The following is a 141,778-nucleotide window of genomic DNA, read 5'->3' on the forward strand; positions in this document are numbered from 1 at the left end:
TGTTTTCATGTGGGAAATTTCTACGCACGCGGTTCTGATGCTCGAGTTTCGGTTCCATTTCATATGTTCAAACGGTGTCGTTCTCAGTTTGAAAAAAGAAATTTTTTTTATTAATTAACAAGAATTGACAATTATATATATATATAAACAATAATAATATGTTATTGTAGGGGTGTTGGTGATGAATATTGTGAATGAAGACAAGAATAGCAATGAAGAATGAATTAGCAACTACAAAGAAACCCCAAAAAGGAGAAAAAGAAGGATTGATGAAAAGGAAAAGAATGCATAGGATTAGGAGGAGAGAATATTTTCTATTTGGAACAAAATTTGGTATCATTTGTATTTGTGAGAACGGAGAGATGACCTAAAAGTGAAAGTGATCCCTCTTCTGCCACGTTTTGATTGTCTTTTCTTCACGTGGCATAGCCTGGCCCCACATGACTTCTTGTGGACCATTCTCCTTCAAATTCTATTCATCTTTCCTTCACTTCCTTTTATTTCAATTAAAAAATAATAATCATAACAGTGTGAATAGCCCTGGGGTTTCCTCCATTTTCACTTGTAATTCTTTAATTTAATTTCAAGGACCCAAATGTGCATCATATACATTACTATAGGTAGCTTTGAACATGTATGAAGCATAGTTGCATACATTAATAAAGCTATATATATATATAAAGATCATTTAATGGAGAAAAATAAATTGAAGGAGGGATTGTGGAGCCTATAAGTAAACTAGCGCCGGAATTCCTTACCTTTCCTAGTGTTTGTGTTGACGTCAGTATATACTTTTATTTTTGGGTTTGTATATAGCGAATCACAGGTTGCCATGTGAAGTTGTGATTCCAAGGAAAGGACATCAACCAAGCATGGGATCCATCGCTAATTGGAGAGAGAATATCAGAAGAGAGGAGGGGGTTTGTGTTTTATGTGTGTGTTAATTGAGCTTGAAAGCAACGAAATTGAAGAATCATTCTTTGATGTGAAGAAAAAACAAAAAGAAAAACATAATGGGAAAGATAAAGTAGGGAAGCAAGTGAAGGGGGGTGGCAGCCTCCATTTGCTTTTTTCCACTTTTTCTTTCTTTATTGTTTTCTCTCTCCCTTTGTCTTCTTATCAAAACCCCCCTCCAACTCTCGCCTTCAACCCTCTCTCCCTCCATTAATCTTCATCTTCATTGGTCAAGTCAAGTCTCAATCTCTCTCTCTTGGATCTTCTCTTCTTCCTATACCTAAGGTCCCACCCTCTCTTCCTCTCCTTTTGTATTAACATGCATGCAAGTCTCTTATTGTGATCATCACCTCTAAAGTCTAAATACACCAACACACGCAAGAAAATGATTACTTTCTCCTCTTCTATTGTTTGTTCATACATATATACATATACATATATTCTGTACATAATTTCTAGCTTTAAAGTTTATGTATTCAAAGAGTTATTCCTAACTACAGCTATTTTGGTTTGTGCAGGCTTTTGTTGTGTAGTTTGCTGATTGGTTATTAGAAGGGGCTTGTCTATCCTTGTTTTTCTTTGGATACAAGACTAGTCATCTTTTTGTGAAGCCAAGGTCAAGAAGAAGAAGAAGAAGAAATGGCTCCTGTTTCATTGCCTCCTGGTTTTCGATTCCATCCGACCGACGAGGAACTCGTAGCTTATTATCTGAAAAGAAAGATCAATGGACATAGGATTGAATTGGAGGTCATTGCTGAAGTTGATCTCTACAAGTGTGAGCCTTGGGACTTACCAGGTATCTCGATTACTGGATTCTAGCTTCATCTTCTTAATTAATTTGTGCTTGATTTTACGTTTCTTTATTTTGTAATTCCTTGGATTACTTAGCTTCTATGGAGTTACTGTTACATAATGAAACTTGATGGATGAAGCTTGAGTGAAGTAAAGAACAAAGAATATTGAGAAACTGCAGCAACCTCCCCCCTCCTACACTCAATCATATACATACATACATGCATATATATATATATATGTATATATATACACCCTATTATAAGATGACCAGCTATTTCCATGAAATTACTATATATGAAACTCATTATCTAACTGATGAAATTATGTCACATAAAAAAACTTTATTCATTGAATAGGTATAAAATTGAAGATTTTATGTATGGTCAATGTAATTGGCTTGAATTACATAAGAATGCACTTTTTAAAAAGGTGTCTCTTGAAACAATTAATACTCCTTTTTCTAACTTATTGGTCTTCCTTTTATTTGATTACATGGTGTTTGAGAAAACTACTCATCCTTTTTTCATTACTTGGCCTTCCTTTTGCTAAACTACTTGATTGCGATCTTTGATGTTGCTTTATTGGTCAAACATCTTCAAGGCTTTAGAACAAAAATTATGTAATCATACATATCAGCCGTGATGTTATAATATTCCAATAAAAAATTTAAAGTACTTGCACTAAGAACTCTTTATCTTTACTCTTCCTATTGTGAACACACACAAAATATATATAAAAGTGGAATAGAACAAGCCAAAAAGCTCAAAAACAAAAAAGAGGAAAAAGAAGAATAATTGTATCATATACAAGAGATAAAACCAGGGTTATTTCTTTATTTATTACAGGGAAGGCATTGTTACCAAGCAAAGATCTGGAGTGGTATTTCTTCAGTCCAAGAGATCGAAAGTACCCGAACGGATCAAGAACTAACAGAGCAACTCAAGCTGGTTATTGGAAGGCCACAGGAAAGGACAGGAAAGTGAACTCCCAAATGCGTGCTGTTGGGATGAAGAAAACCCTAGTTTACTATAGAGGAAGAGCTCCTCATGGTACTCGTACCGGTTGGGTCATGCACGAATATCGCCTCGATGAGCGCGAATGTGAAACTCCCTCCGGCTTGCAGGTACGTATACAGATAAACACTTACTTAATTTCATGCAATATATGATGTAATCATATGATTAATTGGTGTACATTGCATATGTATAGGATGCGTACGCGCTTTGTCGTGTGTTCAAGAAGAGTGCAATTCCCCCCAAGATTAATATGGAGAGTAATAGCTATGGCGGTGGTAGTGGTGTGACTAGGAATGATCAAATGGGGAGTGATCAACGTTCATCCAGTGTTGAATTATATTCAGAAGGAAGATCATGTCATGAAGAATTTGATCATCAAAGCAGCTCGGATTATCATCATCGACAAATCCCAGTAATGGATACATATACTGCTCTCAGTAATGTCGTCAATGACCCAAGAGATCAAGGAATGTGGACACAGTACTTATCAGATGATCTTGGATTCAACCATGCAACTCCTTCATCTTCAAACTATTATGGAGGAAACAATACTGCATACCCTCCTTCCAAGGTAAAATTTGTTTTTACGGACTCAATTATACTAGTAACTATGTTTGGTGGGCAGCTGAGTGGGTCCACATTAAAAAAAAAAGAGTAACTTTTTCGATTTATTGTTTTGGTGTGCATTTTTTAATTGATGTTTCACGGATAATTTTTTAGGTTGATATAGCATTGGAGTGTGCAAGGCTTCAACATAGGTTCACACTACCACCATTAGAGGTTGAAAGCTTCACTCAAACTTCAGGTGGATTCACTGACCTAAGGATGAATCAATGGAGTTCCATGGGAAATCAAACCTCGAATCATGAGACCGACTTTTTGCAGGAGATTCTCTCGGTTGGTCAGGCAACGCAGGAACTTATAAACCCACCAAGTAATCACCATCTTCATCAAGATACATGGGGTGGGAATTATACTGCTACTAACCAAGATGACTTCAGTTTCATGGCTGCCATGGATGACATAAACTCAATGAGCTATGACGACAAGTCAGGGATCGGTCCAAGAACGACGAGGTCACTTGAGATTATGGGAGATATTGATGGAGACTTCAAGCCAGAGAGAGTTGCAGAGAACTTGAGATGGATTGGAATGTCAAATGAAGAGTTGGAGAAGGTAAATTAAACCTATGTAACTTGATTAATTTTCACTTGATAGATGCATAAAAATGATGTTCAACTTAATTATTTTATTGTGTTGGACAGAGCTTTGGGGATGATCAACACAAGATTGTTCCGATAGAAGATCTATCAAGTTTACATAGAAATGATGATCATCATCAACTTCAAGGTATCAAAAATTAATCATTCAAATTTGCATGAGTTTGAACCAGATATAGTGTATATATATATATATTTCTTGTTTGTGTATCATTGTTATTTCATCATCGTTAAATTTATTATTTTTTTTATGAAAATCAAATATTCAGTTGCATGGGATAATGAGAATAATCAAAGCAACTGCACCGGATTCAACCACAAGGATGACTACTCGATAGGGTTCACCGAAGATAACCCGAATTTCATAGACAATGAGGATGATGATTTAGCAAGTTCGCCAAGCTTTGAGGTGGTAGAGGAGATTAAAGTGAGTCATGGAATGTTCATTTCGACTAGCCAAGCAGCCAATACCTTCTTTCACAAAGTAGTGCCTTCTCAAACAGTGAGAGTTCACTTGAATCCAGAAACAATGACAACAAACAACTTCGTCTTCTTCAACAGCAAAGAAGACGATATTGGAGGCTCTTTCTTTACAAAATTCGAGGCATTTGCGAGGAAGAAGCTTGTGGGTTTGGTGGATTTCATAGTCGTGCTTCTCTTGATGCATTTCTTTCATGTCGGACAAAGTATGGAAGAGAAAGATTGGTCTAACAATGGCAAGACGAAGTCGAACCATGAGGAGATCAAAACAGTTAAGGAGGATGCAGTGGTTAAGATACGAGGAGGTACTAACTTAAGCATGGTTTTGAAGAAGTTAGGGCTTTTATTAGCCATTTCTTTGGCACTATGTAGCATGTGGGTGGACCATAACTATTGACTCCTATATACCTAATTTTAACCTAATTTCTTCCTTTTCTTCTAACTATACTATTTGTATCAATGGGGAGGCATAATTGTGCATTCTAGTTATAGTTACATTACTTTGTCCAATTTAATTATATACTTGTGGTTTCATATGATTGGTATACGGTCAATTAAATGACTAATTGTATTCAATTTCATTAAAGGAATTTTTTTCTTTTCATATTTCTCGAGTTTTAATATTTTGTCCTGCCCTTCTTGTGGGTTTCAACTTACAACACAATGGAACAATTGGGTTTTGTATTAGACAGAAAAATCTCTTAGTCTTGTAAATGGAGTTTGGATGTGGTAATAACATATTAGTGTAGGAGAGGACCAGCTTGGAAACATAGATTATTAATCATAAAGAATTAATTCTTCCACTATAATAAATGCAAATACAGTTGTATTAACAGTGAAAGTGTTGGTGAAAGTTCTAGGGCATGCCCTCTTACAAAGGGAAGAAAACTTTGTACTCAAAAAGGAAAAAAAATCAATCGCACAGGTTTCGGTCTGGTCTTATCTGTTGTCAACATAAAACGGGTTGAGTTGAAGGCCCGAGTTTAGAGCTGACCTACTTGTCCGATGGAGATGTTAGGCTAAAGAATTCTCAGTTTCAAAAACTTCACTTAAAAACCCAAATGGTTTGTTTGCAGAAATGTATTTATATATATAGTGCAAAAAAATTGATAGTTTAGTGAGTGGAGAATATGATAAGTTCTATGGCTGGGTGGATTAATAGGTTAGCTAGTGTCTAGTGATGGTGCACTTCACAATTCACATGGGTAGGCATGGGATCACAGGTTAAGTACAGAAGGGATAAAGAAACTAAAGATCAAAAAGAAGATGACAAATATAGCCAAAAATGGCTTCACGGGTTCACCAACTATTCCAAACCCATTAACAAGTTGAGCCCCAATATGACAAAACACAAAAAAGACTGCATATAGTCATATACATGTACTATATAAATATAATATATACCCATTTATATAGGGTAAATTCAGTATTATTGGCCACAAAAGAGTTTTTGGCTTCTTCTTCTTCAACCACCATCATGTCCTCTTCTTTTTCTTCTTTGAGATGTTGTTTCTTTGTGGGTTTAATGGTGTTTTTCTTTCTGAGTTATGTGTGTGAAGGAGCAAGTGATGATGGCCAAGTCAATGTTGGCAACATTTCAAAGGTTGAAGATGCAGGGAATTTCCATTTGTATTATGGCCAGACCTTCAAAGTCATCAAGAACGCCATTGATGGCAAGACCTACCTTCTCATCCAGGTTCAATTTTTGTTCCAAATCTCACTGTTAAATACTGCAGCATGGTTTAATCTGTCCCCAAACAAAACCCAAATGCTCTGGTTTCTAGTGTTCTTGCTGTTTTTGTTCTAATTTTCTTTTTGATTAGTTTCTGGTATGAAATGAATAAAACATTTGTCAGAACAATTCAAGAATGGCAGCAAAGACTAAATATTGCACTTCAAGGATGAAATCATTTGTCATTCCCTTGTCAAATTATTCAGCTGATACAGACTTCTTTCCTGGTAACATTTCATCACACACACAGTACAATTTATTTATTTATAGTTTGATCTCATATTTTCTAACCTCTCTCTGTTTTTCCTCCTAATAATCTCTCAATGTTGTGCACTTTCAGTTTCCTTTTTTGAGGTAAGACTCAAAAACTTCACCATCCTCTGTTTTTCTTTTATGGAGGATATGAACTATAACTCAACTTGCAGTCTCTAGAGCACCATAATATTTTTCTCTTACATTTTTTGCAGCTGCTAGGCTTACTGGATAGCATGAAGGGAATGACTTCAGACACAGTGGCTTCACAATGTGTTCTAAAACTATATGAAGCTGGAGAGTTGGAGATAATGAACAAAACTGATCCACAACACTTCACACAATTTGCAGCACATTTTGTATCCCTAACAGGTCAAGCAGAGGCTTGCAATTTCGTCAACTTCGTCGCTTTCAGTGAGATTCTCCCTTTGCAGGTATGAACATTCAATGTTCATATAATCAGAATTTGTTTTCTGTTTTTTCAACAGAATACATTCTGATCAAGCAAGATGTTTTGTATGGTAGAGAGCAGAATGGATCAAGTTCTTGGGAGTTTATGCAAACCTAGAAACTAGGGCTAACCAGGTGTACAATACTGTGAGTATCATACATCACATTTTGGTGTCCTGCATATTTTTGAAAGCATACATTGTTCTAATCTTGTTCTTTCTTTTCCAAAACTTATATTTGAACAGGTTAAAGAAAATTATTTGTGTTTGAGTAATGTAGCAGCAACCAAGACAAAATCATTCAAACCAACAGTAGCTTGGATGGAGCATAAGAATGTCAGTATGGCTCCTCATATATATATATGTATATGTATATGTACTTTCAAAATGTCTAAATATAGAAGAATGAGACTAAGTATTGAAGTTTCCTTGTTCTTTACAGGGTATATGGTCCTTTACTAAGGAAACATACAAGATGAAGGTACAAACATAAACACCTGAATCCCGCGAATACTCGCTCCAAAGATTAGCTTAAACTTTCATATTTTTCTATTAATATGCCTAAAACATTAAACTGTGGAGTGTGGAACAGTTTTTGGAAGATGCAGGTGGAGAAAATGTGGATGGATCTATCAACAAGATGACTTACAATGTCTCTAACTCTGATGACTTGGAGGCACTTCATGCCATCCTATGTGTTAGTCTTATTTTATCCCCTTAATTTTTTGTTCATGCATAATTAGACAATTTAGATATGATTTCTTTCTTATTTTTCTTATTTCATCTCTTCTGTCCCTTAAATATATTAATTTTCTTTTCTTAATTAGAGTGTGGATGTGGTGATTGATGAAACGTATACTTCTGATCCTGTTGGCTACAATCAATCAACTTTTCTCCAAAACATAGGTGTTGACGACAACTCTTGTTTTGCTTTCCTCACAAATCAAAGCATATGGAGATATGATAAAAGAATTCAATTAAACTCAACTACACTAGGTCAGTATTATTATTTGAAATTTTTTTTCTTAATTTCTTTAAGTTTCTTCATCCTGCCATATAATATGGTTCCCTGAAAGCTAACTTGCTCTCTGTAACTACTCTTTTAACATGTTAAGATTGGTTCGACGGAGCGGTCTCTCAACCTCAATTGGTTTTAGCAGATCTAATTGAGATATTGTTTCCAACTGGAAATTACACAACATCATACTTCAGGAACATTGCGAAGGTAAATTATTTTAATTTTTCATACGAGATTCTCACAGTTATCCTGCTAATTACTGATTAATACTAGTTTATGCATTTGAATTGCAGGAAGAAGAAATTGTCAGCATTAGTTCTAGCATGTGCAATAGGGACAGCAACCTAGCAATGGAACCTACAGTGATTCCATGTCAATAATTTTTTAAAAGAAAAAAAAATAACTATTCTTGGTTGACTATTATATACACCTTCTCCAGTTCTAATAGTTAAAAAATTTACTAAAAGCTAACCTCTTCTAACCTAACCTTTCATCAACCACAAACTATTGTGAACTCTAGTTTCCAAATGACTCAAGTCAGCTCTATATAACATAATTAGCCACGAAGGATGTTTGATGAGGGGGAAGATGAGACTCGTAACATAATCAGGGCATTTCCGACAGTTTAATCAAAAAGCATTTAAAGTTTAGTGAAACTAAGATGAAGAGAATTCTGTCATAGAATGTATAACATTGAACTAAAACCATAGAAAAGATCATGCCCGTCCCTCTTACGAATATATAATCTAATGCATTATGTTTGAAGCAGGAGATATGGATGATGGTAGAAACTATATGCCAACTAGGATTCATTCAAAAAGAAAGATACAGAAATTATCCAAGAGATGTAGCAGAAGTTGGAACATATCTGAACACAGCCATAATTTACATGTCCTGATGGATGTTTGTTCCATGACAAATATGATGTATCCCCATTAGGCCTGCAATCATAGCACAAATACAAACTGTTTTTCATGGCCTAAGAGTCATTGTAATAATCCACACTAAAGAATATGAGGTTATATTTAAAAGAACTATGGTATAAGAAACATGCCATTGACAAGAAACAAGCATTCTAATTAGACCACGAATTACAAATGTTTGAAAAAGCTCTATTGCTATTTCACGGGGCAACCCACATCGATGTAATGACAGTGAGGGGCCTACAACAACATCTTGCTTCGAACATAGGAGTTGCTAAGAGTAAAATTAGGGAAAAAGAACCGATTGTATGGGAAATACTTCAGGAAGTTATGCAGGGGCATCCTGTATTGCTGAATAGAGCCCCTACTCTGCATAGATTAGGCGTCCAGGCATTCCAACCAATTTTAGTGGAAGGACGTGCTCTTTGTTTACACCCATTAGTTTGTAAGGGATTCAATGCAGACTTTGATGGGGATCAAATGGCGGTTCATGTGCCTTTGTCATTAGAGGCTCAAGCGGAGGCTCGTTTACTTATGTTTTCTCATACGAATCTCCTGTAAAGATCTATACAAAAAGAAAGGTATATAAAGAAAAGTATAGATAAAGAAAGGTTATATCAGGAGTCCCTGATTTGTTCTGCGGAGATATAATGACTCTAATTTTGAATTTTTATTCAATTCATAATTGGCAATTTGTTGGTTTTTAGAGGGGGAAAGTATGGAGAGAACACAAGAAAATTCACACACAAGTCTCTCTTGTCAATATCCTTTCCAGCATAGTACATACATATATATAAACAATACAACACATGCTCTTGACTTTTTTTAATCTAAGAACTTTCTAGACTAAGCTAGATAAAGGCAAACACATAGCACATCTCTCACAAATGATATACGTAAAACACATGGACACACATTTGACACATGCACACACATACGAAGCACACGTGTACTCTAACACAATTCCTACTACATATAAATGAAGTAGAAATTTGTAAGAGAAACACCCAATTATTTTAGCAAGATGCACGGAGTCTACGTTTAAGCCAACTATCCCCACCCAATGTTGGATATATGTGGGTATTAATGCTTCACAGAAAGCACTTCTTAACCGGTTTCACTTTGGAACTGCATAATGCTGCATAATTTGCATGCCATACCTATAGAATATGAGCTTCAACACGATTATGAATGCCACATTGGTCAAGGGAGAGGTGTAAAAAAAATAACTCCTAAAATTTTTGCATTGCATCATCCACCACCCAATCAATGAGAAGCCTATCTTCCATGGAACTCTTCAGATGGGTGTACTTTCATGATTTAGCATGCAAGAGACAACTTAAGTACATCCAAAAGGTAGATTATTGTAACAAATGATAAAACATGTATAAAAAAATTGATCATTTCTTGACAGGGATGTGAAAACAATGCTATTCTTGCAAGTTCAGTTATTAAATTATTCTGAACTAGCCATAGAAACAAATGGAATATTAACTATCAATTGAAAAAAAAAAGGTACCTTCAATTATCTAAGCATTGAGATGATTTAAGATCTTGAACTGTTAACTCACCTTGGCTTGACAATGTACAGGATAAATCTTATTGCCAAGAACAAGCTCAGTCCACCAATGGTAAGATATGCTATGCCCAGGAAATCGTTTTTTTCCTCCTATCCAACTGGTAGTGGAAAGAACCAGATTCTTTTTTCCTCCAAAGCTGTAAGTGTTATAGTTGTTCTCTATTCTATTATAATAGAGATTCCATCATTAGCTTGAAGGTCCTCTTCTATCCTCCCACAAAGTTTTCTAAAAGTTGACAAAGCCGCAGTATGCATCCAAACAATAAGATCCTCTTGTTCACTCAACTATTGAAAGCAAAACCATTAAATTTATCTCTATAATAAAATGGGGGAAAGGAGAAAAGGAAAGAAAACTCATTTATAAAAACTCCCAAGCACAAAAACTGTTAGCAAACTTAATGGAAGAAAGAAAGAGAATAAGGTGCTTACAGGTAAGCTTGAGTTGAGCTTTGCATCTCCAATCAAACCTCCGCTCAGAAAATTTTTAGGATGGGCATCTGACTCAAATTTCCTCTCTGTCACTTTCCATACTATGTTCTTTTTCTTGATTTCTAGAACCTTGTTTTTTTACTGACAACCTGTATGTGTCATTGAACAAGCTCCAAGCAGTAAGGCCACAGGGTACAATTGGTCGATCTTTTGTGCCACGTTCAGGCTCACACTCCTTTAATCCATACTCTGCATTCTTAGACTGCAGCTGATGGTCATCTCGACTTTTGACATATCTGGAGGCAATTTTCCATGTGTCCAACATAGGAAACGATTAAAAGACTTCAGAAGAACGATAACATGCATGATTACTGGTGTAAATAACTGAGAACTCATGTTAGATAGGAGGAATCACATCCAAAATTTCCTGTCACAGAGAAAGGAAGAGCATATATATATTCAGGAGATGGTTCATGCACTTTTAAGAACAGAATACAAGTAAAAGCTTCAGTAAACTCACATCTCTAAAGTTAACAGGGAAACAGAAAAATGTATCAGTCTAGGGTGATAAAGGTTCCATTGGTGTCCATGTCTGAGGTGCCCCTAACAAGTTTCTCCTACATGCAGACATGAACATAGCCTATAAAAAAAAAAAGCAAGGAGAACTGGCAATTTAGCAAGCATTATTCTATTAACTAGTATTAACTACAATATGTAATGAAAATCCATAACGTCAAACTTCAGGTTTGAAGCTCAATTTTCCCTCTATATTCCCATTTTTCACATCCCTAATTTTTGAATAGTCTTATGTTAAAACAATACGTTTGGGTTAAACTCTAAAATCAGACATATCAACTATAGAAAGCCTATATCTTGCATCAAAGTTCCCCAAAAAATGAAGTGAAACATTAGATACTATAAAACAAAGAATTCCATAAAGCAAACAATGGGTTAATGCCACTTTTACACACCGAAAGATAATCAGTGTTTCAATTTGGCCACTGTTGTTTAAAATGTTTCAATTTGGTCACCCAATGATAAAATTGTTTCAACTTGGTCTCTCGGGCAAATTTCTCACTTTGGGGCAGTCAAACTGCACATGTGGCATGTTGACTGTCCAAATATTGATTGTCACATGTGCAGTTTGATTGCCCCAAAGTGGGAAAATCTGCCCGAGAAACAATTTTATTATTGGGTGACCAAATTGAAACATTTTAAACAACGGTGTGTAAATTGAAACACTGACTATTTTTCGGTGTGCAAAAGTGGTATTAACCCAGCAAACAATAATCCAGGAAAAGCAGAAGCAGAATTCTTAAGTGATTGACAGAAAAGCACAAATCTAAAGATGGAAGACATTGTCAGTTCATCAGCCAACGTTTTGTGGTCATCTCATGGTATCACAAATCCACATCATGAATCCAATAGAACTCTACGAATAAAATATGCATGACAAATCAGTATCTTAAACAATTTACAAACATCTGCAGTTCCTAACTAAATTCCAGATATTGTCACCTTTTAAATCACAAACGAGTAAAGACACTGCACAAGAAAATCAGATGCAGCAATTCAGAAATAAAGAAATAGCCACTCTTTCAATTTGATGGAAAAGAAAGTGTAAAGAATATAACACTTCTACATATGCATTCTACATACCGTCGATGGTTCCGATAGATGTTATCTAGCTGATAATACACAAAAACAGGACCTTTCATATGCTTTGGGACCTGCAAGAAATAACCAGTCATGCAAATTTTTCTGAACAATAATTCAAGTATAATTTGGAACCAAGCAGAGGATTGGATATGACATCAAAAAAAGAAGAGGACTTAGACTAACAAATAACAATCACACTCCTGGTACCGGTCTTGTTGGTTTCACCACTTTGGATATTAGGCAAGATGATCACGATTATATTTACCATGAATGCACATTTCATCATACCCGTTCACAATTGCCACCACCTACAAGTCAGAGAAAGCAAAATTCCATGTTGAAGTCAGTTGAGAATGATATGAACTTAGTAATAGAAAGCATACAATTATGAGGATCTTATAATTACCCTCTCTGACGCAAATGAGTAGACAAGACCGATAGGGATGAAAAGACATTCAATAATGATAAATATTGTACTGACCTGAAACCACCAAACCAAAATAACAAAGAAAAAAAGAAATAGATAAGAAAAATTGAGCTTTGAAATAGAAGTACAATAACAAAGTTCTTTCTAAAACTTACATCAAATAAAATGAAATATGTAGTAAATAGTAAGTCATACCCATCCTGGAGTTAGAATTGGTTTGCAACCATGAAGCTCTTGCTGCGTGAACTTTGAATCTGCAGAAGAAGTAGGCACATATCACCCGATTAAAAATTCATAAAATTTCTTTTGTATATGAACATACAATATTCAGCAACATCAAGAAAAGGTAAATAGATTCTAAAAAGTAAAGCACCGAATTTATAAAAAAAATTCGTCATCTCAGTTACCATCTAATTCATCTAATAAAATTGAGTAAAGTAGGGCATGAGAGACTGGGAAAACAGCTAAGGGGATGTGCATATATGATATATCTAAAAGCATATTGTAGCAATAGCATCAAAATTTGCATTGGCCAAAAATCTTAGCCATATAAGAACAGAAAATGCACCACCACAATAATTGAATAGTGCCATAAAGAAGAAATCAGCTCTCTTGATAATCAAAGCTTTACAGCCCATTAATTCAAAACAATGAACATATGCCTGCAATATCATCAATAGCAATGACAATGATAACCAGGGAGAAAATTGGAGCCAGAAATTTCATGCCATTCTGTTCATTCATCTGCATTATCCTGTTAGGCGAAATCCAATTAGCTCCTCACAAGTTAAACTAACCCCGCATCAAGAAACCATACAAAATGAATTTTGTTATGCACTATATACCTACTCATACATAATTTATGAATGCAGACACAAGCTTTACAATGATTGAAGGAACAGTTATTGAATAGGGGAAAAAAAGAAGAAGAAATGATCAAAGGCCGATCACATATTTGATATTTCAATGCTACTCACAAGTTTACATCTATGAATCAAGACAGAATCAAATTTTTATACGCTATAAGTACACATACATAGGCACACACAACATCATACTCGTATATTGGAGCCCATAAGTTTTTACAGAGATTGATGTGGGTATTTTGTGGAAACATGAAAGGATAAAAAGGTGATCACATTTAGCCCTTTTGGAATACCTTTTGGCAGTGGAAGGCGGATCGGAATTGGCACCATTACCGCCACCGCCCGTCCGCCCTAGCTCACCGCTGCTTTGTTGGATTTCATGTCAATGATCACTGCAGGCTCCAGCGAGAAATTGAGATAAAAATGGAACTACATTGGGAAAAAAGGGAAATTTCTCCCAATTACCTGGTTTGTTAAAAACAACAAAAATGATCTCCTTCTAATTTTCAAAGTCAAATATACCTTGTCCTTATAAAACAAATACAGATCATCTTTCTCTTCCGAAACACAAAATAACAATCTTTCTACCTTACGATGCAACTGCTCAACCTCAATCTGCACTTGAAAACACTAAAACCTTGATCGGAAAGCACAGATCGAAAATTCTCATTGTATCGGCAATATTCGTTGTTAATTCACAGCTCTCATTGCAAGTAAGTACATATATATACAATGGTCGTCTTCAGTTTCATTTACTTGTCCTGCTATAGTCAAGCAAATTGCTCGAGCATTTTATATAGTCGATCAATCTATTTTTAGTCGAGTATTTGGTCGAGCAACAATGAATTATCTGGTTGAGCATTATTTTGTTTGGTGAGCAAAAGCAAATTATCTGGTCGAGCATTATTTTGTTTGGTCGAGTATGGTGAACTTATTTGGTCGAGCAACGGTGAATTATCTAGTCGAGCATTATTTTGTATAGTCGAGTATAGTGAACTTATTTGGTCGAGCAATATCTTTGGTCGAGCAACAGTGAATTATCTGGTTGAGCATTATATTTGGTCGATCAACACTGAATTATCTGGTCGAGCATTATTTTTTTTGGTCGAATATAACGAAATTATTTGGCTGAGCAATATCTTTTATAACGAAATTTATACTTGTTTGTGTATTTTTGTTGGTCGAACGTTTATTAATATTTGGTAGAGAAATGTTTTTAGTGGTTGATCAACCTTTTTTGTCTGGTCATTAATCATTTATCATGTACCTCCTTTTTTTTGTAGGGATGACATCAATTGATTTCGTGGTCTTGTATGGTGGTCAATGAGAAATTTTTTGCGGTATGTACAAGTTCAAAGGTGGAAGAAGTCAAGGTGTCATTGTTAATGATACCATTACGTATTCGGAGTTGGTGGATATGATCTATGAGTTGTTCGGAGTTGATAGTAATACACATGTTTTGGCGTTAAAGTTTGCATATAATACACACTTTGACATAGAACCAATGGTCTTAAGTAAGGACCGTGATCTCAAATTCTTCTTAAGGCAAAATGATGATCCTCGAAGACCTGCTACTCCACTTTGTGCATCAATTCTTCCTATACATGAAGATAATGTTCCCTCACAAAATGTGAGTTTCATTCCCCAAACGCAGGAGGAGTTTATTTGACAATCGGCAAATGTGGGTTTTTGTTGATTGTGGATTCAACGATATAGATGATGCATCAAATCCGGATAATGATGGTGATGATGACAATGAACATCATTATAAGCCTAATGAGGGTTATCTATTTGAGGATCATTGGTTTCATGATGATACCGTTCAAGAAGATGTTGAGAAAGAAATATCTCCAGCAGATACTGATATGCCCAGCCATCCTGACATTGTCTTTGTGGAGGTGCCTAAAAACATCGGATCAAATTCTATAGTTCCATGTGTTGGGAGCAATACCATTAGTAATTGCTCCACCGATTACAAGATTACAATTGGGTAGATTTTCTCAGACAAAATGGAGTTACAAAAACATATTGCTTTGTATGCTATGAAAGGGAACTTCCAATTTCATGTGATAAAATCGACGAAGACTCTATATGTTGTTCAATGTCTAGGAACAGTCTGCGACTGGCGTATGAGCGCCTTAAGAGTCAAGGAATCACCATTATTCGAAGTACGGAGGTCATAGGCAAGCATCAGGGAAGGTGATTGGGGATTACATTAAAGGAAAATATGATGGTGTGGGGAGGTCTTACAGGCCAAAAGACATAATACAAGATGTGCGGACAAAATTTGGTGTCAATATTTCCAACGATAAAGCATGGAGGTTTAGGGAGCATGCTTTAGAATCAATACGAGGATCTCCAGAGTTATCTTTTGCCTATCTACCACATTATTGTGCGGAGCTAGAGAAGAACAACCACGGAACTATCACTCATATAGAGTCGGACAAGGAGAACATGTTTAAATATTTTTTCCTAGCTCTTGGTCCGTCCTTGTGTGGTTTTAGATCTTCGATGAGACGTGCCATCGTTGTTGACGGTACCCATCTAAAGGGAAAGTATCTAGGCACACTTTTTATTGCATCTGCTTTGGATGGTAACAATCACATTTATCCTATTGTTTTTGATGTTGGAGATTCGGAGAATAACGAATCTTGGATATGGTTCTTCGAGAAATTACAACAGGCAATCTCACTTGATGACTTCTCTGAATTGGCTATAATTTCAGATGGGCATCAGAGTATTGAAAGGGCATCGACCTTAGTTTTTCCAAAATCATACCATGGTCACTGCATATTCCACATCAAACAGAACATGAAGGCAAAGAAATTCGATCCTATAATGTTTCCAATTTATTTCAAGGCAGCGAAGGCATATCGTGTTTTCGAATTTGAGGTCCTAATGACACAGTTGAGCTTAATTGATCCCCGTGCACAGAGTTATCTACTTGAGGCTGGTTTTGCTAAATGGTCTCGTGCATATTTTCCTGGTCGGAGGTACAATATACTAACTACAAACATTGCAAAGAGTATGAATGTTGTTCTTAGAGAAGCCCGCCACCTTCCTATAACAATGTTGGTTGAGCACTCGAGGGATTTGCTTCAGAGATGGTTTTATGAGCGACGTACCGAAGCAGCATCTCTAAATTCTATACTCTGCAAGGAGGTACACAAACATATACGGAAGCGGATTGATAGGTCTCGTAGGATGGATGTTACACCAATATCACATATTGAATATTACGTTCGTGATGGATGTGGTAATGGTGAGGTTAACTTGCATAATAGATCGTGTTCTTGCAAGAAGTTTGATTTGCAGCAACTACGGTGTGTACATGCATTGGCTGCTTGTGCCGATAGAGAAATCGCGTACATTCTTTGTGCTCAAGATATTATACCAATGAAGCTATTTTGGTAGCTTATGCTGAACCTATACATACAGTTGGTATTAGCACCAACGCGTTGAAAACGATATAAGAGTATCATTACCACCTAAAGCAAAAAGACCAGGTGATAGGCCTAAACAACAAAGAATACCTTCCCAAGGTGAACTGTGATTATCAGACACTGTGGTCAATGTAAGAAAAGTGGTCATAATCATCAAACTTGTAAGGAATCAATAGCGTTGCATCCAAGAACTGAATGAACTTTTGATATTAACATTTGATATTGCTGTATTATTTGCTATAATATTTGTGTTGTGTAAATTGGCTTAATGGTCGAGCAAAACTTAATGAATGGTCGAGCAATAAAACTGTGGTTGAGTGATGTATAAATATGGTCGAGTGATGCTAAATTAATGGTCGAGCAAAACTTAATTAATGGTCGAGTGAAAAGGAATTTTGGTCAAGCAAAATAAAAAAATTTGACATAGTGAAAAAATATGTGCAAACACAAATAAGTAAGCGTGTACAACAACAATTGATTCCTAAATGTACAGTACAACAGAGTTAGTTTTCACAATGAGAACTCTCCCCCCCAGCTCTCTACTGTGAACTTTTTCCTGTAAAACGTCATGTCATTCTGATTTATCTTAGTAATAGGAATTTCTGCTATCAATGCTTCAATGAATTTGAATGTAAGAACACCACAATCGCCCCTGTAATTGTTAATAAAAAATAAAGTGATTAAAATTGCGTACAACAACTAATGCACAATAAAAATGATTTAGCACACAAATTTGTAAAAAAAAAATACTCCCTGACTTCTGTTAAGGGCAGGGATTGACCTTCTTAACTTTCCATGGTGTCGTGGGAATGTCATATCCACAAGGACGTAATATGTATGGGGTCATTATAGATAATGGACTCATGATCTCTGCAAACCTTTCAGAACTTGTAAGGTCATAGTAAGAATCATAGACATTTATTTTCCGTGATGACAATATCATCTCTACTGCCACCCAATGCATCTCATCAAAGTTTGCAGGAAAGTACACATAGTCCACTTCTCCCCAGGGAACACCTTCAGGAGGATTGGTACCGACAACGTAGTTTGTGAATAAAGTGTCCGAATCAACTCAATTTCCTGAATCTTCTTTGAAAACATTGTAGGTAATACCAATCTTGATCTGTTATTACATGGTTAAAAAATGATTGTTAGTTAACTATGAATATGAATATCTACAGTTTATTAGCAAATTATTGGACACATACAAAGAAAATTGTGTCAAGCACTGCCGCCTTCCTTTTAAATATGGTAGGGTATTTGGCAAGTATCCGGCGTATGTGGTATGTAGCAATGTCAAGATGCTGCAAATAATTAGTATACGTGATCCGCCAGATAATATTAAAGCTCGACTAGAGAAAGATAAAGCTCGACCAGTCAATATGAATGTTCGACCAGAGGTTTGATATGCTCGACCAGATTATAAATATGCTCGAATACATAAAATTTAGTTATATTGTACTAAATTAAAACTACTTACCAGGTCTCTCAACCATTTGTCAGGTTGAATTGCCTCAGCAAACCAGACCTTGTCAACAGTACATGGAATCCATTCAATTTTATCATGTTGTGTTTTGGGATCCTTCATCCATTTGTGACATTCTGCTAACCACTCCCTTCGATATGGCCTTTTGAGTTCAAAAGCCATTGGCAATGTGCCTTTGGGAATTTCAACCTCTTCTATTACCGTGAAGGATGAATCAGATTTTTGTTTTTTAGTGGGATTGGTGTAGGGTGTTTTCAATAATGGTCCAAGCTTTCTTTTGCGCTTTTCCTTATTTGAGACATAAGGAATTACCCCACCTTTTCTGACAACTGGGAATTTGGATAGGGTGACAATCTCCACCCCCTCAGTGCCCATATCCATCTTGTTTGGTGTTCCCAAAGTAGTGGCAGCTATATCCATTGAAATAATATCGTCCTCTTCACCTAGGCTAACAACATCCTCACTAACAGCATCCTCACCCTCCATGACAGCCTCCTCTATATTTTCCACAGGAAACTTCGTGTGACTCAACAAATATTACGACCTCCCTATTTTGCTGTTGACTATCAATGGCATCCCCATCCCCATATTTTCCTGCATTATCAACCTCATGCTCAATTTGACCTAAAGGATGTTGCTCTTCCTATACAAATATCTCTTTATGTCCAACAGTCCTTGGACACTCCAAAACAACCTCTGCAATATCTTTTCCAGCAGTCCTTGGACCATCAGTGGCATTCTCATCCCCATCCTTTATTACATGATTCACATCCCCATTCCCATCATCATTTTGTTTTTTAACAACTTCTAGAAGAGTCCCCATGGATTATTCGATGAATTGCAACATCAAACACAATTCCACCTTCTGATCTTTATGCTTCTTGGAGTGATCCTTAAACAAACTATCAAATACATCAATCTTGCTTGCAATATTATCCGTCAAAACATATTTCTACAAATGGAAAATATACAAATTGGATTATTGAGTTTGTGATTGACCAGAGATGAATAATGCTAAACTAGAATAGATATAAATGCTCGACCTTAATCTGAAAATATGCTCGACCATAAAAATACTCAATGCTTGACCATATAAATCCTTATTGCCTGGCCAAAAGATATAATGCTCGACCAAAAAAATTAATGCTCGACCATAAGATACAATACTCGACCAAAAAAAATTAATGCTCGACCAAACACAACTAAGTGCTCAATCAAAAAAAAATTCATATTACTACCTCTGTAACAGGTGGAATATCCCTATGTGTTTGAACTTCCTCTTCCTCTTCCTCTTCAATCTCATCTATAACAACCTTTGGCTTTTTTTTATCTTTGCCAACCTTGTTCCCACAACATTTTTGAGTACATTGGAAGCCTTTATGCAGTATTCTTGTGCCATCTCCAACTGGGTTGGGATAAGTCGACCATGTACTTGAAGCTGTGAAAGGTACACATAGTAACCATTAGTTTCTATAAAATAGGCAATCTCACAAAATTTAAATTAATACACACAGATGGGTGTGATACCTGCTTTCTTCTAAAAACACTTGGGATGAGTTTTGTTGAGTCAGGAGTGATTGATGTACTCCAGTTCAATATCCTTGGATACTGAATTTCTGGATCTTTCGGTATGTCCTCCCGATAAGGGGAATAGCTTCATAACTCTATATCTGTAAATCAAACAATGATATACAATTACATACATTGCATATTGAGTATAAGCTATAAATCAAAACAACATTGAGATAAATGATTTGCAAATTAAATACCTATAGAGTTAACAGGAATCCATAAAGACTGTATTGCTCCTTCTGAGTCTTGGTTGGCTTTATAGTCTTTTTTAAAATTTTTGAACACGTCCTTTCATTGCTCCTACAAGTGACTGGGAGGTACGTGCATAACTGACAGATCCCCATGGATACTTGTTAAATTCATCCAAGTTTTCAACCAATTGGAGATATGCCACATCAGAAATGTTCCTACTACGCTCCCTACCAGGCAACATAAACACCACAAAATAAACAAGAGGTAACTTGACAACGTTATCTTCATTGTCAGGCTGAGGTTTTAGACCCAAAAGTGTACTCTCTAATTCAGATCTCTTAATGCTATTATTCCCCTTGAAATAAGCATCCCTTAGCCTATGTGTGCTAGTATCAACAAGTGAAGAAATGGGTGGAATTACAGTACATAATAATCCAGTAACAAGCGCAAAATCTTCATAATACGAAGATACATGCCAAAGCATGATCTACTAAAGGTCTCCAATTGATTATCATTTAACTTATCCCTGATATTACAAATAACTGCATCTGGTTGGGAAAAGTTTGACACTTTTGCAAGAAAATGCTGACCCTCTGGAATAATGTAAGCCATTATAAACCTAAGATAAAAAAATAACTGAAATAAATAAAAGTTAACAATGCTCGACCGGTAAATATGAATACTCGACTAGTCAATATGAATGCTCGACCAATAAATATGAATACTCCACCAGTCAATATGAATGCTCGACCATTAAATATTAATGCTCGACCAGTAAATATGAAATGCTTGACCAGTCAATGTGAATGCTCGATCAATAAATATGAATGTTCGACCAGATAATAGATATGCTCGACCCCCATAACAATAAATCTAGACCAGAAACACCCTAAACTCGACCACATAGCCTCAAAAAACCCAACGAACGGCTCAAACACTCGACTACGTCGAAAACTTCGTTTTTAGCTATGCGAAATTGTTTTGAGCAAACTCATGCAGTAATATGGAACCCAGCAAAATGGGTGAAACCTCACGAAACCCGTAATGACACACAAACTGTTGAAGGAATCATTTTTGAATAAATGGTAAACTTACCTTGGAGTATTCGAAACAGTTGATGGAATGCAAACCGTTGTAGTTGATGCAAATCGTAGTAGTTGAGAAGGAGAAAGAAACTGTGTTTGAAGGAGAAAGAAACTGTGTTTGAAGGATAAACTGAAAAGGAGGATTTCGGGAAACAGAAATGAAGGAGGGAGAAAGAAAAGTTAGGGTTAGTTTGGTTTTTACCAGTATAAATTAGGTCATTTTACTTGTTTTTTATAAACCGGGTCATTTTTTAGGTTTTGTTAGTAAACCAGGTCATTTTTGCCAATTCCCCAGGAAAAAAATGAAAACTTTGGGAGATGGGACTAAACAAGGAAAAAAGGGTAAAGGAACGGAAATCACAAGTCACAAACTGATAAATCTTGATTTTAGATTTTGAGCCAATTTTAAGGAGTTAGCGATGGTTACCCAATTAAAAGTTTTGATTTTTGTTCTCTGTCATAAAAAATTCATAAAATTTAAAATAATATTCTATAAAAGACAAATCACAAAAGATTAAAATAACTTATTTTATTGTTTAAAATACCATCTTCTCCAAAAAAAACACTAATAGGTCTAACCATAGTTTGTAATCACGTGAGACCATGCCTATTACCAAGATTTCCTCAATTTCCTTCAATTTTTCAACAATGTATTGGATCTTTCTACTGAACATAGAATAGAAGATACGAAATTTAATAAGATAAGACTTGTTGAATAGTCACGAAGAAGTCTTTCTAAGCTTTTTCGTTCGTATAAGTGTCATAAAGAAAAAGAAAAAGATAAAGAACTAGCGAATCGATGATGATGACGATGTTGGGTATAAGAACATCAAACTAAACAGATTTGATAACCATCAATTGGAAAACACTGCATACAAAGAACACTTCTTTGATTTAGGGTTTCATTCAAAAGTACTTTGACAACTGCTTTTAGGGCTGTGCACGGTCCGGTTAACCGGACCGTGGAGGTCAAACCGTCACCAATCCAGAAATTACGGATTTGTATTTTCTGAAACCAAAACCAATCCAAAACCATCAAAACCCGTTACTACGGTTAACCGACTAACCGGTTCGGTTTCGGTCCGGTTATGGTTTTTCGTAAATATCTATTTTGTAAGCAAATCTTAAAGGATTGATAAAAATGTTTCAAAAAAAATCTCAAGGAATGATATATATTATATTAATATTTCATAGTTAATCACTTAATCTAATGGTACATAACATTAGTAACTATATATTATATCTCAATGGTCCATATTTAAAGACATTATAGTATTAAATATTATATATTATATATACCGGTCCGGTCCGGTTAACCGGTGGTTACAAAAATTCCAAACCATATCCGGACCGACTTAACTTGGTTGGTTTCGGTTTTTGAAACTATTTGACCAATCTCGGTCAACTAACCGATCCAAACCGGACCGGTTACCGGTTTTGATCCGGTTTTCGGTTTCATTTGCACAGCCATAACTGCTTCTACACAAAGCTAAAGACAGACTCTTCTACAAAATAAAGGATAAGACTGAAATACCCTTTTACATAAGGGTATAATAGGCACAAACTAAAAGGCATAAATAAAACATTAGTACACCACAAATGAGGGTCAACCAACAGGCGATTCCAAGTCTCGTAGAGAATCAAAACTTTTTCCTTTTCACATTTGATGGTTGATATCCATCTGGTATCTTCTTCCTTTCTCATCCCTGCCTACCACTCGTGCCTTTCATCATAAGAGAGATATTTTGTCATACCACAACAAATTTTTTGATTCGTGCATTTCAAAGAATTTTCATGGTCTAGCAGAATAACCTTTTATATGATTTAATCATTTCTAAGTTTTCACTATCTTCAGTCATATGGTTTAGTAATAGTAATAAAAATACTAATAAATAGAAAAAAAAAGTAATGGCTTAGCTCGTGTAGCAACAAAAAATCTACGGTAAAAAGATAACTAACTCCATTTTTCGACCTGTTGACATGTTACATGTTTCATTATATATGTTTTGAAGACTGAAACACGAGAATTTGATTTAGTAATGTTGCAACAATTAAGGTTGAAATATATGAATTTCGTTTAGTAAGTGCACAACAATGAAGATTGATAAATTGAGCAAATAGATAATATTTTAAACTGATATAATATCAACAAATCCAAAACATATATAATATCAACATATCCAAAACCAGTTTCACGCATGTTATTAGATTAAATTCCAAAGGTGATGCGCCTGGGTCGGGGGGTTGATTGATGGAATTGCTGGTCGTTGGCTGAATCGAACTATTTTCTAAATAGTGGTATGTGATTTTGTCAAGTTTTTTCGACGATTCAAGTGATTATCGATCATTAGCGATGATTGTGCTTTGGTCGGGCTAACTTGGAGTTTCATTCCTTGAAAGCGATGGTCGGACAACAAACTTCCCCTACAGCAACATAAGGTGTGTCACGGTGAAGAAGATGTAAGGGTGTAATATCTTTGACATTACACAAATATTTTGGTAAGTTTATAACTTTTATCCTTATTTCTAAAGTTTTTTTGAGATGTCCTTATTAGAACAAAATTCTCATATTTTGTCATTCTGTGTAAATCCCCATATTGTTTATTATAGCAACTCCAACTTAAGACCTTGAATAGTGCGATAGTATAATGTTATAATTTGTTGATTACAACCCAATGTGCTAAAATGGGGTGCTATAAGCTCATTTAATTAACTCATCAATTTTAGTCCCACTAAATTAAACCCGTTTATATTTTGTCCATTTTAATTAAAAAATGAACTTTCCTTTAATATTAACTTTCCCAGCAAAAATGTCAAAAAATGAACTTTCCTTTAATATTAACTTTCCCAGCAAAATGTTTCACACAAAAAATTTCTCCCCCAAAATGTTTTCCGCCCAAAATTGTACTATATATATATATACATACAGAAATTCTCCTATGTGGATCAAAAGTGTGGACCAAGTTTGTGGACTTGTTTTTCAACCATAGATGTGGTTGGTCCCATAATAAATGTGTGGGCCCCACTTATGTTGTGATTGATTATAACCATTGGATTTTGGTCCACAAACATGGTCCACACTTTTTGGTCCACATAGGAGAATTCCTATATATATATATATATATGTTATCAACCTCCACCCTCAACTCTATATTTTGTTCTCTTTTATAATTGCAATTGTCCTCTAAATTACATTTCATGGATGATATTCTACAAGATATTCTCGATAGCAATGATTCCGGTGATGAAGATAAGATTTATTTTCCTGATTTTCTTCCTTGATGCTATGAAAGGAGAAAATTTATCATCGACAACAATTGACACGTTATCGTGATTCTATTATGAGACCTGATGACTCACCTTGGGACTCACCCTTGCATGTTTAATCCCAAGAACAATAGAGGTGTCAAACCCTGACTCGTTGACCAAGGTCAACGTATCATGTTAGGTCTTGCCCAACATCTCTCTATTGGTTGGGGTTTTTAGCCTGCAAGACCAGGTCCGGCCTGATTTTAAAATTTTTTAAGTTTTTTAATAGGTAAATAGGGGAATAACCATGACAAATGAAGTTGTGGCGGACTAGTTAGAACTTTGATTTTATCCATTGAAGTAACAGGTTCGAACGATTGCAATAACACATTTCTTTCAAATTTTTACTAGAAAAAGGTCGGCATGTTTGGCCCACCAAGCATCATCCTTGGGCCCTAAGCGTGTCAGGCCATTGGATTTGAGGTTCACGGGCAGCCAACCCGCAAACTATGGCGGGATGGGCCAGCCAAGCCCACGAAGGATTCGGGCCACTCTTGGGCCGTGCCGGGCTGGACTGACTCACTTTACACATCTAGAGTACAAAATCTTACCCCATATCACCTATTTCAAGAAAGTCGGGATAACCTAGTAAGGTCTAAATTTTAAAGCTAAGTATATTTATATATTTGTTTTAAGAAATTTGTAAAAAAAAAATACAGCCTAAAAATCTCTATATATTTGTCAGCAAGATCCTCTTTCTTAAGGATCAAAACCAAATAGTGTTGCAGCTAACTTTAGCAGAGGCTTGAGTGTTCTGGGATGAAATTTTCTTGCAAAAAGGAAGCAAACATTGCTCAACTCACCATTGTATGTGCAATTAAAACCATACCTAATTCTGTTCAGAAATTCTTCTGACACGTCTTTTCTCACGAACTTGGTTGGATGTGCGCCTCCTCTTGACCAATCCACCCAAGTAATACTTGTATTAGAGTTTATGGCAAGGTAAAGTTTGGTCACAAGAGTTGGCAAGTAATGCTCATCCATGTAACATGGAGCCTTGCAATGGTCATTGAACACAGGGTAGAATTTCACATCTGATACTACTTCGATGGCAATCTTCTGATGGATTTCAAACCACTGGCTGCCCTTACGCCAGTCGGATAATGATACGGTTGGAAACATTCGCTTGTTATATCTGCCACGACCAATGTGTCTTGGATCATCAAATGAGCCGACGAAGCTGAGGTTGGATTTGATTAGGTAGTTGTAGATTGTGGTGAAGTTGAACAGAGGAATGCATGTTTCAGAGAGTACTACAAATCTTTCATTGGAGAAGTCAAGCAAGGCGTTGGCTAATAACCTCCTTTCAGCGTCGATCATCGTTGCCTTCCCCCATTGAACTGCCTGCAAATGCAATAACCAATTCAATCAAACATTATCACACTATGTGAAACTTAGACTTCGTTTGATAGAGTTTATTTGCTGTCAAAATAAGTTAACTTATAAGCTGTGAAATAAGTTGTTAAGTATTTGAGGAAGTTTATAAGGTGTGAAAAATTAAGTTTAGTTTAAAAGATATAATAAAAACTACACAAAAAATGATAATTGTATAAGTCATTCTAGTTTGTTATTTTTGGTAAATTCTTTTTTTAATATTTAAGTCTTAAACTTATAAATTACAAGATATTTTTATATAAATTTAAATTTAAAAAGTTTATAATATTATATGATATTATCTTAATAACAAAAAAAGAAATGGAAAAATAAAGAAAAGAAAAAAAAATCTAAAATCTAAAATAAATTTATTTTTTTTGAAGTTTATTATAACTTATAAAGTAATTTATCTCGAATGTTTGGTAGAACGCCTACTCCCAACTTATAAACCAGCTTATAAATTGTACCAAAGAGGCACCTAGGCTATGTTTATTTGAGAGAAGTATATAGATGTATCCATCTAACCTTGCTTGGAATTCGACGCCTGTGAAATACAGAGGATTCTGGGGGCTCCTGAGGGAATTCTGGCGATGTATGAAGGTAGATTGAGTAGAGACCTTTATGCCCTTTGAAGAACCTCTCCCATAGTGGAGCCAATGGCAACCTTCCCCTGGTTAAGAACATGAAAGCCACCTTCGGTTTGTGATTGTAAGGGTACTCAGAGATACGTGGCACCATTGAAGCTTGCCAAAAGAGTTCCTTATCGTTCGTCCAATATTACAGCATATCCTTGGGAGCTATCAAATCTTCCAGATTATTGATACTTGTGTTTGACCAGACGACAGATGATGCAGGCAGTTGAGGGAAATAAAGTTCTTCAGACACCAAGAATTTCTTAACTTGATTGTTGATGAAGAGTCCAAGAACGATCACTAGGTATGCCAGTGCCAAGAAGAACGCTATTGTCATTATGATTTGAAGATTCCTTTCTGTAACTTCTCTTTTCATACGTATAGAGAGATCTTTCACAAACACAGTCACCTTAGACCGCTTCATCTTCTTCTTCTTCTTCTTCCTCTCTAACTTAAGTTTGTTGCAGAAATTCTTTAAACACTCTATTTAAACTGGTTCACCTGCTGCTCACTTGAAACGTGTATATATATATATATATATATATAGTAGCTCAAAGGGAACATGAGCATCATGGATGGGCGATAGAGACGTAAGGAAAAAGGTTGGCTATATATCCAATACCCATGCACCATTGTAACAATCGTCGGTTAAAAAGGTCAAACAATTCCACACAGCTAGCTGATACCGAAATTTGATTTAATGTACGTCATCAATGACGAACTACGTTCAAAATATTCTGCCTCAGAAGAAGTAACATTAGTTTGATTTTCCTTAGAAATTGTCAACTGGCCGGGACAAATATGATCTAAATTCCAGTCAAGGTTTTATACTGATTTATAGCATTGTTCTAGGTATTCAATTTACTTGAGGGTTGATTCCACCGAGGATGTACCCTACTACTAGGGAGCCCAAAATACAGTTTACTGCTAGTTCTTGCAACTCTTCAGGTGCAGTGCAATATCATAACTCATAAGCTCCACCGTATATTGGGTCGGAATGGTTATGGTGGACTCAATACTACCCGGCCACTCCTGCTCCATGGGGCACCTCTTTCTAGCAGGTCTTTTCATCATCATCATGGGTCCGAGAATGAATACAAGCTAGCTGATATTTGAAAATGGTGGTTGCATGATATATATTTGATAATGATAATGAAGAAAAGGAGCTCATGTTTATACAAATGAAGGATCATAGAAACTTCCTTGTGGATATTATGGGGATTTACTGGCTCTCAAAGCTGATGTTGAGAAGAGTCGGATTACCAAATTATGGCATATATTATATATAAGAGGTTTTGCCACTTAAATGCAAGTGATCTTAATTAGGTGGTAAATCACAAATTGAAAAAATCCTTGATTTTAAATTTTGGGCCTCAATTGCTGGAGGAACTTCTTTGAAAGTTTAAGGGGTTAAAGTTCAAACTTCAAAGATACAACGTTACATTCATAATGTATTGTTTATTAATGTTTCAGTGGAAACTCCATTCATTATTCATTTTGAAGTAATTGATTCTGCTGCACTGAAACACTAGGAGAATTCAACCACAAATAAATGCAAACCCAGAATTGTATATTTTATTTATATGAGAAATTACAATTCTTTATTTTGGCAAATAATCACACAAGAACTTTCCTTTGTATGTGGAAAGAAAAATAAATAAATAGAAAATAGCTTCAGTGGAGACATGATCAGCAGCACAAGGCAGTATGTAAGTTTATGCTCCACTTCTGAACAACCTGCATATAATTTGGATGAAATAATTCAGTCATTTATTATATGCACTGATGTAGAATTGTAGAAGATCAGCTTCTATTTGGAAGTAGCCTCACCTTTGGATTCCAGATTGTGACCTCTTGCTGCAAAAAAAAAAAATGTAAGTTGGCTTGTATTGAAGCTTCAAAAAGATTTGACATGGTTGGCATGGTTTATATATATAATTATCTGATATGAAAAGTAAGTAAGAAACTTGTATTCGGTGACATACCGTTGTGTGGTCTGTGTTTTGGCTAATGGCTTTGGAACTGGTTGTGGAGCTTCAACACTTTGTATAGGCACATTTTTCACCTGAAAGTTTGATATGAAAAGTATGTAAAAACTTCTGCAATTTATTTTCTTAGCTTTGGTCTTTAGTTTTGCAGCAATTGAGTCTTAATGTATAGCAGATACCAGTTTCCTAAGATGGAGGTTGTAGAACAACTCAATGTATCTCTGCTTAGCTTGTTTCTGCTCTTTGTTCAGTTGCTTCCAAAAGCTATAAATACAACCCATGTTCAACACTTTGTTTGCATAGATCTTCCAAGTGAAGCTGCAAAAGAGAAAAGTTAATTCAGGCTAAAGGGTAGGAGCATTATGCTAAATTTAAATGTAATGGTTGCGTAAATACCATTCGTTTATCCGTTTCAAGCCTTGTTCTGAAATCTTGTTCCAATATGCAGGATCTGTCTTGCACATCTGAAAGAAATCAGCTAGTTTGTTGCTTGATTCATCGCCATTGTTGGGGTCAATAAGGAAACCTGAGACCCCATCGACAATGATCTCCGCAGGGCCTCCTTGATTTGTAGCAAAAGTAGGCAATCCACAGTTCATTGCCTCAATGACTGTAAGACCAAATGCTTCATATAAAGCTGGCTGCACAAATGCGCCTTTTGTATCAGCGATGCAACGATAAAGCTCCCCATTTCGCTTCCTGTCAGTCTGTGCTGCAATCCATCTGAACTGACCCTTAAGTTGGTATTTCTCTATCAAAGAATGCATCTTTCTTATTTCAGACATTTCCTCTCTATCTTTGGACTTTTCGGGATCAAAGAAAGCACCAACTATGACGAGATTAACCAAATTTCTTAGCCTCTTGTTCTTCCCATACCACTCGGTTAATCCAGCAATGTTCTTCACTACGTCAAGCCTAGCCATAGAGAAGATAATAGGTTTCTTCCTGTCTGCCAGATATCCGCTGTACACGAAAGATATTTCAGATTAAGATGTTACAAGACTTGAAATGGTACTATAAGTGACATTAGAACTACTTACATGTGTTCTTGATTGTCCTCTTTATTATAGAGTAGCTCTTCAATGGCAGGATGAAATGACGTGAACCGTTTGTTTGTCTCTGTGGGAGGAAAATACATGGACTGATCAGCACCAGGAGAAGAGATGTTGAATTTGGGATCGAAGACATTGATGCCGGAAACAACTCTGCAAAGCCCTGGCATGGTAAATGAAACATGACTCTCATATTGTCCAGGCCTCTCTTTGCTGCAAAGAAGGAACATTTTAGCTCAATATGATAGCATAATCCAAATAGTTTCAGATTATTTTATTTATTATTCAACAGAATCTCTAACCTTCCTGCAATCTCCTGGTATGTACTTGTTATAACGAAATCAGTTGCATTCATCGCCATTGTGTCCGCCATGAATTGGCATGAGAAGTGGTACTTTGGTTCCAATTCCTTCCACTTGATGTCTGAATCTTCGTACTTTGTCTTCTCCAAAGCATGCGCGATTGTTGCCTATGTTCAGGCCTCTCAAATCAGTATTTTTGTTCTTAAAAGTTGAATATGCTGCATATAACTAATGGAATATTGCATGTATATGCACCTGAGTTACTCCAAGTTTACTAGACATTAGAGTAGCTGCTAAATTTCCATCAGTGTAGTTTCCGATGATGAGATGTGGTTTTCCTTCCATGATGTCTAGGACCTTAACTGTGACATCCTGATTGTTTCAACAAAAAGAGAAAACTATGAACAGAATTTTGATGAAAGATTTAAAGGTGGTTATGCAGAATTGAATCTATACTTGCCTGTGTAAACCTCTCAAGATAAGGATAAACATCAAAGCGAGAAATCCATTGGTGAAGAACCCCATTTTCCGTCTTGAAGGGAACCCGGAGAATGTGGGAGTGCTTTGTGTCATAGATTGCTTCTAACTCCTGGTTGCAGGTAGTTCCACGAGCATCCGGTATGAGTCTTGTCACCTGTTAGTCAATGAACATATATAATGAATAAGGAATCCGATACAGATTGCGGAAACTACTTGTTTATTAAGCAGTTTTTAGCTGCTGCTTATGGAAAACTCACCACTAGAATTTGAGGCTTCACAGTTAGCCCTTGTTGCTTAATCCTGAGGAGCAGTTCCTCTTCCAAAGCTTTCACTTGGTCTAGAATATAAACTATCTGTTTAAAATTGCAGAAATGGAGTTCAGTAAGGTTAGTAATAGATTAAATATTCTTTTTTTTTTTCCTAATCGAAGATTGAAATATATACCTGCCCACCAGTATCCGGTAATCCAAGGACATTTGCTTGACCAAAGTAACCATGAGGAGAGAAAATCACGACGTTGAATATCGCTGGAAGTCTGCTGAAAAGCTTCTCCATATTCGAAGGATCTGGTGCTTGAAGCACTTCCGAGAGTGCTCTCATCGTCTCCTTCACTCTTTCAGCAGTATCACCCCATCCCTTCTCGAAACCCCATTCCTTAAAGCTGTAAAACATGCATAATTACATATAATCAAAGTCGGATCTTCAGGGAAATTTAACTAAAGAAATATTAATGCTTCAGCTAATGATTCACCTTAGCTCAAAGTTCTGGTATGGGGCATCTTTGGGAAGTTTTGAAAGGAAAACATCAGCGACTATTAGCGCCATCTGAAGCTTTTCAGGAGTATTGAGAGTCTCATTGAGCATAAGTTTCTGGTCATCAAAAAGTTCAAAAGAACAAAAAAACATTACATGAAACTGTATAATCAATTTCAGTCATGGCAAAAAAAAAGGTGTTCTGTGTTTGTACTTCTCCTTGATGTTCTAGCGACAGTAAGTAATCGACAAGAGGCTGAGCACTCTGCAAGCGCCCATTTAGCTTTGATGTTATGAATTTCGAAACAAAATTGAATCCATTTCCAATCGAAGAAGATAGAGTTAAGCGAGGCATAGAGAAGTTGTATGCTTCAAAATCCACTTCCAATGCATTGTCATCCTTTGCCCTGCCATGCCAAGAAAAAAAATAGATGCTATAACAAGGACTTTAAGCTATGAAAATTCAATGGTTATATACATCCAATCTAATTGATGAACAAAGATGAAGACAGAAGATATACCAGTTCTCATCATATACCATCTCTTTGAATTTCAAGTAGTCTGTAGCATCAATACTCTCCACCGACAGATCATTGGCAGTAACCTTTGCGAATTCCCAATATCCGGGACTTGGCCTTATAGCAAAAGCTACATATGGAGGATTAACAACTGCTTCCTGCAATCACAGCATATTCCATTGGTCTCAACATGTAAAATAAAATAATAATTCTGAGTCTATAACAAGAAATTAATCATTAAGACCAGGGAAAAAATTATGAACCTGAGTTGAATTCCAAATGTCTCCTAGTACGCCTTCCAAGACCTGTGATCTCTCGGTCTTATCGTCGATCACATTCTCCATTTCATCCATTAGATTTTGCAGCTTCATGATCCTTCTTCCCTTTTCGACGTACCTAGAGAAGCACTTCTTCATATGATACCGGCTCTGCCTTAATGCCTCCGGCATGTTTTCTGTAATAGAATCGGACCTCTTCAAAGTCCCCACAGATGAGGCCATTAGAGTAGAAATTGTGGAGAAGGTTTTGAATGGAATGAACCTGATTAAAGATGACTAATTACTTGGTTTTGCTTATTTTGATTTTTGATATGCCTCTGCATATATATATAGAACTAAATGGGTTTCTTTTAATGGAATTTAGAGACCCTTTTTGGGGGACCATGAAAGGAGGATGTGGAGAAGAAAAGAATTATGGTTTATGGAGGAGATGCTAATAGAGATGGAAGAGAAATGGCAAAGGACAAAACAGATTCTTTACTTCTTTTGGGGGGCATGAAAGGACGATGTGAAGAAGAAAAGAATGAAGATTTGAGGAGGAGATTCCGACGGAGACGAAAAAGAAATGCCAAATGCCAAAACAGATTCTTTACTTTACTGCAAGAATCAACAAAACCCAGAAAAGGTGTTGCAGAGGTATGCAAAGGTATTTTATAAGTGAGAGCTGATTTAAATGCTTATTTTAGTTGGAATTACCGGCCGAACTTCAGTTGATGTTAACTATAGACTGGCTTTGTGAGGCTTCATACTAGGAATTTCTTCATACTTTAAAACTTTCTTTTTTGTTGAAATGTGTTCCATAAGAGTATTACTTCTTCCACTGCGAGAAGCGGGTAGCTTGTGGTTTCTCTGTGGGCCGGGAGCAAGCCTAACGTGGGCCCTTTCACTTTATGATCCAATTGGGCTAACCCTTCGCTCATTTCAGATGGGCAAACTCTTTGCTTGGAATGGGCTGGCCAAGTAGGAGCAAGATGGGCCAGAGACCCCGTTAAGGAGACCCAATATCCCAACACCATGACACCAGCAACTTGGGTGGCAGGCCGATGTAAAAAAGCGCAATGAACAGTGGTGCACCATATTTAGTATTGGAACTAAGGGCGTGTTTGGTGCACCATATTTCAACCCTTCCAAGTTACACAATAATCATTTTTCGATTGTTGAATTATTGGATCAACAATACCCTCATGGACATGCGGTTCAAGTTTCGTGTCGTTTGAATCTAAGTTGGTTAAATAGTGACTATTCAAAGTTTGAAACTTTAACTTAGTCCATGCATGTTCATTTTCAAATCTAAATTTCCAACACTATCTCAAACATTTATAACTGTCAAATTCATATAGAGATAGGCATAGACCTCACTTAATGCATGTGAGCACATTAGTCAAGTAAGATGGCATATTCATTTAAATTCAATTCTTATAAATCAAATGTTACGTAAAGATTTCAATATCATCATCAAAGTTTTATTATTATCAAAATCAAATATGTGGGACCATGTCCAACATCAACTCAAATAAAAAAAAAATTACTGAGAAGAGAATTCTTACAATTAATGCATACATTATTTTTTTTTTTTGTGGGGGAGGCACAAATTATTTTCCTTTATATAAGCAGGATATATAAACTACATTCACAAGTGACGAGAAGGGTTTATGATTATTCAATCCTCGGATATATGATACAAGAAACTCAATTCAAAAAGCAATTTTAGATGCAGTCTCGTCCCATCAATTGGGATACTAATGATCCCTGTTGCTGAGTTGTGTGGCTATAATTTAAAGTGCTGTGGAGTCCACACACATACACTTTAAATCATATTCACACACACCTCAATAACTAGAATTATTGAGATCTCAGTTACTCGGACAAATATCATTTTTCATTTTAGATCAACAACACTATTCGTCCCATCAATTGGGATCCTAATAATAATAATATATATTCAAAGAAACTTGGGTCAAACAAATCACAAATATATAATAATAATAATATAACGACCCCTACCTAACAAACAAACATCCCAATCCCTATAATTTTGGGCAAAAGAAGAAGAATTGCATGAGAAAGGGAAACATGATTAATTTATTAAACTAAGCCTAGCATGTGAGCATCACTAATTATAACAAAAAATAAACGAATAAATAATTTTCTTCCAAGACTAAATTTTTTTGTAAAGTCAACAATTGCTTTCCGACCCAAATCACTTATTGGGAAATCATGTTGTAGGACGATGACGAAAACCCACATTACTACAACTATGACCAAACAAACCCACTTCAAAATAATTAATCCATTATATTTCTTATTCACTAAAAATGTATAGTAATAATAACTATATTCAAAAAAGGTATGATCATATCAGTATTTTTCGAGCCATTTTTTTTAATCGAAAAATCTCTCAACTCAACATGCCTTTCGGATAACTGAATGAGCATAAATTTCAAGTTGACAGGCTCATGCGTACAAAATTTTTCCACATGTCAATAAGGTAAATCCTAGACCGAAACTCTGTTTGCGAAAACTCACTAACATATCATAACCAACTAACAAGCCCTCACGTGCAGGCCAAAACTCACATGTAGGTGCCCACCAAGAAATAACGTTGTTGGTTGAAATCAAATTTTGAGAGCAATTACGTCTAACTCAATCGATTATCAACGGAGTCATCACTCAATGGTTTTTGATGCGATTCCTCTAACCTATTTTTTTTTATATATATATAGACTAAGATTAATTATAAATTTTTTTAAAAAAGTGTCTAGAAGTGGGCGACGTGTCAAAATGGCAGCCCTGCAGTCATGTGTGGACACACTCAGGACAGTGTGGTCTACTTCCACTTGGGAACAAAAAAACAATGTTAATTTCTGTATTTCTTAATTTACACTTTTTGGTCGGAAAATATACATAAGAAGAGTCCACTCTTGTCAATCTCCCACTATTGGGACCCACATTTTCCCCACCCCACAAAAACCCTATTGCAGTGTTATTGATCTTTAGCTGTTCACTCACAGCTTGCCACGTGTACTGTCTGACCTCTCTTTGCACTTTCTATTTGATAAGGTTATCTTCCACTTATTGGACAGCCCCGCCACGTGTCACGTGGTAACTTAAAAGATCGATCCGATTGAATTCTACCTGTAAAGCTGGGCAGATCCGGACCCTACCCACTACCTACCAAGTCTGAATAAATTTGGTGTTTTTTTTTTTTTTTTTAGTTTTATTTTTGGTAAATTGAAGTATTTGTCTTTTGCTTCCGAGGCAATGTCGCAAATGTATTTGAAGTTTCAATATTTGTCTTTTTTGCTTTAAAATGCAATGTCATAACTCAATTTGGTTTCCAATGCCATCATTTTTTTATTTTTTTGACATAATAATAAATAATATATTAATGGCATAATGATGAAAAATTAAATATAAGATATGGTTTTTTTCAATTACAACAATGATGTCATTGATGATCATGATTTTTTTCTATAATTGGTAAAATGTTCTGAATCAATATGATATTTTATTTTTCTATACAAGAATGCTTTAAAATTATTTTTTGCCCATGTAATGAGTTTTGTCTCAATTTATTCCGTCGTTGGGGCAAAATCTGAGTTTACGCTCATATCGAATATCCAAAAAAATAAACTTATATAGTTTCATTATCGTTTACAAATAAAACAATAAATAATATTTGTTTTCCAAAAATAAAAAAAAAATGCTGCTTGAGCCGAACCGTTAACAAACCATCCGGATCCACATTTTCAAGCACTCGTCTCAAACCGTCAAGCGAGAAAGTTCACCTTTTTTTTCCACCACCAAAAACGTAATAGACGATAAACAAAACAAAACCCTGAAATGGTCTGGACTCTGGAAGAGTGGAGAGCTATAGTGACAGTTGTTAGTTTTCAATTTTTTTGTCCTTACTATTACAAAAGCTCGTCTTAGCGGTTCTTAATCAATAAAGGTGCGTTTTTCTATTGTATATTCATCCATTTTCGTAGTGTCTTTTCGTTTTGTTGATAAGGAAGATGTGATCTCGTTCCATCCAATTGAGTCACAGAGCAAAACCCATTACCCAATATGAAGTGTTAGAGCCTTAGTTGGAGCTTATTGAATTTTTTGGTCTGTCTCTAAAATCTTTCACAATTTCTGTGAGATCCCATTGATAGTTCTGTCATCTGTGGTTAGTGGGTTTTCTGTTGTTTGCGTTATTGCTGAGAAAAGCTTCATTTGTTGCTCAGTAACTACAAGTTTGGTGCTTTTTGGTCATATTACTCAAAGAAGATAAGAAGTTGTGATTGAAGAGCAGAGAGGTTTTGTTTAGAAGAAGAGTTTCTAGTTCTAGACATGTCTGTTGCTTTACTATGGGTTGTCTCACCTACTACTACTACCACAACAACAACAGATGTCTCCAAATGTTTTGGGTTCATTGATTCGTCAAAGTTCTTTGTTAAAGATAGGAGATTGATGCTTAATGGTGCTGCAAAAAAGAGTAGGAGACAGAATTGGAATTATTGCTCTCCAGATGCAGATTTCAGAAGTGGAAGCAACTTCCCTGTAACATCAAGCGTGGTGGCTAGCCCGGCTGGAGAAATGGCTGTCTCGTCTGAGGAGAAGGTTTATAGTGTCGTGTTGAAGCAGGCAGCCTTGGTTGAGAAGCAATTGAGGTCTAGAGGGGATCTAGATGTGAAACCAGATATTGCCATTCCAGGGACTTTGAGCTTGTTGAGTGAAGCTTATGACCGATGTGGAGAAGTTTGTGCAGAGTATGCAAAGACATTTTACTTGGGTTAGCCTTCTTAAATCTGGTTTTTCAACTTTCTGGGTTTCAAACTCAGATTGGAATTGTCAGTTTGTTCTTTTGTCTTCTCAGGAACTTTGCTAATGACTCCTGAAAGGCGAAGAGCTATATGGGCAATCTATGGTGAGTCACAAAGATTTTGGAACAGACTGGATCTTTTTCTTTACAGTTGAATGTTACAGAATTTCACTTTTCAAATGGAATTTCATACACTAGGACAACTATTCTGATTACTTTTTCCAGTGTGAAAGGGATTTTAGTACTCAAAAAGAAGAGAAAATTCCGGGGGTTACTTGAATTTGTGTCCTACTGAAATAATTTATGCTTATCTTTTTGGAAACATGTGAATATCCTTCAGTGTAAAAATTTTGAGATTCTTAGCTTGCTTTTGGTTAATGATGTGGAAGCTTGGCCTTATCTTGAACCACTGTTCAAGATAAGTCAAACTTTTATGGTAATGTTGTGTGAGTGATTACAAATATACAATCACGCGATGAATCAGTTCAACTTTTATCTGATAATAGAAAGCTTAGGTACTAATTCTTTGATACAAGTAATATTACTAATCCCAAAGAAGTTAGGTTTAGCAACTCTAATGTATTAGACTTCTAGCATTTGGAAAATTTGAACTTTGAAGGCAGTTTGAATGGTGAACGTAGAAAGGCAGTGGCCAAGTCGCCAATTACTTGTCTTTATTGTAAGTTTAGTGAACATTTTGGGCACTGAAGCCATTATATGAAAACATATTCCCAGTACCTAAGATCGCTATCAAAACCTTTCCAATCAGATTCTTTCTTTGAAAAGAGTTTTATTCCATAAACTTAGCACATTGTTTGTCACATTACATGAAGGATTGCACTGATCTAGTCTAACCCATAATTCCTAAGAGAAGAAGATTGATTCTTTTGCCTTTTTAATTTCATAAATAATCAGACTTTTGCAATTTCTTAAATTCACTACTGCAATGGAAAGATACATAGGTGTTATATTTATGATACCTCTGCACCTGCAGTGTGGTGTAGGAGGACGGATGAGCTTGTTGATGGGCCTAATGCGTCGCACATAACACCAACAGCTTTAGACAGGTGGGAGGCAAGGTTGGAAGATCTTTTTCAAGGTCGTCCATTTGATATGCTTGACGCTGCTGTATCAGATACTGTTACGAAATTTCCTGTTGATATTCAGGTTAGACAATTCCCTTGGCTAGAAAATTAGGTCTCAGCATGAGTATACTTCCTTGATTACCATTAACATATATTTGTTGCTGCATTGCACTTTTTTGAAAAATGTTTTACCTGGTCCTTCTAGGATGCTTCAAGTTATGGGTTGCACTTTTCCAGACCATGCATTATATGTACCATGCTATACATGGTACAAGATAAATGTAGTTTGCTATTTTCATTCCTTTCATGGTTTTTCAGCTTCAACACAAGCCTTTTCTTTTTCCAAAGGCATTGATAATTACTGACTGCTCTTGAGCTGGATCTTTTGTCCTGTCTTGGACTGATTTGTAATCACTTTGTCTGCTAGAATCATCTATTTCATTTGAAACTAATTCTAAGTCACTTGATATCTAATCATGATTTTTTTTGTATGGTATTGCATTTCAATGGAGTCTTTACCTACTTTTGTGAACTTCTGCATTTTAGCCATTTAAAGACATGATTGAAGGAATGAGGATGGACCTAAGGAAGTCAAGATACAAGAACTTCGATGAACTGTATCTTTATTGTTATTATGTCGCTGGGACTGTCGGATTGATGAGCGTTCCAGTGATGGGCATTGCACCTGAATCTCAGGCAACAACAGAGAGTGTTTATAATGCTGCCTTGGCATTAGGTATTGCGAATCAGCTAACCAACATACTCAGGGACGTTGGAGAAGAGTAAGTAGAGAACTAAATTCCTTCTGCATTTTCATTTACTCACAAAGGCCTTCACCTAAGGGAGTTCATGTCTCTTATGAGTAAGATGATTGTGCCTGGGATGTGCAGAATATCAGAAGACAAAATTAGTAATATGCTTGTTGGGGATACTATTTTGTCATGTACGAAGTGATTGATTGTTGTGTTCTTGCAAGGTTTTTCAATGCGACTCTGGTTGTTTCCAAAACCGAGCTTTTGTATCACTAAACTAAAAACTCTTATGGTTTTAGTTGTTCAATTGTCCTGTCAATTATCTTGAAGTAACAAAGCTTTGGAGTTGAACGTAGACTATATACTCATGTTGGTTATTCTCTATATGCCTTTCCTTGTCCTACCCGTGTTGATCATCAGAATAAAATAACTCAATGGTTAACTGTCTGCTGCTTGAATTTTGTAATTTATTTCAAAGCAAAGTCACACTTTTTCTTCATGTTTCATCTTCTTAACTTGAGATTCTTTGCAGTGCAAGTAGAGGTAGGATATATCTACCACAAGATGAGTTGGCATTGGCTGGGATATCGGAAGATGACATATTTGCTGGAAGGTTGACCAATAAATGGAGAAACTTCATGAAGAGTCAAATTAAGAGGGCGAGGATGTTCTTCGATGAGGCAGAGAAAGGTGTGACAGAACTGAGCGCAGCCAGTAGATGGCCGGTAAATAATTCAGAACTTCTGTTAACATTCATATATTGTCATTAAACAAAAGAAATGATAAAAGAGACTGATCATCATCTATAATTTGGGCTCAAACAGTTTTAATTTATCTTAATCACACTGCAACGAAGTCGAACATAACTAAGACAAACCATTGAGTGTTGACTGCAGAAGTGTGACATGCTTTTGACTTGTGAGTTGGTATTTTTCTTAATGATTGGTAGAAATATTTTCATCAGGAACAATTTTTTCATGAGACTTTTAATGAGGGACAGACCACAAGATTATCCGATTCATTAGGATTTTGAAACTCGTTGTTTAAGTAATCTAGCGTTGTCCACACCATTTTCAATCCATTCTCATGTTCTGTTCCTTTTCTCCCCACAAGGTCATTCGTCCCTGAAATTGTTTATTAATGCATCATGTTAATTTCCATTGTTGCAGGTATGGGCATCGTTGCTGTTGTATCGTCAAATACTAGACGAGATAGAAGCTAACGACTACAACAACTTCACGAGAAGGGCTTATGTGAGCAAGGCAAAGAAGCTACTTGCTTTGCCGGTTGCATACACAAGATCTCTTATCCGTCCATCAAGAACAGCTTTGGCTTCCAACAAGATGTGAACAGAATTCTCTATCATCATGTATAGTACAGTATATCAATCAAGGTAGAGGATAAAAATTTATATATTGTATACTAGAGTCGATGTAATGCAGCAAGTAATGATTTGAGTTTCAAATGCAAAATGGTTTCTTCACCTTTTTAAGATGATTTTTTTGCTTCAACGATGGATTGGTTATTGAAAGACTCTGTTTTGACGAGGCGACGGTCGACTTCTAATGAATTCATGAAAGGTGATGATTGTTGGAATATGATTTAGTTCGCTAATTACATTAACCTATAAGAGAAGCACTTTCTGAAGGTACCATAGAAACCGGTGGGGTTAATAGATCTCTATCCGTTTTATAGTTGTTAGGGGGGGACATTTTAGACATTTAAAATAAACAATCTAGCCATGAACTATCAGGCGGGCTAACCCATCTGGGCTGAAAACTCGGCTCAGCCCGCATTGAGGTGCTTGGCAAGGCCTATCAAGACTCGTTTGACACCTTTACGGTTCTACCTCACCCTGAAGCTGACGTTGAACCTGACCCGAGCCATTGTGAATCTCAGGTATATATGTAGACCATGTCTTAACTATGAGAAGTCCAATTTATCGGGTGAATCTTAATTCCATTGTTTTTTTTCAATGGAATTTCAAAAACAATGGATTCAAAACTAAAACAATGAATTATAAACTGTGTTTTAAAAAATAATGGAATTTATATTAAAACAATAAATTTTGGTAATGAATTATGAGATAAAATAGTGGAATAAAGTTATTCCATTGATTAAATCAATAGAATAAACATGTTGGGTTCCCTTGGCCTACCAAACTATTATGGGGCATTTGGTTGGTGTTTTGAGGGGTGAATGAGGGTGAGATGATGATGAGATTAAATATTCTCTTGTTTTGTTGAGTTTTGGAGGGAGGATTCTCAAACTCATCCCACCTCTATTCTCCCTTGTGAAGAATAGCCAAGCTTACCAAAATCGTGTGAATGGCTTGGCTAATCTCACAAAGGAGAATGAGTTTTGATGTGTAAAAAACTTTTTTTTACCTTTGTTATGAAATATTATTTTATTTTCTAAAAGAAAAAACGGATAATATGGAAATTGTACTATTAATATTCTCACACTCATGTTCACACTTTATTTTATACCAAACATGACTATGCTCACTCCATACTCGTCTCACACTCACCTCACACTCACCTCCTCCTCATCTCATGCTCGCTTCACACAATTATCAACCAAATGCCTCATTAGGCCACATGTTATTTTCGTTATTTTTTTTTTTAATGTTTTTTATCCTTTGCCTTTCGTTATAAATATAACTAGCAATTTGTTTGGGAGAAAAAAGAAAGTTGTTTTCATTTGGACTTTGAAATCGTGTTATAATAATAATATTTGGACCGAACCAACTCCGTCACTTCAGCTGAATTTGTTTGGGAGAAAAAAGAGTTGTTTTCAGCTAGACTTTGAAGTCGTCTTATAATAATATATAATATTTGGACTGAACTAAATTTGTCAAATAAATGGGTAAGTGATGTAAATCCAGGCCCAAGCCCAACCACAAGCAGACCCTAACTAGCCACTAGAAAACCGGTTGTCCAATGTTAGGTTTGGCCCACTTATATACTGCAACTTGGAACCTGAATCCACCGATGTGGGATTCACGAACGATGTTTACATCATTCACACCCTCTCCGACACGCCGCTGCTACCCCTCCGGGCCCCGGCTGACACGTGTTTTCGAAACCTGCTCTGATGTAAATCCAGGCCCAAGCCCAGCCACAAGCAGACCCTAACTAGCCACTAGAAAACCGGTTGTCCAATGTTAGGTTTGGCCCACTTATATACTGCAACTTGGAACCTGAATCCACCGATGTGGGATTCACGAACGATGTTTACATCATTCACACCCTCTCCGACACGCCGCTGCTACCCCTCCGGGCCCCGGCTGACACGTGTTTTCGAAACCTGCTCTGATGTAAATCCAGGCCCAAGCCCAGCCACAAGCGACCCTAACTAGCCACTAGAAAACCGGTTATCCAATGTTAGGTTTGGCCCACTTATATACTACAACTTGGAACCTGAATCCACCGATGTGGGATTCACGAACGATGTTTACATCATTTCTGATGTAAATCCAGGCCCAAGCCCAGCCACAAGCAGACCCTAACTAGCCACTAGAAAACCGGTTGTCCAATGTTAGGTTTGGCCCACTTATATACTGCAACTTGGAACCTGAATCCACCGATGTGGGATTCACGAACGATGTTTACATCATTCACACCCTCTCCGACACGCCGCTGCTACCCCTCCGGGCCCCGGCTGACACGTGTTTTCGAAACCTGCTCTGATATAAATCCAGGCCCAAGCCCAGCCACAAGCAGACCCTAACTAGCCACTAGAAAACCGGTTGTCCAATGTTAGGTTTGGCCCACTTATATACTGCAACTTGGAACCTGAATCCACCGATGTGGGATTCCAGGCCCAAGCCCAGCCACAAGCAGACCCTAACTAGCCACTAGAAAACCGGTTGTCCAATGTTAGGTTTGGCCCACTTATATACTGCAACTTGGAACCTGAATCCACCGATGTGGGATTCACGAACGATGTTTACATCAGTAAGCTACCAAGAAAAAGGAATACGATGTTTTCATTAGTTTCAGAGGAAGTGACGCTCGTGAAAACATTATCAGTCATGTATATGATGCTTTGTGTAATGCAAGAATCCAAACTTTCATTGATAATGACCTCAATAGAGGAGATGACGTTTAGATGAACTTGTGAAAATCTCACTTGTCATTTTCTCTGAGAACTATGCTTCTTCAAGATGGTGTTTAGATGAACTTGTGAAAATCATCGAGTGTAACAAAGAAAATGGACAAATTGTTATACCAGTCTTCTTCAAAGTGGATCCATCACATGTAAGAAACCAATCAGGCCCTTTTGGACAAGCTTTAGCTCCGTATGAAGGTCATCTAAAGATACAAATATGGAGGGATGCTTTGAAAATAGCTGCTAATTTATCTGGATGGGATTCAAAGGTCACAAGGTAAGTACTTTCTTTTTCTCCCTTCTTGATACTCTTAAGATTACAACAATAATGTTTTTTGTTCAAAATCAGTGTGTAATTCAGGTTAATTCTCTTCTTTTCAGGCATGAAGCTATGCTTGTTAAAAGTATTGTACGAGATATTTTAGGCAAGCTTTACTACACTCCCTCAAGCAATTTTGGTGATCTTGTTGGAATGGGTTCTCACTTTGATCGAATTGAATCATTATTGAGTATGATTAATAAAGATGTTCGTATCTTAGGACTTTGGGGGATGGGAGGTATTGGTAAGACAACACTTGCTATAGAATTTTTCAACCATTTTTATTACCGATTTGAAGGGCATTATATTATTGGAGATTTTAGAGAAACATGTGAGAAGCATGGGTTAAGTAAGTTATGAGAAAAACTTGTTACAGGATTACTGAAGGATGGGAACTTAAATGTAGGCACTCCTAATTCAGGAATTCCATTTATAAGGGATAGACTCCGTCGAATGAAGGTTCTTATTGTTTTGGATGATGTAGATGATTTTCAGCATATAGAAATTTTAGTTGGACAATGCGATTACGTTGGTCTAGGAAGTATTGTCATCATAACAAGTAGTGACAAACATGTGCTTAAGAATGGAGGAGTTGATGGGATCTATGACGTTCCAGGGTTGGATTACAAAAAAAAGTCTTTGTCTATTTAGCCGATACGCTTTCAAACAAGAGGCTCCACTAGAAAGTCATCACAAGAAACTGTTAAACAAGGCAATAAATTATGCAAATGGTCATCCATTGGCTCTTAAAATCTTGGGTTCCCATCTATGTGGAAGCAGCAAGCAAGAACAGGAAAGTGCATTAACGAAATTAGAGAGCACCCCAAACAAGGATGTGCAACAAGTGTTGCGTATCAGCTATGATGGATTGGACCACCAACAAAAAGATCTGTTTCTTATTATTGCTTGTTTCTTTAAAGGAGAGGATGTTTATGAAGTCAAATGGTTCCATGATGCTTGCAATTATTCTACGAATATCGAATCTCTTATCACTATTCAAACGGGTTGAGTATGGATGCATGACCTGCTACAAGAAATGGGTTGACAAATTGTTCGTGAAGAATCGATTGAAGAGCCAGGAAAACGCATCAGGCTATGGGATTATAGTGACATCTGTCATGTACTGAAAAATAACACGGTAAGAGACTAAGAGTGTGTTTGGTTGTAGTTTTGAAAACAGTTTTCTGTTTTCAAAAACAAAAATGTGTATGAAAATTTGTTTGGCACATGTTTTTACCATCTTGTTTTCAAAAAATTGAAAACTACTTTTAGTTTTTAAAAAGCAAAAAAGCAAAACAACTAAATCAAGTTTTGCAAAATTTTGGTCAATAAGTCAAAGACCAATGGCAATTTTGTAAATAAAATCATCTTCATCATCTCTCCTCTCTCTCCTCCTCTCCTCTCTCCCCCGTGCACCACCACCTTCCCATGGCACATCACCATCCGGTCACCGATTTGGAGCACCGGACCACCGAAATGAAGCTCTGGACTTCCACCATCCATCTCCGACCAAGCCCAGCCGTTAAAAGTGACCATGCTCGCCGGAAATTCCCTCGTAAGGTCAAGACCCACCGTAGCTTCAAACGCCCGATCCGGACGTTATTTGAGTCATCAATGGTCACCACCACACCAGAAAGGTTGTTCGGTCAGAGCACTACACATTCCATGCCTTGACCGGTCACAACGGCCACCGGAAGCCGGAGATCCGGCATTGACTTGAACCGGGTCAAAATGACCCATATTTCTGTATTTGAATCTTATGGTTTCAACAATAATGGGCCTTTTGAGAACGGGCCTTGGGTAACAATAATGGGCCTTAATCACAACAAATTGGGCCAAAAATTGAAACCAAAATTTGTTTTCAAAACTTGTTTCAAAACGCTTTTTGGAAATTAAAAAAGGAAACTATTTCCAAACACACTCTAATATTGTAGCTTTTTGTATTTTGTATGTAACCTCATTGGTAGAAAATGTCGTTATTCATATTTTTTTTACAACAATCATTTTGTAGAGGACTATGGCAAGCAAAGGTATATTGTTGGACATGTATCAACTAAGAGACTTGAGCATAAATCCAGGAGCATTTCAAAGGATGCACAATCTTGAGTTCCTCAAAATCAGAGTCCCTTTGTCCGTTATGTGCCTTCCTCAAGGCCTTAGTATCTTCCTAACAAGTTAAGATATTTGCATTGGGACATATACCCTTTGACATATTTGCCATTAGATTGTCTTGCGGAGAATCCAGTTAGTCTCAAAGTGCCTAACAGCCATGTTGAACGATTGTGGAATGGAAAACAGGTATACTTTTACATTTTTCCTTGTCATGTACGTATTCACAAATCATAAATACTAGATTTCTCAAAAAAAAAAAAGTAGTAACATATCAGAGATCTTTTTCTCTTAATATATATTACTATTAATACCAAGCATTCTAAAAATTAATGAAAAATGATTAGAATAACAACTTTTGTCTGTTTATAATGTTTCAAGCTGTCATAATTTTTTATTCATAATCCATCTGCACGAATTTTTCCATATAGTAGCATTATTTTGGTGCTTGTATTATAATTCTTTGGCCTTACAAAATACCAAATAAAATATAGCAAAAATTACTTTACTTTGAAAAAATTCGTATGAAACGGAAATAAATCCTTAAAAGAGAATGGATAACTCCTAAAACTTTTTTCAAAATAAAAAATCATAAAACTTGGAAAATATATAAAATCTTGTGCGTTATATATGTTTTCCATGAAATTAAAGAACCCGGTATTTACTTTTTAGTAGATAGGTTATGTAGAGTATGAATGAAATATTGAGAGAACATTCCAAGTAAAATGTTCTTGTACTATTTATGATGTAACGTTTAAATAATAATTTTATTGTTGTTGTAGAATCTTGTGCACTTGAAGGAGATTGATCTCCTTTATTCGAAGAAGTTGATTGAAATTCCAGACCTCTCACTGGCTACAAATCTTGAATACCTGGGACTTTGGGGATGTTCTCTTATCAAGAGATTTCCAGAGGTACCATTGAAAATCAAATATTTATATTTATATGACACTGCAATCGAAGAAGTTCCATCAACAATTTGCAATCTCAAATCCCTACTTACGTTGGACCTTGGTGGGTGCAGGAGGCTTAAGAATATCCCCACCAGCATTTATAAACTAAAACCTCTTAGGCATCTTGGTCTGTGTTCTGTGTCAAATAAAAGAGAGTCTCAACTAGAAGCTAATATACATCTGAGGGAGTTAATTGACCAACTTGTTTGGTTATTGTTGATGTAAATTATCGACAACCGAATTTGTTACGCCCCGTCCCAGGAACTTGACTTATTGGCAACACGTGTGTGCACCCACGTGCCGCCACCCAAAACAAGGACTCCAATACCATTATTCACAATTATACCAACACAATTTTTAACAAAACTTATATTTAAACAAAAATCCGGCAGCACCTCCCCGTATATCGGAGAATGCCTCCTGCACAAAACATATAGCAATTTAAACCAACAATTTCCATATCACCAAACTAAACATCCAGGGCCTCAGGCCATATCATCCCAATCATAAATCATCATACGCACATACATACCAAGGCATCAAGCCTAACCATCCAAAATCATCATTCATCCCACACATTACGTACTCGTATATATCCCAATATACAATTAAGCCAAAGACTAACCAAACACCACACAAAAATAAAACAACAAACCCTCACAAGTCCAGGCCATCCGCGTCACGCTCCTCCCTGCTGATCCGTAGTCGGAGCACTAGCGCTAGTACCTATATCACCTGAGGAGGGGAAATATAACACGGTGAGCAGGAGGCTCAGCAGGGATATCGAATAGGAGCATAAAATAAGGAATAAGGCCGGAATATCATAAGAAATAAGGCTATGCAACAATATGCCATGTTGTCAAACAAATGCAATCCGTACATCCAACCGAGCCATGTCGCTAGAGCCAATTAACCGGAACCACTAGCACATGCTCTCACAATTACTCCATACCATGCCACTAGTGCCAATTAGCCGGAACCAGTAGTGCATGTTCATACAAGTACTATCAACCGTGTCCCTAGAGCCAAATAACCGGAACCACTAGTACACGTTGACGTACGTACCAAAATCCAATCCACTACCTCTATCATGCAACCAATGCAATATCACACATTAATGTTATGCAACAAAATTCATTGCGCGCAAATTCATTAAAACATATGATCAAGAGTATCGACTACTCGATAGATGATCGAGTGTCCACGGGTAATGCATTCAACATCAAACACACAATATAGCAAATTTGAGTTCACAATAGCACACAATCCAAGGTTTGTTTTCCCTTGAACAAAAAGGCGGAAACTAATGAATTTAACACAATTTGGGTAGCCAATAGTGTTTTGAGATTAAGGGTTAAGAAAATCCCTACCTCGTTTGAGCAAAAACCTCACCACAACTCTAGCAACCACTTCTCCAAGTTCAAATAACCTAATTCATAACATTTACAATCACTTCCCTTCCAACAATATCAATTTCAACACATACATTCACAATAAGACACTTACCTTAGTCAATTCTTCAAACCCTTGCTCAATCCCTTCTCCTCCTATCTCCACACTTCAATCCAAGCTCAAATCTAGCATCAATATACATAAACTTTGATTAAACAACAAACTTTTAGCCCAAAGCCTCCACTTTCACGAAATCACACAAAACCCATAACCCTAGTTTCAAAACCCATGGAAATCTTACCTCAATCTTGAAGAAATCTTGAAAACCAAGCTTATACAAATTCCAAACCCTTGATTCAACCTTTCTTCTCCTTGATCTCCTTCACAACCATCACTCTCTCTCTACTTCTCTCTCTCTCGGCCTTTCTTCTGTCAAAGGAATGAGAATAAGTCCAAATTTTTGCCCTTTCAAGTCTTTTAAAAACCCAATTTCCCGATAGGTGTCCGGACGGCTCCAAGGGGTGTCCGGACACTTTGTGAAGAAAATGGGACAGAGTGTAAAACTGTTCAAAAATTGCTCGAGGTGTCCGGACACTTGTTTGGGTGTTCGGACAATTCACCATTTTTTTTAATTGGGTTTTCACAGAATTGTTTGAAGGTGATTGGGTAAATATAAGACAAAACAGAGAGATTTTACATGGTTCGGCGTTGAGCCTAGGTCCACGATGCAGAATGATACGGTAGTCTTTATTTATCACTTGAGATTACAGAGTGAGTAAGAAATCAAAGTCTCTGTCAAGTCGAATACCCCCCTCCTTGTCCTAATGAACTCCTTTTATGCTTTCTTTGAGCGGTTACCAGCAATTGTGGCAGTTGGAGAAGTTCATAGTAGTTGGAAGGAGTTTATGGCCGTTTGGAGGAGTTTGCAGTAGTTTCAACTGTTACCATTTAACGAGGAACTGCCTTATCTTCGGCTTTGTCCTTTAGTTATTGGTTCGACCTTACTTGTATCGGCTTTGTATTGCCTTTTTAAGACCAAGTCCTTTTTGGACTATATGTTCTGGTCTGATGGTTGTTGGGCTTTGTAGACCTAGCCTCTGTTGGGCTTTTGTGTTTGGTCTGGCCCGTTTGTATTGTACAAAGGTTGGGTTGAACAGGACCTATATAATTGGTTGGGTTGAACAGGACCCATGTAATTTGTTAAGGTAGAACTTGACCCCTACACTTTGCCCCCTATTTTTAAGTTTGATTTAAGCTTAAAAATATTTTGTTTGGGGTTGTGTCTTCTGTAGAGTTATTCATCTCTTTACTTCTGTTTGTGATTTTTGTATCTTCGACTGTTGAAGTTATTCTGCAATTGCAATTTCAGAGCAATGAAAGTAACAAAAGATATTTCTTTCGAGATAAAACATAAATACTTCATTCATGGAAATAAATATGCAAGGATATTGTTGGTTGCTAAAACTAATTTTAGACACACAGCGGAAGCTAACTAGGATCGTCTTAGCATAGGTATAAATCAAAATTTAACGAATGATGCCCTACGGCCATAGCGTGTTTTTGCCTAACATGCTTCTAAAAATTTATTTGATCTCAAATATTATTTTAACATGTTAATCGAACACATAAGATCAAGTTTTAATCTTTGTAAATAATCCTAGCATGCTTCTAGGTTTATATCCTAACAATTATTAAAACAAGATCAAGCACACACAACATGACATCAAGAAAGTTAGAGATTAACCAACCTCTTCAAAATAGAGGTCCTACGCTTTCTTCTTTTTCTTGAACGCACGAACCACCGTCTTGATCTCTACCAACTTGGAAAGCCTACGTCGTTTCCTTGGTATTCCCCTTAATCTCCTTGCGAATGTGCAAAGCAAAGAATCACCGAATGGTGGTGAACCAAAAAACAACTACACGGCTATCACTTTTCTTGGTCACTCTAGGTTTTTCTTTTGTGTTTTTATATTTCAGAGAAGTCTTTCCTTTTTGTGCTTCTCTAAAATGTGACCTTGACCAAGAGAGTGATGTTTATATATATGATTTAATAAAGAGTCTCATTAGCCCTAGGTTTTCCAATTATATTGGAATTAGGAAAGTAAGAAAACCGAGAATCATTATAACATGTATAATCGGGGCCGACTTTGCTTCTTTAATGGGCTTTCCTTGCTTTGTTTTTCAAAGCATGATTTGAGCCTAGTTTGGCCCAATCATTCAAGAATTCAAGGCTCAAATATTATTCTAGTCCTTGGCCCATTCTTGATTTTAATTTCGATTATGTAAAATATGTCTTTTACAATCTAAATCGAAATTCCGAGACTTATTATTTTATCATAAATACACTTACAAGAATTTTGTATATCTTAACAAAAAATAATTTCATCTTAGGGTTATCTTTGGAAATCCAAAACCCAATAAAATTATATCTATTTGTTATACAAATTCTATTCTTCTAAATATCCCAATGACCGTTGTGATATGGTGAAATTTGCCGATCTTCCTTTAATAGGACGAGAGACTAGAATGAGGCTACCAAGGGGACTCCGCAGGACATACAAATCTAGGCTCCCGAAATATTATTCTTTACCGCCAAACCCTATGACTAGGAATAATATTTCAATCCAATGTTCATCTGACACCACCTGAACTATGGATGAACTCCCAGAGATGTACGATTCTTACATCGAGGCTTTTCCTTATTAGAAACCTATCCCTGACCTGTGAGATGTGTACGAATATATCCTCCATGCAACACCCGGTAAGTTGAAGTGAGAGTTTGTGTACTATCAAACACTCCAAAGTCCATATTTCCCCTGAGTTCTCAGTTCCCTTATATCTATCCACTAAGCGTATTAGATTGACCTGTCGATCAATCTAAATGCTAACGCTTGATCCATAAGGATCACTCTGCAGAGTTTCTGAGTAGATTAATTTGAACCTTTCAGGTGGGTGCTTACACTTCCGTATCCCGAAAGTACATGAATGACTATTTTGTAGATATGCTCCCACACCCTAGTGGCATACATCCAATCCATCGAGTATATTGACAATAGTGTGTGTCTCACTCATTGATGAATCAAAACGCACACGCTATAAGTATGAAAGTATTGACCTACTCAAGCTTAAGAGATATCGTACTCTCACAGCTATAGGATGAACAACTCATTGATAATACTTTTCTGGTTGTTCTTTCCTATGTAAGTCCGTCAATGTATGTTTCGTTACATACACTAGTGCACCAATCCGAGACTCCTCTCGAGTGATCAAGACAAACCACTCCCCTATTTGGAGATGTCCATGCACTACGACCTATATCAACAAAGTGCCTAACTTTGTTAATCTGGTTGTGACTAATTTATTTCGGATGTAATAGTGAATCTTGTGTCTGTCTATACTCACACATAAAGTGTATCTGAGTATCTAAGATTACTATAAATAACATCCCTAGACATTGATGGAATATTCATACATAAATGAAAATACATCTAATACACATAATGCAATATTAAATATTCATCAATAAACCTCAGAACTGTCATACATGGTATGTTTTTAGGACATAATCCCAACAGATATAACTTTTAACGAGCCTAGGTACGAATAACATCGTTTATGATATTCGTTGCATTTCCAACATGGGCTGCAAGATCTAAGAGGGATTCTTGTAATCGATAAATATTTTGATTTCGAGAATAACCCCAAGCATTATCACGAACTCTGTTCAACGCATCTCTGGCTGCTCGAAGCACGTCCGTATAAGATTGGTTTCATTCGTACTCGTTTTGAAGATTTCTTTCGGCCTCCTCTAGAAGTCCTTTTAAACCTTCAATGGAGTTTAAGGGTTTTCCTCATACAATTCTTTAGACACTACAAATATTTCAACGACAGAATCGTCTGGTTCTTCGTTGTTTCGAGATGTGGAACCTTCTCCTTTGGTCTCTGTCCTTTTTGAAGACCATGGACCTTCATTTCTTGCCTTCTTTGTAGGAACGTGGTTCTCTTTCTCATCCAGTGTACTTTTCACAGGAGTTGAATCAGAATAACTTATTTTGTTAAGTGTTGAGAGATTTTTGGAGGGAAGAAGGGATGTTTTCTCCTTCCTTCTTATCGTGTATTTAAAGGTGAAGGAATCACGTTCAAAGAAGTAGTTACTGAAGAACGCAGGGAAGTTAAACAGTTGCACCGTTTTTAGAGATTAAAATGTCTCTTCGTATTTTGGAATTGAATAAACGATTCGAATATCCCGCCTTTTATATTCATGGTAAATTGTCTCTTTTCAATAAAATGGACTTTCGTGGAAATCTTTTTCGAAATGAAACTGAAGCAAGGACAATAAACAGGAATTTTAATCTAGAGTGTAAAGAACACTATCTATTCCATCTACAACAGATCTAAGCTGTACTGTGATCTCAGTGATTGCTTCGTGCAATTTATCTGGATCGTGACTACTTGCTTGTTTGCCCCACGACATATATTGAATGCCTTGTATGGCATACTTTGAGACCATGAGTTGTCTTCTATAATCTTGGACTTTGTTGGTTGTTTTTTCGAGTATTCTTTTGGTTTCCATCAAGGCTCCCTTTAGAGATTCGATGGTTTTCTCGTGATCGTCTTCGTATACTTCTTCTCTTATAGGAGAGAGGTTGAATCTGGGATCATTTCCATCTTCATTCCCTTTAGAAGTAGAACCTTCATCGATTTAAGATTTCTTCGCAGGTGGAGAGTTGGGAGTATCCATCCTCAAAGATTTTTTGGGGAAAATATTGTCTTCTTTTAATTCCTTCTTTTCATATTTATACGAATGGAATATGAAGGAAGTTATCTTTCCTTTGGAAGTTGTGATAGATAACGGGAAGATGGACGGTTGTGAAATTAATCCACGTCTCTTCTCGAGGAGTTGTAATGCCTTTGGTTTCTCGATTGTTAAATTTTAATTTATTAGAATTGATGCTAATTTATTGGAGTTGAGTTATCTTTGGAATTTTGAGAAGCTTCATCTTCCTTTAACAGAGCTTTGTCTTCTAACGAGGATATTTTTGTATCGTCTTAAAGCTTTATCTTTGACAGAGACCAAATAAACATGGAATCTAACGAAGAGATTTTTGGTTTGTCTAAGAGCTTTATCTTTGATAGAGATCAAATAAACATGAAATAAGATTTATAAAAAGTTACTATATAAACTGCTTAAGCCTTTAAGGTCTTGGCTATAAGGCATGATACATTCTAACTAGATTATTTTTCATCAAAAGATTGATGTTTTGTAAAGCTCGTCGTAGCTTTTGAGGATCCTCCTCCATGGCAGCATATTCTGACATATCCCAAAGCCGATAAAGCGACTTCCTGCCAACTTGTAGGCTCTGGTAAGTTCCATTATCCTTCTCTTTGCTTCATGGAGGTCTTTATCCAAGCGTAGCACCAGATCTTGCAGATCGGAGACATGTTGGTGAGGATCATACCCATCGGGGTAGAACTTCAATTGTTGAAGTTCTTCTGCAATTTCAGATGATCCTTCAGGCCTAATAGGAAGCTTGGAAGAACTCATGACTGTAGAAGTTTTTTAGGTTTTGGCAGTGATGGTTCTTTGGTTTTCCTTAGTGTATTTATAAGGAAAGGAGCACAACTTTAGGAGTTAAATCGTGTTTCGATTCTAACTAGTCTTTAAGGAAATGTGATAATGTAGCGCCACCATTTTCGCCATTTACCGAGAAGTTACTTTTGATCAAACGGCTCTGATTAGTTCGGGGAAGAACGATTTCCGAGGAGTTTTAACTTTTGAATTTTGAATTTACTATTTAGTCCTCGAGGGGTTTTTTAATGGGTTACTGTAACCACCCATTATCTCAAACTTCAAGAACACGATTCGACTTTCGATACGTTTCTTGACTTCTTCTTTTTTGAGTTTTCAATCATGGCTTGGTTTGGTTCCTCCGAAGAATTTATCGATAGGTTTGAGAGGGAAAACGAAAGGGACGAATCTAATTTTGGTCCCCAGATTATTCCGAGTGAAAGTCAGGCTATTATGGAAGTAAGTTGATGAAACGTTTATGTTTTTGGTTTTGTTTCTTGTTTCTAACAATTTCTTTTTTGATTTTTGACAGAACCTCATATGGCCCCAAGAACAATCGTTCATTTGACTCTGAAAGAGATTACTGATAAGAAGAAAATTCAGAGAAGCTCTAAGGAGAGAAGAACAAAGAAGAAACATGAGTCTAGCTTAAGAATTCACAGTGAATTAGGAATAATTGCTGAAGTTATTGAGACTCCTGAAGTTCCTGAGAGCACTATAGATGATGACCCTACACTTGTAAGGAAGAAGAAACCCAAGCTATCATCTCCTTCTTTGGTAGGTGAAAGTACAGGATTGAGCAAGGAAGCCGGTGATATCATTCAAGTTCCTGATGATGAGGTGAGAGAGGAAACCGTAAGAAGGGAAGGAAAAGATCCTGTTCATCCAGTTTCACCTCTGAGAGCTCTGATTGAAAAGGAGTTGAGACTATCGGGTGCTGATCTTCCATCTAATCTTCCAGCGAGGAGTTTTGAAATGTCGATCCCTAACATCCCCCTTTATTCAAGGTCTGCTGAGTTATTTCCTGATTTACTTAAATTGGCTTATCCCCTGGGTTTTGCTTCTCCCAAGTTGGATCTTGAGGATGCTTCTCTTTATAGTATTTCTCATGCTTTTTAGGTATTCTCAAAACTCAATTTACTTTTTATTTCAATGTTAATTTAAGATTAACCTTCGTCTTTTCTTTCAGGCTTTGTCAGTTCAGCTTTACATTGATAAAGAAATGAGAAATTTAAGGGAGGAAATAAAGAGTCTTCGTCTTTCTAGCGGATTATTACAGGCTGATATTGAAAAAATTTCAAAGGCCGAAGAGCAAGAAAGAAATTGAGGATGGAGGCCGAAGCTCAACTGGAAAAGATAAAGAGTGCTGCTGCTGAAGCTTCAAAGAAAGCTGAAGATAAATTTAATGAATTGGATAGAAGGCACGTCGCTCTAAAAACTGACTTTACAGATCAGGATAGGCAATTCTCCAACATAATGTAGTAGCAGAAAGATACGGAAGAGGAACTTTCGGCTCTCAAAGTCAAATTTCAAGAAAATGAGATCAAATTGAAGGATCTACAGGAAGTCGATGCTAAATTGAAAGATTGCGAAATTGTGTTAGGTGCTTCTATCGAGAAAGCGAATCGGCTATCAGATGAACGGACAAAATCAAAGGAAGATGTCGATTTCTATAAAGGAGAATGCGCTCTCGCTGCTAGTAAAGAGAGAATCAAGGCTTTGGGGGAAGTGTTGATGCAATATAAGGCCGATACCTTAAATGAGGAAGAAGTTGATCGAATGATCAAAGAATATGAAGAATTTAAAGTTATCGATGCAATGCAAACTTCTGCCTCTGAAGCCGAAGATGACATTTAGGCTTATATTTTTTATTTTTGCAATCTTGTATCTCCCCTTTTAATCTTTGTACCCTTAACTACAATTTAAACTTTTTTACCTTTATTATCAATTGAGGTTCATGACTTTAACTATTTGCTAAAAATTTTAATTATGATGCAAACAAAAATCTTATAATAAGATTATGCATAAATAAAGAGTTAAGTGTACATGATCTTTTAGGAAATTAGAGCATATGAAGCTTCGTCACTTTGACCCTTGACCAGATTTTTGATATTTTATCCAATGTGCTAATGGATCCTGCAATAATCAAGTATAGAACGATGGGGGTGATATAATGTGGTCCGTCAGACACTTATACATGCTAAGCATATATATGTATATATTCAACTTGATTGAGAAAATATGTACATTTCAGTGATTCATCATCCAGATCCCTATAATAAACATATATAAGATGCAAAATTTATTTATGTATTTATTTTTTTATAGGAAAGATATAACCTGAGATGTTTTGCATTCCATCTATTGTTAAGTATCTTCCCTTCTTTGGTTTGCAATCTGTAAGCACCATTGCCAATGACATCAACGATTCTGTAAGGTCCTTCCTATGTGGCCCCCAGTTTTTTGAAATTCAACTGCTGTGTGTTCTGGAAAACTTTTCGTAAAACCCAGTCACCAATATTGAAAATTCTTGAGTTGACTGTTTTGTTGTAATATTTTACGATCCGATGCTTGTAGGCTGTTGTTCTAACAAATGAGATGTTTCGTCGTTCCTCAAGCATATCTAACTCTTCAGTGAGGGTGATGTTATTCTCCTCATCTCGCTTCCATTCAAATCGTGCTGTTGGGAGGCCAACTCAACTGGTAGCACTGCTTCAGTTCCATAAGTTAAAGAAAATGGAGTTTCATTAGTTGAAGTTCTAACTGTTGTACGATATGACCATAGAACCCCTGGGAGTTCGTCTGCCCAGGCTCCCTTTGTGTTCTCTAATCTCTTATTTAGGGTGCTGACGATTGTCTTGTTAGTAGCTTCTGATTGCCCATTCGATTGTGGATGCCTCGGTGACGCGAAGCAAAGCTTTATCTTCCACGTATTACAGAAATCTTGAAGTTTATGGCTTATGAACTGAGATCCATTATCACAAATGATTTCATAAGGAACTCTAAATCTGCAAATGATATTTCTCCAGATGAAGCTTTTAACCTCTTTGTCCCAGACTTGTTTATATGCTTCAGCTTCAACCGATTTTGTGAAGTAGTCTGTTAAAATCAATAGGAACACTCTTTGTCCCGATGCTGGAGGAAGCTTTCCGACGATATCCATTCCCCATCTCATGAAAGGCCATGCTGATGAAATTGGGACCAGCTTCGTTGGTGGTTGATGTGGGATTTGTGAAAATCTTTGACATTTATCACATTTAGCCACATATGTGGCTGCATCGCCAGGAAGCGTAGGCCAATAATAATCAGTTTGCATGACTTTACTAGCTAAGCTTCGCCCACCTGAATGGTTTTCACAGACACCTTCATGCAGTTCTGCTAAGGCATATTGTGCTTCGTCTTGAGATAAACATCGTAGCAAAACCCCTTGATATGACCTTTTGTAAAGAATACCGTTAGCTATTGTGTAGCGGGATGCTTTTCGTTGTAGTGATCTGGCCTCATTTTTATCTTGTGGTAACATGTCATCCCGCAGATATTGTACGAATGGTGTTCTCCAATCATCATCGTTTTCAATAATAACAAATGATTGCTCCACTATGGAATTTTTGTTTATTGTCGATGATTCCAAATAAATCAATGGGACGTTTTGAGTTGTTTGCACTTGGATTGCTGATCCTAAATTCGTCAGTGCATCTGCTTGCTGGTTCTCTTCTCTAGGAACTTGATTAATCTAGAATTCTTTGAATTCAAGTTGCAACTGCTACACTAACTTCAGATAATTGTTCATTCTCTCATCTTTTGCTTGATATTCTCCATTCAATTGGTTAACGATCAATTGGGAATCTGAAGTCACGTGGACACGTTGAACTTTTAATTCTTTTGCTTGTTTCAGTCCCTCAATCAGAGCTTCATTGTTTGTAGCGTGAAATCCACAATGTACAACTTGAGGGAATTGATCTCCTTGTGGTGAGATTAAGATGATACCTAGGCCGCTTCCCTTTGCATTGCTCGAGCCATCAACAAATAATTGCCAAATAGCTTCATCGTCTCCGTTGTTTTGACGCAATTCTTTGTGAGCATTATCCATCAATCCTGGACTAAATTCAGCAATAAAATCTGCCAGAATTTGGGCTTTGATTGCTGTTCGAGGTTGATATACGATATCATGCTCGGTTAGCTCAATTGCCCACTTCGTTAATCGTCCAGACAATTCTGGTTTGTGAAGTATTGTTTTGATTGGGAAGCTTGTTACCACCATGATAGGATGACTTTGAAAATAAGGACGAAACTTTCGTGCTGTAGTGATAAGTGCTAAAACAAGCTTTTCCATTAAAGGATACCTTGTCTCAGCATCTAGCAAACTTCGACTAATATAATATACCGGATGTTGCCGATTGTTTTCTTCTCTTAGCAGTACTACACTAATTGCAAATTCAGAAACTGCTAAATAAAGATAAAGTATCTCACCGGTTTTTGGCTTTGCGAGAATTGGAGGATTGGTCAGATATCCTTTCAATTTCTTTAATGCCGTCTCACATTCCTCTGTCCACTCGAAATTGGTTGATTTCTGAAAAGCCGTAAATAGATGATGACATCTTTCGGAAGATTTGGAGATGAATCGATTAAATGCTGCAATGTCCCTGCCAACTGTTGTACATCCCGTATCTTTGTGGGAGAAGGAATATTAAGTATCGCTTGGATTTGATCAGGGTTTGCTTCAATACCCCTTTGTGTAACGATGAATCCCAAAAATTTTCCTGCTTTGACTCCAAATACACATTTGAGAGGATTTAATTTCATCTGATGAGCATCAAGAATTTCAAATGCTTGTTTAAGATGCTCAATACGATCTTCGGCTTTCAGAGTATTCACTAGCATATCATCAATATATACTTCCATCGTCTTTCCGAGCAGGCTGGCAAACATGCGATTGACAAGTCGTTGATATGTTGCTCCCGCATTTTTCAACCCAAACGGCATCACCTTATAACATTATGTGCCTCGCTAGGTTATGAATGCAGTTTTTCCTTGATCTTTCATGTGCATCAAGATTTGATTATATCCGGAGAATGCATCCATGAAGCTAAGTAATTCATGCCCTGCTGTTGCATCCACAAGTACATCAATATGGGGAAGTGGAAAAGAATCTTTTGGGCAAGCTTTATTCAGATCCGTGAAATCGATACAGACTCTCCACTTCCTATTTTTCTTCTTTTCAACGACCACATTTGCAAGCTAGTCTGGGTATTGAACTTCTCGAACGAATCCAATATTTAACAGCTTTTGAACTTCTTCATTTATGACTTTATTTCTTTCAGGAGCGAACCTTCGTCTCTTCTGCCTCACTGGAAGGAAATTATCATTGGCTTGCAACTGATGAGTGATGATTTTTGGATCAATTCCAATCACATCTGCATATGTCCAAGCGCAAATGTGTTATGACTTTGCAGGAATTGAATTAAACTTTCTCGGAGTTGATGATCCAGGTTTGCTCCAATCTGAATCTTCTGTTCTGGATAATCAGGATGAATGATGAATTCTTCTGTCTCTTTTTTAGCCGGTTCTTCTTGATTGCTCAGAATCGGCCCTTGCTGTGATTGCTATAAAGCTTTGGTTTTTCCTTTCAATGCTTGTGCATAGCAACTCCTTGCCTGACGCTGATCCCCATATATTTCTCGTATTCCATCTCTTGTTGGGAATCATATCACTTGATGATAAGTTGATGGTATAGCCCTCATTGCATGAATCCAAGGTCATCCAAGTATCGCATTATATGGAGATTGACAATCTAATATATTAAATCGAACCTGGAGATTTATTCCTTTTGCCTACACTTGCAAAGGAATAGAGCCGATGGTATATTGTTGTTCTCCGCTGAAACCGATGAGTGGAATATGACCTCTAATTATTTCGGCTTCTAAAAGTCCCATCGCTTGTAGTGTAGACATGAACAGTAAATTTGCTGAGCTGCCATCGTTAATCATGATTCTTTTAACTTCACAATTGGCAATTTGCAAAGTAATTACCAAGGAATCATCATGTGGATTTAGTGATCTCGACATCTTATCGTCTGTGAAACTGATGACTTGCCTTGTGAATTGTACCATCAGCTTGTCATTCCATACCTCAAAATTCTCTGTCTGCTTGACATGTTTCTTTGTCAATGAGTGTGTAATTCTGCTAATCTCCGATCCACTGATTATTACATTAATCGTCTTTTCCGGGGGAGGTGGTTTCTGTTCTTCTTCTCGTCTTTCAGCTTGGACCATTGTTGCTTTTCCTCTTTCAGATAGTAAATCCCGAAGATAACCTTTCTTTAATAATTGGATTACTTCTTTTTTGAGGGTAAAACAGTCATCTGTTGTATGCCCATAATCGTTGTGAAATTCGCACCATTTGAAAGTATCCCGTTGATCTAGCGGTTTACGAACTTCATCGGGCCATCGAACAACATCTCCCATTTTCTTCAACACTGATAAGACTTCATTTGGTGGAATCACCAAATTATATTCAGGAGATCGGGGTTTTTTCTTGAAATCAATCGGCTCGGGATCTCTACGAGGATAACGTGGAGCCTCTGAACTTACTTGTTTTTGTTCAGATTTCTTCAGCTACTCTATTAGCCATTCTGGAAATCTTCCTTCATCTTTTTCCCATTTGATTTGAACGTTTGCTCTTACTTGCACTTCTTGAAATGACTTACATGGATAACGAGTAAGCTTCCCGTACAATTTGCTTCCAGGAAGAAGAGCCATGCGAAATGCATTGATTGCAATCTCGTCTAAGCACCCTGGAATCTCCAGTTTCTCTTTATTGAATCTTGTTAAGAATGATCGCAAAGATTTGCCTTGTTTCTGTCGTAGCCGATATAGATCATCAGATGTTGTAATTATTTTCCTGCTGCTTGCAAACTGTTCCACGAATGTGTCGGCTAATTGTGCGAATGAAGCAATTTGCCCTTCTGGAAGATTAAGATACCACTTCAGAGGAAGTCCAACCAAAGTTGAACTAAATCCTCGGCACATACATGTTTCATGCTTATTGAATGGGTATGATACCAAAGTCAATTGTTGACTGTATTGATCCACATGATCTTCGGGGTAGGTGGTACCATCATAAGGTTTGATATGTGATATGGTGAATTTCTTTGGGAGCTCTTCCATGACAATGGCATGAACAAATGGAGATTTGAGGAAAGTATGATTTTTCTTTATAGGTGGTGGCATGCCTGGTATCCTGAAGAATGCTGATTCCATTTCCTCCAATCTTTTGTCGACACTCCGCTGCGTGGCAATTTCCGACAATGTTGTAGTTATATTTGACCATGCACCAATTGTTGGGATAGCCGAAGATGAAGTTGGTATAGGAAATAATGGTGCCATGGATTGTGCCATTGGCCTTAGGAATTGAGTTGATGTTGATGCCAATGATGATTTCGTCTGATGCACAAATCCTGGCAAAGGAACCTTGGGATAGTACTTGCAGGAATGGTTCTGGTTATGTGAGGACTTGAAGATTGATTCATAAGGTCAAGTAGTTTTTGATTTTCTCTTTGAACGGTCAAGTTTTCTTGCTCCAACTGTTGGACCCTTCTTTCATGTTCATCGAAGCGTTGAATCAAAGCTTTCATCTTCTCGTTTACAGCATCATCCCGTGAATCTTCTAAGTTTGCCATTCTGATAACACTTGCTCCCCTATTTGGCGCGTCAAATTGTTGATGTAAATTATCGACAACTGAATTGTTTGAAGGTGATTTGGTAAATATAAGACAAAACAGAGAGATTTTACGTGGTTCGACGTTGAGCCTAGGTCCACGGTGCAGAAAGATATGGTAGTCTTTATTTATCACTTGAGATTACAGATTGAGTAAAAAATCAAAGTCTCTGCCAAGTCGAATGCCCCCCTCCTTGTCCTAATGAACTCCTTTTATGCTTTCTTTGAGCGATTACCAGCAGTTGAAGTTGGAGAAGTTCATAGCAGTTGGAAGGAGTTTATGATAGTTTGGAGGAGTTTGCTGTAGTTTCTGCTGTTACCATTTAACGAGGAACTGTCTTATCTTCGGCTTCGTCCCTTAGTTATTGGTTCGGCCTTACTTGTATTGGCTTTGTATTGCCTTTTTAAGACCAAGTCCTTTTTGGACTATATGTTCTGGTCTGATTGTTGTTGGGCTTCGTAGACCTAGCCTCTGTTGAGCTTTTATGTTTGGTTTGGCCCGTTTGTATTGTACAAAGGTTGGGTTGAACAGGACCCATATAATTGGTTGGGTTGAACAGGACCGATGTAATTTGTTGAGGTTGAACTTGACCCCTACAGTTATCTTCTCTGGAACTCCTAAATCTTTCTGGAAATAATTTTTAGAAAATACCTGTTGCCATCAAGCAGCTTAATAATCTCTCATCTCTTTACTTGGTGGGTTGCAAGAAGCTTCAATCACTGCCTCAACTTCCAATGAATGTTCAATATATAGACGCAGAGAATTGCATATCACTAGAAATGGTGGCAAGTCCTTTATCCATAGCAGCCAGAGGAATATTTGACTCTCACGGAGATTTATTTACTCTAATTTTACAAATTGCTGGAAATTGGACCAAAATGCAATAAACAGCATAGCGGCGGATGTAGAATCGAGGCTGCGGTAGTGGGAAGTCACTTATCTGGAAACTTTATTATCCCTGGTCTCTCTCTAACTGTCGGTTTATCTTTATACAAGTATATTTTAAATAAAAATTTTTGATTATCATGATGCAGGATACTTTAGCAACCGGTATCAGTTTTTTGGGAGGTGATGTTCCAGATTGGTTCAACTATAAAAGCAGAGGATCCTCAATAACTGCAAAGCTTCCTTCACATTGGTGCAATGACGAGTTATTCTGCCTGGTTTTTTGTGTTGTTATTGAGTTCAAGCAGTTCACTAGATACTCTAAGGTCGATGCTTTTTTCTATGATTGCCACGTAAGAGATAACAGAGGTGACAGCTTCAGTATCCATGGTGGTTCAAGGTTTTGTTGGGGATTTCAAAATGCTTCTCAGCCAAATAAATTTATTTTACTTTATGATAAATCATTGGTAAATATTGGAGGATACCTGGAGAAGCATACAATACGAATGAGATCTCAATTAATGTATGAGACTTTGATTTACTAAAGGGTGAGGTCTTTTTGTACAGACCAACAAACACCAAGTGAGTTGGGTTACCGCATTAAATGTACGATGGAAAATAATCTATTAATAAAATTCACGTCCAATTATGGATTGATGATATCCTCTTGAGAATGTTTATAGGATATGAGATTGTGTATAAACCCTGTAGATGGATTTTAATTAATCCGACACATTCAAATAAGTTAAGTGGTAAACTCAAGGAAATATTTAAAAATGTCAATTAAATATTGTATGTCAGTGACATATTTAATTGACAGGTATCTGTAATTTAAAGTGAGGAATTTTATGAACAAGTATAACGAAAGGCCTAGATTTAATTTGAGATAAAACGGGGAGTGCAATTATAATATTTTAGTGGAATATATTATAATTTATGAATTATAATTATGCCCATGAGTTTGGGTTGATAATGAAATTCATAGGAAGTCCATGTTTTATTTTTCCTAGTTGGTCCCCACTGTAGCCCAAAAGCCCAATACTAGAAGATACAGAAAAACAAAAAAGGATCGAAATTAGGAGAGGGAGAGGGAGAGGCTTAGGGGCTGGCCCACCTAGGGAGAAAACCCTAGGTGTGGCCGACCCTATAAATACACACATAGTGTGTGTTTTGACAATATAAGTTTTGAGACACCAGTTGGCCTCTCTACTCTCTAACCGTTTCCACTAGTTTTGGTTTTTGTTCTCTAGGTTTTTGGAGAAAAGAGACCACCCTCTCAATCCAAGTTTTGAAATTGGTGCATACTGTGAAAGATCCGTATGTTTGAGCTTAGTATCAAACTCGCTGATTCCATCATTCGTTCCTGATTATTAGAGATAAAATCAGAGAGATCTCAAGGTAAATAATCTACTTGCAATTAATTGATATATGGTTTATGTTATGGTGATTAGTATTTGATAAGAAATTTTTGAAACTTGTATAGCTATCGTTTATGTTTATGAGGTCCTTACACGCTTCAGCGAGTTGCATGTTTCCAACAATTGGTATCGGAGCCGGTCATAGATACATAATCGATGCTAAACAAAATAAAAAATTTGTCAAATTTAATTTGTTAGCATAATCTATGTTTTTTGGTGTTATTGCTAACTTGTTTTTTATAGGCTGAAATTCTGGCTATCATGGTTTAGTTTTTTTTAAATTCTGATTGTAGAATTGTTCACCCCGAATAAAGGAGTATAAATTTTTGTAAATCGAATTTTTAGATTGTGAACTCCGGTTTGAAGGAGGCTAAGGTTTTTTTGTAAAACCAGATGAAGAAACGAAGGACATCGGCAGCACAGACAGCAAGTGCTGGCAGCAGCTACGGCTGCAGCCAGCAGTTGCTGCAGCGCATCCGACGCTCGGCGGTCACCTCCGGAAGCTGCCAGACAGATGTGGGTAGATTGGGCAACGGGTGTGGGGCAGTTCGGGCAGTCCGGGCAGTAGTGTTTCGAGCAGTTTTCAAACAGGGATTCCTAATTAAGTAGAGATTCAGGCTTGATTGAAGACCATAATAGCTAGGACTTTTGATTGATTTGGTTTCCTATTTTAACTATCTCTCATATTTTAATTGCATGTATGATTGTAATTAAATGACATGCTAGATTAGCATTCCTATTTATTTATGGATGTTATCTAAACGTGGAAAATAAAATACTAATCACCCGAAAATAAAATATTAAGTGGGAGAAGGGTTACACATCACCCTATGGTTTCCATCATTGGTTCAAAGAAAAATATGTAATGATAAAATTCGGAAAGTTGAGATATTAAATGTGACTACGGTATTGTTGATGTAAATTATTGACAATTGAATTGTGGAGAATGAATGAGCAAATATAAGACAAAACAGAGAGATTTTAAGTGGTTCGGCGTTTAGCCTAGGTCCACAGTGTAGAATGATATGGTATTTTATTTATCACTTGTGAATACAGTGCGAGTAAGAAATCCCCCTCCGAATCCGAATTTTTTTTTTTCCACCCTCCTAATGAACTCCTTTTATGCTTTTCTTGAGCAGTTACCAGCAGTTGTGGCAGTTAGAGAAGTTCATAGAAGTTTGGAGGAGTTTACTGTAGTTTGGAGGAGTTTGTAGTAGTTTACAGTAGTTTCGGCTGTCACCATTTAACAAGGAACTGCCTTATCTTCGGCTTCGTCCCTTAGTTATTGGTTCGGCCTTATTTGCATCGGCTTTGTACTGCCTTGATAAGACCAAGTCCTTTTTGGACTGTAAGTTATGGTCTGTTTTATGTTGTTGGGCTTCGGGGCCCTAGCCTCTGTTGGGCTTTTATGTTGTTGTTGGGTTGAACATGACCCATATAATTTGTTGAGGTTGGCTTTGACCCTTACACTTTGCCCCCTATTTTTAAGTTTGATTTAAACTTAAAAATATTTTGCTTGGGGTTGCGTCTTCTTCAAAGCTCTTCGTCTCATCATCTCTGTTTGCAGTTTTTGCATTTTTTGACTGTTGAAGTATTTATGCAATTGCAATTTCAGAGCAATGAGATTAGCAATGAGAATATCTTTGTCAAAATAAAACATAAATACTTCATACATGGGAATAAATATGCAATGGTATAACTCTTAACGAGCCCAGGTACGAATAACATCATTTATGATATTCATTGCATTCCCAACATGAGCTGCAAGATCTAAAAGAGATTCTTGTAATCGATAAACGTTTTTATTTCTAGAATGACCCCAAGCGTTATCGCGAACTCTGTTCAGCGCATCTCTGGCCGCTCGAAGTACATCTGTATAAGACTGGTTTCGTTCGTACTCGTTTTGCAGATTTCTTTCAGCTTCTTCAAGAAGTCCTTTTAATCCTTCGATGGAGTTTTGAGGATTTTCTTCGTACATTTCTTCAGATACTACAAATATTTCAGCGACTGAATCGTCTGGTTCGTCGTTGTTTCGAGATGTGGAAACTTCTCCTTTGGCCTCTGCCTTTTTTGAAGATGAAGGGTCTTCGTTTCTTGCCCGTTTTGAAGGAATGAGATTCTCTTTCTCATCCAATGCTCTTTTTGCAGGAGTGGAGTCAGAAGAACTCATCTTGCTGAGTGTTTGAGAGATTTTTTGGAAGGAAACAGGAATGTCTTCTCCTTCTTATCGCCGTGTATTTAAGGATGAAAGGTTCACGTTCAAAGAAGTAGTTATTCCTGAAAACGTGGGAAAGCTAAACGGTTGCACCATTTTTTAGAGACCATGGTGTCTTTTCATATTTCGAAATAAACAATTCAAATATCCCGCCTTTTATATTTGTTGGAAATGAAATGGAATTTCGTAGAAATTTTCCTGAAATAAAATTTGGAAAAAAGGAAAATGGACAGGAATTTTATTTTAGGGTGTAAAGAACAATGTCTATTCCATCTACAACAGAACCAAGTTGTACTGTGATCTCAGTGATTGCTTCGTGTAATTTATCTGAATCATGACTACTTGCTTGTCGACCCCATGACATATATCGAACGCCTTGTATGGCATATTTTGAGACCATAAGTTGTCTTCTGTAGTCTTGAACTTTGTCAGTTGCTTTCTTATGTCTCCTTTTGGTTTCCATCAGAGCTTTTTGTAGAGATTCGATGGTTTTCTGGTGATCGTCCTCGTATACATCTTCTCTTATAGGGGAGAGGTTGAATCTAGGATCATTTCCATCTTCACCTTCTGTAGAAGTAGAACCTTCATCAGTTCTAGATCTCTTCGCAGGTGGAGAGTTAAGAGTATCAATCCTTGAAGATTTCTTGAGGAAAATATTGGTTTCTGCTGATTCTTTCTTTTGAATATTTATACGAATGGAATATGAAGGAAGTTACCTTTTCCTTGGAAGTTGTGATAGATAATGGGGAAATGGACGGTTGCGACATTACTCCACGTCTTTTCTCGAGGAGTTGGAACGCCTTTTGGTTTGCTCGATGGTTAATTTATTGGAGTTCAATTATTTTTGGAATTTTTGGGAAGCTTCGTCTTCCTCTAATAAAGCTTCGTCTCCCTCTAATAAAGCTTCGTTTTCCTCAAATAAAGCTTCATCTTTTACCGGTGAGATTTTTGCTTCACCTAAAGGTTTCATCTTTGACAGAAATTGAATATTTGGAATGTAAAGAGGAGATTCTTGGTTTGTCTAAGAACTTTATCTTTGGCAGAGATAAACATGGAATAGTATTTATAAATTGTTAAAATTGCTCAAGCTTTTAAGGTCTTGGCCATAAGGCATGATGCATTCTAACTAGATTATTTTTCATAAAAAGATTGATGTTTTGTAAAGCTTGTCGTAGCTTTTTAGGATCACTTTCCATAGCAGCATTTTCTGACATGTCTCAAAGCCGATAAAGTGACCTTCCAGCCAATTTGTAGGCTCGGGTAAGCTCTATTATCCTTCTTTCTGCTTCATGGAGATCTTTATCTAAACGTATCAGCAGATCTTGCAGATCGGAGACGTGTTGATAAGGATCATACCCGTCGGGGTATAGCTTCAACTGTTGAAATTCTTCTGCCACTTTAGATGGTCCTTCATCTGACTTGGTTGGTTTGGACGTTACTTTTCAGTACTCAGGCTCGATAGGAAGCTTGGATGAACTCATGACTGTAGAGGTTTTTTGTTTTGGAAGTGGTGCTTCTTTGGGTTTTCTCTAGTATATTTATAGGAAAAAGAGCACAACTTTAGAAGTTGAATCGTATTTCGATTCTAACTAGCCTTTTAGTGATATGATGTAGCGCCGCCATTTTCGCCACTTATCGAGAAGTTACTTTTGATCGAACGGCTTTGATTAATTCGTGGAAGAACGATTTTCGAGGAGTTTTAACTTTTGAATTTTGAATTTACTATTTAGTCCTTGGGTTTTTTAATGGGTTTACTGTAACCATCCACTAACTTAAAACTTCCAAGACACAGTTCGACTTTCGGTACGTTTCTTGACTTTTTCTTTTTCGAGTTTTCGATTATGGTTTGGCTTGGTTCCTCTGAAGAATTCATCGATAGGTTTGAGTGAGAGAATGAAAGGGACGAATCTAATTTCGGTCCCTCAATCATTCCGAATGAAAGTCCGGCTGTTATAGATACTCAGGATGAGTTTCCTGAAGGTGATATACCAGAAAAAGAACTAGGAGATCAATCCACTAATCTTAGGGTTTCGTCTTACTCTGAATCTGAAGGAGTATCGGGTCAAAGGATGATTAGTCCATCTAAGATTAGCTTTTTACCAACTACTCGTTCGAAAAGTAAGACTCAAAAAGTTTTGGAGGATGAGGTTATAGTAGACAAGGATCCTGCTTCTATATTAACGCAAGAGGATTTAGATAATATTAGGGTTGAATTCAGAATTCCACAGGAAATAGAAATGCGAATTCCTGGTTCTAACGAATCAGCTTCTTATGAATTTCCTGGATGGACTGTAGTATATGATATAACATTAAGGTGTGGATTAAGGTTTCCTTTAGGACCTTTAGTTAAGTCTGTGTTAAAATTTTTTGGAGTTGCCCCCTGTCAACTTATGCCTAATTCTTGGCGTATTTTGCTATCTCTAGAAGCTTTAAGTGCAAAATACAGTCTTACTTTTGGTCTTCACGAATTTCTTGCTGCTTAATCTTGGCAAGAAAACAAAAAGGATGTAGGTGGATATATGTTGTCGAAGAAGGATAAGGAAAATTTGATTGTTGGGACGACGTCCAGTTATCATAACTGGCAAAAGAGATATTTCTTGGTGAAAAAGGAAACTCTTTTGGAAGATGACGATGCTATTCCTAGTTCTTGGACAATTCAAGGTATAATTAATTAAGTTTTCCTTTACTTTTATTTAATTTCTCTATGAACATTTATCTTTTAATGGCAGGCAAATCTCCTAAGACAACTATTACTAAGGAGGCTCAGAGGAATTGTCAGTTATTTTTAAAGTCAGTTCCTCGTTCTGAAAGAGATTGGAAATTCGTTTCCTCAAAGTATCTTTTTGAAAGTAAGTTGATGAAATATTTACGATTTTGATTTTGTTTCTTATTTCTACTAATTTCTTTTCAATTTTTCACAGGACCCCATATGGCTCCAAGACTAATCGTTCCTTCGAGTCTTAAGGAGATTGCTGAAAAGAAGAAAGTCCAGAAAAGCTCTAAGGAGAAGAGGACGAAGAGAAAACATGAATCTATCTTGGGACTTCACAGTGAGTTAGGAACAATTGTTGAAGTAACTGAGACTTCTGAAGTTCTTGAGGGTGACATAGATGATGATTCCACACTTATAAGGAAAAAGAAAATCAGGGTATCGTCTCCTTCTCTAGTAGGTGAAAGTGCGGGATTGAGCAAGGAGGCCGATGACATCATTCAGGTTCCTGATGATGAAGTGAGGGAGGAAACCTGGAGAAGAGAAGGAAAAGATCCAGTTCATCTAGTTTCACCTTTAAGAGCTTTGCTTGAAAAAGAGTTGAGACTATCGGGTGTTGATCTTCCGTCTAGTCTTTCGGCAAGGAGTTTTGAGATGACGATCCCTAACATCCCTCTTTTTTCGAGGCCTGCTGAGTTATTTCCTAATTTGTATAAATTGGCTTATCCCCTCGGTTTCATCCTTCCTAAATTGACTCTTGAAGACGCTTCTATTTACAACATTTCTCATGCTTTTCAGGTATTTTCAAAACTTAATTTATTTATATTTCTATGTTAAATTAAAAGTAACCTTCATCTTCTCCTTTCAGGCTTTGTCAGTTCAGCTTTACATTGATAAAGAAGTCGAAAAGTTGAGTGAGGAAGTAAAGAGTCTTCGTCTTTCCAGCGGATTACTGCAGGCCGATATTAAAAAATTTTCGAAGGCCGAAGAACAGGAGAAAAAGCTAAGGATGGATGCCGAAGCTCAATTGGAAAAAACGAAGAATGATGCTGCTGAAGCTTTAAAGAAGGCTGAAGATAAGTTCGATGAATTGGACAGAAGGCATATTGCTTTGAAGACTGATTTCACAGATCAGGGCAGACAATTTTCCAACATAATACAGCAACAAAAAGTTATGGAAGAGCAACTTTCAACTTTTAGAGTCAAATTAGAAGAAAGTGAAAACAAATTGAAAGATCTACAAGAAGTTGACTCTAAACTGAAAGATTGCGAAATTGAATTAAGTGCCTCCATTGAGAAAGCAAATCGGCTATCAGACGAATTGACAGAATCAAAAGAAGATGCTGATTTTTACAAGGGAGAATGTGCTCTCGCCGCTGGAAAGGAAAGAATCAAGGCCTTGGGGGAGGTGATGATGCAATATAAGGCCGGTACTTTAAATGAAGAAGAAGTTTATCGAATGATCAAAGAATATGAAGAGTTCAAGGTCATCGATGCAATGCAAACTTCTGCCTCTGAAGCCCAAGACAACGTTTAAGCTTATATTTTAACTTTTGTAATCCTATATCTTCCCTGTTAGTCTTAAATACGATCTTAACTCTTTTATATTTCTTATTAATTGAGATTTACGATTTTAACTGCCTGCTTAAAATTTTAACTATGATGCAAACAAAATGCAAATAAAATTGTGCTTAAGTAAAGAGTTAAATGTACATGACCTTTTGGGAGATTAGAGGGCATCAATCTTCTTCTTTTTGACCTTCGTCCAAACTCCGACATTTTATCCAATATGCTAATAGATCCTTTTGGGAGATTAGAGGGCATCAATCTTCTTCTTTTTGACCTTCGTCCAAACTCTGACATTTTATCCAATATGCTAATAGATCCTGCAATAATTAAGTATGGAACGATGGGGCTGATGTAATGCGGTCTGTCAGACACTTATATATGCTGAGCATATATATGTATAGATTCAACTCGATTGAGAAAATATATACATTTCAGTGGTTCATCATCCAAACCCCTATATATATATATACATATGATATCTTTTTTTTTTTTTTAGGAAAGATATAACCTGAGATGTTTTGCATTCCAGCTGTTGTTAAGTATCTTTCCTTCTTTGGTTTGCAATTTGTAAGCATCATTGCCAACGACCTCTATGACTCTGTACGGTCCTTCCCATGTGGCCCCCAGTTTTCCAGAATTCAATTGCTGTGTGTTCTGGAAAACTTTGCGTAAAACCCAGTCACCAATATCGAAAGCTCTTGAGTTGACTGTCTTGTTGTAATATTTTGCAATCCGATGCTTGTAAGCTGCTATTCTGACAAATGAAAGATTCCGTCGTTCCTCAAGCATATCTAGTTCTTCGGTGAGAACGGTGTTATTTTCCTCATCTTTCTTCCATTCAAATCGTGCTGTTGGAAGGCCAACTTCAACTGGTAGCACTGCTTCAGTTCCATAAGTTAAGAAAATGGAGTTTCACCTTTTGAAGTTCTCACTGTCGTTCGGTATGACCACAGAACTCCTGGGAGTTCGTCTGCCCATGCTCCCTTTGCGTTTTCCAATCTCTTCTTCAAAATGTTGACTATCGTTTTGTTTGTAGCTTCCGCTTGGCCATTCGATTGTGGATGCCTTGGTGATGCGAAACAAAGCTTTATCTTCCACGTGTTACATAAATCTTCAAGTTTATGGCTTATGAACTGAGATCCATTGTCACAAATGATTTCATAAGGAATTCCAAATCTGCAAATGATGTTTCTCCAGATGAAGCTTTTAACTTCTTTATCCCTGACTTGTTTATAAGCTTCTGCTTCCACCCATTTTGTGAAGTAGTCCGTTAAAATTAATAAGAACATTCTTTGTCCCGATGCTGGAGGAAGCTTTCCAACGATATCCATTCCCCATCTCATGAATGGCCATGCTGATGAAATTGGAACCAACTCCGTTGGTGGTTGATGCGAAATTTGTGAAAATCTCTGACATTTATCACATTTAGCCACATATTCGGCTCATCGCCACGGAGCATAGGCCAATAATAACCTGTTTGCATGACTTTACTGGCTAAGCTTCGGCCACCTGAATGGTTTCCGTAGACACCTTCATGTAATTCTGCTAAGGCATATTGTGCTTCTTCCTGAGATAAACATCGTAGCAATACTCCTTGGTATGATCTTTTGTAAAGAATGCCATTAACTATCGTGTAACGTGATGCTTTTCATTGTAGGGCTCTGGCCTCATTGTTGTCTTGTGGTAACATATCATCCTGTAGATATTGTATGAATGGTGTCCTCCAATCATCATCGTCTTCAGTAATAGCAAATGATTGTTCCACCGTGGAAGTTTTGCTTATTGTCAATGATTCCAAATAAATCAATGGGACATTCTGAGTTATTTGCGCTTGACTTGCTGATCCCAGATTTGCCAATGCATCTGTTTGTTGGTTTTCTTCTCTGGGAATTTGATGAATCTAGAATTCTTTGAATTCAAGTTGCAACTTCCGCACTAATTCCAGATAATTGTTCATTCTTTCATCTTTTGCTTGATATTCTCCATTTAATTGATTGACGATCAACTGGGAATCTGAAGCCACGTGAACACGTTGAACTTTTAATTCTTTTGCTAGTTTCAATCCCTCAATCAGAGCTTCACATTCTGCTTCGTTGTTTGTAGCATGAAATCCACAATGTACAGCTTGAGGGAATTGATCTCCCTGTGGTGAGATTAAGATGATACCTAGGCCGCTTCCTTTTGCATTACTCGAACCATCCACAAATAATTGCCAAATAGCGTCATCGTCTTCTTTGTTTTGATGCAATTCTTTGTGAACACCATCCATCATTCCCTGACTAAATTCAGCAATGAAGTCTGTGAGAAATTGGGCTTTGATTGCTGTTCGAGGTTGATATTCGATATCATGCTCAGTCAATTCAATTGCCCACTTCGTTAAACGTCTGGATAATTCTGGTTTATGGAGTATCGTTTTGATCGGGAAGCTCACCACCACTGTGATAGGATGACTTTGAAAATAAGGACGAAGCTTTCGTGCTGCAGTGATAAGTGCTAAAACAAGCTTTTCCATTAAAGGATACCTTGTTTCAGCATCTAGCAAACTTCAACTAACATAATATACCGGATGCTGCCGGTTGTTCTCTTCTCTTAGCAGTACTGCACTATGATAACACATATTTATGCACATTTTACATCCCTTATTCCTATACTTTGCAGTAGTTTCCTTTGTGAAATTGGTTGTTTTGATGTGTTTTGTGTAAGTTTTGAAGGAATACATCCCTAATGGTGATTGAGAGCTAAAGAGGCAAAAATATGGTGAAATGAGAAAAGATGAATATGTTTACAATTTTGAAGCCAAGTCAGGTTCCTAAACAGATTCATCAATTTCACGGAATAAAATGGAAGCGCTCAGGAAGAACTGGACAACGAGTGATATACCGTTGGAAAGATCTAGAAGTCTAGTTTCCATAGAATTTTACGGTTCGTGATTTGGAGTTCCCTAGAGGAAGTTGCATCAGTTTTAGCATCAGTGGTTCAGTGCAGAAATTATATACGAAATTAGAAGATTTGATATCTCAAGTTACTATTCTTGGTGCTCAAGACCCGGAACAAATCTTGGGAGATTACGGGGCACTCGAATCATGTGTTAGAAGTCAATGACAACTCTCTCAGTCAAATAAGTTCAGTTTCCATAAGGAGAAGTGTATCGAAAGTCGAGTTTTGTATCAATTAGGAGAATCACTTCCTTATGGTAATTGGACTTAATTCCTATTTTGTCTCAAAAATCTCAGTCGTGCCCTATTGTGAAACTATAAAAGGGATGTAAAAGTCATCGAAGAACGGACGGACGGAGGAGAACGAACAAAGAGCACGAAGAGAAGGTGAAACTGGCAGCAAGCAAGCGGAGATCTACTACTTGGTTGTCTCTTTCTCTTTTGCGTTTTAGTGTTCAAAACAGATGATGAGTGGCTAGTTTTCCTTCAGTTAAGGGGTTGGTTGAAGCCCGAACATGATTGTACTGATGCTTCGTTAATCTTTAATCTTATTTCTTGAGATCGAATGAAAATCTTTTCACTATATTACTTGTTGATGAAATCTAAGATATGTTTCTTTGAGTGCACGCTTAGATGCATGTCTTAGAATTCTATTGCTAGGACAATATGATTGATCGCCCATATCTTCATAAAGTCTCAAGTAGCTAATGAATAAGATAGCTCATATTCATGTGGATTGATTTCTAGGTGATGTAAGATGCATGCCACATCTTGTGAATTTAGTGATGTTTGCTTTCTTTGTGCTTAATGATTCTTGAGTGTTGAATCTATGAACATGCCATTCTAGATTGCATCTTAAGAACTAAGTTAAGGAGTACATGCCATGCATTTGACATACTAATTAAGAGAAAGCAATAAGATAAAATCAACATGCCATTGTTTTATCTTAAACATCGTCAATCGTGAATCAAGAATTACAGTTGAAGATTGCAACAGTACATGATTATTAGTGGTGGATAGCTTTCCCTTGACTCTTTCTCTTATAAGAATCAAAAAAGTTTCCTAACTCAAGAAGTTTGAGAACTTCTTTCTTTACCACTTCCATCATAGGAGGGTTCAATCGACGTTGGGATTCTCTTGTAGGTTTTGATCAAAACGATCTGGAATAACAGTTGTGAAGAACAAGGACAATGAACTAGTGCCTCAACGTTTGTAAACTGGCTGGAGAGTGTGCATCGACTATCGTAAGCTCAACAATACTACTCGTAAGGATCACTCTCCTTTACCTTTTATTGATCAGATGCTTGAGCGTCTTGCAGGTCATGCATATTATTGTTTCTTGGATGGCTACTCGAGCTACAACCAAATTGCCATAGCTCCGGAAGATCAAGAGAAGACGACATTCACTTGTCCTTTCGAAACATTTGCATATAGGAGGATGCCTTTCGGTTTATGCAACGCGCCTGCCACATTTCAACGTTGTATGATGAGCATATTTTCTGACATGGTCGAAAAAATTATTGAGGTATTCATGGATGATTTTTCAGTTTTGGTAATTCTTTTGACCATTGTCTTCATAATTTGTCACTTGTTTTGAAACGTTGTCAAGAGACTCACCTTGTACTTAATTGGGAGAAGTGTCACTTCATGGTCACACAAGGTATAGTTTTAGGCCATATTATATCTCCTAGGGGTATTGAAGTTGACAAAGCAAAGATAGACCTTGTTCGTTCTTTACCACCCCCTACATGTGTGAGGGAGGTTCATTCTTTTCTTGGTCATGCAGGTTTCTATTGGTGCTTCATCAAGGATTTCTCAAAGATCACAAGGCCTCTTTGCCGCCTACTCCAAAAAGAAGTGGAATTTGAGTTCAATGAAGATTGCAAAGTGGCGTTTGGCAAGCTTAAGGGAATGTTAATGACAGCCCCTATCATTGTGCCACCGGATTGGAGCCTTCCCTTTGAATTAATGTGCGATGTAAGTGATTACGCGGTGGGCGCTGTTTTGAGACAACAAGTAAACAAGCTGCCCCATGTTATCTACTATGCATCTCGGACTCTCAATGAGGCTTAAGTCAACTATACCACCACAGAGAAGGAGCTACTTGCTGTTGTTTCGCTTTAGATAAATTTCGATCATATCTTATAGGCACTAAAGTGATTGTTTTTTCTGACCATGCAGCATTAAAATATCTTCTCACAAAAAAGAATGCTAAGCCCAGACTAATTCGATGGATGCTCTTGCTTCAAGAGTTTGATATTGAAATCAAAGACAAGAAGGGGTGCGAGAATGTTGTGGCGGATCATCTCAACCGCATGACACATACTCAAACTTGGGAAGGTGAGGTTTTACCCTTACAAGAACAATTTCCTGATGAACAAATTTTTGCTATGCAGGTTGCGGATCCTTGGTATGCGGATATCATCAATTATGTTGTTACCAAGAAGATTCCGGCGGACTTCACTAGAGCACAAAAGGATAAACTTGTCACGATGGCAAAGTACTATGTGTGGGATGATCCATATTTACGAAAGCAATGCCCGGATCAAGTGATAAGAAGGTGTGTACCCGAAAGTGAGTTTGATTCTATTCTAACCTTTTGTCACTCTTATGCATGTGGAGGCCACTATGGAGCTAAGAGGACAGCTCTTAAAGTACTTGAGAGTGGTTTTTATTGGCCATCATTGTTCAAGGATGCATATCTTTTTGTAAGACTTGTGATCGTTGTCAAAGGACAGGTAATATTGGCCCAAGAAATCAAATGCCACTAAACCCATTCAATATTGTTGAAATCTTTGATGTTTGGGGCATTGATTTCATGGGTCCCTTTCCTTTTTCTCATGGATTCCTTTATATACTTCTCGCTATAGATTATGTTTCTAAGTGGGTGGAGGCACAGGCCACTCGGACTAATGATTCTAAAGTTGTTCTCAGTTTTCTTCGAGCTAAAATCTTTTCAAGGTTTGGTACGCCTCGAGCTATTGTCAGCGATGGAGGCACTCATTTTTGTAACAGATCCTTTGAAGCTTTGTTGAAGAAGTATAATATCACTCACAAAGTGTCTACACCATACCACCCTCAAACGAATGGTCAAGCAGAAGTTTCGAATAGAGAGATTAAACACATTCTAGAAAGAACTGTCAATACAAACCGAAAAGATTGGAGTGATAGGTTGGATGATGCTTTATGGGCATATAGAACTGCCTACAAGACCCCCATTGGCATGAGTCCTTTTCGGTTACTATATGGGAAGTTATGCCATCTTCCGGTGGAGCTTGAACGCCGTGCTTATTGGGCCATCAAGAAGTTCAATTTTGATATGAGGTTGGCGGGTGATCATAGACGTCTTCAGTTGAACGAACTTGACGAGTTAAGGACTGAAGCATATGATTTACAAGGAGAAGACGAAGGCGTTTCATGATAAGCTAATTGCCAAGAAGACCTTTGAAGTTGGCCAGAAAGTCCTTCTCTTTGATTCTCGACTTAAGTTGTTTCCGGGTAAACTTCGCTCTCGTTGGTGTGGACCATTTGTTGTTACTAATGTTTTCTCTCATGGCGCAGTTGAAATTCAGAATCCAAAAATAGGGAGCACTTTTAAGGTGAATGGGCATCAGCTTAAGCCATACCTTGAGTTGGTCACAGAGCGGTTGGTGGAGAATGTACCTCTCCGCGACCCTAATGTTAGTGCATGATTTGTGGTGTCGTCTGGCTGAAGACGTTAACTCAAGCGCTACTTGGGAGGCAACCCAACAAGGGAGAAGAAGGCTACACTCAAGTAACTTTTCTTTTCTTTTCAGTTTTAATTTCTAATAGTTAATTGTGTTTCCCTCTTTCCATGCTTGGCTTAGCTTGTTCTGTGTTTTAATTTCTTAACATTGGGACAATGTTTAGTTTAGGTTTGGGGGTGCGGGAAATGTTTAGAGTCAAAGTTTAGAGTCAGTTAAAAAAAAAAAAAAAACACTGTTTTGAAACCTTGAATTGAAGTGCTACTTTTGCTTACTAATGGAGATGTATATGTTGTGCATTGATCAATAATCTTTGATTGAGAGATTGTCACGTAGGGATTGCATCATAGATGATTCATTTATTTGTGTTGTGCTCTTAATATCTGGGTGGACAAGGATGCCATAGCAGAATGAACTGTGGAAAAATAGTGGAGACTACCTTGTGAGATTGTTGAGCCTATACTGATTTTTTTTCTGAAAGATGTATTGTTATTTCTATTCTTAAACACTCTCAACTTCATCGTTTAGATTGATCTCACTAGGCCTTGCATTGGATACTAAAGAACTAATCTCTATACAGATATCATGATGCTTGCCTTTGCTTTTGAGTTGAATGAACCCTGAAAGATGAAGTTAGGCTATGTGTGTCTTACCCTTGTTAGACCTTTTGAATTCATTACCTTTTGTGTGCGCCGTTTACCCTGTTGAAACCAAACACTTAAGCCTTTTCTTTCATTACCCTCAACTTATCCAGCTTGCCTTGCTCTGAACCTACCCTGTAGCTTGAGCTATGTTAAGGTAATCTTGTAGAAATTCGAAAGTTGAGCTGGAAATAAAAAAAGAAAAAAATATGGTGTGTATCGAGGCAGATTGTGCTTTGATTGGAAGAAAGAAATATGACGTAAAAAAAAAGAAAGGAACGAAATTGGGGTTGAGAAGAATATGAGCTCACAAATTAAGGAAAAATCATTTGAGCTCCCAAGTGGAAAAAAAAAATAAGAAAAAAGAAAAAAGAAAAAGAGGGCACTGAAGACCTAGACACCAATTACAAAGTTTATAAGCGGGCCAACCTATTGTACTTCATGAATGCAAGACTTTAGTATAGCTCAAGCTTTGATCCCTTTGAATTCCTTTCCTTCCTACCCATAAGCCTTACCTTACGTTACAACGATAATAAAAGACCTAACTGATTTTTGGATGAATTTCTCTTGGAAGTGGAGATAAATGTTATAGTTTATCTGTGTTCTTAGTATCTTATTTCTTTCGTGAGATCTTCTTTCTATAAATGTGCTTTATTATCATCTATTCATACGTGGAATATCTTTACCTATTTCACATAACTTCCGCCACGTATGCTTGTGAGAGATTTCAAGCCCTAGGATCTGAGTGAATTAAAAGAAAAGGAGAGAAAGTTATCATGTGAGGTGTAAAGTCGAGGCGAATTTATTCCATGGCATTCGGGTATGGTGTTTCTTTAAGCTTGGATTTTATGAGTATCTGCATTATTCTATACATTGTGATGTATTTCCTTATAGTGGCATGATCTTAGTTCATTGAGTACGATTGACACACATTGGTTTCTATTAGTTTGTTTAAAGGATGCCCTTTACAATTTTGGTTTCATTAATGTTTGTGGGTATCGTTCTAGTAAACCCTCAGGAGACACAACTCCTCCTACTAGGGACACCTAGAGGTTTAAAGGCTTGTGACACACGCTAAGTGTCATCGTGTTTCCCTACGAAAGTGGCCTAGGTTATTATTTATCTCTTGTTTACCATTTTGCTCGGGGACTAGCAAAAGTTCAGGTTTGAGGGTACTTGATAACACATATTTATGCACATTTTACATCCCTTATTCCTATACTTTGCACTAGTTTCCTTTGTGAAATTGGTTGTTTTGATGTGTTTTGTGTAAGTTTTGAAGGAATACGTCCCTAATGATGATTGAGAGCTAAAGAGGCAAAAATATGGTGAAATGAGAAAAGATGAATATGTTTACAATTTTGAAGCCAAGTCAGGTTCCTAAACAGATTCGTCAATTTCACGGAAGAAACTGGATGCGCTCAGGAAGAACTGGACAACGAGTGATATACCGTTGGAAAGATCTAGAAGTCTAGTTTCCATAGAATTTTACGGTTCGTGATTTGGAGTTTCCTAGAGGAAGTTGCATCAGTTTTAGCATCAGTGGTTCAGTGCAGAAATTATATACGAAATTAGAAGATTTGATATCTCAAGTTACTATTCTTGGTACTCAAGACATGGAACAAATCTTGGGAGATTACGGGGCACTCGAATCATGTGTTAGAAGTCAATGAAAACTCTCGAAGTCAAATAAGTTCAGTTTCCATAAGGAGAAGTGTATCGAAAGTCGAGTTCTGTATCAATTAGGAGAATCACTTCCTTATGGTAATTGGACTTAATTCCTATTTTGTCTCAAAAATTTCAGTCGTGCCCTATTGTGAAACTATAAAAGGGATGTAAAAGTCATCGAAGAACGGACAGACGGAGGAGAACGAACAAAGAGCACGAAGAGAAGGTGAAACCGGCAGCAAGCAAGCGGAGATCTACTACTTGGTTGTCTCTTTCTCTTTTGCGTTTTAGTGTTCAAAACAGATGATGAGTGGCTAGTTTTCCTTCAGTTAAGGGGTTGGTTGAAGCCCGAACATGATTGTACTGATGCTTCGTTAATCTTTAATCTTATTTCTTGAGATCGAATGAAAATCTTTTCACTATATTACTTGTTGATGAAATCTAAGATATGTTTCTTTGAGTGCACGCTTAGATGCATGTCTTAGAATTCTATTGCTAGGACAATATGATTGATCGCCCATATCTTCATAAAGTCTCAAGTAGCCAATGAATAAGATAGCTCATATTCATGTGGATTGATTTCTAGGTGATGTAAGATGCATGCCACATCTTGTGAATTTAGTGATGTTTGCTTTCTTTTGTGCTTAATGATTCTTGAGTGTTGAATCTATGAACATGCCATTCTAGATTGCATCTTAAGAACTAAGTTAAGGAGTACATGCCATGCATTTGACATACTAATTAAGAGAAAGCAATAAGATAAAATCAACATGCCATTTTTTTATCTTAAACATCGTCATTCGTGAATCAAGAATTACAGTTGAAGATTGCAGCAGTACATGATTGTTAGTGGTGGATAGCTTTCCCTTTACTCTTTCTCTTATAAGAATCAAAAACGTTTCCTACTTCTTATTGATTATTCTATGTTAGTCGTGTAGCTCGAGTCACAATACTGTTTAGCTCGAATCACAATTAGATTTGACTTGCAATTACATTCCAATCCTCTGCGGGAGATACCCTTGCTTCTCACTATACTCAACAACCTTTTTTTTTAGTTGCAAGGATTAAATTGAGTTATTTTTCAGCACCTATTTTGTTGTTCGAAAATAGCTTAACACACTAATTGCAAATTCAGAGATTGCTAAATAAAGATAGAGTATCTCACCGGTTTTTGGCTTCGCAAGAATTGGAGGATTGGTCAGATATTCCTTCAATTTCTTTAATGCCGTCTCACATTCACCTGTCCACTCGAAGCTAGCTGATTTTTTCAAAGCCGTGAATAGATGATTTGGAGATGAATCTGTTTAATGCTGCGATCTTTCTTGCCAGTCGTTGTACGTCTCGTATTTTTGTGGGGGAAGGAATATCAAGTATCACCTGGATTTGATAAGGATTTGCTTCAATACCTCTTTGTGTAACAATGAATCCCAGAAATTTTCCTGCTTTGCCCCCGAAAACGCACTTGAGAGGATTTAACTTCATCCGATGAACATCAAGAATTTCAAATGCTTGTTTGAGGTGTTCAACATGATCTTCGGCCTTCAGAGTCTTTACTAACATATCATCGATATATACCTCCATCGTTTTTCCAAGTAGACTTGCGAACATACGATTGACCAGCCGTTGATATGTCGCTCCTGCGTTTTTCAATCCAAATGGCATCACTTTATAACAATACGTACCACGTTCGGTTATGAATGCTGTTTTCTCTTGATCTCCTGGATGCATCAAGATTTGATTATATCCAGAGAATGCATCCATAAAGCTGAGTAGTTCATGCTCTGCTGTCGCATCCACAAGTACATCGATATGAGGAAGTGGGAAAGAATCTTTTGGACAAGCTTTATTCAGATCTATGAAGTCGATACAGACTCTCCACTTTCCATTCTTCTTTTTTACCACAACCACATTTGCTAGCCAGTCTGGGTATTGAACTTCGCGGACGAATCCAATATCTAGCAGCTTTTGAATTTCCTCATTGATGACTTTATTTCTTTCTGGAGCGAATCTTCGTCTTTTCTGCCTTACTGGAAGGAAATTATCATCGACCTGCAACTGATGAGTTATGATATTCGGATCGATTCCAATCACATCTGCATGCGTCCAAGCGAAAGTATGTTTATGATTTTGCAGGAATCGGATCAAATTTTCTCGAAGTTGATGATCCAAGTTGGCTCCAATCTGAATCTTCTGATCTGGATAATTCAGATGAATGATGACTTCTTCTATCTCCTTATTAGCCGGTTCTTCTTGATTACTTAGAATCGGCCCTTGCTGTAATTGCTATAAAGCTTTGGTTTTTCCTTTCAATGCTTGTTCATAGCAACTTCTTGCTTGACGTTGATCCCCATATATTTCTTGTATTCCATCTCTTGTTGGGAATCGTATCACTTGATGATAAGTTGATGGCACAGCCCTCATTGCATGAATCCAAGGTCGTCCAAGTATCGCATTATATGGAGATTGACAATCTAATATATTAAATCGAACCTGGATATTTATTCCTTTGGCATATACTTGCTATGGAATAGAGCCGATGGTGAATTGCTGTTCCCCGCTGAAGCCGATGAGTGGTATAGAACCTCTGATTACATCTGCTTCTGAAAGTCCCATTGCTTGGAGTGTGGACATGAACAGTAAATTTGCTGAACTGCCATCATCAATCATGATTCTTTTAACTTCGTAATTGGCAATTTGCAAAGTTACTACCAGGGCATCATCATGTGGATTGAGTAGCTTCGTCATCTCATCGTCTGTGAAGCTGATAACTTGTCTTGTGAATTGTACCATCGGCTTATCATTCAATACCTCAGAATTTTCTGTCTGCTTGACATGTTTCTTTGCCGATGAATGTGTAATTCCGCTAATCTCCGATCCACCAAATATTACGTTAATCGTCTTCTCGGTGGTAGTGGCTTCTGTTCCTCTTCTTGTCTTTCAGCTTGGGACATCGTCGCTTTTCCTATTTCGGATAGTAAATCCCGAAGATAACCTTTCTTTAGCAATTGAATTACTTTTTTTTTGAGGGTGAAACAATCGTCTGTTGTATGCCCGTAATCGTTATGAAATTTACACCATTTGGAAGTATCCCGTTGATCTAGCGGTTTACGTAATTTGTCGGGCCATCTAACAGCATCTCCCATTTTCTTTAGCACTAACAAAATTTCATTTGGTGGAATTACCAAATTGTATTCAGGAGATCGAGGTTTCTTCTTGAAATCGATCGGTTTAGGATCTTTGCGAGGATATCGCGAAGCTTCTGAACTTGTTTGCTTTTGCTCAGATTTCTTCGGCTGCTCTGTTAGTCGCTCTGGAAGCCTTCCTTCATCTTCCTCCCATTTAATTTGAACGCTTGCTCTTGCCTGAACTTCTTGAAAAGACTTACATGGATAACGGGTAAGCTTTCCGTATAATTTGCTTCCAGGAAGAAGAGCCATGCGAAATGCATTGATCACAATTTCATCTAAGCATCCTGGAATTTCCAGTTTTTCTTTATTGAATCTCGTCAAGAATGACCGCAGAGATTCTCCTTGCTTTTGTCGCAGTCGATATAGATCATCTGATGTTGGAATTATTTTCCTACTGCTTGCAAATTGTTCAACAAATGCATCGGCCAATTGTGCGAATGAAGCGATTTGCCCTTCTGGAAGATTAAGATACCACTTCAAAGGATGTCCCACCAAGGTTGAACTAAATCCTCGGCACATGCATGCTTCATGCTTGTTGAATGGGTATGATACCAGAGTCAATCGTTGACTATACTGATCCACATGATCTTCTGGATCAGTGGTTCCATCATAAGGTTCAATATGTGGTATGATGAATTTTTTTGGGAGCTCTTCCATGGCAATGGCATGAACAAATGGAGATTTGAGGAAAGTACGATTTTTCTTTATAGGTGGTGCCATGCCTGGTATCCTGAAGAAGGCTGACTCCATTTCTTCCAGTCTTTTATCGACACTTTGCTGCGTTGCAATTTCTGGCAATGTTGTAGTTATGTTTGACCAAACACCAATTGTTGGGATAGCCGAAGATGACGTTGGTATAGGAAACAGTGGTGCCATGGATTGTGTCGTTGGCTTCAAAAACTGAGTTGATGTTGATGCCAATGATGATTCTGTCTGATGCACAAATCTTGACAAGGGAACACTTGCGTTGAGAATTTGCGTTGTTTGTCCATCATTGAGTCGAACAGAAGTACTTGGGACAGTACTTGCAGGGACGGTTCTGGTTACATGTGGACTTGAAGGTTGATTCATAAGATCAAGTAGCTTTTGATTTTCTCTTCGAACAGTCAAGTTTTCTTGCTCCAACTGTTGGACCCTTCTTTCATGTTCGTCGAAGCGTTGAATCAAAGCTTTCATCTTCTCGCTTACAGCATCATCTTGTGAATCTTCTGCGTTTGTCATTGTGATAATACTATCTGCCCCCTATCTGGCGCGCCAAATTGTTGATGTAAATTATCGACAATCGAATTGTGGAGAATGAATGAGCAAATATAAGACAAAACAGAGAGATTTTACGTGGTTCGACTTTTAGCCTAGGTCCACGGTGCAGAATGATATGGTATTTTATTTATCACTTGTGAATACCGTGCTAGTAAGAAATCCCCCTCTGAATCCGAAATTTTTTTTTTCCACCCTCCTAATGAACTTCTTTTATGCTTTTCTTGAATAGTTACCAGCAGTTGTGGCAGTTAAAGAAGTTCATAGCAGTTTGGAGGAGTTTACGGTAGTTTGGAGGAGTTTGTAGTAGTTTGCAGTAGTTTGCAGTAGTTTACAGTAGTTTCGGCTGTCACCATTTAACGAGGAACTGCCTTATCTTCGGCTTCGTCCCTTAGTTATTAGTTCGGCCTTATTTGCATCGGCTTTGTACTGCCCTGATAAGACCAAGTCCTTTTTGGACTGTAAGTTCTGGTCTGTTTTATGTTGTTGGGCTTCGGGACCCTAGCCTCTGCTGGGCTTTTATGTTGTTGTTGGGTTGAACATGACCCATATAATTTGTTGAGGTTGACTTTGACCCCTACACTCAGTAAATCAAGTGTACTCTTGTGAAGAAGAGATGGACAACTATTTTTCAATAAAAAAAATGTGTTTGGGAGAAAATAGAAAGTGGTTTTCATCTAGACTTTGAAGTCGTCTTATAATAATAATATTTGGACTGGACCAACTTTGTCACTTTAACTAAATTTCATTAACATTTTCTTACGCATAAAAGAAATAAAATAAATGGGTGTTGGGGGTAAGCTATCAAACATAAAGAAAAAATTTGCATCATTTGAGTTTCCATCCGATCCAGAAAAGCCTAGGTCTGGAGTGACATCTTCCTTCATATATATAAGAATAATAATTCAAGACACATAATGTTTGTCTTCGTGACACTTTTTTTTCACGACTAAACTATTATTATTGGGGGTTTTACTTTAATCTTTGAAACAACTTGGGAATTGCCAAGAAGCTTCAGGAGGCGAACTTCTTTATAACCCTTTCCCATCTTCGATCCCAATTCTTCTTTACTAAAAGAATTCAAAGACTTGAAAGAGCACAACTACTCATTTCTGCTCATGTTTAAGTTACCCTCTCTGGCCTCTTATTATTATTATTATTTGAGTAGTGTTAGGTAATCTATATAGTAGTTACCCTCTCCGGCCTCTTATTATTATTATTATTATTCCAGTAGTGTTAGGTAATTTATATAGTAGTAGTCCATAGGAGTGTATAAAAGTCCAAATCTCTTAAACCCATTCCAACAAGATCACCAAAATTGCAACAAGATCACTAAAATTCGGGTTTATATAGTAGCAGTCCATAGGAGTGTATACGGAGAATCTAGTTAAGCTCAGAATGCTTGACAGCAATGTTGAACAACTGTGGGATGGAAGACAGGTATGGTTTACATTTTCTTATGGAGAATCTAGTTAGGCTCATAATGCATAGCAGCCATCATGAACGATTGTGCACATCAGACATCTTTTTCTTTTAATATATTACTATAAAACCCAGCATTCTAAACATTAATGAAAAACGGTTAGAATACGAACAATTTGTGTCTAGTAGGTGCGTTTCGATCAACCTCCCTTAATGTTTTATTCATAATTCATCTTCATGAATTGTTCCGTATAGTAGCATTATTTTGGTGCTTGTATTATAATTCTTTGGCCTAACAAATCACCAAATAAAATATAGTAAAAATTACTTACCTTTGAAAAAAAAATCCTTAAAAGAGAAGGGATAACTCCTAAAACTTAAAAAAAAAAAATTAAAAAAAAAAAACCTCATAAAACTTGGAAAATGTTTAAAATCTTGTGCGTGATATATGTTTTCCATAAAATTAAAGAATCCAGCATTTAGTAGATAAGTTATGTAGAGTATGAATGAAATATTGAGAGAACATTAAGTAAAATGTTGTTATACTATTTATGATGTAATGTTTAAAAAATATTTATTTTATATATTGTTCTGGTAGAATCTTGTGCACTTGAAGGAGATTGTTCTCACTAGTTCGAGTAAGTTGATTGAAATTCCAGACCTCTCATTGGCTACAAATCTTGAATACCTAGAACTTGGGAGATGTTTCCTTATCAAGGAATTTCCAAAGGTACCATTGAAAATAAAATATTTATCATTATTTAAGACTGCAATCGAAGAAGTTCCGTCAACAATCTGCAATCTCAAATCCCTAGCTGGGTTGGACCTTGGTGGGTGCAGGAGGCTTAAGAATATCCCCACCAGCATTTATAAACTGAAACCTCTCACTCTTTTTGGTCTGTGTTATCAGTCAAATAAAAGGGAGTCTCAACTAGAAGCTAATATACATCTGAGGGAGTTAACTGACCAACTTGTTTGGTTATCTAATGTGGAAAACCTAAATCTCTCTGGAAGCAATTTTCGGGAAATACCTTTAGCCATCAAGGAGCTTAATAATCTCTCAGCTCTTTTGCTGGAGGACTGCAAGAGGCTTCAATCACTGCCTCAGCTTCCAATGAATCTCAACTATATAAGTGCATCGAATTGCATATCACTAGAAACGGTGGCAAGTCCTTTATCCACAGCAGCCAAAGGAAAATTTGACTCTCACCGAAATTATATTTGGTTTAATTTTTCAAATTGCTGGAAATTGGACCAAAATGCAAGAAACATCATAGCGGCAGATGTAGAATCGAGGTTGTTGCACTGGGAAGACTTTTATCCAGGAACTTTATTATCCCAGGTCTCTCTCTAATCTCTAACTGTGGGTTTATATCTTGCTATATTTATACACGTACATATTTTAAATTAAAATTTTTTGAATATCATGATGCAAAAGATTGCAGCAGCCAATATCTCTTTTTCGGGAAGTGATGTTCTAGATTGGTTCAACTATAAAAGCAGCGGATCCTCACTAACTGCAAAGCTTCCTCCACATTGGTGTAAAGATGAGTTATTCTCCCTGGTTTTTTGTGTTGTTATTGAGTTCAATAAATTCCCTAGATGCTGCAAAGAAGATTATTTTTATTACAATTTCCATATAAGAAACAACAGAGGTGACAGCTTTCATACCAAAGGTGGTACGATGTTTCCATGGAGATGTGAAAATGATATTCAGTCAAATCAAGTCTTTTTAGTTTATGATCAGTCATTGGTAAATAATTGGGGAATATTGATACCTGAAGAAGCAGCAGATGAAGTAGATGAGATCTCAGTTGATTTCTGGGTTGGAAATGATTCTATAAATACGGTCAAAAACTGTGGCCTCCATTTGCTTTACACTCAAGACATAGAAGATAGATATCGTCGTTCGGTGGTCCAACCCAACTTTGCTTGTGGTGATCTGACCCAGTTCTCCTTGAAGCAAGATTGTGTGGATGATGTTGAAGAATCAGTGATACAAGATGCTAAAGATAATGTGGATAATCCTGTGGAAGATTCAGATCCAGTGAGAAGAAAGAAAATGAAAGGGAAACTGTTTCACTAATGTTTAGATATTGAAGAATCAGCCATAGAAGATGCTAAAAGATGATGAAGCGAGACTGTGTGGATGATGATACTGAAGAATCAGCCATAGAAGATGCTAAAGATGATGAATTGAGGCTATAATGTGGGCAACCCCGTGGAAGATTCAACTTTAGTGAGGAGTAGGAAAATGAAACGGATGCTCTTGTGGAAAATTCCCTGATGATATTCAGGTTAGACAATTCCCTTGGCTAGAAAATCAGGTTTCAGCAGGAGTACACTTCCTTGATTACCATTGACATATATTTGTTGCATTCTTGCATTGCACTTTTTTGAAAAATGATTTACCTGGTCCTTCTAGGATGTTTCAAGTTATTTTTCATGGGACGGTTAAAATATTAAAATATGACCTTTTTGTAACTTGGCAACATATTACTTTATATTCTTCTTGACCGTTGGTTTTGGTTTATACTAGACGGTTCTGTCTTACTGTCTATATATACCCGGCAGCCTCACTTGTAATTTAACCTTTTGAACTTGAATGGAAGCTCTTCTCTCCTACTCTGTATACTTCCTCTCTGTCCTTCATTCTAATTTTCTTTTAAATTCTGTACACTTGCGCAATATATACAAAGAATTACAGGGACTTACCTCAAAATTGAAATCAGTGGTGTCACAGGTAAGTTGACAAATTAGCCTTAAATTCAAAGTCAAAGAGTGTAACTTGAGCAGAGTTTCGTTTGTGTTTCCTCCAAAAAAGAAAAAAAAAACCAAGTTTTGTCCACAACTACTTCTCGACGGAAGGACAATGTTTCATTAGTCCTTGAACTCTTATTTCACACGAAATGTAAAAAAAAAAAAAAATCTCAAAAGACTAATGTCTCGAAGTTGTTTTCATCTAGACTTTGAAGTCGTCTTAAAAATACTATAAAATCTCTCTATTATAATAATAATAATAATATTAGGACTGAGCCAATTTCATCACTTCAACTGAATTTCATTAGCATTTCCTCGCTCCTAAAAGAAATAGAAAAAATGGGTATTTGAGTCCTTTCTGTACTCCACTTCAATTCTGTTGGGAATTTGACGACAAAACTCAAATGTAGAAAATATGCGAAAACAAAAGAGAAATAAGACACAAAATTTAACGAGATTTGACACAACTCATCTACGTCCTCAAGCGAAGAACAATGACGAATTCCACTAATATGAAGAAGATTTACAGAAAAATATATGACTTTTTAAACTCAACAACTAACTCAAATCCTTTTTCCCCTCACCCCAACTTCGACTACCACTCTCTACTCAACACTTTCAAGACACCTGACAGTCTTTTCCACAGCACACCAACCGCACACACATACTCTTCTCAACACATATTATACGGTCCGTTTGGAAGTGTGTTGTGTTTTGACTTGATGTGATGTTGTGTGCTGAGTTACAAAACTTGAGCAGAGTTTAGTATGTGTTTCCTCTAAAAAAGAAAAAAAGAAAAAAAAAACAAAGTTTTGTCCACAACTACTTCTCAATGGAAGGACAATGTTTCATTAGTCTTTGAACTCAAAGTTTTAAAAACCGACCCGTGTATCGACCCGTTAAGGTGGAAGGTTTAAGGTTTTCAAGGTTCAACCGTTACAATGAAGGTTGAACCGCATGTTTTACATAAATAATAAATAATAAATAATTAGTTATGTAGTATATATCTAGGTAGAACTGTAAAATGTTAGAAATACAAAATTAAACTAATGGATTTAGTCTAATGGGTTAAAAATAATAAGGCGAGCAATAGGCCCAAAGAGCCCATATATGCTTTAAAAAATGGTAAACTTTAGTCACACCCCTATATTTATTAAAGATACCCCGTCAACTGATTTTTATAAGAGATGTCAACTTAAATTGGTATGTGTTTAGTAAACTTTGTGGTGTGACTAAAGTTTACCTTAAAAAAGGGAAGCACTATCCCAACCCCCCCTACTTTCAACCCCCTACCTTCTCTAGACTACTTTAATGACTTTTTCCAATCTCATCCGTTGAATGACTTTTCAATGGTTTGAAATTGTAAAAAAACATCACCTTTTGCTTAGTGGTCCTTGCATCGTAAAACTCGCCAGCCCCTTTTTTTGACCGTTCATTGGATGACAATGCCAGATATGGGTCTATTGATTGCTTCTGCATACAATGTGATATTGCATGTTCTTCATCATGCAGAGAGTTGGACATATCTACCACTACGTACAGCTCCTCCATCACCCTATCTACGCGTTCCCATTGCTATAGGGCACGTAAATGGTAATCACTACGTCAAAGTTGGTTTGACAAGGAATTATCCAATGCCTCCCATCACACCTGAATGGGTTCACTGTAGACATACTTGTGCAGCTGCATGGGCGACTCCGTATGCGGAACGATTAGATGCGTACATGCACTCATATGGATTCATCAAATCTTCATCTGAAGCTTTTATTCATGTACTTGAATAAATTATTATCTATGTCTTACAAAATTATGATAATTAAAAAAAGCAAACAAATAATCTTAATCAAAACATTTAAATTAATAAATGTATATATATATTCTCTGCCCTATATGTGTGTGTATGTATATATCTATATATATATATGTGTATGTATATGAGATGAGACATGATGAAAAGACATGAAATGACAAGACAAATAGTGACAACCTAAGGGGAGGGGGTTTAAAATAGGGGGTTTGTTTATCAATTTCCCTTAAAAAATTGTTTTATATTTGTTATTAATTGTTTTCTCAAAAGCCCATAAAAAGACTAGAATACTTGTGAATTGTGATGGGTTCGAATTCCAAAGGTGAATTGAGAATTAGTGTCTAGTGATCCATAACATAGACCTGAGCACACTAAACTTTTTCTCACTTTCTAATACCTTCTAGATAGGAGGCCTATATGTTCATCAGTTCATCCGTCCAGAGATGTGCTATCAGTCCAGTACATTAGTCTTAGATTCTTGAGCGAGACTGGAGCTCTTCCACGCGGGACTCCCGGATCTTCTTCTTCGTAAACCTGCTACGTCTCCTTACTTTAAATAGAAAGAGATTTCTGAACAAATCAAATGAACTGTGAGAGGCCTTTTATTATACAAATTCATCGAATTTGTAACGAGAGGCGATTGCGTCTTTGCTCCTTGTCAAACAACGAGTCTGATCGTGTTGTCGAAGTCGTCGATCTGCAACTCTGGAGCGTCGGTGGCAACACTGTAGCTGTTGGCCAGAGGAGTAGATCCATGGATAGTCTCTGCCTCTCTGGAGGGAGATCGGAATAGGTCTGAAATCGTGGAGTCATGGTCACCCACGACTACCCAGCGATTTTTTATTAAACCCGCCGGTTCACTGGTTGACGGTTTTGGCAAAATAAATCGCTGGTTCTCACAGTTCAGAGCATAAACGGTCCCACTACATGAATCAACCCGGATACATCATCGGTTCACAAGTTTCATGGTCGAGCCGACGGGTCGATCCGGGTTTAAAAACACTACTTGAACTCTTATTTAGCATGAAATATATATATAAAAAAATGACATGTAACCCATCAGTTTGATAGTCCATGAGAGTAAAAAAGTGACATGTAACCCATCAGTTTGATAGTCTATGGAAGTCCACTAGGTTTATTCCATTGGTTTAATCAATGAAATAATTTTATTTCCACTCTTTTATCTTATAATTCATTGTCCAAAATTAATTGTTTTAACATAAATTCTATTATTTTTTTAAAGTACAGTATATAATTCATTGTTTTAGTTATAAATTTATTATTTTTGAAAATTCCATTAAAAAAACAATGGAATTAATATCTACTAGTTAAAACTCATCGACAATGGATTTTTTCAGAAAGACTAATTCTGAATATGTAATTTTTTTTTAAATCTAACATGTATTTTGAGAGTTAAAATATTTTAAAATTTCATTTAAAATACTTGGACTCCTATTGACTATCACTATATGAGTTACCTAACATTACTCAAAAAACAAAATCTCAAAAGAAGAATGTTTCGAAGTTGTTTTCATCTAGACTTTGAAGTCCTCTTAAAAATACTATAAAATCTCTCTATTATAATAATAATATTAATATTAGGATTGAGCCAATTTCGTCACTTCAGCTGAATTTCATTAAGATTTCCTCGCTCCTAAAAGAAATAGAAAAGATGGGTATTTGAGTACTTTCTGTACTCCACTTCAATTCTGCTGGGATTTGGGAAGTTGACAACAAAACTCGAATGTAGAAAATATGTGAAAATAAAAGAGAAACAAGACACAATATTTAACGAGCTTTGACACAATTCATCTACGTCCTCAAGCGAAGAATAATGACGAATTCCACCAATATCAAGAAGATTTAAAAAAAAAAAGACTTTTTAAACTCAAGAACTAACTCAAATCTTTTTTCCCCTCACCCCAACTTCGACTACCACTCTCTGCTCAACACTTTCAAGACACCTGACACTGTCTTTTCCACAGCACACCAACCACACACACATACTCTTCTCAACACATACTATATGGTCCATTTGGAAGTGTGTTGTGTTTTGACTTGATGTGGTGTTGTGTGCTCAGTTATAAAACTGTGGTGCTGTGAATTGATTTGTACTGATAAAAAATGTTTGTCGTGTCACTAAAAAAATGGTTAATTATATTTTTCATTACCAAAAGATAGAGATTGTTATATCTAAGCTCTAGATTTAGGTTGCAACTAACCCACTCTCCAGATCTAGGTTTCATTGCCCAAAAGCTCTCAAATTTTTCGTGGCTATCATTGCTGCCTTCATGGAATCAGATCTATAGATCTAAGTTTCAATCCAAGCATGGAATAGATGAGAGAGAGTAAATATCGATTTCAGATGCCCTGCTCAATATCCACCTCTGTGCAAGAGGGAGAGGTGGCGGCAATGGAGTGGACTCCCTAAGACACTTGGATTCATGGAGATTATTTGAAGAAATATACCAAATTCAAAAAAATACCAATCGGTATGAACAACAACTTCCCAAAATATACCAAATTCAAAGAAAATTAAAGCAACAAAGATGATGGATCGATTGGGGTTATATAAAAATTGGAGATGAAATTTTTTTGTTGGGCTAAGGTTTCCGGCGGAGATGAAGAACGACTTGGATTTTACTGAAGAAGATCTCGTTTCTATGAGAGAGAAAGTTGCAGAGAACTTTTTTAATGGCAGGTTATTTTTTATTAATAACGGTTATGATATACATACATAATATTGGTATACATAGGGATACATAATGACATGGCTTGCCATGTAGGATGCTGACTAGACAAATTCAAAAATTAAAAATCAAACTCTTAAAATAACTCTTTTATCTCTCTTTGGACTCAAATATTTTTTTTCTCTCTCATCAATCTCTCCCTCTCCTCCCTCACGACCTCTCTTCCTCTCTCATGGCCAACACCGGATCTCCACCGTCCGGCCACCAATCCGACCGCCACTGCTGTCAAAAGAAGCGCCCGGCTCCCACAAGCAAAGCCCAGCCACCACTTGTCGTCATCCGTCATTGGTTTTTTCGGAAATCCACCTTGAAGTCGTGGGTTTTCACCGAACAAAAAACACAGATCCAACGGATTCCGGTGTCGGTTTGGCAACCCAACACCACAAATGAACTCCGTTAGGTGAGAAGCACCTAGCCAGCCCTTTGTCGACCAAAACGGTCACCGGAAAATGGAGACCCACTTCAAAGGTATGCTCTGGTTCGTTATTACATTGTCAGTTCAAAGTGTAATACAATTGAAGTATGCACAATATAATTAATTTGTTTGTAGGCCTTGCAATATTGCATAGTATATTCCCAATAGTGTAAATTTTGCACAATGCAGTTGCTAAATACATTGACAGTATGAAAGTGTATTTGGTTATTGTTCTTGCATAAGACTTTTGCGGACTCGTTTCACATAGATCACAGTTGTTGATTTGATTATTTTGGCTTGCTGTGTTCAAGATCCCAGTGATTACACTTTGCTATTTTGGCAGTGCACTTGTTCGCATTATTTATGTATGTTGTGATTTCTGGTAGTGTATTTCTCCCAATTTGTTTACCCCAGTGGGTTATTACACAATGAAATCTGGCAATGTACTTAGCACAGGAGGTTATTGCACCATGCATTTGGTAGTGTATTTAGCCCAGTGTGTTAGTGCGCTATTTGTGCACAATGTAATTATCTCAAAGATTGTTGGGTATTGTCTAAAAAACATAGCAACCTTGATAGATACATCAAATTATAAGCTCTTTTTAGACACTGCAGAAATGGGGATGTAACCTTTGGGGTCTCGGGCAATGCATATTGTATTTGGAACATTGTAAATTATGCACAATGCACTCGTTCAATACACTGACATTTTGATATGTAAATGTTTTTCGAATACATTTTTTGTATTTCGATACCATATAATTTTGCACAACCTAATTTGTTTGTTGAAGGTCGTCATGCACTAGTGCGTAATGTAATTGACCTTTCTTTTTCAGAATGGTCAAAACCAAAGACACAAAGAAGAAACCCACCTCATTGCAATATTGGTCTAATATGCAAGGGCTAACACCACTAGTATGCTTGAAGAAGAAACATAAAAGGAGTTTGCGAAAGACACCTTTTTGGAATTTGTTCAAGGTGTTCATCGATAAGAAACACGTGGGAATTACACCTCGAGGATTTTATTTTTGTTGACATGGATTGTATTGAAAAGTGTCAAATACGTTGTCAATTTTGTTAAATACACTGGTAGTTCATTAACAAATGAGTAATAAATACTCTATCGAAAGACAATGTAATAAAGCATTGCCATGAACAGCTACATTAAATACCCTGTTAATTCGTAATGCATTAACGTATGATATACAAAGACACTATAAAAACATAATGTAATAAGACACTGTCATTGACAGTTATGTTAAATACTTTGTTAACTAGTCATGCATTAACATGGGTGATGAGAGAAGATGAGGAGATGACAAGAAAGCTGGAGAGAGATGAGGAGATGACAAGAACGCTGGAGAGAGAAGGAAGATGTACAAAAAAGCTGCAACAAAACTAAACAAATTTTACAAAAATCGAAAAAGAGAGAAGGAGAGGGACCAAGGAGAGAGAAGCGGGAAATCTCTTTTGCTTCTTTGGGTTTTGTGTCAAAAAAATCTATGTGGCATGCCTAGTTGGCATGCCACATAGATTATGTAGATTATGTATGCTAAAAGTTATGTATATAAGTCATTTTCCATTAATAATCTAACTGGAATTTCCATGTCATATCTCAAAGATTAGGTTTGTTGCCACATAAGCATTTTTGACCAATAATAGTAAAATAGATGCCATGTCAATGGAAAACTGAGTCCCCAAAAAGTCCCTGCCCAATTTTGAAACAAATCTGAACTGAGTCACCAAGAAGTCTCATTTTGGAAAAATAGGTGATAACTTTATAACAAAAAATCTTTGGGTGTTAGAAGTGTAACTGTTAGAATTTGGATATGGGGTGAGCCCACGTTACATGGGCCTAACATATGTGGGTTTACTTGAAATGGAGGAGCGTCCATCTAACTCAAAAGCTTAAACCTATGAGTTAGACCTCCCCCATGCCTTATAAACCACACACTTTCTTTCTATTTTTCCACTATGGGACTTTGTGTGGGTTCTAACAATAACAACCCCTATCTTTCGGTGATAAAAAGTGTAATTAACCCCTAAAAAAATTGTGGTGAAGTGAGTTAATGTGTAGTTTAGCGTTTCAATGAACAAAACTGTGGTGAGATAAAGTATTAAGTGAATTTTGTGTAATTTTGATTGTACTCTATCCTAATAAATTCTTTTGAACAGTATTTAATATTTTTTCCTTGAATATTTTTTCTTATCATGAATTAATTTTCAAATATTTTACAACTTAATTAAGGATTAATTATTGTTTAAAATAATATATATTTATCCTCACCCATACCCATAAATCACAGTGAAAATGTTCAAGCATCCTTCAATCAATGATACAATCGGTTGTAATTTTATAACATAGATTATTGATGCAATCTACCTTCCACAACTACAGCATAAAAAATGTATAACATAGATAATTGATGCCCAAGATTCGATTCCATCTACAAGCATAGCTCTCTACGGTATTTAAAAAAAAAAACTAGTACATAAAAAATTTGTTATGGTTATAATAGTGATATGTTTGCGGCTGATTTTCTACCTTCTACAACTACTACATAAAAAATTTGATATGGTTATAATAATGATATGTTTATGGTTGCTTTTCTACGTTCCACAACTATTACATAAAAACTAATAAAAAAATTTGACGTAGTAATTATAATCAATGCAATTAGGTTTCATCGGCATGTCCCTATATTTGATCAATTCACATCGTCATCTCATCTCTATCAACCATAAGTCCACGACGAGTTTTGCTCTGTATTTTAAAGAAGACTTGGAAATAGTCATCAATGATTCTCTATTGTTTTCTTTTTTTATTGTTTATATTCAGCAATGTTAAAGAAGACGCATGGAAATAGTTTGGAAGTTTGATTTTTTAAATAAGGTTCACACGAGAGCCACCAACTTTGAAATTTCATCTTAGTCTCTTTTATTGTTGTTTTAAAAAGCTTAAGTGATAGAAAATTACAGTTTTTTATCCCATTCTGGTTAGACTCTTTTACATAGTTTTGAATGGACCAGCATTTTTCAAGGCAGATAATGTCTGATGTCGCTTCAGTTAAATAAATAAAGGCATTTTGAGTGTAACCTCACGGAAGGCTTGGATAATTTTTCTCTGCAGGTGTCTTTGAAGGTGAACCATTACGCGTTTTGATGAAAGTCACTTGAAATTTCTTTTCACGACTACACTAATTTTTGTGGGTTTTACTTCAATCTTTGGAAACAACTTGGAAATTTCTAAGAAGCTTCAGGAGGGGAACTTCTTTATAACCCTTTGCCACCTTCTATCCCAAATCTTCTTTACTAAAAGACTTGAAAGAGCACAACTACTCATTTCTGCTTCTAGTTATGGCGGCTTCTTCTACTCCTACTTCCATAACTTCTAATCAGCGAAAGTATGATGTTTTCATTAGTTTCAGAGGAACTGACACTCGTGACAATATTACCAGTCATGTATATGATGCTTTGTGCAATGCAAGAATTCAAACTTTCATTGATAATGACCTCAATAGAGGAGATGATGTTTCAGATGCTCTTCTCCGAACGATTGCGGATTCAAAAATCTCAGTTGTCATTTTCTCTAAGAACTATGCTTCCTCAAGATGGTGCTTAGATGAACTCGTGAAAATCATGGAGTGTAACAAAGAAAATGGACAAATTGTTATACCAGTCTTCTTCAAAGTGGATCCATCACATGTAAGAAACCAATCAGGCCGTTTTGGACAAGCTTTAGCTCCGTATGAAGGTCATCTGAAGATACAAATATGGAGGGACGCTTTGAAAAAAGCTGCTAATTTATCTGGATGGGATTCAAAGGTCAAAAGGTAATTCCTTTCCTTTTCTCCCGTCTTCGTACTCTTAAGATTGAGATTACAACAATAATTTCTTTTGTTCAAAATCAATGTGTAATTCGGGTTTACTTCTTTTCTTTTCAGGCCTGAAGCTATGCTTATAAAAAGTCTTGTGAGAGATATTTTGGACAAGCTTTACTACACTCCCTCAAGCAATTTTGGTGATCTTGTTGGAATGGGCTCTCACTTTGATCGAATTGAATCATTATTGAGTATGATTAATAAAGATGTTCGCATCTTAGGACTTTGGGGGATGGGAGGTATAGGGAAGACAACACTTGCTAGAGAATATTTTAACCATTTTTTTCCTCGATTTGAAGGGCATTATATTGTTGAAGATTTTAGAAAAACATGTGAGAAGCGTGGGTTAAGTGAGTTACGAGATAGACTAGTTACAGGATTATTGAAGGATGGGAACTTAAATGTAGGCACTCCCAATTCAGGAATTTCGTTTATAAGGAATAGACTCCGTCGTATGAAGGTTCTAATTGTTTTGGATGATGTTGATGATTTTCAGCATATAGAAATTTTAATTGGACAACGCGATTGCCTTGGTTTAGGAAGTATTGTCATCATAACAAGTAGGGACAAACAAGTGCTAAAGAATGGAGGAGTTGATGGTATCTATGACGTTCCAGGATTGGATTACAAAGAAAGTCTCTGTCTATTTAGCCGATATGCTTTCAAACAAGAGCATCCACCAGAAAGTCATCACAAGAAACTGTCGGACAAGGCAATAAATTATGCAAAAGGTCATCCATTGGCTCTTACAATCTTGGGTGCCCATCTATGTGGAAGGAGCAAGCATGAACAGGAAAGTGCATTGACGAAATTAGAGAGGACCCTAAACAAGGCTGTTCAACAAGTGTTGCGTATCAGCTATGATGGATTGGACCACCAACAAAAAGATTTGTTTCTTAATATTGCGTGCCTCTTTAAAGGAGAGCGTGTTCATGACGTCAAATGCTTCCATGATGCTTGCAATTATTCTACGGATATCGAACTTGCTGTGCTTACTGAAAAATCTCTTATAACTGTTCGAAATGGTCTAGTATGGATGCATGACCTACTACAAAAAATGGGTCGACAAATTGTCAGTGAAGAATCGATTGAAGAGCCAGGAAAACGAAGTAGGCTATGGGATTATGGTGACATCTGTCATGTACTGAAAAATAACACGGTAAGAGCCTAATTTTGTAACTTTGTATTTTATAGCTAACCTCACCTGTAAAAAATGTCAGTATTTATATTTTTTTTACAACAATCATTTTGTAGGGGACTGTAGCATGCAAAGGTATATCGTTGGACATGTGTAAACCAAGAGACTTGAGCATAAATCCAGTAGCATTTCAAAGGATGCACAATATTGAGTTCCTTAAAGTCAGAGTCCATTCGTTTGTTGCATGCCTTCCTCATGGCCTTCATTCTCTTCCTAACAAGTTAAGACATATGGATTGGGAACATTACCCTTTGACATTTTTGCCATCAAACTTTCTTGTGGATAATCTAGTTAGTCTCAAAATGCGTAACAGCCATGTTGAACGATTGTGGAATGGAAGACAGGTATACCTTTACATTTCTCCTTGTCATGTACGTATTCACAAATCATAAATTCTAGATTCCTCCAAAAAAAAATATAGTAACATATGAAAGATCTTTTTCTTTTAATATATATTACTATTAATTCCGAGCATTCGAAAAATTAATGAAAAATGATTAGAATAACAACTTTGGTTTGTTTATAATGTTTCAAGCTGTCATAATTTTTTATTCATAATCCATCTTCACGAATTGTTCCATATAATAGCATTATTTTGGTGCTTGCATTATAATTCTATGGCCTTACAAATTACCAAATAAAATATAGCAAAAATTAATCTACTTTGAAAAAATTCATATGAAACACAAATAAATCCTTAAAAGAGAATGGATAACTCCTAAAACTTTTTTTTTAAAAAATCATAAGACTTGGAAAATATTTGAAATCTTGTGCGTTATATATGTTTTCCATAAAATTAAAGAACCCAGTATTTACTATTTAGTAGATAGGTTATGCAGAGTATGAATGAAATATTGAGAGAACATTCCAAGTAAAATGTTCTTGTACTATTTATGATGTAATGTTTAAATAATAATTTTTATTAGTGTCGCAGAATCTTGTGCACTTGAAGAGGATTGATCTCGGTGATTCGAAGAAGTTGATTGAAATTCCAGACCTCTCACTGGCGACAAATCTTGAATACCTGGGACTTGGGAAATGTTCTCTTATCAAGAAATTTCCAGAGGTACCATTGGAAATCAAATATTTATATTTATATGAGACTGCAATCGAAGAAGTTCCATCAACAATCTGCAATTTCAAATCCCTAGTTGCGTTGGACCTTGGTGGGTGCACGAGGCTTAAGAAAATCCCCACCAGCATTTATCAATTGAAACCTCTCCAGCATCTTGGTCTGTGCTCTATGTCAAATAAAAGGGAGTCTCAACTAGAAGCTAATATACATCTGAGGGAGTTAGTTGACCAACTTGTTTGGTTATGTAATGTGAAATGCCTAAATCTCACTGGAAACAATTTTCGGGAAATACCTTTCGCCATCAAGCAGCTTACGAATCTCACAAAACTTCACCTGTACGACTGCAAGAAGCTTCAATCACTGCCTCAACTTCCAATGAATGTCCGATATATAGATGCATCGAATTGTATCTCACTTGAAATGGTGGCAAGTCCTTTATCCACAGCAGCCAGAGGAAAATTTGACTCTCACCGACATCGGATTTTGATAAATTTTTCAAATTGCTGGAAACTGGACCAAAATGCAATAAACATCATATTGGCAGATGTAGAGTCGAGGTTGCTGCACTGGGAAGCCTCCTATCCGAAAACTTTATTATCCTTGGTCTCTCTCTAACTATGGGTTTATCTCTCACTATATCTAGACAAGTATATTTTAAGTTAAAATTTCTGATTATCATGATGCAGGATACTAGAGCAGCCCATATCGCGTTTTCGGGAGGTGATGTTCCAGATTGGTTCAACTATAAAAGCGGGGGATCCTCACTAACTGCAAAGCTTCCTCCACATTGGTGTAATGACGAGTTATTCTGCTTGGTTTTTTGTGTTGTTGTTGAGTTCAAGTGCAGATACCCTAGGGTCGATGCTCTTTTCTATGATTGCCACATAGAAGACAACGGAGGTGACTGCTTCGGTTTCAATGGTTGTTTGGGGTTATGTTGGGGATTTGAAAATGCTGCTCAGCCAAATAAATTCTTTTTACTTTATGATAAATCATTGGTAAATAATTGGAGGATACCTGGAAAAGCATACGATGCGGACGAGATCTCAATTGAATTCTGGGTTGGAGAAGAGTTTGGAAACTGTTACACAGTCAAAAAGTGTGGCGTCCATTTACTGTACACTCATGAGATAGAAGGTAGATATCGTTGTTCAGTGGTTCAACCTAAGTCTCCTTTTGGTGATCTGACCCAGTTCCCTTGGAAGCAAGATTGTGTGGATGATGATATTGAAGAAGCAGCCATAGAAGATGCTAAAGATAATGAAAGCTGTAATTTGGGCAACCACGTGGAAGATTTAGCTCCAGTGAGGCATAGGAAAATAAAACGGAAGCTGAAGCGGAAGACATTAAGAAATTTTACTAAATGAGCTTGATCTAATTCTCCTCATGTATCATTACTCATCAGTTCAAGAGTAAGTCACCCTCTCTGGCCGCCTTCTATTTTTTTTTAATGTTTTTTATCTGCGGGTTATTGCATTATTGCTTTCCAGTATTTGTTGATCGTATATAATAATGTCGATACCATTTCTTTCTTCCCCAACTTCTTCATATACCCAGGCGCACTATGAACTTTTTAAGGACTAATAATCTGCACAACATGTACATGCAGTACCTAATGCACATAATAAGTCAAGCTGATAATGAACAAATAACTTTTGAATAATATATATACATCTATAAGGCAACCATTTCATATATTATTCAGATGACTAACAGACGCACTATGACCTTTAAAGAAATACAAAATCAGTAAGTCAAAGATCTGATTCCCACGGCATCAGACCTCATAAGGAGACCCAATTGAAGGTCAAATACCCAATTTCTCTGCAGTGCCAAATTGAAATGCAAAAACAAAAAAAAAACCCATAGGAAAACAGCTCCACGCACGATACGAAGCCCATAAATTACATGTCAACCATCCAAAAAAAAAAAAGCTAACCATTTAGGAACTTTTTGAAGAGAAATGTGATTGATAGGATAGCCGATAAACCCAATCTGCAAGATTTTCAATTGTTTAACCAAGACCAGAGGCAATCATTGATAGAGGTGAAATTTAGGTCAATCTTACAAAACTTCTAACCGGGAACCAAAGGCTTTCAGCTTGAACCATCCCCAATATCTTTTGCAAAAACCTAAAATTTTAGAACAGCAAAAAAAAATTCAGTAGCAGATGGAACAAACACGAAAGAGAACAGAAAACAATATCATTCCACAGTCCAGAAATCACAAATACACAATTGCAATGTCAAATGTCAAACAGCCCGCTCGAGAGTTTATGAAAATATACTGCAACTCGCTTGCAAATGTAAAGACATGCCTTAGATTTTATAGTTTTAGACTAGGTAGATGCATAAACTATATCAAATCACAGCTGAATACAAATCAATATATATTAATCAATGACCATCAAGGCTAACAATCTGATGATTACAAACGCAGAGGTATGAACTACACTAAAATGCATATAGATAAAGTGATAAACTACTCCAAAAATTGGTAGTTTACAAAAATCAGACTCACTTCTTGTCACACAAGCTCTTAATTTTTCAAACATTTGCCAACAACCAAAGATAGATCCTCAAAACATTAGAAAGCGATGATAATGGTACCTCTGCAAGGTCTCCGAGACATTTTTTGAAAGAACTTCTACTGTTGATCCAAGATTCTAAACAGCAACTGAAACAAAGCAAAACAGGAAGTTCATTTGCGCCCAAAAAAGCCTAACAATCCAATGATTATATTAAGCAATGATCATAAACAACCAAAGAGAGATCCTTGAAACATTACGAAAGAGATTGTAATGATACCTCTGCATGGCATCTAAGATGTTTTTTGAACAAACTATTACTCTTGATCCAAGATTCTGAAACAAAGCAAAACAGCAAGTGCATTAGCCCCCATTTTATTTTTTTATCCTTTTTGAAAAAGATCTATCCCACTTTCTTCCTTAAAAAAAGAGCCAAAACTAAGCAACACAAATAAAACACACTCAACGTCTCTCAAATAAAACAAACACAAAAGAGAGCCAATACGATATTTGTCAGATAGTTGCAATGTACCTTAATGTATCTGTGAATATTGGATGCATAATATTGTGGTTTTATGTAACAAAGGGCCTGAGGCCATCGTTTGAATCTCCTTGAAGGCAAGTTATCCAAACTATAAAGGAAACTTTGCCGAAAGTTTAGATTGTCTTATGAGATTAATTGTCTGTAATTGGATTAGTAATGTATATGTGTATGGAGTTCGGGGGTAGGTGTTACGATCTTAATGTGAACATTGTATGGAGAGAATTATATATAATGTTGATTTTTGTTTGTAAAAGCTAAAATGTTGGGTTTTTCTGTCTGAATTGGCATTTCAAAATTTCCAAGACTAGCTGAAAGCACTACCATAGCAAATCCTTCTCGAAGGCAACAAATAACGACCAATTTTTTTTACAAGTTTACGAAAAAATGACACACAAATTTTCATAAAACTTCTTCAATGAATCAAAAAAAAAATGAACCATGAAGTTGCATATCAACCTGATACATGTAAAGGCAAGTTCTACTCGTCAAATGTGAAAAGATATCGTTTTAAGATTGAATATTGCAGTCATCATTTCTAAAACCATATCACAACTACAAGTATTAATCAGTTCGAGGCTAAGAATATTTTTTACAACAAAATAAATAGGAAATAGATAATCAATTTTACAATCCAAAAAATGTATACACAAAAGCAGTCAACAAATGATAGTTATATCTGTCTTGTTGCAAGTTTTATACTTTAATACTTGCAAAGTAAAAGAATTGTTGAAAACTGGGTTCCCTCACAAACGATCCCAGATTATAGAGCAATAAAAGAAGCAATCGAAAAGAGTAAGAGAGAAGAAGAACACAGGATTTACGAGGTTCGACAATGTGCCTACGTCCTCAGGGTTTTTGCGGTTGCTTTTCAATATAGGAAATTCCTTAGTTACAATCGGTTAGGGTTTGTAACCCTTAAATACCATCTACCTAGGTATCCGAAAATACAATTTTATCCCCCATACAAAAATACCCAAACCACATAAGTAATACAACAAGATTGTTGTTAATCTTGTCGAGCATCTGTTGAACGCTTGTCGAGCATCTGTCGAGTGCTAGCTGCTGCCCATTCCAGACCAGTCTACGTTCGAGCATCTGTTGAACGGTTGTTGGGCAGTTGGGGTCGAGCAGCTATTAAGCACAAGTCGAGCAATGTTTGATTGGTACGTTACGCTCCCCTTTCCTTAGAGCCATTAGGTAAAATAAAGCTTCCAATATGAGCCATTATTTAACAATCTCTACCTTGGCGAATATTCACTCCCTTCGAAGACTTACTAACCCTTGAAGCACCTCCACCTAAAGCTCCAACCTCCCTGCGATCAACACCGTAAAAGTTAGAGCAAGTCCAAACCATGTTTGAACTTCTCCAATGGTAGCACCTTTGTCAACATATCCGTTGCATTCTCCGATGTAAGCACTTCAATAAAATCTCACCTGAAGACACTATCTCCCTGATCTTGTGATACCTCACTGCTATGTGCCTTGTGTGGGCATGGTACACATGATTCTTTGATAAGTCAATAGCACTCTGACTGTCACAAAAGAGAGAAGGAGATTGACCCGTAAAACCAATTTCTGCCAACAGCCCTTTCAACCATAATGCTTCATTCACACCCTATTGACATGTATTCTAACTCTGTTGTAGACAAGGCAACCACACTCTGCAAAGTAGACCTTCAACTGATAGAACCACCAACTAGTGTAAATACATATCCCGAAGTAGACTTTCTACCATCCTAATCACCTGCATAGTTCGCGTCTACAAACCCAGTAACAGAAGTATGCTCATCAGCTGTACCAAAACAAATCCCATAATCAATCGTACCTCTCAAATATCTGAGAATCCACTTCACAGCTTGCCAATGTTCTTTCCCTGGATTAGCCATGAACCTGCTAACCACACTAACAGCCTGCATCAAATCTGGCCTAGTGCACACCATAGCATACATTAAACTTCCAACTGTATTAACATATGGAACTTGCGACATGTATTTAATTTCCTCATCTCATTGAGGACCTTGTGAACTGGATACCCTGAAGTGATTAGCTAAAGGAGTAGAAATTGGTTTAGCTTTATCCATCCAAACCTCTCCAATACTTTCTCGACATAAGTCTTCTATGAGAGCCATAACTTTTTGTTTAATCTTTCTCTATTAATTTCCATACCAAGAATCTTCTTTGTAGCTCTTAGATCCTTCATATCAAATTCTTTTACTAATAAAGGCTTAAGATCACATACATATTTCATATCTTTTGCAGCAATTAGCATATCATTAAGATAAATCAGCAGAAAGATATAAGAGCCATTTTCAAGTACCTTGAAATACAGGCAACAATCAAACTCACACCGAGTGATGCTAATATCCATCATGTATGAATTGAAGCGTTTGTACCACTGCCTTGGAGACTGTTTCAACCCGTAGAGAGATTTCTGAATTTTGCAAACATGATGTTCTTTTCCAACCTCTCTAAACCCCTCTGGTTATTCCATGAATATTTCTTCATCCAATTCTCCAAGCAAAAACGCAGTTTTAACATCCAACTGCTCAAGCTCCCAATCTAGTTGAGCAGTCAAGCTCAACAACACCCTGATAGAAGTATGTCTGACTATTGGAGAGAATACTTCATTGTAATCAATTCCTTCCTTTTGTGAGTACCTTTTTGCTACTAATATGGCTTTAAATCTGCAACCATCTTTTTATGTTGCCCTTTCTTTTTGTAGACCCATTTACACCTAATCGGCTTCTTTCCCTTTGGAGATTTCACTAACTCCCAAGTTTGATTTTTATGTAGAGACTCTATGTGAAAACCCAACCAAAAAAACTGCAAAAATGGAAAAAAATGGTTGAAGTGTCCGGACACTTAGGGAGCTGTCCGGACACCTCGAAAAAATTTTGAGCAGTTTTACACTCTGTCTCATTTTCTTCACAAAGTGTCCGGACACCCTTTAGAGCCGTCCAGACACTTATCGGGAAATTGGGTTTTAAAACACGTTTAACAGTTCTAGGTTCATTATTTTCACTGGTTTTACAAAAATAGCCGAGAGAGAGAGAGAGAGTGTGTGTGGAGAGAAGGTGATTTCGAAGGAGACCAAGGAGAAGAAAGCTTGAATCAAGAGTTTGGAACTTGTATAAGCTTGGTTTTCAAGATTTCTTCAAGATTGAGGTAAGATTTCCATGGGTTTTGAAACTAGGGTTATGAGTTTTGTGTGATTTCGTGAAAGTGGAGGTTTTGGGGTAAAAGCTTGTTGTGTAATCAAAGTTTATGTATATTGATGCTAGATTTGAGCTTGCATTGAAGTGTGGAGATAGGAGGAGAGGTGGTTGAGCTAGGGTTTGAAGATTTGGGGCAAGGTGAGTGATTTACCTTGAAATTATGAGATAACTATAAGTAGTTGGCTTGGAAAGTAACAATTTTGAGATTGAAATTGAATTGTAAATGTGTGTATGGTTTAGGTTGATTGAGCCTGGAGGAATTGTGGTATTTAGCCTAAACGAGGTAGGGATTTTCTTAACCCTTAATCTCAAAACACTATTGGCTACGCGAATTGTGTTAAATTCATTAGTTTCTGCCTTTTTGGTCAAGGGGAAACAAACCCTAGTTTGTATGTTATTGTGAACTCAAATTTGCTATATTGTGTGTTTGATGTTGAATGCATTACCCATGGACACTCGATCATCTATCGAGTAGTCGATGCTCTTGATCACATGTTTAAAGAAATTGCGCGCAATAAATTTAGTTGCATAACATTCATGTGTGATGTTGCATTTGTTACATGGTGGAAGTGGGGAATTGGATTTTGGTATGTACGTCAACGTGTACTAGTGGTTCCGGTTATTTGGCTCTAGTGACACGGTTGATGGTACTTGTATGAACATGCACTAGTGGTTCAGGTTAATTGGCTCTAGTGGCATGTTATGGAGTATTTGGGAGAGCATGTGCTAGTGGTTCTGGTTAATTGGCTCTGGCGACATGGCTCGGTTAGATGTATGGATTGCATTTGTTTGACAACATGGCATATTGTTGCATTGCGTTATTTCTTTATAATATTCTGGCCTGATTTCTTATTTTAGACTCCTATTTGATATCCCTACTGAGCCTCCTGCTCACCGTTTTATTTTCCCCCCTCCTCAGGTGATATAGGTACTAGCGCTAGTGCTCCGACTGTGGATCAGTAGGGAGGCACATGATGTAGATGGCCTGGACTAGTGTTGGTGTGGTGGTTTGCTTTTATTATGTTTGTGTAGTGTTTATGTTGTGGTGTTTGATTTGTCTTTAGTTCAGTTATGTATTGATAAATATACGAGTACGTATTGTTATGGATGAATGATGATTTTGGTTGGTTAGGCCTGAGGCCTTGGTATGTACATGCGTATGGTGATTTATGATTTGGGATGATATGGCCTGAGGCCCTAGATGATTATTTTGGTGGTATGGGAATTATGTGGTTTAAATTACTATATTTTGTGTAGGAGGCATTCTCCGATATACGGGGAGGTGCTGCCGGATTTTTGTTTAAATCTTATTGCTTTTAAAATTATGGATTAAGTTGATTTGAGTCCTTGTTTTAGGTGGCGGCACGTGGGTGCACACACGTGTTGCCAATAAGTCACGTTCCTGGGACGGGGAGTAACACTCTACCTCTTTCATCATGGCCTCCATCCATTTTTCTTTTTTTGAACTCGAAATAGCTTCCTTCAAAGAGTAAGGTTCTCCACCACTAGTGACTAAACAGAAAGAAGCTGATTCATCATACCTTGCAAGACATTTTACTGTGCGCCTGGGTCTCTCTATGACAATGTTGTGCCCAAGCTGCTGCTACTGAACTCCATCTGACTCTGAATCATCATCACTATTTTCTAGTCTTGTTGAATATTGAGCTGTTTTAGGGGGACTGTCCAGCTCAATTTCAACCTTCAAACTGTCACATGCATCGTCCTGATATGATTCCCTATTCTTTAACATAGTATTTTCATCAAAGACTACATCCCTGCTAACTATCACCTTTTCTGCCTTTGGATCCCATAGTCTATATCCTTTCACCCCTTTTCCATACCGACAAACATGCATTTTCTAGACTTTGGATCCAACTTCGATCTCTCATCACTAGGAATGTGTGTATGAGCTGGACAATCGAAAATTCTAATACCCGAATAATCAACATCATTACTTGTCCAAACTTCCTCTGTAGTCTTCCCCTCTCACCCAAGTTGATGGTGATCTGTTGACGATGTAGCAGGCTGTATTGACTGCTTCTGCCCAAAAATGTTTGGGTAAATCAGCTTGTATCCTCATCGATCTAGCCCTCTTCATGGGTGTTCAGTTCATCCTTTCTGTAACCCCATTCTGCTGAGGCGTCTTAGGAAATGAAAAATTCCTTTCAATTCCTTCTTTCTTGCAGAAATCATCAAACTTAGTTGATGTGTACTCACCACCATTATCAGACCTCAAGCACTTGACCTGCTTCCCTATCTGTTTTTCAACCTTGACTTTTCACTCCTTGAACCTTGAGAATACCTCTGATTTTTCCTTCATGAAAAACATCTAGACTTTTTGGAAGAAATCATCAATAAACGTCACAAAGTATCTAGCTCCACCTTTCGCTGGTACCTGGGCTGGACCCCAAACATCTAAATGAATATATTGCAGAATATCCTTGCTCTTATGTGCAGACAGCTTGAACTAAACTTTATTCTGTTTCTCGTACACATAGAATTCACATAAATCTAACTTGCATTGTTTCACTCCATCCAACAGCTTCCTCTTATGGAGTTCCCTCATACCATGCTCACTAATATGCCCTAGCCGCATATGTCAGAGAGTAGACCTATCTGTACCTGATTCATCTGAAGAGACTGTAGAAGCATCACCTACAATTGTATTCCCAATCAATTTGTACAAATTGTTCTCAATCCGCTTTCCTTTCAAAATCGTCAAAGCACCTTTGGAAACCTTAAGAATCCCGCTGTCCAAAGATGATGACAACCCATGCAAAGTCCTTTCTAGTTCACCCAAAGAGATCAAGTTTTTCCTCAATTCTGGGATGTGTTTAACGTTTTCCAGAATCCTTACAACCTGGTCAAACATCTTGATCCTAACCGAGCCTATCCCCAAAACCTTGCAAGCATACTCATCACCCAACACTACATTACCAACATCACAATTCTTGTATGTATGGAACCAGTCTCTATGTGAAGTATAATTCAAAGAACATGTTGAATCTAAAATCCGGTTAGTAGCATAAGTACCTTTACCTGTCGTAGAGACCACCATCAAGTCTTCATTATCCGAGGATTCTGTCTCACGCTTGCTAAATTTCGATTATCATCCTTTAGCAGTGGACAATCCTTCTTCCAGTGGCCCTTTGTTTTGATTTTCCTCTGGTATGACCTCTTTTCTGACATTGTCCCTATCTTTGCCTCTTCCTCATTCTGAAATCACCAAACACTTTTGATGGTTTTCTGAGTCTAACTTCTTCATCGAATGATGAGATCTTAACGTTGTTACGATTTTCTCATAATCCAACGTTTCTTTCCCAAACATCAACGTGATCGTTAGAGGCTTGAACGATGATGGTAGTGAGCATAACAACATGAGAGCCTTGTCGTCATCTTCCAACTTCACGCCAACCCGTAGTAGGTCACTGACTTTGTGGTTGTACTAGGCAATATGATTAGATAAATCTGCCCCCTCCTCCATTCTGAACGCAAACAAATCATGCTTCAAGAATAGTTTGTTGGTGACGTTCTTCGACATGAACCGACTCTCCAGCTTCGTCCATAGCCCCTTCATTGTCTTCTTTTCAATCACACCGTACACAACTGAATCTGCTAGACACATACAAATCGTACTGAACACGATATCCTCCATATCCTTCCAGTCCTTCGAATCCATCTTGTCTGGTTTCTTCCCGGTTAAAACCTTGTGAACCTTTGATTGCATCAACAGATCGCTCACCCTCATCTACCATAGACTGAAGTTGCCTTTGCCATCGAATTTCTTGAACTAAGCTTGCATATTCCATCCACTCATCCTGTCTGTGATACCCTAACCACCCAAGAATCTGATTCCTGCAGCTCTGATACCAATTGTTAAAAACTGGGTTCCCTCACAAACGATCATAGATTATAGAGCAATAAAAAGAAGCAATCGAAAATAGTAAGAGAGAAGAAGAACACATGATTTACGAGGTTCGACAATGTGCCTACGTCCTTTGGGTTTTTTTGGCTGCTTTTCAATATAGGAAATTCCTTAGTTACATTTGGCTAGGGTTTGTAACACATATATACCATCTACCTAGGTATCCGAAAATACAATTTTACCCCCATACAAAAATAACCAACCCACATCAGTAATACCAACAAGATTGTTGTTAATCCTGTCGAGCATCTATTGAACACCTGTTGAGCATCTGTCGAGCGCTAGCTGCTACCCATTCCGGACCAATCTACGTTCGAGCGTCTGTTGAACGGCTGTTGGGCAGTTGGGGTCAAGCAACTATTGAGCACAGTTCGAGCAACTGCTCGACTGGTACGCTACACTCCCCTTTTCTCAGAGCCTTTAGGTAAAATAAAGCTTCTAATATGAGTCATTATATAACAAGAGTGTCTTGTGAGAAAGAGTCATCGTTCATCAAAGAAGACAAAATCTAATTTTCATCCATAATCTACGTCTATTTTTTCGTTGCCTTCCCTTGCATTGCCTACGTCTTTGTTTTTTGTTGCCTTGCCTATGTCTTTGTTTCTCGTTGCCTTGCCTTTTTTCCCTTATCTATTCACTTGCTGAAAGGTTGCGAAATCGAAGTTTTTTCATCCACATTACTTGTAAGTAATACTTTTTCTCTTCTCAAACCAACGTTACTTGCGAAATTTGCTAGTAACCTGGCTTTAAATCTGCAACCATCTTTTTCTGTTGCCCATTCCTTCTTTCTGTAGACCCACTTACACCCTATCGACTTCTTTTCCTTTGGAGGTTTCCCTAACTCTCAAGTTTGATTCTGTTGGACCAAGACTTAGTGTCTAGTCAACATTGTGTTTTTGATGATTGTGTATGATTGTATACTAAAATGTGTGTGAGCATGCTTGATTTGAACATATCCTAAAATGCTAGAAAACATGCTTAAATGGTTATTTGGTTAATTGTTTAATATCTTAATTGTGCATATACACTTAAATGAAAGCTTATGCATATCTCTATGTGAATTTGATATCTATATATTTTTGAGATAGTGCTGGAAATTCAGTTTTGAAAACAAACATACATGGACTAAGTTAGGGCATTAATCTTCTAATGATCATAATTTATCTTAACCAACTTAGGTCCAAATGACTTGAAACTTGAACCACATGCACATAAAGGTCTAATATATGTTCTAGGACTATAATCATGATAAATTAAGTGCATCACATATATATTTGGTCATATGCTTAAATTCCGCCAAAACTAGGTTTTACCTAATTTTGTGCATATGTGTTCTTTGTGAACGTGGTGAACCAAATGAACTCCGATTTAAATGAAATTTCGTGTGCATCTTACTTTCATCACTATGAACATATTTGACTTAGTAAAGTTCAAGAGAAAAGGTCATTTACACTGAGTTTGCAAAATAACATTGAATTTACACTTAGAATTTATCGGTTTCACTATTAGTGACTTATTTGCTTGGTTGAGTGACCAAACGATTTCCGATTGTTATGAAATTTTATATGGACATTCTAATATATATAAAATGATTTATCATGCAGTAATATGAATTTTCTGGGTTGTTTTTCTAATGTAATTAACCTATGCGCTCTATATGAAGCTATTTGAGCTTACATGCAATTAGAGAGTTCTACCTCCTATTTCTTTGTAGGTTAATCATCATGAGGATGTTATATCACTCAGAATTCAGTTTGCTCAAGTGAATTGAAGTCAGGTTTTCGAGTATGAGTTTGGATCTCTAGAAAACCAAGAAAAACCTATGTTCATCAACCTTCCACTAAGGCATTTTGATTGATGATTGGAACTAGCCTTAGGGCTGTATAATATGGATATATTGGTGCTGCCAAATTCAGAGTTTGAAGTCAAGATTGGAGGGACATGTTTGGTCACGTGAAGGATCTCTTGTCTTCATCAAACAAGATCTTGCACATGCTTCCTTTATTGAGGTCAATGATCAGATTTTTGTGAGAAGACAATTGATGAAGCTAAATGACAAATGCAATGGTTGAAATTTGTAAGAGATGAGAAAGTATATTTTGCAACTAGACAAGACTTAGATTATGAATATATTCTTGAAGACTACAAACTCCAATGGTACACTAATCTATGGCTGAGATTGAATTGTTTTGAATTATGAATGGATCAGATTACAACAAGACTTGAAGGGTTAAGATGACCATTTAAAAGGTGAATCCAATGGTTGTGAATAAGACCATATTCTTGCTAGCAATTTTTGACTTAAAAGAAGATCTTACTTGATTTTTGGAGTCAAAGATGGTTGCAAGTTGCTACACATTTTGTAGGAAATCATTGGAGATACCAAGGCCAAGATTTGGTGTAAGTTTGATCAAATGGTCAAAGATGACAAAATTGTTGGAGATACCAAGGTCAAGATTTGGTGCAAATTTGATCAAATTGTCAAAGATGGCTGCAAGTGCACATGACAACTCAAATCTTGGAAAGCTAGACTTGGAAAATAATGCAAGTGCAACGGCTACATATTGTAAGGTCAAGATTTAATGATCTATTCATTAAATGGCCAAGATTTGCACATGTAATTGAAGGTCGAGATTTGAAGATGGAAAAAGATCCAATGGTGGAAATCACAAGAGCTTGGTAAATTATAAAGAGGGGTTCTTCCTCATTCCAACTTGGAGAAGCCAAAATTACATTGAAGAAATTCTTGTTCTCAAAGCTTCCAAGCTAGTTTGTGCCATTGAATCCAAGCTTCTACCCAAGCCACTCTAAAGGCTTCCTCACTATTTTGCTTTTGCAAAGAGGGAGTGCTTCTCATTTGGCTTCTTATTTTCAGATTCGAAAATCCTCATTATTCTTCATTTTCTATCCAACCCGTGAGGTGATATTGTGATTCTTGAGTGTTCCTCAACCCCATTTGCTTAGTGCAAACCTTGAGTGAACCATTTATACCGAACACTTGTAAAAGTCCCTTCATTGGGCAAAAACCTTGTTGAGGTTGAGTTTAAGGGAGTGCTTGAAACCCTTGGTTGTAAAGTTTGAAGATTATCTTGAAATCTTCAGTTTTAAGGGTGACCTAAAAACCCTTGTGAGTTTTGTGGAGCTCTTGAGAAAACCACATCCTTAGTGGAGGTTGGAAAATCCTAGGTTGGTGAACCTAGGTAGTAGATGTAGGAGAAGAGTCTTCGAACTACTATAAATTGCTGTGTGGACTTTCTTGATTGCATTGCTTGCTTGTTGATTGATTAAGTGTTTTGATTGCAGAATTTTCTGAACCACTAGTCTGTCCGTGCACTGTTCACATAGCTAAACTTTGAATTTTAATCTGAATTTTTGATATAGTATTCATTAGGGTGTTGTGATACTGCATACCAAATTTCATTGAATTCTGACTTGATTTGCTAGGTGAAATTTGAGTTGTAAAATCTGTGCGCAGTGTGTTGTTTAAAAAATCTGTTTTTGCAATTCCTTGATTATTTGATAATTGATCATTCACCGTATTGTATCACATCTTGCATTGAAATGAATATTGATTAAGATAATCATTAGAGTCCAAATTTGTGTGCTAATTGTTAATTGACATTGATTTCCTTTTAAATTATAAAAAGAGATTCCTATCGGAATTTGGGGACACAATTCACCCCCCCTCTTGTGTTAAGTACGATCCATCAGATTCTTGTGTAGAGACTCTACCTCTTCAACCATTGCCTTCATTCATTTTTCCTTTTTTGAACTAGAAATGGCTTCCTTGAATGAGTAGGACTCTCTGCCACTAGTGACTAAACAAATGAAGCTGATTCATCATCATACCTCGCAGGAGGTTTGATTGTGTGTCTAGGCCCATCTGCGGCAATGTTGTACTCATGCTACTGCTGCTTAATACCATCTAACTCTGAATCATCATCACTATCTTATAATCTTGTTGAAGATTGAACTATTTTGGGAGGATTTTCTAGCTCAACTTCAACCTTCGAATTGTCAAATCCATCCTCTTGTTGTTGAGTGAAGCTTATGACCGATGTGGAGAAGTTTGTGTAGAGTATGCAAAGACATTTTACTTGGGTTAGCCTTCTTAAATCTGGTTTTTCAACTTTCTGGGTTTCAAACTCAGATTGGAATTGTCAGTTTGTTCTTTTGTCTTCTCAGGAACTTTGCTAATGACTCCTGAAAGGCGAAGAGCTATATGGGCAATCTATGGTGAGTCACAAAGCTTTTGGAACAGACTGAATCTTTTTCTTTACAGTTGAATGTTACAGAATTTTACTTTTCAAATGGAATTTCATACATTAGGACAACTATTCTGATTACTTTTTCCTGTGTGAAAGGGATTTTAGTACTCAAAAAGAAGAGAAAATTCCGGGGGTTACTTGAATTTGTGTCCTACAGAAATAATTTATGCTTATCTTTTTCGAAACATGTAAATATCCTTCAGTGTAAAAATTTTGAGCATTCTTAGCTTGCTTTTGGTTAATGAAGTGGAAACTTGGCCTTATCTTGAACCACACTGTTCAAGATAAGTCAAACTTTTATGGTAATGTTGTGTGAGTGATTACAAATACACAATCATGCGATGAAACAGTTCAACTTTTATCTGATAATAGAAATCTTGGGTACTAATTCTTTGATACAAGTAATATTACTAATCCCAAAGAAGTTAGGTTTAGCAACTCTAATGTATTAGACTTCTAGCATTTGGAAAATTTTAACTTTGAAGGCAGTTTGAATGGTGAACGTAGAACGGCAGTGGCCAAGTCACCAATTACTTGTCTTTATTGTAAGTTTAGTGAACATTTTGGGCACTGAAGCCATTATATGAAAACATATTCCCAGTACATGAGATCGCTATCAAAACCTTTCCAATCAGATTCTTTCTTTGAAAAGAGTTTTAAATTTTCATAAACTTAGCACATTGTTTGTCACATCACATGAAGGATTGTACTAATCTAGTCTAACCCATAATTCCTAAGAGAAGAAGATTGATTCTTTTGCCTTTTTAATTTCATAAATAATCAGACTTTTGCAATTTCTTAAATTCACTACTGCAATGGAAAGATACATAGGTGTTATATTTATGATACCTCTGCACCTGCAGTGTGGTGTAGGAGGACTGATGAGCTTGTTGATGGGCCTAATGCTTCGCACATAACACCAACAGCTTTAGACAGGTGGGAGGCAAGGTTGGAAGATCTTTTTCAAGGTGGTCCATTTGATATGCTTGATGCTGCTGTATCAGATACTGTTACCAAATTTCCTGTTGATATTCAGGTTAGACGATTCCCTTGGCTAGAAAATTAGGTCTCAGCATGGGTATACTTCCTTGATTACCATTAACATATATTTGTTGCATTCTTGCATTGCACTTTTTTGAAAAATGTTTTACCCGGTCCTTCTAGGATGCTTCAAGTTATGGGCTGCACTTCTCCAGACCATGCATTATATGTACCATGCTATACATGGTACAAGATAAATGTAGTATGCTATTTTCAACACGAGCCTTTTCTTTTTCCAAAGGCATTGATAATGTTGAAATATTTTCAAAATAATAAAGAAATTTTTTACATTGGTAGTTTCATACCAATGGACACAACTCTTCTCTTACAACTTCTCTTGAACACAACCCTTCACAAGAGGTGTGTTTCTTTTGACAAGATATGTCTTTCTTTTAGACACAACCCTTCACCAAAAAGGTGTGTTTCTTTTTGGACACAACCTTTCACCAAAAGGTGTGTTATTCTCTATAAATACATCATTCCAAGACATTCAATTATAATTAAAAAGTCATCTCAAAAACTCTCAAACTTGGATTCTATTCTTGCAAACTAGAATTCCAAGCACTTGTTAAAGTTCTGTTTTTCTTGGTCATTCTTGGGTGTTCTTCCTTCGTGCAAAGGCCGAACATCAAACGTTAAATATGTGGTGCTTCATTGTATCTTGGAAGTGTATTTGCTGCTATCTTGTGCACATCAATTGGTGGAGGCAAATAACACTTTAAGGAAAGCGTTAATCCGTGCCTTAAAGCAAAATCTAAATTGTCGAAAATTCTCCAACATTCTACATTGTCGAAATTATCTCCAACAATCTTAAAGTGTTATCTCTATGGCTGATTCATTGAGAGAATTTACTTCAGATTTTGTCAAATTAGAGAGGTTTGATGGCTCTAATTTTCGTCGTTGGCAAAAGAAGATGCATTTCCTTTTAGCAAGTCTCAAAGTTGTGTACGTACTCACCACCACAAAGCCAACACAAGGAGATGAAGAAACCGTGGAGCAAACTCGTACAAGACTCAAATGGGAGCAAGATGACTACATATGCAAGGGCCACATTTGCAATTCAATGTCCAATGCTCTCTTCGACATTTATCAAAGCAAGGATACCGCCAAGGAATTATGGGATGCATTGGAAACTAAGTATCTTAACGAAGATGCTACAAGTAAGAAGTTTCTTGTTGGTAAATTCATGAATTACAAAATGGTAGATGGTAGATCTATTATGGAGCAATTTCATGAGATTATGCATATTCTTAACCAATTCACTCAACACAACATGAATATGGATGAGTCCATTTCAGTTTCTTCCATCATAGAAAAACTCCCTCCATCATGGAAAGATGTCAAGAAATCCTTAAAACACAAAAAGGATGACATGAATTTGGATCAACTTGGGCAACATCTCCAAGTTGAAGAGGCTTTTAGAAGCAACCAAAGTGGAATTGAAGAACATTCTTCAAAGGTTCATATGATGGAAGAAGGCCAAAACTCAAAGCAAGACACATCACTCAAGGATGGAAACAAGAAAAGGAAGAATAATGCCAAGTTCAAAAAGAACAAGAAGCTTCTCAAGGGTACATGTTTCCATTGTGGGAAAAGTGGTCATTTCAAGAAGGATTGTTATAGCTTCAAAAAGAAGCAAGAAGAAAAGAAGCCAAAAGATAACAACTTTAAGGCTATGATTTCTGAAATCAATTCTATTGAGGATGACACAAATTGGTGGATTGATTCTGGAGCAACTAGGCATGTTTGCAAAAACAAGTCTATGTTCTCTAAATATGTGCCGGTAAAGGATAGCAATGTGATTTACATGGGCAACTCCACTACCGCTGAAATCAAAGGCAAGGGTGAAGTTATTCTAGAATTCACAAGTGGCAAGACTTTAACCCTCACCGATGTGTACAATGTTCCTTCTATTAGGAAGAATATTGTTTCTGGTAGTTTACTTAGCAAGCATGGTTTCAAGCTTGTATTTGAGTCCGATAAGTTTGTATTGTCAAAGGGTGGTGTCTTTGTGGGAAAGGGTTATTTGTATGAGGGGATGTTTAATCTTAATATTAATAAGAATATTGCTTCTCTTTATATGGTTGATTCATTATCTTTATGGCATAATCGTTTAGGACATATAAATGTTACTAAACTAAGTAGTATGACTAACATGGAATTAATTCCAACATGCACTAATGATATGAATGAAAAATGTAGTATTTGCATGAAAACAAAAATAACAAGAAAGCATTTTTCTAAAGTAAATAGAATATCTACTTTACTTGAATTAGTGCATAGTGATGTATGTGATTTACATGGCAATCCTACAAGAGGTGGTAAAAAATATTTTGTTACATTTATTGATGATTTTTCTAGATATTGCTATGTTTATTTAATGCATAAAAAAGATGAAGTCCTTGAAAAATTTAAGATTTTTAAGGCAGAAGAATCAACTTGGCACTAAAATAAAATGTTTAAGGTCGGATAGAGGAGGTGAATATCAATTCCCTTCTTATTGTGAATCAATTGGATTGATTCATGAGACTTCCACAGCTTATACACCACAACAAAATGGTGTAGCCAAAAGGAAAAATAGGACCTTGATTGAAATGGTTAATGTCATGTTATCTAATTCCGGACTAAGTAATGGCTATTGGGGGAAGCTTTATTAATGGCTTGTCATATTTTAAATAGGGTCCCATTAAAAAGGACTACTATAACCCCATATGAGCTATGGAAGAAAAGAAAGCCAAATTTAAAATATCTAAAGGTGTGGGGGTGTAGAGCCATTGTTAGGCTACCTCAACCTAAGATAAAGAAATTGGGAGAAAAAGGAATTGAATGTATATTCCTTGGATATGCCGAACATAGTAAGGCATATAGATTTTTGGTAATTGAACCAAATGATTCCATTAATGTGAATAATGTAATTGAATCAAGAGATGCATTCTTTTACAAGGAAAGATTCACAACACTACAAAAAGTAGTGCAACTAGTGAATTGGATGAAATAACATCAGCACCGCTTAATTTAAGTGATGAGTCACTTAATAATGAAAGTAGTGGAAGCTCTCAACCTATACAACCTATTTTAGATAGGAAGAGCAAAAGAGCTAGAGTAGCTAAGTCTTTTGGATCGGATTTCATTGTCTATTTAGTAGAAGGTTCTAGAGATACACTTTCTAGACAAATAGTGGTTTCTCAAAATATAGAACCGGATCCTCTCACCTATGAGGAAGCTATGAAATCTCAAGACGCTGCTTTTTGGAAAGAAGCAATTAATGATGAAATGGAATCAATTATGGGTAACAAGACTTGGTAATTAGTCGATTTACCTAAGGGTTCAAAACCAATAGGTTGTAAATGGATCTTCAAAAAGAAAACGAAGATAGATGGAACTATTGATAAGTTCAAGGCAATATTAGTAGCCAAAGGTTTCACACAAAAGGAAGGCATAGACTACTTTGACACCTATGCTCCCGTTGCTAGAATAGCAACTATAAGAGCCTTGATAGCCTTAGCATCAATTTATAAATTTCCAATTCATCAAATGGATGTCAAAACGACATTCCTAAATGGTGAGTTGGATGAGGAAGTTTACATGGAACAACCTAAGGGATTTGTTATGCCCGGTCAAGAATCTAAAGTATGTAAATTGATTAAGTCATTATATGGACTTAAACAAGCTCCAAAACAATGGCATGAAAAGTTTGACCAAGTTATATTGTCAAATGGATTTCGTATACATGAATCCGACAAGTGTGTATATAGCAAATTCACTAAAGGTAGAGGCGTAATTATTTGCCTTTACGTTGATGACATGATAATTTTTGGTACCGATCTTGAAAGTATCGAAAATGTCAAGAAATTTTTATCATCAAAGTTTGCTATGAAAGACATGGGTGATGTAGATGTGATTTTGGGTATTAAAATCTTGAGAAATCAAGATGGACTAATTTTAACCCAATCACATTATATTGAGAAAATTCTTAAAAAATTCAATCATTTTGATTGTAACCCTGTGAACACACCTTATGATCCAAACTTGAAGTTGTATACAAATACTGGAAGGGCTATCAATCAATTAGAATATGCTAGAGTGATTGGATGCTTAATGTATGCCATGACATCAACAAGGCCTGATAATGCTTTTGTTGTGGGCAAGCTTAGTAGGTATACATCTAACCCTAGCAATATCCATTGGCAAGCTGTGTATAGAGTTCTAAAATATTTAAGGAACACTATGAATTATGGAATCCATTACTGTGGTTATCCAACAGTTTTTGAAGGATACATGGATGCTAGTTGGATCACCGAGCTTGAAGATCATACATCTACTAGTGGATGGATTTTTACTCTTGGTGGAGGAGCTATAGCATGGGGCTCAAAGAAGCAAACATGTATAACAGATTCGACTATGGCATCAGAATTTGTAGCTTTAGCTTCTTGTGGTAAAGAAGCTGAATGGTTAAGGAATTTATTGTTAGAAATTCCTATTTGGCCCAAACCAATGACGCCTATATCTATACATTGTGATAGTGAGGCAACACTATCAAGGGCCTATAGTAAAGTTTATAATGGCAAGTCTAGACATATTGGTTTGAGACATAGTATGGTGAGACAATGGATCACAGATGGTACCATAACAATAAATTTTGTAAGGTCAAGTCAAAATTTGGCTGATCCATTAACCAAAGGTCTCGCAAGAGATATGGTGTGGAAAACATCAAAAGGGATGGGATTAAAGTCCATTACTAAACAATCACCAATGGTGGAAACTCAACTCAACACTTGAAAATTTCATGTTCTTGAGTTCAATGAGCAAAGTACATCATATTAGGTGATGGAAAGTACTTGAAGTGTATATACATCCCAAGGAAAAAGTGCTTTGGACCTATAAGGTAAATAAGGAGGTTGAGCTATAAAGTTCTTAATAAGCTTATAACAAAGTTTGTGAGGTATTATACTTATAGGAGTACCTTTGATAAGCTTACCTACGTGAGTGTCGAAAGTGGTGCCGCTTTCTATGTGACTTGGACTTGTCTCTAAAGCGCTCACTAAAACAGGATACAGACGCAAGGCCAATCCACGCGTCGGCAAATAAGAATGACCTTTATATCGAAAGTTTGTGTGTGTTGTGTGTCCGGTTATTCGAAAAGGATCACTAGTTCAAAGTTCGTCTACTATGTCATCCTGAATAACCTTGATATACATACACTACATGAAGGTTCAAGTCCTAAAGACACCTTTGTTTATGCACAAATTTTCAAATGAACACAACAAGTAAATTTTTCATCCGTATTTTGAAAATGGTGGAGGAATGTTGAAATATTTTCAAAATAATAAAGAAATTTTTTACATTGATAGTTTCATACCAATTGACACAACTCTTCTCTTACAACTTCTCTAGAACACAACCCTTCACAAGAGGTGTGTTTCTTTTGACAAGAGATGTCTTTCTTTTAGACACAACCCTTCACCAAAAAGGTGTGTTTCTTTTTGGACACAGCCTTTCACCAAAAGGTGTGTTATTCTCTATAAATACATCATTCCAAGACATTCAATTATAATTAAAAAGTCATCTCAAAAACTCTCAAACTTGGATTCTATTCTTGCAAACTAGAATTCCAAGCACTTGTTAAAGTTCTGTTTTTCTTGGTCATTCTTGGGTGTTCTTCCTTTGTGCAAAGGCCGAACATCAAACGTTAAATACGTGGTGCTTCATTGTATCTTGGAAGTGTATTTGTTGCTATCCTGTGCACACCAATTGGTGGAGGGAAATAACACTTTAAGGAAAGCGTTAATCCGTGCCTTGAAGCGAAATCTAAATTGTCGAAAATTCTCCAACATTCTACATTGTCGAAATTATCTCCAACAGATAATTACTGACTGCTCTTGAACATATTTGGAATTAGAGATTGAGTGCGTATATAAGGCCTAGTTTCCAGATAACTATATCCTTTTTATTTGTTCTTCTCTTTTCTGAAATTGCAAGCAATTTGGGATATAAACGTTGTTTAAGGCTTTAAGCAAGAACCCAGGCACTTGAGCTGGATCTTTTGTCCTGTCTTGGACTGATTTGTAATCACTTTGTCTGCTAGAATCATCCATTTCATTTGAAACTAATTCTAAGTCACTTGATATCTGATCATGATTTTTTGTATGGTATTGCATTTCAATGGAGTCTTTACCTACTTTTGTGAACTTCTGCATTTTAGCCATTTAAAGACATGATTGAAGGAATGAGGATGGACCTAAGGAAGTCAAGATACGAGGACTTTGATGAACTGTATCTTTATTGTTATTATGTCGCTGGGACTGTCGGATTAATGAGCATTCCAGTGATGGGCATTGCACCTGAATCTCAGGCAACAACAGAGAGTGTTTATAATGCTGCCTTGGCATTAGGTATTGCGAATCAGCTAACCAACATACTCAGGGACGTTGGAGAAGAGTAACTAGAGAACTAAATTCCTTTCGCATTTTCATTTACTCACAAAGGCCTTCACCGAAGGGAGTTCATAATATCAGAAGAGTAAGGGAGTTCAGAATATCAGAAGAGTAAGGGAGTTCAGGTCTCTTACGAGTAAGATGATTGTGCCTGGGATGTGCAGAATATCAGACGACAAAATTAGTAATATGCTTGTTGGGGATACTATTTTGTCATGTACGAAGTGATTGATTGTTGTGTTCTTGCAAGGTTTTTCAATGCGACTCTGGTTGTTTCCAAAACCGAGCTTTGGTATCACTAAACCAAAAACTCTTATGGTTTTAGTTGTTCAATTGTCCTGTCAATTATCTTGAAGTACCAAAGCTTTGGAGTTGAACGTAGACTATATACTCATGTCGGTTATGCTCTATATGCCTTTCATTGTCCTACCCATGTTGATCATCAGAATAAAATAACTCATTGATTAACTCTCTGCTGCTTGAATTTTGTAATTTATTTCAAAGCAAAGTCACTTTTTCTTCATGTTTCATCTTCTCAACTTGAGATTCCTTGCAGTGCAAGTAGAGGTAGGAGATATCTACCACAAGATGAGTTGGCAGTGGCTGGGATACCGGAAGATGACATATTTGCTGGAAGGTTGACCAATAAATGGAGAAACTTCATGAAGAGTCAAATTAAGGGGGCGAGGATGTTCTTCGATGAGGCAGAGAAAGGTGTGACAGAACTGAGCGCAGCCAGTAGATGGCCGGTAAATAATCCAGAACTTCTGTTAACATGCATATATTGTCATTAAACAAAAGAAATGATAAAAGAGACTGATCATCATCTATAATTTGGGCTCAAACAGTTCTAATTTATCTTAATCACACTGCAATGATAAAAGAGACTGAAGTGTGACTTGCTTTTGACTTGTGAGTTGGTATTTTTCTCAATGATTGGCAGAAATATTTTCATCAGGAACAACTTTTTCATGAGACTTTTAATGAGGGACAGACCACAACATTATCCGATTCATTAGGATCTTTGAAACTTGTTGTTTAAGTAATCATGCGTTGTCCACACCATTTTCAATCTGTTCTCATGTTCTGTTCCTTTTCTCCCGGCAAGGTCATTCGTCCCTGACATTGTTCATTAATGCATCATGTTAATATCCATTGTTGCAGGTATGGGCATCGTTGCTCTTGTATCGTCAAATACTAGACAAGATAGAAGCTAACGACTACAACAACTTCACGAGGAGGGCTTATGTGAGCAAAGCAAAGAAGCTACTTGCTTTGCCGGGGTTGCATACACAAGATCAAGAACAGCTTTGGCTTCCAACAAGATGTGAACAGAATTCTCTATCATCATGTATAGTACAGTATATCAATCAAGGTAGAGGATGAAAATTTATATATTGTATACTAGAGTCGATGTAATGCAGCAAGTAATGGTTTGAGTTTCAAATGCAAAATGGTTTCTTCACCTTTTTAAGATGATTTTTTTGCTTCAACGAAGGAGTGGTTATTGAAAGACTCTGCTTTGAAGAGGCTACGGTCAAAATGGAGAATGCTGTCAACTTCTAATGAATTCATGAAAGGCGATGATTGTTGGAATATGATTTAGTTCGCTAATTACATTAACCTGTAAGAGAAGCACTTTCTGAAGGTACCATAGAAACCGGTGGGGTTAATAGATCTCTATCCCTTATTATAACGGAGTTATATAGTTGTTAGGGGGACATTTTAGACATTTAAAATAAACAATCTAACCATGAACTATCAGTCGGGCTAGCCCATCTGAGCTGAAAACCCGGCTCAGCCCGCATTGAGGTGCTTGGCAAGGCCTACCAAGACCCGTTTGACACCCAACACTGTCTTTTCCACAGCACACCAACCGCACACACATATGGTCTGTTTAGAAGTGTGTTGTATTTTGACTTATTTGTGGAGCTGTGTGGTGAGTTACAAAACTGTGATGTTGTGAGTTGATTTTGTACTGATAAAAAGTGTTTGGAGTGTCACTAAGAAAATGATTAATTGTTCTTTTCATCATCAAAAGATAGGGATTGTTACACCTTTAGCATCAAAAGATTTTTTTTGTCAATAAGCCTACCGCAATATAACCCACTGAGATTAAAAAAGCTCAAAAGCTCTCAGCTTTGATTCGATCCTCTATATCTGACCCTCTAGATTTAGGTTGGAACTAACACACTCTCTAGATCTAGGTTTCATTGCCCAAAAGCTCTCAAATTTTTCGTGGCGACCATTGCTGCCTTCAAGGAATTAGATTTCTAGATCTAAGTTTCAATCCAAGCGTGGAATAGATGAGAGAGAAGCCAAGTAAATATCGATTTCAGATGACTTGCTCAATAGCCACCTCTGTGTAGGAGAGAGAGGTGGCGGCAGACGGCAGTGGAGTGGACTCCCTAAGACACTTGGATTCATGGAGATTATTTGAAGAAATATACCAAATACAAAGAAATACAAATCGGTATAAACAACAACTTCCCAAAATATACCAAATTCAAAGAAAATTAAAGTAACGAATATGATGGATCGATTGGGGGTTATAGAGAAATTGGAGATGAAAATTTTCTGTTGGGGTAAGGTTTCCAGCGGAGATGAAGAATGGCTTGGATTTTACTGAAGAATATCTCGTTTCTATGAGAGAGAAAGTTGTAGAGAATTTTTTTAATAGCAAGTTAATTTTTTTATTAATAATCTAACTGGAATTTTCATGTCATATGTCGAACATAAGGTTTGTTGCCACATAAGCATTTTTGACCAATAATAGTTAAATAAATGCCATATCAGTGGAAACCCTACCCAATTTTGAAGCAAATTTGTCTGAGTCCCCAAAAAGTCTCATTTTGAAAAAATGGGTGATAACTTTGTAACAAAAAATGTTTGGGTGTTAGAAGTGTATCTGTTAGAATTTTGACCAGGGGTGATCCCACGTTACATAGACCTAACATATGTGGGTTTACTTGACAATGGAGGAAAGCACATCTAACTCAAAAGCTTAAGCCTATGAGTTAGACCTCCCCCATGCCTTATAAACCACACACTTTCTTTATATTTTTCCAATGTGGGACTTTGTGTGGGTTCCAACAGTAACAACCCTTATCTTTCGGTAATGAAAAGTATAATTAACTCCTAAAAAAATTGTGATGAGGTGAGTTGTTACGTAGTTTAGCGCTTCAATGAACAAAACTACAGTAAGATGAAGTATTAAGCGAGTTTTGTGTAATTTTGATTGTACTCTATCCTCATAGGACAATGCTAGAGACCCTCAAAATATCACCCTCAAAAGTCCCCCAAATCTATGTGTCATTAAAATAGTCATTGATTAAAGACATACATATAGGTCCCATTTTACATCCAACACTCCACATTAAATGGGGGTATTTTGAGATCACTTTTTGGGGGTCTCAAACATTATTCATCCTCATAAATTCTTTTGAACAGTATTTAATAATTTTTAATATTTTTTCTTTCAATATTTTATCTTATCATGAGTTAATTTTCAAATATTTTACAACTTAAATAAGGATTAATTATTGTTTAAACGAATATATATTTATCCTCACCCATACCCATAAATGTTCAAGCATCCTTCAATCAATGATGCAAATCGGTTATAATTTTATAACATAGATTATTGATGCAATCTACCTTCCACAACCACTACATAAAAAATTTGATATTGTTATAATAATGATATGTTTATGGCTGTTTTTCTACGTTCCACGACTACTACATAAAAAATAATAAAAAATTTTGGGGCAACAATTATAATCAATGCAACTAGGTTTCATCGGCATGTCCCTATATTTGACTAATTGACATCGTTATCCCATCTCTATCAACCACAATGCGTTTTGCTCTGTACTTTAAAGAAGACTTAAAAATAGTCGGCAATGATTCTCCGTTGTTTCCTTTTTTTTGTTTATAGTCAGCAATGTTAATTTGTATTAACATCTTGGATTTTTTTTCTTTTGTTTGTTCTAGTTATTCTTCTAATTTTTCTAACTCGTATTCCTTAAAACTACAAGTGCCAAATAATTATAGATCTTCTTCCATACTTCTGTTTGTAGAGTGAGGTATAGATTCCTTTTCTTCCGAACTGGAGTCAGAAAGTTGAGTAATGATATCTATTTCTAATTCTGAAAGTCGCATGTCAGAAACCGTCAAAAGAATAGCGATATGGTTATGACTGTTTTTCTTCCTTCTAAAACTAATACATAAAAAATTAATAATTGGGGAAGTAATTATAAATAATACAATTAGCCTTCATCTTAAATCTGGGTTGGATTAGTGATTTTTTATATAAAAATTGGTGATACTCAGTAAATCAAGTGTACTCTTGTGAAGAAGAGATGGAGAACTATTTTTCAATAAAAAAAATGTGTTTGGAAGAAAATGGAAAGTTGTCTTCATCTAGACTTTGAAGTCGTCTTATAATAATAATATTTGGATTGGACCAACTTTGTCACTTTACCTGAATTTCATTAGCATTTTCTTGTGCGTAAAAGAAATAAAATAAATGGGTGTTGGGGGTAAGCTACCAAGAAAAAGGAGTAGTCTTTATGTCACTTTCTTTTCACGACTAAACTAAATAGATGCCATGTCAGTGGAATTAGGTTTCATTGGCATGTCCCTATATTTGATCAATTCACATCATCATCCCATCTCTATCAACCACAACGCGTTTTCCTCTATATTTTAGAGAAGACTTAGAAATAGTCGGCAAAGATTCTCTATTGTTTCCTTTTTTTATTGTTTATAGTCAGCAATGTTAAAGAAGATGCATGGAAATAGTTTGGAAGTTTTATTTTTTAAATAAGGTTCACACGACAGCCACCAGCTTTGAAATTTCATCTTAGTCTCTTTTATTTTTGTTTTAAAAAATCTCAAGTGATAGAAAATTACAGTTTTTTATCCCATTCTGGTTAAATTGTTTTGAATTGACCAACATTTTTCAAGGCAGATAATAATATGTATGTTGTCGCTTCAGTTCTATAACTTCATGGTTTTTATATTAAATAAATAAAGGCATTTTGAGTGTAACCTCATGGAAGGCTTGGATAAATAAACGCAACCATAACGCGTTTTGATGAAAGTCACTTGAAATTTCTTTTCACGACTAAACTATTATTTTTGTGGGTTTTACTTCAATCTTCGGAAACAACTTGGAAATTGGTAAGAAGCTTCAGGAGGCGAACTTCTTTATAACCCTTTGCCACCTTCTATCCCAAATATTCTTTACTAAAAGACTTGAAAGACTTGAAAGAGCACAACTACTCATTTCTGCTTCTAGTTATGGCTTCTTCTGTTCCTACTTCCATAACCTCTACTCAGCGAAAGTATGATGTTTTCATTAGTTTCAGAGGAACTGACACTCGTGACAACTTTACTAGTCATGTATATGATGCTTTGTGTAATGCAAGAATTCAAACTTTCATTGATAATGACCTCAATAGAGGAGATGATGTTTCAGATGCTCTTCTCCAGACGATTGCGGATTCAAAAATCACAGTTGTCATTTTCTCTGAGAACTATGCTTCTTCAAGATGGTGCTTAGATGAACTCGTGAAAATCATGGAGTGTAACAAAGAAAATGGACAAATTGTTATACCAGTCTTCTTCAAAGTGGATCCATCACATGTAAGAAACCAATCAGGCCCTTTTGGACAGGCTTTAGCTCCGTATGAAGGTCATCTGAAGATACAAATATGGAGGGATGCTTTGAAAAAAGCTGCTAATTTATCTGGATGGGATTCAAAGGTCGAAAGGTAATTTCTTTCCTTTTCTCCCTTCTTCATACTCTTAAGATTACAACAATAGTTTCTTTTGTTCAAAATCAGTGTGTAATTTGGGTTTGCTTCTTTTCTTTTCAGGCCTGAAGCTATGCTTATTAAAAGTCTTGTGAGAGATATTTTGGACAAGCTTTACTACACTCCCTCAAGCAATTTTGGTGATCTTGAAGAAGATTGATCTCGGTGATTCGAAGAAGTTGATTGAAATTCCAGACCTCTCACTGGCTACAAATCTTGAATACCTAGAACTTGGGGGATGTTCTCTTATCAAGAAATTTCCAGAGGTACCATTGGAAATCAAATATTTATATTTATATGAGACTGCCATCGAAGAAGTTCCATCAACAATCTGCAGTCTCAAATCCCTAGTTGCGTTGGACCTTGGTGGGTGCACGAGGCTTAAGAATATCCCCACCAGCATTTATAAACTGAAACCTCTCCAGCATCTTGGTCTGTGTTCTCTGTCAAATAAAAGGGAGTCTCAACGAGAAGCTCATATACATCTGAGGGAGTTAGCTGGCCAACTTGTTTGGTTATCTAATGTGAAAAACCTAAATCTCTCTGGAAACAATTTTCGGGAAATACCTGTTGCCATCAAGCAGCTTACTAATCTCACAAATCTTTACCTGTGCGACTGCAAGAGGCTTCAATCACTGCCTCAACTTCCAATGAATGTCCGTTATGTAGATGCAGTGAATTGCATATCACTAGAAATGGTGGCAAGTCCTTTATCCACAGGCACAGCAGCCATAGGAAAATTTGACTCTTACCGAAATTGTGTTTTGTTTCATTTTTCAAATTGCTGGAAATTGGACCAAAATGCAAGAAACATCATACTGGCAGATGTAGAATCGAGGTTGTTGCACTGGGAAGCCGCCTATTTGGAAACTTTATTATCCTTGGTCTCTCTCTAACTGTGGGTTTATCTCACTATATTTATACAAGTATATTTTAAGTTAAAATTTTGATTATCATGATGCAGGATCCTATAGCAGCCGGTATCATTTTTTGGGGAGGTGATGTTCCAGATTGGTTCAACTATAAAAGTAGGGGATCCTCACTAACTGCAAAGCTTCCTCCACATTGGTGTAATGACGAGTTATTCCGCCTGGTTTTTTGTGTTGTTATTGAGTTCAAGCAGTTCCCCAGACACTCTAAGTTCGAAGCTTTTTTCTATGATTGCCACATAAGAGACAACGGAGGTGACAGCTTCAGTACCAATAATGGTTTGAGGTTTTCTTGGGGATTGGAAAATGCTACTCAGTCAAATAATGTTAATTTAGTTTATGATAAATCATTGGTAAATAATTGGAGGATACCTGGAAAAGCATACGATGCGGATGAGATCTCAATTGAATTCTGGGTTGGAGAAGATTTTAGAAACTGTTGTACAGTCAAAAAGTGTGGCGTCCATTTACTGTACACTCATGAGATAGAAGATAGATATCGTCGTTCAGTGGTTCAACCTAAGTCTCCTTTTGGTGATCTGACCCAGTTCCCTTTGAAGCAAGATTATGTGGACGATGATATTGAAGAAGCAGCCATAGAAGATGTTAAAGATAATGAAGGCTGTAATTTGGGCAACCCCGTGGAAGATTTAGCTCCTGTGAGGCGTAGGAAAATAAAACGGAAGCTGAAGCGGAAGACATTAAGAAATTTTATTAAATTTCGTTGGTTTCGAGGGGAAATCAACTCAAAAAGAGTAAGAAGAGCTTGATCTAATTTTCCTCATGTATCATTACTCATCAGTTCAAGAGTAAGTCACCCTCTCTGGCCGCTTTCTATTGTTTTTAATGGTTTTTATGTGCGGGTTATTGCATTATTGCTTTCCTGTATTTGTTGATCGTATATAATAATGTCGATACTATTTCTTTCTTCCCCGACTTCTTCATATACCCAGGCGTGTTGGAAAATGAGGGTCAACTATAGTTTGACCATTATTAATTGAAAGCTCAATAATAATTATTGAATGAAAGTTATGGGCAATTGATCCTTGTTATAAGGACAATAAATTGGAGCAATTAGTGTGACCAAATCATTTATTGGTTGAATGTAAAAAGACTCCAAAGTGACCATGATGAGCATGGTGGACATAGTGCAATAATTGTGTGTATGAGAATCCCACAATGGAAAAATACCATGTGGATGTGTTGTTTATAAACCCAAGTGTTGTAGTAAGACTTTGGGCCCAAGGGCACCCAAGCTTTTGTAGGAGTGAGAGGCTCCACATTATGAACTTGGACTAAAACACACACGCCCGCTCGTCGAGCCGAGCCAAGCCGATGGGTCGGGCGTGGCAAGGCGAGGCGAGCGTGCGTGCGTATCAGGCCCTTCGCAGACTTAGCCCAATAATTTCTTACATTTTTGCACTTTGTATAAGCCCATAAGAGAGGCCCAAATGCATTGAATATGGATTGTTCAAGCCCAGCCCATGACTGACATCTTTACCTGGTCAACCAGAGCAGTTGCAACCTTGCTTGGTCAAATTGCCAGCCCGAAAATCAGTGATTTCTCACTGATTTTTCTGGGTTTTTGTTGCTAAGCCTCCTATATAAGGAGAGCCTTGGCAGCAGCTTCAAAAGAGAAAATATACTTCTTCTTCTTCTGTCATTCTGCTGCCATTCTGAGTCTCTGCTTCTTTGTCATCATCTGTCCGAGAGTGCAATTCTAAATTGGTTCGTCTAAGTCCATTAGTATTGAAGTGCTGCTTACTAGTGGTTTGCGGAGCGTTGTATCTTGGGAAGAGTCTGTCCGGAGAGCTTGGCACCAGTGGCTGGACATTTCTCTTTAAGGAGATTCGCGAAAGGCGTACCTCGCTCCCACAATTCCTATCAACTGTTTACGGTTTTTGGTATTTTAATTTAAGCATCAACTATTGAGTTCATATATGCTAATGTTACTGTTTCATTTCTGTAGCTTGTTCACTGTTCATGCAATATAAATATTATCTAGTTTATTGCATGTTATATTCCAACAAGGCGCACTATGAACTTTTTAAGGACTAATAATCTGCACAACATGTACAGTACCTCATGCACATAATAAGTCTTCAAGCTGATAATGAATAAATAACTTTTGAATAATATATATATTGTCACAACACAGAACACAGAACTTGTCTTGATCTGATCTTGAGACAGAGAAATGAGAAGCAGCAATCAAACACAAATCAGTACACAAGCAGCTCTACTCCTTCAACAACACAGATCGAACACAATAGGGTTTCAATCTTCATATATCAGACAAAGACATAAGAAGAAGAAAAAAAAAAGTCAAAAGAGAGCTTTTTTACTTTGTTCATACGATTTCCAGTACAACAAACCAGAACAAGACAAACTAGATATATTCCTAGTTGCTTACCTGGCAACACAACTTACACAAGATAAAAAAAAATAATAAAAACAAGTGACATGACAGTCAACTTTGTAATACAAAATATAACTCTTGGTCAGAGAAAGACCAAGTCAAACACAATAAAGAGCAAAGCTTAAGTCTTAGAACCAATAAACTCCTCCTTGAGACTAAGCTTGGACATTCCCATTAAGCTCCTCAGAAATTCATACTGATCCTTAGGCAAAGCTTTTGTAAATATATCAGCAATTTGTTCCTCAGACTTGCAATGCACCATTTGAATAGAACCAAGTTCCTGAGCTTCTCTGACAGCATGGAACTTGACGTTCATGTGTTTAGTCCTGCCAAACTGAACTGGATTATCAGCAATAGCAATGGCTGATTTACTATCACACCAACACACAGTAGGTTCATCTTGAACATGCCCCAAGTCTGACAGAAGCTTCCTTAACCGCATATTATGATTTGAAGCAACAGCAACAGCTATATACTCAGCTTTTGTCGTTGATTGTGCTGTGATCTCTTGCTTCTTGGAGTTCCATGAAAAAACACCTAAACCATATGAAAAAATAAAACCAGTTGTGCTTTTAAAGTCAGTAGGACTCCAGGCATAGTCACTATCAACATACCCTTCAAGAACACCACCAACTCCCCTCAGAAAATGGATTCCAAGATCCACAATGCCTCTAAGATATCTCAATACCCTTTTGGCAGCTCCATGGTGAACTTGACTTGGAGAACTCATGAACCTTGACAACAAACTAGCTGCATACATCGGATCAGGCCTAGTAGCTGTCAAGTACAATAAACTCCCAACTAAACTCCTGTATGCCTTAGCATCAGTCTTGGCATCTTCATCATTCAAAGATAATTTACTTGTCAAAGCAAGTGGAGTAGCAACTGGCTTGCTCTTCTCCATATTGAACTTCTTTAAAATGTTCAAGGCATATCTCCTTTGTGAAAGGAAAATACCTGAACTATTTTGATGTACTTCCATCCCAAGAAAATATTTCATCACCTAGGTCTGACATCTCAAATTCATCCTTCATTTGAGCTTTAAAGACCTCCACAGACTTTGGATTACTCCTAGTCACCAGAAAAGCATCCACATATAAGGACACAATCAAGTGATCCTCACCATTCTTCACATACAATGTAGCTTCATTTTTACTTCTACTGAAACCTTGATCAAGCATAAAAAGAATCAATTTTGCTATACCAGGCTCTAGGAGCCTGTTTTAGGCCATAAAGAGCCTTATTGAGCTTGAGAATTTTCCCTTCACTTCCAGCTGCAACATACCCTTTAGGTTGATCAACATATATCTCTTCCTTTAGAATCCCATTCAAAAAAGCATACTTAACATCTAAATGAAAAATTTTCCAACCATGATAAGCTGCTAGGGCAATCAGAAGTCTCACAGTGTCATGTCTAGCAACCGGAGCAAATGTATCTAAATAATCCACCCCTGGTTGCTGTGCATAACCCTTCACAACTAGTGTGGCTTTGTGTTTGAACACTGAGCCATCTGGATTTAGTTTTGTTTTAAATACCCACTTGACACCAATAACATTTCTGTCACTAGGTGTAGGAGTGAGATTCCAAGTAGAATTTTTTTCAATCATCTCCAACTCCTCCTTCATAGCAAGCCTCCACTCTTCATGCTTTTCAGCTTCAGCATAGCTAGAAGGTTCTACAATAGCAGCATTACACTGCTCATATATCTATGCCAAAGACTTCGTCTTCTTGGAAGAGGATTCATCATCATCAACATCATCAAACTGAGATTTAGCTACTGGATCACTGCTGCTGTTTGTGTCTGGCAGCTGCTGCAACCCTGAATTTTTCACAATATTTTGACTCTCCCAATCCCAGTAGGCTGTTTCATCCATAATTACATCCCTGCTCACTGTGATTTTCTTAGTTTGCAGATTGTAGATCCTATAGCCCTTGGATTTTGATGCATAACCCAAGAAAATTCTCAAATGTGATTTTTGATCCAACTTACTCCTTTTAACAGATGGAACATGAGAGTAGCAGATAGATCCAAAGACCTTTAAGTGCCTAGCTGAGGGTTTAATCCCAAACCAAGCTTCAATAGGTGTCATCTCCTTCACAGACCTTGTAGGAAGTCTGTTTAGAAGATACACAACAGTATACACTGCTTCTGCCCAAAAATTCTTGTCAACTTCTTTTCAGCAAGCATATACCTTGCCATTTCCATCACGATCCTATTCTTCCTCTCAGACACTCCATTCTGTTGAGGTGAATAACTCACTGTCAATTGGTGAGCTATACCCATGTCTTCACAGAATTTATCAAATTCATTTGATGTATATATACTCCTTCACATTATCAGATCTAATACTCTTAATTCTCATCCCACTTTGAGCTTCAACCATACTCCTAAACTTCTTGAACATAGAGAACACTTGAGCTTTACTTGAGAGAAAGTAAACACAAGTCATTCTTGTAAAGTCATCAATAAATTAAACAGAACAAAATACTTGTTCTAACTCAAAGAAGGAACAGACATTGGACCACACACATCAGTGTGGATCAGCTGCAATTTCTCACTAGCTCTCCATAAAGAACTTGCTGGAAATGACTGTCTATGTTGCTTCCCAAACTAACATGCACCACAGACCTCATCACTGATATGAGAAACTGACATATCTTTGATCATCTTCTGATCACAAGCTAACTTCAAAGACTTCAAGTTAAAATGTCCATACCTGCTATGCCATAGCAAAGACTCATCTCCCTACATGGCATACGCACCATGGCTAACAAAATTTGTAATTAAAGGAAAAGAATTTTCAACCATCTTCACCTTAGCAATCTCACAACCAGTAGGAGCAGTAATAGTGCAACTAAAATCATCAAAATTCAAAGAATATCCTTTCTTCATCATTTGTGCAACAGATAACAAGTTTTTGTTCAATTGAGGTATTAATAACACATCTGAAATAAATTTAGTACCTTGCTTGGCATTTAAAGCCACAGAACCCTTGCCTTCAGCTTGCACCACATCACCTTTACCCAAAATCACCTTTGTTCTGACAGTTCTATCCAGAGAAGAAAACATGTTAATGTCCTTGGCCGTATGACTGGTACAACCACTGTCAATGATCTAAGAACCCTCAACAGTAGTGTGTGAACTACTCACTACCATAAACAAGTGATCCTGCCCTGATTGCTTTTGAACATTTGAGAAATGTGCCTCATGTGAAACACCAGAACCTCCTAAACCACCAGATTGCCCTTGATTCTGCTTTTCTTTACAATACTTCTCAATATGCCCAATTTCTTGCAAAACTTGCATTGAGGCCTCCCATACTTCTGGCAACAAGATTTCTCTGCATGATTGGTCTTGTTACAGTGAGGACAAGGTGGAAATCTGCCCTGGTCTAACTTGGACTGATCACCAGTACTCGAATCTTCCTTGGACTTCCCCTTTCCACTTTTGTCATACAATTTTTTCCTGCCATCTTTTGAACCAGAGGGCTGCTTCCCTTTGTACTTCATATGGAATGCACCCTCTGAATCCTCTTTAGTTTTCCTGGAAAATCTCAGCTCCTGAGCTTGTAGTTTACTACACAACTCTGAAATGGACATCTTGCTCAAATCACAAGATTCATTTGATTTATGATTTCATTCAGCTTAGCTGAGTAGTCTCCTATAGTTTCAGAATCTCTCATCTTCACCATTTCAAACTCCCTCTTTAGGGTCAATAATTTATGTTGTCTAACCCTAACACTGCCCTGAAACTCCTCTTGTAGCTTACTCCAGGCAGTTTTAGCCACTTTTATATCAACAATTCTAGGAAATATTTTCTCATCAATAGCAGAATGTAAAAAGATAAGAGTTTTAAAGTTCTTAAGCTTCATATCATTGTGATCTTTAAGCTCTTGAACAGTAGGGTTTGTTGACAATGATTATGGATCATAACCATCCTCAATCAAATGCCACAACCCATGAGCCATGAAAAAAAACTCCATTCTAGCTGCCCACAAGTCATAGTTTTCACCCTTTGTAGTAACCGGTTTTCGTCCGACCAAAATATTAATAAAAGAAAAAATAAAATTATGAAATCCAAAATAAAAATTAAAGGAAGAAAAATGAAATCCAAACTCGTGTCTTTGCTTAAAAGCCCATAGATTCATAAATTCAAAATTTAAGGCCCAATTCCTAAGTTTTGGCCCAATTATCAAAAACAAAACCCTAGAAAATATCTAGAGAATAAAAATAAATAAATTAAATGGAAAATTAAAAGTGGAAAAGACCAAAAAGAATACCCACCCTGGTTAAAAAGAAAGAAAAGGTAAGGGCAAAAGGGACAAATTGAAAGAACTAGGGTTTTAGGAGAGAGAGGGTCTCATTCTCTCTTAGTATAAAAGAAAGGCAGCATTCTTTGAGAGGGGGATGAGGACAGCCGCACAACAAAAGAAAAAAAGAGAAAAAGAGCAATCGGCTGGGAGAAGAAAAAAGGGGAGAAAAAACAAAAGAAAGACCAAGAGATAATTTGAGAGAATTCGGGGAAGAGCCACACAAGACAAATAGCCGAGAATGGAAGAGAGGACACAAAGGAAAGCAGCCGCACACATTAGACGAATCAGAGGAGATCGGCCGCACAAATAATCACAAAAAGGGAGAGAAGATTTTCCTTGTCTCCTTGAGAAGGTAATGACTCAAATACCTTAATTCAAATCTGGTTTCATTCTATGTGTTTGTCTAGACTCGTTGCTAATATGTTGTCATTGTTATTGCTCAAACCCTTTGTTCATAAATCTGGTTCATGATGTGGGTTTTTGTTTTGTTCGATGTTGCTCATGATTGACTGAGGTTATTCCCTGTTTTTATCCTGCTAGTTGTAGTTGATTTGCTGGTCTTGTGCCTTATTTGGTCTTGTAATTATCGAGTTCTATATAGAATGATAATCGGTAGTATTCGTACTGGATTTGGACTTGGTTTTGTAATACTAGATTTGGATTTGACTTGTTCATAATCAGTGTAAAATTTCTTTCAATTCCTTCACTTCCTGTAGAAACCTTTGAACTCACCAAATGTGTATCCACTATCATTATCAAACCTCAAGCACTTCACTTGCTTCCCTGTCCCTTTTTCACCCTTGGCTTTCTACTCCTTGAACTTTGAAATACCTCTGATTTTTCGTTCATGAAAAATACCTAAACCTTTTAGGTGAAATCATCAATAAATGTCACAAAATATCTATCTTCATCTTTCGTTGGTACCTGTGTTAGACCACAAACGTCTGAATGCATGTATTTCATAATACCCTTACTTTTATGTGAAGACAGCTTGAACTAAAATTTATTCTATTTTCATAAACACATAACTCACATAAATCTACTTTATATTGTTTCACTCCATCTAGCAGCTTTCTCTTATGGAGTTCTCGCATACCCTGCTCACTGATATGCACTAGAGGCATGCGCCAAAGAGAAAATATATCTGTGCCTAATTCATTTGAAGAGACTAAAGAAGTATCACTGATATGGATTTAATTGCAAGCGCACAAATCGCACAAGTAATAAAGAGGTGAGTAAATTATCGTTTCCACTAGGGATGTGTTGACAATAGAATTCAATGTCAAACTAGTAACAACTATGCAAATTGGGGAAAGGTTTTGCGGTTTGTTTTGATTTTTAACTAAACTAATTAAAAAGAACAAAGACAAATCAAACACAAGTGTGAAATCAAGGATGGAAAGCACTAGGGTACTTAACGTCACCTCACCTATCCAATTCAATTCCCTTGGTCCCTTAATCCCTAATTCCTCTCTTTATAATGACAATCGATTTCCCAACCTATTCAATGTTCTATTCCTAGATACATCAAACGTATTTTCAACATAAATCCCTGTTATTCCTAACAATCGGATTAATATATCAAAAACCCATTAAGAATTATGGAAATCATTTAGCGATTGCATAAGCCACAAACCTATATTCCTATGGTTCATGCACCCTATGTCATCTATGGCTTGAGGCAAACCCTAGATATCTCCTTCCGGTCTCAATCTAGGCAGCAAATCAATTGAATGATGGCCAAACATTCAAAAGCATTAATCACACCCATAGACAATCAATAGAGAGAGAGAAATCAAGAAATAAGGAAACCAAGTTTATTGAATCTTCAAGGTTTGGTTACATTAAGACCCTAGTAAGAAATCTAGCCACTCATGGAAGCAAAATACATCATTAAACAAAGGAAATCAACCATAGAAACTAGGATAGAAAAGGAGAGAGAAAACCCCCCTGTACACCCTCTTCTTCTCCAAGCTCCAATGGTGGCCTCCAAGCTCTCCAATGGTGGTAGAATGAAATCCAGCTCCAAGAACTCCCCCAAAACCCTATTTTATGCCCTTTTATACTTTCCCAAACTCTTATGTCGTTTTCAAAACAAGTTGGGGTCGTTTTGGCTTAAAAACAAGTGAATTCGGAACTTTTTCGCGAAACTGCTCGTGCTGTGAATAGTACCTCCGATCGATCGGACACTGTTCCGAATTCAAGGCTGTTTTGGCAGGTCCGATCGATCGGGAATGGCTCCGATTGATCGGAAATTGGTTCTGGAGTAAAAATCTTCATTTTGCACTCTTTTCCTTCCTTTCTTGCCTTGACACCTACAATATGCAAATATAACTATCTTAGGCAATATCAACTCTTAATCAACTCAAAATGAGATGAACTTATGTGTAAAGGATGTGCAAATGTATGTATATATTTGGCACATCAATCACCCATAATCGTACTCCTTATCAGTTTGTACAAATTGTTCTCAATACGCTTCCCTTTCAAAATTGTCATAACACCCTTGGATACTCTAAGAATTCCACTGCCCGGATATGATGACAACCCATGCAAAGTCTTTCCCAGTTCCCCTAAAGAGATCAAGTTTTTTCTCAATTCTGGAACATGTTTAACGTTCTCCCTAATCCTCACGACATTATCAAACATCTTCCTCCATTCTGAACATTAAAAGGTCATGTTTCAAGAATAGTTTGTTGGTGACGTTCATTGACCGAAACCGACTCTCCAGTTTCATTTTGGAACCTTCGTTGTCTTCTCCTCAATCACATCATAGACCACTGAATTTTTCAAACACATACGAATCGTGCTGAAGGAAAATCTTCCATATCCTTTCAGTCATCCAAATCAATCTTCTCTCATTTCTTCTCGGTTAACACCTTGTGAATCTTTGATTGTCTCAACAGATCACTCACCCTCATTTGCCATACACTGAAATTGTCCTTGCCATCAAATTTCCTAGACTTGGCTTGCATATTCAATCCACTCATCTTGTATGCGATACCTGGCTGCCCAAAAAATTGAATCCTCAAGCTCCATACCAATTGTTGTAAAACAAGTTCCCATAGAGACAACAGATAACAAACTATAAACAAAAAGAATCAAAGTAAAGAAAAGTGAACACAAGATTTACGTGGTTCGATAATATGCCTACATCCACGGGGTCTACGATTTTTTTCAATAGAGTAATTCCAATCGTACATTCTGCTAGGGTTTATAACCCTTTTATACCAGCTATCTAGGTACTCAAAAATTATAATAGTACCCCCCATACAAAATAGCCCAGCGACATCATTCAACTGGTACGTTACGCTCCCCTCTCACACAACTTCCCCTTTTCTTAGAGCTTTTAGGAATTAAATAATTCTTCTAATATGAGTCATTATTTAACAAAAAGTATGGAATGTAAAGACTAATAATAGCTGCCAAAGTCTATATAGTCTATATTGAACCTGCGCAAAGTATTTTAGCAAATTTTATATGATTTTACCTTTCATGGGAGCTTACACCCATACCCTATAGATCAAAGAGACTCATTTTGTCTCCATCTAAGCCAATTGTACCTCAATATGTTACTAAAATCAAATGTATCAAATTGATAAACTAACTCCAAATTTTTCTATTTCAAATAATTTCCTTAACTAATTAATAAGAATGAAAAAAAACCCAAAACAAAACCGTGCGTTACATTTCCCTATCCATTCCCAGAAGCAAAACCGTACCTCCTTTTAGCAGACTCTCGCATTGATGATGCATGTAATCCTTACAGAATTTATTCCCACAAAAAAAAAAGGAGTTCGACTGTTCTACACTTCTACTGCCTGTACTTGTAATTTAGTGACAATCGAAGTACATATTCATATTGTATTATTGTTCATACAAAGAGGAAAGGGGTGGCTCATCTTTTTCATGGAAGAAGAGGTGCAAAATGACTTCAATAAACAAAAAATATTTGTTTGGGAGAAAAGAAAGAGCAAGAATTAATAATATATATATTAGGGTTGTTACCAAACATATTTGACTTAAAATCCGATCCATAAACGTCTAGTTCTAAAGTCACATCTTCTTGTTCAAAACTGTCAAAAGAATAATGATATGGTTATGGTTGTTTTTCTTCCTACTACATAAGAAACTAATAATTGACGAAGTAATAATAAATAATACAATTAGCAATCATCTTAAATCTGTGTTGGAATAGTGAGTTTTTATATAAACACTGGTGGCGCTAAGTAAATGTAAATCAAGTGTACTCTTGTGAAGAAGAGATGGAGAATTAATTCAATAAAAAAATTTCTTTGGGAAAAGAAAGAAAATTGTTTTCATTTATACTTGAAATCATCTTATAATAATAATATTTGGACCAAATCAACTTTGTCACTTCAACTGAATTTCATTAGCATTTCCTTGCGCGTAAAAGAAATTAAAGAAATGGGTGTTGGGGGTGGCTACCAAACACATTATTATACACAATCTGGTAAAGAAAAAAAGTAGTTTTGAAGTCTCATTTTGAATAAAAAAGCCCCTGAATTTCTTTTGATCAAACAAGCCTTGCACTTTGGATTTTGGATTCCGTTAGTCTTTATGGTCAATTCCCGTTAAATATTGTTGAGATGGCAAAAAATATAATATAATTTATATTTTAAAAAAATTAAAATGACGTGTAATATGTGAAAGATAATGACATTGACAATAGAAAACCAAAAGTAAAAAATCTCAAGTTGCTCAACCTTTTGTTCTTCTCAATCAGACTACTCATCTCCAAAGGCATAGCAAAATCATTCTCCGCTGGCTCCTCCATTTTGAAAACCCTTTGTTTTCTACCAACCTGCAAAATCAATCTCCACCCTCCTACACTGCTTGCAATGATTTGGGGATTTGATGGCAGGATTTTATTTGGGTTTTAATTTCTCACCAAACCCTATATCTGCATCATCTTGGAGATCCGGGTTCACACGATTTTTGAAAGCTTAAGTTCTCGATTTTTGTGATAAACCACGGTTGTCTACAGCAAAAATTGGAAGAAGGTGGGACTCTTCAACAACAACTCAAAGAGGGTTGGCGGAGATGGAACTTGGCTTGGGGATCTTAGAGGCCTCTGATAGTCTGATGTGCTTACTTGCTTGGCTTGGGGCTTGGCTTCCTAGATCTAAATCAATTGAAGCAAGAAGCTAGAAGGTGGGACTCTTAAGCTTCCTGGCCCTAAATCAATTGAATCTGAGGGTTGTAGGAGATGGAGCTTTGCCCAGAGAAGATGATTCTCATTTTTTAGATTTTTTAAATTATTATTATTTGATTTAATTTAAATCAGAAATTAAAAATGAAATGTGTCCCCATTTCATTAATCAATGCCACTATGTATGTCATGTCAATAATTATCATAAAATAAAATAAATACATGATATACATATAAAGGTCATGTCAGTATTTTTTAATGGATTTTTGACAAAATGACTAACATGTACCATTTTGATAAGTGCGGATGCTTATTTGACCCAAAAAAAGGTTCAAAGCTTACAAAGTATAAGTACTAAATTCATACTTATCCCTTTAAGGAAAGACAAAACGTCCTCATCTCACGTTCTATCCGATCCATAAAAGTCTTGAATGAAACTGCAAAGAATAGTGATATGCTTATAGTTTCTTTTAGTCCCTCCACAACTACTACATAAATAATAATAATAAAATTTTGAGGCAGCAATTGTAACTAATGCAATTAGGTTCCATCGGCATGTCTTATATTTGATCAAGTCACATCGTCATCCCATCTCCATCAATCACAACGCATTTTGCTCTATACTTTAAAGAAGACTTGGAAATAGTCAGCAGTCTTCTCTACTGTTTTCTTTTTTATTGTTGGAAAATGTTATTTGTTCCAACACTTTTTGTCCCAAATCTTCCCAATCTCATGTGGCATTGCCACCTAAGCTTATTGACATGGAAAGCATGCTTACATGGATGAAATACATTTGAAATTTAAGTTTACCTCTTCTCTTTCCACTTCTCTTTTATTCAAATTTTGAAAACCAAATCTCCCTTTTTATCTCCATATTCTCTCCTACTTCCACCTTCTCTCATATGTCTTTATGCACATTGTTTTTTTGCATACAAAATTCGATTACATTGTTTTTGTTGCACACAAACATTGTGAATACATTGTTTTTTGCCAATAAATTGTCAAATTTATCAAAACAATGTAATTTCCAGAATAATTTGAATTGCCAAATTTATCAAAACAAGGTAATTTCTAGAATAATGTGAATTGCCAAATTTATCAAAACAATGTAATTTTCAGCATTGTAAATTACCAAATTTCCATCACAATGTAAATTATCAAATTTCCAGCACAATGTAAATTGTCAAATTTTCAGAACAATGTAAATAACCAAATTGATCAAAAATAATGTAATCTTCAATGCTTTTACATTGTTTCCAAAACAATGTCATTTCTAAAATAGACATATATTGATGGATCGTACTTAACACAAGAGGGGGGGTGAATTGTGTCCCCAAATTCCGATAGGAATCTCTTTTTATAATTTAAAAAGAAATCAATGTCAATTAACAATTAGCACACAAATTTGGACTCTAATGATTATCTTAATCAATATTCATTTCAATGCAAGATGTGATACAATATGGTGAATGATCAATTATCAAATAATCAAGGAATTGCAAAAACAGATTTTTTAAACAACACACTGCGCACAGATTTTACAACTCAAATTTCACCTAGCAAATCAAGTCAGAATTCAATGAAATTTGGTATGCAGTATCACAACACCCTAATGAATACTATATCAAAAATTTAGATTAAAATTCAAAGTTTAGCTATGTGAACAGTGCACGGACAGACTAGTGGTTCAGAAAATTCTGCAATCAAAACACTTAATCAATCAACAAGCAAGCAATGCAATCAAGAAAGTCCACACAGCAATTTATAGTAGTTCGGAGACTCTTCTCCTACATCTACTACCTAGGTTCACCAACCTAGGATTTTCCAACCTCCACTAAGGATGTGGTTTTCTCAAGAGCTCCACAAACTCACAAGGGTTTTTAGGTCACCCTTAAAACTGAAGATTTCAAGATAATCTTCAAACTTTACAACCAAGGGTTTCAAGCACTCCCTTAAACTCAACCTCAACAAGGTTTTTGCCCAATGAAGGGACTTTTACAAGTGTTCGGTATAAATGGTTCACTCAAGGTTTGCACTAAGCAAATGGGGTTGAGGAACACTCAAGAATCACAATATCACCTCACGGGTTGGATAGAAAATGAAGAATAATGAGGATTTTCGAATCTGAAAATAAGAAGTCAAATGAGAAGCACTCCCTCTTTGCAAAAGCAAAATAGTGAGGAAGCCTTTAGAGTGGCTTGGGTAGAAGCTTGGATTCAATGGCACAAACTAGCTTGGAAGCTTTGAGAACAAGAATTTCTTCAATGTAATTTTGGCTTCTCCAAGTTGGAATGAGGAAGAACCCATCTTTATAATTTACCAAGCTCTTGTGATTTCCACCATTGGATCTTTTTCTATCTTCAAATCTCGACCTTCAATTACATGTGCAAATCTTGGCCATTGAATGAATAGATCATTAAATCTCAACCTTGCAATATGTAGCCGTTGCACTTACATCATTTTCCAAGTCTAGCTTTCCAAGATTTGAGTTGTCATGTGCACTTGCAGCCATCTTTGACAATTTGATCAAACTTGCACCAAATCTTGACCTTGGTATCTCCAACAATTTTG

General features: G+C 36.7%; 13 protein-coding genes, 4 long non-coding RNA genes, 1 other non-coding gene and 2 pseudogenes across 21 annotated transcripts; 14 read left to right on the forward strand and 6 right to left on the reverse strand.

The window, feature by feature from the left end:
* The first annotated feature begins 1,123 nt into the window (after nucleotides 1-1,123).
* Nucleotides 1,124-4,960, forward strand: LOC120012407 (NAC domain-containing protein 86-like). Of its 2 annotated transcripts, XM_038863822.1 has the most exons (7): nucleotides 1,124-1,239; nucleotides 1,473-1,750; nucleotides 2,595-2,872; nucleotides 2,959-3,336; nucleotides 3,486-3,941; nucleotides 4,031-4,115; nucleotides 4,255-4,960. In XM_038863822.1, the coding sequence occupies exons 2-7, from the start codon at nucleotides 1,594-1,596 to the stop codon at nucleotides 4,860-4,862; spliced, it is 1,962 nt and encodes a 653-aa protein (XP_038719750.1). In that variant the 5' UTR covers nucleotides 1,124-1,239; nucleotides 1,473-1,593; the 3' UTR covers nucleotides 4,863-4,960. The 2 variants fall into 2 exon arrangements, with proteins under 2 accessions (XP_038719750.1, XP_038719751.1); XM_038863823.1 differs by lacking the exon at nucleotides 1,124-1,239 and having other exon boundaries at nucleotides 1,354-1,750.
* Nucleotides 4,961-5,876: 916 nt separating this feature from the next.
* Nucleotides 5,877-8,316, forward strand: LOC120011986. 2 transcript variants are annotated; one of them, XM_038863200.1, is made up of 11 exons: nucleotides 5,877-6,161; nucleotides 6,333-6,424; nucleotides 6,538-6,551; nucleotides 6,665-6,883; nucleotides 6,975-7,046; nucleotides 7,145-7,234; nucleotides 7,341-7,379; nucleotides 7,491-7,595; nucleotides 7,726-7,894; nucleotides 8,014-8,123; nucleotides 8,210-8,316. In XM_038863200.1, exons 1-11 carry the CDS (start codon nucleotides 6,013-6,015, stop codon nucleotides 8,294-8,296), a joined length of 1,146 nt encoding a protein of 381 aa, XP_038719128.1. In that variant the 5' UTR covers nucleotides 5,877-6,012; the 3' UTR covers nucleotides 8,297-8,316. The 2 variants fall into 2 exon arrangements, with proteins under 2 accessions (XP_038719128.1, XP_038719127.1); XM_038863199.1 differs by having other exon boundaries at nucleotides 5,881-6,161; nucleotides 6,322-6,424.
* Nucleotides 8,317-8,579: 263 nt separating this feature from the next.
* Nucleotides 8,580-14,277, reverse strand: LOC120011987 (annotated as a pseudogene).
* A 1,201-nt stretch (nucleotides 14,278-15,478) lies between these two features.
* LOC120012454 lies at nucleotides 15,479-17,213 on the forward strand. The gene is made up of 3 exons (XM_038863880.1): nucleotides 15,479-15,789; nucleotides 15,909-15,998; nucleotides 16,052-17,213. The coding sequence occupies exons 1-3, from the start codon at nucleotides 15,479-15,481 to the stop codon at nucleotides 17,211-17,213; spliced, it is 1,563 nt and encodes a 520-aa protein (XP_038719808.1).
* Nucleotides 17,214-25,585: 8,372 nt separating this feature from the next.
* LOC120012455 (glycosyltransferase BC10-like) lies at nucleotides 25,586-27,034 on the reverse strand (the record flags this gene model as incomplete). Its single annotated transcript, XM_038863882.1, has 2 exons — nucleotides 25,586-26,230; nucleotides 26,786-27,034. Coding segments are annotated over 2 exons (894 nt in total), but the record flags the coding sequence as incomplete, so codon positions are not given.
* A 1,413-nt stretch (nucleotides 27,035-28,447) lies between these two features.
* Nucleotides 28,448-32,543, reverse strand: LOC120012929 (sucrose synthase 5). The gene is made up of 15 exons (XM_038864497.1): nucleotides 32,249-32,543; nucleotides 31,989-32,143; nucleotides 31,682-31,874; nucleotides 31,466-31,584; nucleotides 31,159-31,375; nucleotides 30,972-31,067; nucleotides 30,695-30,868; nucleotides 30,490-30,606; nucleotides 30,235-30,401; nucleotides 29,921-30,145; nucleotides 29,277-29,843; nucleotides 29,060-29,198; nucleotides 28,878-28,957; nucleotides 28,723-28,749; nucleotides 28,448-28,629 (listed from the first exon to the last, which is right to left on the reverse strand). The coding sequence occupies exons 1-15, from the start codon at nucleotides 32,483-32,485 to the stop codon at nucleotides 28,608-28,610; spliced, it is 2,535 nt and encodes an 844-aa protein (XP_038720425.1). The 5' UTR covers nucleotides 32,486-32,543; the 3' UTR covers nucleotides 28,448-28,607.
* Nucleotides 32,544-32,924: 381 nt separating this feature from the next.
* LOC120014002 lies at nucleotides 32,925-33,010 on the forward strand. Its single transcript, XR_005471533.1, has one exon. It is a non-coding gene; the product is annotated as a small nucleolar RNA snoR77Y (small nucleolar RNA).
* A 3,074-nt stretch (nucleotides 33,011-36,084) lies between these two features.
* Nucleotides 36,085-40,454, forward strand: LOC120012931 (phytoene synthase 2, chloroplastic-like). The gene is made up of 7 exons (XM_038864499.1): nucleotides 36,085-36,215; nucleotides 36,493-37,040; nucleotides 37,125-37,175; nucleotides 38,065-38,237; nucleotides 38,702-38,937; nucleotides 39,440-39,632; nucleotides 40,077-40,454. Exons 2-7 carry the CDS (start codon nucleotides 36,599-36,601, stop codon nucleotides 40,254-40,256), a joined length of 1,275 nt encoding a protein of 424 aa, XP_038720427.1. The 5' UTR covers nucleotides 36,085-36,215; nucleotides 36,493-36,598; the 3' UTR covers nucleotides 40,257-40,454.
* A 1,317-nt stretch (nucleotides 40,455-41,771) lies between these two features.
* On the forward strand, nucleotides 41,772-44,348 carry LOC120012456 (annotated as a pseudogene).
* Nucleotides 44,349-47,075: 2,727 nt separating this feature from the next.
* LOC120012932 lies at nucleotides 47,076-48,172 on the reverse strand. Its single transcript, XR_005471311.1, has 4 exons — nucleotides 48,095-48,172; nucleotides 47,908-47,978; nucleotides 47,772-47,830; nucleotides 47,076-47,136 (listed from the first exon to the last, which is right to left on the reverse strand). It is a non-coding gene; the product is annotated as an uncharacterized LOC120012932 (long non-coding RNA).
* Nucleotides 48,173-55,985: 7,813 nt separating this feature from the next.
* LOC120012457 lies at nucleotides 55,986-57,623 on the reverse strand. The gene is made up of 4 exons (XM_038863883.1): nucleotides 57,136-57,623; nucleotides 56,618-57,078; nucleotides 56,406-56,461; nucleotides 55,986-56,285 (listed from the first exon to the last, which is right to left on the reverse strand). Exons 1-4 carry the CDS (start codon nucleotides 57,621-57,623, stop codon nucleotides 55,986-55,988), a joined length of 1,305 nt encoding a protein of 434 aa, XP_038719811.1.
* A 1,570-nt stretch (nucleotides 57,624-59,193) lies between these two features.
* LOC120012458 lies at nucleotides 59,194-60,528 on the reverse strand. Its single transcript, XM_038863884.1, has 2 exons — nucleotides 60,046-60,528; nucleotides 59,194-59,976 (listed from the first exon to the last, which is right to left on the reverse strand). Exons 1-2 carry the CDS (start codon nucleotides 60,526-60,528, stop codon nucleotides 59,194-59,196), a joined length of 1,266 nt encoding a protein of 421 aa, XP_038719812.1.
* A 24,141-nt stretch (nucleotides 60,529-84,669) lies between these two features.
* On the forward strand, nucleotides 84,670-87,329 carry LOC120012930 (disease resistance protein RPS4B-like). Its single transcript, XM_038864498.1, has 3 exons — nucleotides 84,670-84,731; nucleotides 85,312-86,055; nucleotides 86,152-87,329. The coding sequence occupies exons 1-3, from the start codon at nucleotides 84,690-84,692 to the stop codon at nucleotides 86,797-86,799; spliced, it is 1,434 nt and encodes a 477-aa protein (XP_038720426.1). The 5' UTR covers nucleotides 84,670-84,689; the 3' UTR covers nucleotides 86,800-87,329.
* Nucleotides 87,330-92,024: 4,695 nt separating this feature from the next.
* Nucleotides 92,025-93,573, forward strand: LOC120013571. Its single transcript, XR_005471443.1, has 2 exons — nucleotides 92,025-92,498; nucleotides 93,282-93,573. It is a non-coding gene; the product is annotated as an uncharacterized LOC120013571 (long non-coding RNA).
* A 2,167-nt stretch (nucleotides 93,574-95,740) lies between these two features.
* LOC120012704 (putative disease resistance protein At4g11170) lies at nucleotides 95,741-100,110 on the forward strand. Its single transcript, XM_038864145.1, has 5 exons — nucleotides 95,741-96,278; nucleotides 96,390-97,485; nucleotides 97,581-97,868; nucleotides 98,459-99,202; nucleotides 99,286-100,110. Exons 1-5 carry the CDS (start codon nucleotides 95,803-95,805, stop codon nucleotides 99,964-99,966), a joined length of 3,285 nt encoding a protein of 1,094 aa, XP_038720073.1. The 5' UTR covers nucleotides 95,741-95,802; the 3' UTR covers nucleotides 99,967-100,110.
* Nucleotides 100,111-104,700: 4,590 nt separating this feature from the next.
* On the forward strand, nucleotides 104,701-105,795 carry LOC120012707. The gene is made up of 2 exons (XR_005471269.1): nucleotides 104,701-104,835; nucleotides 104,952-105,795. It is a non-coding gene; the product is annotated as an uncharacterized LOC120012707 (long non-coding RNA).
* A 7,049-nt stretch (nucleotides 105,796-112,844) lies between these two features.
* LOC120012459 (phytoene synthase 2, chloroplastic-like) lies at nucleotides 112,845-122,159 on the forward strand. The gene is made up of 7 exons (XM_038863885.1): nucleotides 112,845-112,911; nucleotides 112,996-113,046; nucleotides 113,942-114,114; nucleotides 120,322-120,557; nucleotides 121,110-121,302; nucleotides 121,718-121,928; nucleotides 122,029-122,159. The coding sequence occupies exons 2-7, from the start codon at nucleotides 113,007-113,009 to the stop codon at nucleotides 122,157-122,159; spliced, it is 984 nt and encodes a 327-aa protein (XP_038719813.1). The 5' UTR covers nucleotides 112,845-112,911; nucleotides 112,996-113,006.
* Nucleotides 122,160-125,796: 3,637 nt separating this feature from the next.
* Nucleotides 125,797-126,569, forward strand: LOC120012706 (disease resistance protein RPV1-like). Of its 2 annotated transcripts, none has more exons than XM_038864147.1 (2): nucleotides 125,797-126,330; nucleotides 126,436-126,569. In XM_038864147.1, the coding sequence occupies exons 1-2, from the start codon at nucleotides 125,858-125,860 to the stop codon at nucleotides 126,530-126,532; spliced, it is 570 nt and encodes a 189-aa protein (XP_038720075.1). In that variant the 5' UTR covers nucleotides 125,797-125,857; the 3' UTR covers nucleotides 126,533-126,569. The 2 variants fall into 2 exon arrangements, with proteins under 2 accessions (XP_038720075.1, XP_038720076.1); XM_038864148.1 differs by having other exon boundaries at nucleotides 126,444-126,471.
* On the forward strand, nucleotides 126,545-128,229 carry LOC120012705 (disease resistance protein RPP2B-like). Its single transcript, XM_038864146.1, has 2 exons — nucleotides 126,545-127,256; nucleotides 127,337-128,229. The coding sequence occupies exons 1-2, from the start codon at nucleotides 127,023-127,025 to the stop codon at nucleotides 128,069-128,071; spliced, it is 969 nt and encodes a 322-aa protein (XP_038720074.1). The 5' UTR covers nucleotides 126,545-127,022; the 3' UTR covers nucleotides 128,072-128,229.
* Nucleotides 128,230-134,153: 5,924 nt separating this feature from the next.
* On the forward strand, nucleotides 134,154-139,460 carry LOC120012708. The gene is made up of 2 exons (XR_005471270.1): nucleotides 134,154-134,386; nucleotides 138,920-139,460. It is a non-coding gene; the product is annotated as an uncharacterized LOC120012708 (long non-coding RNA).
* The last annotated feature ends 2,318 nt before the right edge of the window (nucleotides 139,461-141,778 follow it).

This window comes from Tripterygium wilfordii, chromosome 13 (assembly GCF_013401445.1).
Source record: "Tripterygium wilfordii isolate XIE 37 chromosome 13, ASM1340144v1, whole genome shotgun sequence".
Taxonomy (NCBI): domain Eukaryota; kingdom Viridiplantae; phylum Streptophyta; class Magnoliopsida; order Celastrales; family Celastraceae; genus Tripterygium; species Tripterygium wilfordii.

Bases quoted from the DNA above. Each gene is read 5' to 3' on its own strand.
- LOC120012407 (XM_038863822.1), top strand. From the start codon at position 1,594: ATGGCTCCTGTTTCATTGCCTCCTGGTTTTCGATTCCATCCGACCGAC. The intron at 1,751-2,594 runs GTATCTCGATTA...TATTTATTACAG, and splicing joins TGAGCCTTGGGACTTACCAG to GGAAGGCATTGTTACCAAGC. The intron at 2,873-2,958 runs GTACGTATACAG...GCATATGTATAG, and splicing joins AAACTCCCTCCGGCTTGCAG to GATGCGTACGCGCTTTGTCG.
- LOC120011986 (XM_038863199.1), top strand. From the start codon at position 5,943: ATGTCCTCTTCTTTTTCTTCTTTGAGATGTTGTTTCTTTGTGGGTTTA. The intron at 7,596-7,725 runs GTTAGTCTTATT...TTTCTTAATTAG, and splicing joins CACTTCATGCCATCCTATGT to AGTGTGGATGTGGTGATTGA. The intron at 7,895-8,013 runs GTCAGTATTATT...TAACATGTTAAG, and splicing joins ATTAAACTCAACTACACTAG to ATTGGTTCGACGGAGCGGTC.
- LOC120012454 (XM_038863880.1), top strand. From the start codon at position 15,479: ATGTGGGTTTTTGTTGATTGTGGATTCAACGATATAGATGATGCATCA. The intron at 15,790-15,908 runs GTAGATTTTCTC...TTCAATGTCTAG, and splicing joins GATTACAAGATTACAATTGG to GAACAGTCTGCGACTGGCGT. The intron at 15,999-16,051 runs GTGATTGGGGAT...GAGGTCTTACAG, and splicing joins ATAGGCAAGCATCAGGGAAG to GCCAAAAGACATAATACAAG.
- LOC120012929 (XM_038864497.1), bottom strand. From the start codon at position 32,485: ATGGCCTCATCTGTGGGGACTTTGAAGAGGTCCGATTCTATTACAGAA. The intron at 30,869-30,971 runs GTGAGTTTTCCA...ATTGACTAACAG, and splicing joins TGAAGCCTCAAATTCTAGTG to GTGACAAGACTCATACCGGA. The intron at 28,958-29,059 runs GTATCTGCTATA...TCAAACTTTCAG, and splicing joins ACCTCCATCTTAGGAAACTG to GTGAAAAATGTGCCTATACA.
- LOC120012931 (XM_038864499.1), top strand. From the start codon at position 36,599: ATGTCTGTTGCTTTACTATGGGTTGTCTCACCTACTACTACTACCACA. The intron at 37,041-37,124 runs GTTAGCCTTCTT...TTGTCTTCTCAG, and splicing joins TGCAAAGACATTTTACTTGG to GAACTTTGCTAATGACTCCT. The intron at 38,938-39,439 runs GTAAGTAGAGAA...GATTCTTTGCAG, and splicing joins CTCAGGGACGTTGGAGAAGA to TGCAAGTAGAGGTAGGATAT.
- LOC120012457 (XM_038863883.1), bottom strand. From the start codon at position 57,623: ATGGTGGTAACAAGCTTCCCAATCAAAACAATACTTCACAAACCAGAA. The intron at 56,462-56,617 runs GTGATAAATGTC...TGATTTTAACAG, and splicing joins AGCCACATATGTGGCTAAAT to ACTACTTCACAAAATCGGTT. The intron at 56,286-56,405 runs GTTAAAAGCTTC...AATACGTGGAAG, and splicing joins AACAAGTCTGGGACAAAGAG to ATAAAGCTTTGCTTCGCGTC.
- LOC120012458 (XM_038863884.1), bottom strand. From the start codon at position 60,528: ATGGAAGAGCTCCCAAAGAAATTCACCATATCACATATCAAACCTTAT. The intron at 59,977-60,045 runs GTAAGAGCAAAC...CTAATAGAGTAG, and splicing joins AGTCATTTCAAGAAGTGCAA to CTGAAGAAATCTGAACAAAA.
- LOC120012930 (XM_038864498.1), top strand. From the start codon at position 84,690: ATGCTTGACAGCAATGTTGAACAACTGTGGGATGGAAGACAG. The intron at 84,732-85,311 runs GTATGGTTTACA...TTGTTCTGGTAG, and splicing joins AACTGTGGGATGGAAGACAG to AATCTTGTGCACTTGAAGGA. The intron at 86,056-86,151 runs GTCTCTCTCTAA...ATGATGCAAAAG, and splicing joins CAGGAACTTTATTATCCCAG to ATTGCAGCAGCCAATATCTC.
- LOC120012704 (XM_038864145.1), top strand. From the start codon at position 95,803: ATGGCGGCTTCTTCTACTCCTACTTCCATAACTTCTAATCAGCGAAAG. The intron at 96,279-96,389 runs GTAATTCCTTTC...TTTTCTTTTCAG, and splicing joins TGGGATTCAAAGGTCAAAAG to GCCTGAAGCTATGCTTATAA. The intron at 97,869-98,458 runs GTATACCTTTAC...TTAGTGTCGCAG, and splicing joins GATTGTGGAATGGAAGACAG to AATCTTGTGCACTTGAAGAG.
- LOC120012459 (XM_038863885.1), top strand. From the start codon at position 113,007: ATGACTCCTGAAAGGCGAAGAGCTATATGGGCAATCTATG. The intron at 120,558-121,109 runs GTAACTAGAGAA...GATTCCTTGCAG, and splicing joins CTCAGGGACGTTGGAGAAGA to TGCAAGTAGAGGTAGGAGAT. The intron at 121,929-122,028 runs GTAGAGGATGAA...CACCTTTTTAAG, and splicing joins AGTACAGTATATCAATCAAG to ATGATTTTTTTGCTTCAACG.
- LOC120012706 (XM_038864147.1), top strand. From the start codon at position 125,858: ATGGCTTCTTCTGTTCCTACTTCCATAACCTCTACTCAGCGAAAGTAT. The intron at 126,331-126,435 runs GTAATTTCTTTC...TTTTCTTTTCAG, and splicing joins TGGGATTCAAAGGTCGAAAG to GCCTGAAGCTATGCTTATTA.
- LOC120012705 (XM_038864146.1), top strand. From the start codon at position 127,023: ATGAATGTCCGTTATGTAGATGCAGTGAATTGCATATCACTAGAAATG. The intron at 127,257-127,336 runs GTCTCTCTCTAA...ATCATGATGCAG, and splicing joins TGGAAACTTTATTATCCTTG to GATCCTATAGCAGCCGGTAT.